Genomic DNA, 139,468 nt, shown 5'->3' with positions numbered 1-139,468 from the left:
AATGCACAGATGTGGCTTGGGGAAATATGAGCCAAATCATAACAAGTGCGGATGTACGCCATCACCCAAGATGAGATCCTCTGAGAGGAAAACAAGCAAGCCTTCCCTTTGGTCTGCTACCGTGACAGAGCTGGGGCACCTTACGAAATGGTTCTGTCAGCGCAATATAAATGCGAGCACTCTACAGATGTCCAGGGAGTGCAATTGTTGCGCCCATTGCGTTGATCTGTGGGTAACATGAAAGGCCGAAACCACCTTAGGGAGGAAAGCCGGGTGTGGTCATAACTGCACCTTGTCTTTGTGAAACCTAGTGTACGGTGGAACCACCGTAAGAGCTCTGAGCTCGGAGACTCGTCTGGCCGATGTAACAGCTACGAGGAAAGTTGTCGTCCAAGACAGGTATAGCAGAGGGCCGGTCGCGAACGGCTCGAATGGGGGAGACATAAGTCTGGTTAAAACTAGGTTGAGGTCCCAGGTTGGGGCTGGGCGGCGCACCCGAGGGTGCAAGCGCTCCAAGCCCTTGAGGGACCTCGAATCCATAGAGTGTGAGAACACGGAACGTCCACCTTAGCCTGGCTGGAAGGTAGAGATGGCTGCCAAGTGTACCCTCAGCGATGATACCGCCATGTCCTGCCGCTGAAGGCCAGAGGCAGGCCAAATAGAGGGGATCGAGACCTCAGTAGGAGCAAGATCGAGCGTATTGCACCTGTAGAAGAAACGCGTCCACTCGGCCAGGTACGTTGACCAGGTGGAAGGCTTCCTGCCACCCTGGCTCAGTTACGCAGCAGCCACACCGTGAGGCGAAGAGGCTGCAGGTCCGGGTGACGAAGCCTGTCGTGGCCCTGAGTGATGAGGTCTGGGTGTGGTGGCAGGGTAATTGGGTTGGTTATTGACAGGCCGAGCAACGTGGTATATCAGTGCTGCCTGGACCACGCTGGAGTGATCATGATGATGCGCGCTCTGCCCCTGCGGAGTTTGAGTAGGACCTAATGAACCAGTGGGAACAGTGGGAAGGCATAAAGGAGTTGGCCTTTCCACGGCATCAGGAATGCGTCCAAGATCGATCCCGAGGAGAGACCTTGGAAGGAGCAGAACATCTGGCATTTTCTGCTCTCGCGGTGAGTGAACAGGCCTATGTGAGGAAAAATTTCCACTTCTGGAAAGCAGAATGCCTCACATGGGACAGAGTGACCACTCGTAAGACAGGAAAGACCTGCTGAGTCAAAGCGCCAAGGCGTTCCGAACGCCTGGGAGAAAGGACGTCACCAGCTCCATCGAGTGGGCCATGCAAAAGTCCCAGAAATGGATGGCCTCCTGACAAAAGGGGGGGAGGACCATGTCCCTCCCTGGTTATTTATGAAGCACGTGGCCATTGCGTTGGCTGTAAACACCGAGATACCATGGCCTCGCAGCTGCCGCTGGAACCCCTGGCACGCCAGGCGGACTACTCTCATTTTTGGGGCATTGATGTGGAATGCCAGCTCCCGAGAAGACCAAAGGCCTTAAGCTTGGAGGTGACCATGAGCACTCGAGCAGAGAGATGACGCGTCCATCGTCAGGGGCAGTGAGGGCTGGGGTGGATGGAACCGCATCCCTGCCCACACCAGGGAGGGAGTTAGCCACCACTCTAGGGAGCCTAAGGTGCTCGAGGGAACGGTGACTACCATGACCATTGGTTCCCTGTCTGGGCGGTATGCCGAGGTGAGCCGGACTTGGAGAGGACGGAGGCGGAGCTTGGCGTGTTTGGTTACAAACTTGCGGGCAGCCATGGACCCAGGAGATGAGACAAGTGCGAGCCGAGGTCGTTGGGAAAGTCTGCAGACCTTGGATGATTGTTGCCATCGCCTAAAACCGCGGCTGTGGTAAGCAGGCTCCGGCTAGATCGGAGACCAGGATAGCCCCTAGGAAGTCCAACCTCTGCGTGGGAACCAGAGTGGATTGCTCTATAGTAATCATCAGGCCTAGACCTGTGAATAAGACCGTGACGATGACCACATGCTGAGTGGTTTGTGTCTTGGAGTCTCCTTGGATAAGCGAATCGTCCAGATATGGAAAACGCATATCCGACATTAGCGAAGGTAGGCGGCGACTATGGCCATACACTTGGACAATACCCGTGGGGCTGTAGAAAGGCCAAACAGCAGGACCGTAAACCAGAAGTACTGATGGTTGGCTAGAAAGCGGAGGTATCTCCTGTGCGGAGGGAAGATGGCGATGTGAAAGTACGCGTCCTTCATATCGAGGGCGGCATAGCAGTCCCCAGGAGGCAAGGATGGGATAATGGTTCCCAGGGATACCATGCGGAACTCCAACCTTATCCTAAACTGGTTGAGACCGTGCAGGACTAGGAAGGTCTGAGACCTCCGTTCGAGTGGGGGACTAGGGCATAACGGGAGTAAAACCCTTTGCCCCTTTCGTCCGTCGGCGTCTGCACCTCTTGTATGAGGAAATGCTCGTGAGAGGGGTCCCTGAAGGGGGACAGGGTTGGAACAAATTAGAGGTGGTATCCATGCTTCACCGTGCGCAGGACCCAGCGATCTGAACTTAACTGGGGCCACGCCAGGAGAAAGCGGAATTGGGATCCCGGCCTGTGACTGGTGCACCTTGGAAGGTTCGTCTTTGGTCCCAGTGGTAATTGCGAGGGACCTTGACCTTGGCTCTTTAGGGGTCGTGACGTTTGTCTGCGACCACTTTGGCCTCGCCTTTTGCCAAAGTCCTGTCTCTGGCTAGGCACAGAGTATGGCGGCTGGGGACAGAAAGGCTTGCATTTGGTCGCTGGCATATGCATGCTGAGAGAGCGCATTAGGACCCTGTTGTCCATCAGGCTTCGCAGCCTGGGGCTGTCTTTGCCGCGAAGAGGCCTTTACCAACAAAGGGTAAGTCCTGAATGGTATACTGCAGCTCCGGCCGGAGGTTTGAAACCTGAAGCCATGAGATGCACCTCATGGCGACACCAAAGGCCAGAGTCCTGGCTGCTGAGTCTGCTGCGTCCAACGAGGCCTGGAGGGACGCTCTAGGTACCTTTTTCCCCCGTCCTCCAAGACGGCAGCGAACTCTTGGCGGGAGTTTTGAGGGAGAAACTCCATAAACTAAACTACCCTCACCCAGGTGCTATAATTATAGCAGCTAAGCAAGGCTTGTTGCTTTGCTACCCAGAGCTGCAGGGCCTCTGCAGAGCACACCTGGTGGCCAAGTAGGTTCATTTGCCAAGCCTCCTTCGGTTTCGGGGCTGGCGCTCGCTGGCCATGCCAATACCTCTCCTTAACAGACTGAAAGACTAGTGAGCAGAGAGGAGAGCGGACAGACGAGTATTGTACCCCTTAGAGGGCACCATACCGGGTCCTCTATCTCTGGGACCTCCTACACCTCAGGTTGTTGGGGGGCGTATCAGAATCGTGGTCCTGAGCATAAGATCTGCGCATGTGGGATGACACGGATGCGTGTCTGGATGGCCATGGAGGTACTAAAAAAAGGCATGGGCAGAGTCTCTGACTCTATCTGACCTTGCCCAACTCGGCACCGGGGACCGGCACCGGTACCTGGAATGAGATCCAGACCTGCAACCAGAACGGTGCCGGGAGGTCGACCGAGATCTTGAGGCTCAGGGAGAGGCTACGGGAATCACGGTACCTGTCTCGGTGCCGGGAGTCAGAACGGTGCCGATAGTAGCGGGTCGGCGAACGGGATACCGACCGGTGCGGCGAGCGCGACCAGTACCGATGAGGAAAACAGCACCGGGACTGCAAGTGGTGTCGGGCGTGCCGACAGGACCTGGAACGTCTGCGGGACCGTGATCATGAACGGTGCCGCTCTGCTGTGCTGACAGAGGACGGTCATATGAAGAGACTGTATTACCCGCACCGGCGGTGCCGGGGTCAGGCAGCATCGACTCTGTCATGGCAATGAGATCCCTCGCCGTTGGTAATGTCTCCGGCATGGAGGGAACAGCAGGCTCAACCACAGTGCATACTGGGGAGCTGTCAGGCACCGGATTCGACGGCCCTCGTGGGACCGGGATCGATGGCACCGAGGTTGTCAGAGCCTCGGTAGGTGTCGGTGCCGGGTGATCCGACTTAGATGAGCTCTCTTGCTGCGGTGCAGTTGGCACGGAAGCAGCAGGAGCAGTAAGCTCAACCACGGCGCGTGCCGGGGAGCTGTCAGGCACCAGATTCGACGGCCCTTGTGGGACCGGGATCGACGGTGCCGACGTCGTCGGTGCCTCAGCAGGTGTCGGTGCCGGGCGATCCGACTTAGACGAGCTCTCTGGCTGCGGTGCCGTTGGCACGGAAGCAGCAGGAGCAGGGGGCTCAACCACGGCGCGTGCCGGGGAGCCATCAGGCACCGGATTCAATGGCCCTTTGGGACTGGAATCGACGGTGCAGATGTCATCGGTGCCTCTGCAGGTGTCGGTGCCGGGCGATCTGACTTAGACGAGCTCTCTGGCTGCAGTACAGTTGGCACGGAAGCAGCAGGAGCAGTAAGCTCAACCACGGCGCGTGCCGGGGAGCTGTCAGGCACCGGATTCGACGGCCCTTGTGGGACCGGGATCGACGGTGCCGACGTCGTCGGTGCCTCAGCAGGTGTCGGTGCCGGGCGATCCGACTTAGACGAGCCCTCTGGCTGCGGTGCCATTGGCACGGAAGCAGCAGGAGCAGGGGGCTCAACCACAGCGCGTGCCGGGGAGCTGTCAGGCACCGGATTCGACAGCCCTTGTGGGACCGGGATCGACGGTGCCAATGTCATCGGTGCCTCTGCAGGTGTCGGTGCCGGGCGATCCGACTTAGACGAGCTCTCTGGCTGCGATGCGGGTGGCATGGAAGCAGCAGGAGCAGGGGGCTCAACCACGGTGCGTGCCGGGGAGCCGTCAGGCACCAGCGGGAATTGTAGGCTTTCTCGACCTCGGAGGAAGGGAGCGGTGCCGAGTCGACTTTGGTGCCGGCGATGGCCGGTGCCGAAAGGCCTTGGTAGTACCGGCGGGGTCCGGTGCCGAGGAGGCGCTTCTGCCAGCCGCTTGATCATCGCTCGGTGCCAAAGGTGGAGGGGTAAGTGAAAGTCCCGCTCCTTCTTGTTCTCGGCTTAAAAGCCTTGCAAATGGGGCACTTAGCTGTCAAGTGTGATTCCCTGAGGCACTTCAAACAGGAGTCGTGTGGATCTCCCGTCGGCATCGGCTTCTGGCATGCCGAGCCCATTTTAAAACCCGGTGAGCCGTGCATGGGCTCCGGCACCGGGTGCAGGGAAGGGGCTACTTCCTGAACCCCGCTAACTATTACTAAACTAACTATGTTAGCAAAGAAAAAACGTATAACTATACAAATATATATATAAAAGGATTATAACATAACTATATACGAGAACTACGAGTAGCTAGGGAAGTGGAGGTCAGCTAAGCCGCGCTCCACTGTTCCAACGACCGACACGGGCGGTAAGAAGGAACTGAGAAGCGGGTAGGCCAGCAGGGGTATATATCGAGCACCATGACGGCGCCACTCTAGGGGGCGGCCTGCCGGCCCACTGAGTTGCTAGGGTAAAAGTTTTCCGACGAATGTGCACGCGCGGCACACACACCTAACTGGAATGGATATGAGCAATCACTCGAAGAAGAATGAACATGTTTCTACACATTTGACCAGAGAGTTGTCTCAAGTGCACTTCAGGAAGAAGAGGGAAGATGAACGTCACATAGGTAACCAACTGGCTCTTTAAGACACCATACAATAGCAAATGGTCTACCTATATTGACTGAGCACTTAATTCTGTTATTTATATGGGGTAATTCACATGCCAAGCCATATAATTCATAGGCGGGAATGTGAACACATCTGCGTTTTTATTTAATAGTCTTGTGGCACAGGCTTGCCTTTACTTTGCTGCTTTTGAAGATACATTTCATTTTGTGTCCAGCAGTTTTCCTAATACACATTATGTAGACAAATCAACAACCACACAAGCCAGTAAATAGGGATAGAAAGCTCGATACTATACTGTGTGACAAAGCCAGTCTTTTACATATGTTATATATTCACCTTTTCTCTGACATCTGCACTGCACTTGGGAAAACGCTCACATGCAAAGAGATGGGCTCCAGGGAACGTAGAAACATTATCTAGCATGGGAATACTCAATTAATTTTCAGCAAGCAGCTTGTATAATACATAACATACACTTAACATAATACACTTTGGTAGTTTGCCAGAGATTCGAAATGATTAGACTATATCAATTTACTCTTCAAACACTGATTAAAATCTCAAAACTTTCATAGCAAATGATGCATGAACCTGAGTTAGAAATGTGATGACTGAAATATTGCAATGTCACAGATTCAACACACAGCCTTTCCAAATCCACACACATTGCATTTCAGCTGGCCCCTTAAATGCTCTGCTCTCCCATCCTGCTGATCTGCTCCCCCCTTTGGAAAGATAATAGCTCAGCCTTAATTGAAGCAAACAGGTCATTAAAACGGTAATTTTTTGTAGACATTCACATGACAGACATTCACTCACTGCCAAAGACAGGCAGAGAATGAAGGGGTGGATACTCTAAGCACATTTAGCATTAGCATCTACATAAAACCAAATCTAAGGTAAACATCCAAGCAACTAGGGGTCCTCATCTGTCCCTTCATGTTCCAAGGCATCCTCATTGGGTGCAGAATAAACAACCACCCAACTCTTGCCAACTGCACCAAGCTCCATCCTAGATAGAGGCCTTGACCCACTCTCTTACTGAAAACAAAAAGACTCTCTTCTACTCATTATGTCTAACAGCCAGACAGTGTGTAGCAGTCACTCTGATTACTTCTGCAGCCTTTCTTCAGAAGAGCGCTCGTCACAGCTCCCAAGGTGTGCTTCGTTCCCACTGGAATCCAGAAATTCTAGGCCTTCATCCCTGTTATGCAAAGCAGCTGTCTGGTTAAGTAACTGCCTTATCAGAAATTTATTGAACTCATACTTGACTAGCAAGGTGTTACTGTAAATACAGTATTCTGTTCTCACCTCTCTTTAGAGAGCTGGACACTATGACCACACTTTTAAAAAATGGGTGCATACCTTTATTCACCTCATTATAAACTGATTTTCAGACCTGCTGAGCAACCTCAGATCTCTCTGCAATCAATGGGAGCAGGCACCAAGCACCTTGGAAATCAGGCTAATTGTATTAACTTGTCGAAAAATTATTTGCATGACAGTAGCATGTTATGGCGCCAACAGAGCCCAAGGCCCCATTGTTCAAGGTGCTATACAAACATACAGTAAGAGTCCATCCCTGCTCTGAAGAGCATATGGTCTAAATAGACAAGATCAAGAAAGGTGGGAGAAAGAAATTATTATTGTTTATAGGCGAGGATTTGAGGCAGATAGGTGTTTGGTGGCTTGCTCAAATGCACACAGGATGTCTGTGGAGGACAGCTATTGAACTCAGACTACCTGAATCTCAGGCAGGGCTGTAATTACAAGACCAACGTTCTTTGCCGCTATGAATTTAGAAGCCTAACTTTTGGCAGCCAGTTTTGAAAACATGGGCTTATTTTTGGACACAAATTTCCTCAATATCTTCCCCTCTAGGAATATAGATTTCTAAACACTTCAATCTCCCCAAGATTTGGCCTTCAGCATTAAATCCTGCAGCACAATGTTGACTTAGCACTTTCACAGGGGTTTTCTCCACCTTTACTGTCACTGCTTTTATGTTATCCTGTCTGAATGTTTGAACGCCTGACTTTGAGCTCTCCTGGCCCTTGCCACTGAATTATAAATACAGTCTAACACATCATTGTTCAGGTACAACTTCTGTATTCGTTTCAAGCTGCCTCCTTCGCTTCAGCTTAAGCTGTACATAGGCAAAAAAACAAAACAAAAAAACCAGCTGAATGAGCTCATTTTTTCCCCTCTCATCTCAGACATTCAGCCTGTTAGGCAGGGTTACTGGAATAAAGCAGGGAAGCTCTTTTTCCACAGCAAGCCATCTGGCTGACATAGACTCACATTGATGCTAATCTGTTGGTTTCGTTCTTTTTATTATTTTTTTTCCTGAGGAACACTTCATCTGCAGCTGTAAATTCAGACCTGCTCCCTCTGTGCACAGAGCATTCATTTTGCACACATATTTATTACCACATTATGTCCCATTGTAGGTGTCAGGAAATCATTATTATCCTTGGTGCGTCTACGTTGTTCTAATGTCAGGGATGTACTTTCAAATGGAAATTAAGCAATTATGTTTCACATGGGGAAACCTGACAGATGCATAGATTTTTACACCACTGGCAATGTCGCTGTCACAAAAGCAGTCATTGCTCCCGGCGGACTGCCAAAGAAATATAATGTATTTCAAGAATAGGGGAAAAACGCAGGAGTAATTAAGCGTGCGATGAGAGTTCATAGATCATGTAGCTGTTTAACTTCAAAATGTGATAATGACATGACAACGAGATCACTTAACTCATCCTTGTAAAGGAGGCTTAAAGGAACCTATTAAAATACAGAAAAATGCTTTCCACGACATCTTTGCCCACTCCAATTTAAATGAACACGATCAAGTATGTTTAATATTTTTTCTCCTCCTAGGAATTCGTTTAAACAGGCTACAGTGCAAAAACAGGCCTGTAGATAATGCTGCACATCAGACTTATTAAATAACGCCTTTTCCTTTTATCATACATCCTTCGGCATTGTACGTTTCTCAGGGTAGGCAGCATTAATGTTATTTGTCTATAAAGGGCCATGCACAGTTCTGGCGCAGTATATAAAATAATTAGTGGGCTTTCCACTCAGCTGTATGTGTTTTTTAATTGTAATGCGATGCACACAGTATACATTGGCTGAAATTCATTTCAAATCCTTATGCTGTACAGTCTTCCCATTTGGTTATTTTTTTTGTTTGTTACAGGGTTTTATTCAGCAATCTTTTGTGCAGCTCTCATGTGCCCTTGCTCAGTAGCCTCCTGCTGCTCCCAGGTTGTACCAGACCAACAGCAATACGATGCTGGCAGTCAACGAATACAGACATAAGGCGTTCTTCTCACTCCCCTATTGAAATCAATAGGAATTTTGGGCCCAAAGAATAGAATATATTAAAAAAGCTCTGCTTCTAAAATAAATATTTGGACCAACACAGACCAGTAAATGCATATGTATTAAAGCAGGCTTATGTGCACAATGATCAGGTTAAATGGAAAATTGTAAGCATTCTATAAAATAGATCTATTTAATAAGTTAGAGATACTCACATCCCAGAGCACTATCCATGGGCGATGTACTCTTTTAATAGGCATTTTATATGGGCAAATCCTGCAGTCCTCACTCAGGCAAAACCTCTCATTCTTTGTATTACAGTAGTGCAGAGAGACCCAAGCAGAGATTGGGGCCCCATTATGCTAGGAATTGTAGAAACACAACAAAGCCCTGCCCCAAAGCCTTTACAATTTTAATAGACAAGACAAACAAAGGGTGGGAAAAAGGAAAGATTACTATTGCTGTTTTACAGAGAGTAAGTAACTCACCCAAGTTTCTCTGGAAGGCTGTAACAAAGCCAGGAATTGAACACAGCCAGGTCCACTGGCCTACCCATCCTCACCCTCTCTGAGTTTTGCCTGTAGAAGGGCTGAGTAAGACCTGACTCTGAAACCTTATAGGGCTCAGGCCCAAGTGGTTTGGGTGCTCAGTACCTTAGCTCCTGTAGATAGAATTCTGCTATTATGAACTGTTTATTAGTAAAAGAAACACTTTCTGATGTTCTCATTCATTCTAAAGTGTTTCAGGCTCACAAAGAACTACCGGTAATTATTATATTCAGGGCTTTTTGCAATCCATAATTTTATGGCTGTATAATTTGTTTCTGGCTTCACTGTATCTGGGATGCCTACATCTCTGACCTTGTCTCCCTCAGGACTCCCTCCTCTCACCCTCCCAGTAATGCTAACATTGACACCTCATTTTATTCCTTTTCCGACTGTCACCTCCATGCCTTCTTCCTGGCTATCCCATATGCATAGAAGACCCATATTCACTAAGCCACCATGCGCTTCCTTCTTATATGTGCTCTTAGCATTTCACAGTAAACATGGGTTTATGGAGAACAGATCCTGTCAAACTAACTTGATTTTTTTAAATTAGATTACAAATATGGTTGATAAAAGTAATATATTGCTGAAATAGACTTCTCTGTTAAGACATCTGTCTTAGTACTGCCCAATATTTTGATTAAGACACTAGATGGATACAAAAGCAACATGGCACCCACTGAATGGATTAAAAACTGGCTGACAGGTATTAAAATGTAATTGCAAACAAGCAATCACCCTCAGGGGTGGTGGTATTTCTAGCAGGGTTCTTGGCCCTACACTATTTTACATTTTTATCAATGATCTGGAAGAAAATACATCATCATCACTGATAAAGTTTGCATATGACCCAAAGATTAGGGGGAGTGGTAACTAATGAAGAGGACAGGTCACTGATACAGAACAGTCTGGATTGTTTGGTAAACTGGATGCAAGCAAACAATATGGCCAACTGTAAAGTTATACATATAGTAACAAAGAAAGCAGACCATATGTGACACTGCAGTCACACCCCATACACTACTGTACTAATCTTTGCACAAAATATGTCTTGTGAGGTATCCTTTGAAAATGTATAACTCATTGATCATTAATATTAATGTGTGATGTATGTACATAATGGACATTAAGGTTATGAACGTATGCTGGAATTATAACTAAAGTGTGTGTAAACTGGGTATGTCAAGGGAATTGTGAAACAGGTCTATTCTTGTCATAAACAGATAAGTAAGGGTTAATAGAACAGGAGTACTTCATGTCTCTTTTGCCTGCAAAGGGTTAACAAGATCAGTGAGCCAGGCTGCCACCTGACCAGAGGACCAATCAGGGGACAGGATACTTTCAAATCTTGAGGGAGGGAAGTTTGTGTGTGTGCTGTTAGTTTTTGGTTGTTGTTCACTTTGGGTTCTGAGAGTGACCAGACGTGCAACCAGGTTTCTCTCCAATCTCTCCGATACAGGCTCTTATAAGTTCGGAATAGTGAGTACTAGGTAGATAAAGCGAGTTAGGCTTATGTTTATTTGTTTTTGTTTTCTTTATTTGCAAAGGTGTATTTGGTTGGAAGGAGTTCAATGTATATTTTGCTGAAAGGATTTTAATTTGTACTTGAATACTTAGGCTGGGAGGGTGTTCCCAGCGTCTATAGCTGAAAGACCCTGTACCTATTCCATTTTAAATTCACAAAGATAATTTTTACTGTTTTTCTCTCTTTAATTAAAGTTTCTTGTTTAAGAACCTGATTGTTTTTTTATTCTGGTGTGAGACCCCAGGGGACGGGGTCTGGATTCACCAGGGAATTGGTGGGGAGAAAGGAGGGAAGGGGGAGAGAGAGGCTAATTCCTCTCTGTGTTAGGATTACTGTCTCTCTCAGAGAGAATCTGGGAGGGGAAGAGAGAAGGAGGGGGGAAGGTGCATTTTCCTCTCTGTTTTAAGATTCAAGGAGTTTGAATCACAGTGATCTTCCAGGGTAACCCAGGGAGGGGAGCCTGGGAGAGGCAACAGTGAGGGAAAGGGTTTACTTTCCTTGTGTTAAGATCCAGAGGGACTGGGTCTTGGGGGTCCCCAGGCAAGGTTTTGGGGGGGACCAGAGTGTACCAGGCACTGGAATTCCTGGTTGGTGGCAGCGCTACAGGTTCTAAGCTGGTAATTGAGCTTAGAGGAATTCATGCTGGTACCCCATCTTTTGGACGCTAAGGTTCAGAGTGGGGAATTATACCATGACAATCCTAAACAAAGGAATGTGTGTTTACCTCTATTTACATATAAGCAGTAAACAGACATCAAGCTAACAAGGGAGTGGAGGCAAATGTCACACTAACAAGAAGGGGAGAAGACAGCCAGAGCCGTTCCTTGGGTATGGTGAATTGGGGCTACCGCCCCAGGCCCCGCGCTTTGTGGGGCCCCATGAGCAGGGACGTGAGGTGGGAGGCAAGTGTGCGAGCGGGGTGAGGAGGCGAATGGGGAGGTGAGTGGCAGGCGGAGGCGGAGAAGCGCCTCTACCAGAACCTCCCTCTCTCCTCCCCACAGTGCTTCCTGCCTGCCAGCAGGCCCTGCCAATCAGCGCCTCCCCCTCCTCACTGCTTACTGCCTGCTGCAGCTCAGATGTTTTGTGGCATCAGGAGGCATGGGGGGGTGGGGAAAGGGGCCAGGGTGCAGTGCACTCGGGGGAGGAGATGGAACTGGGTGGGGAAGAGGTGGGGCGGGGATGGAGCCTTGGTGGAAGAGGTGGAATGGGGGTGGGGCTGGGCAGCACCCCCTAGAAGATTAGAAACAGGGTGCCTATGTCCCAGGCCTTGCACCCCCTAGGGACGGCCCTGAAGACAGCACGGTGTCTACACCCAGGAGGAGATAGAAGCTTAGTCTGGGTTTTACTTTACAGAACCCATTTAAACGGTTTACTGGTCTCTAAAGACGGGGCTGAAGCTCAAGTGACAAGCAACTGAATCAGCTGATTTATAATACAGTAATATTGTATTCAAAGTGTATAGAATGAGGTCTTTCCTCAAAGCTAGTGACACACTGGTGATTACTATCGCTGTGAAATGTATGAACACCAGAGGAAGAATTATGAATACTCATTAAGGAAGGGCCAGTTCCTACCTGGACAGGAGGGGTGGGAGCAGCTATTTACTTGTCTCTTACGTGAATTAAGCATGGTGGAATCAAACCAATGGAAGCTCCATTTACATACAGGGGGATGGGAAGCCCACAGAAATGGAAGAACTGCATGAGGCCAGCTTCCTGGTGGACACAGCAAGCTGAGCACACCAGGAGGGCTTCCTGCCTCCTGAAGCAAAGTCACTGAAATTTGGGAGATACAAGCAAGGACTGACGCCATCTTTGGCATCTGTTACTAGACAGACAGAGGAGGCCAGAGCTGTTGCAATCTGAGAAAGATGGGCCCTTCACCCAAGCAGGGTTGAATATTGGTGAGAAACTTGCTTAGGCAAAGATCTTTAACCTACGACGAAAAGGGAAGCCAGGACCTTGTACTTCTGTAGAAGGTCCTGACTAAGGGAAAGTCAGCCAGGACTGGGGAGAAGAATGATTGGTAAGAGAAACCATCTTGAACAAAGCCTGCATCGTGGTAGATTGTTTTAGACTAAGTGTATTTTGTTTTGCTTTACTTTTAACTTTCTAGCTTCACTCCTCATACTTGAACTCATTTAATCCTACGTATATTTGGTTAATACATTTTTTCATTTTTACCATAAACCAACTCTGTGATGTGTTTAAAGGGAAGGGTGTATTTACCCCCAATTCAGCTGTGATGCAGTTTTGTCTCTTTACAGGAGCAACAAATCTTAGTATGTCTCTGAGTAGTCCGGGAGAGGGCTGGACACTTTAGGGCACACGGTTTGGAGGAGATTTGGGACTGGGTGTGTGTTGTGGTCACCCTGTTGGTTGTAACTAAGGCTAAAGCCAAAGTGTGACTGGTTTGTTGCACGCAGGCTGCTGGGGAGAGAGCTGCTGGGCTACGGCTGCAGCTTTACACAGATGCTGCGGGTGTGACCTGTGTGCTGGTAGGCTGGTTGTGAGAAGCCCAGCTTGGGAGCTACAACAGCAAAGCATTGTGAGACACCCAGGGTTATGGGGTAGGCAGTGGTACAACCCCTCACCAATTTGGATTGCACCCCTAAAACCTGACCGGACCGTGACACCATACTTACAGTATGGGGGAGTCTGCCCTGGGAAGCAGAAACTCTGAAAAGGACTGGGGGACGGGGGGGTGTCAGGGTGAATAATCAGCTGAACATGAGCTCCCACTGTGATACTGTGGCCAAAAGGGCTAATGTGATCCTTGGATGTATAATAAGGGGAATACTGAGTAGGAGTAGGGAGGTATTTTACCTCTGTATTTGGCACTGGTGCAACCACTACTTGAATATTGTGTCCAGTTCTGGGGTCCACTATTCAAGAAGGATGTTGATAAATTGGAGAGGATTCACAGCGAGCTATGGGAATGAATAAAAGACTGGAAAAACTTGCCTAACAGTGAAGGACTCAAGCAGCTCAATCTGTTTAGCTTAACAAAGTGGCGGGTAAGGAGTGACTTGATCACAGTCTATAACACCTACCTGAGGAAAATAAATTTTATAATAGACAGCTCTTCAATCTAGCAAAGATAGAACAAGATCCAACGTCAGGAAGTTGAAGTGAGAGACATTCAGACTACAAATTAAGATGTGAATTTTTGAGAGAGAGAAATTAACCATTGGAACAATTTACCAAAGGTGGTGGATTTCCCATTGCTGGAAATCTTTAGATCAAGATAGGATATTTTTCTAAAATATATGTTTGTGTTCAAACAGGAATTAATTCAGTCCTATTCAGGAGGACAGACTAGATAATCACAATGGTTCTTTCTGGCCTTATAGTTTATGAATCCATGAACCTACAAAATGTGAGTTATTCACATCCCACATAGAATTAGATATTTCTACAGCTCACTAGGGGATTTAGCTATTCAGCTCCCATTAACACCAGTGACAGTTATGTGGCCAATTCAGCCCTGAAAATCTCAACTATTACAAACACACATTTAGCAGAATGCGTGTACCAGCACATCTCAGATTGCCTATGTTTTAAGCCTCACTTTGTCACCCCTTTCCCTATTTTGTTCATTTACTTCCCTCATGCATTATGTCATGTCTAAAATTAGACTGCAAGTTCTCCGGGGACAGGGATCGTGCCTCCTATCTGTTCTTTAAAGGGCCAAGCATGACTTGGTAAACTGTAAAAACAAACAGTGCCACAGAATCAGTCAAAAAGCTATAGAAAATGGCCAAGAAAGGCCTTGGAAGTGTAGTGGCCCCAATTATAGTAAAGAATCACTGGCAAACTCATTTATTTTGATTGGCTTATTGGTTTAAACTAGAACCCAACCATCTGTTCCAATAACATATTAAGTTCAAGCACAGGATAGTACAACTATTGTAATGAGTTATAGCGTTTTTAAAAGCAGTACTAACCTACTACCTAATGCTTTTCACATATTCTAGACATGAGATTGAAGGAATTGCCTACTGTGGTTTGATTGTTTCCTGATACAGTAAAATATATGGAAAAATCGAGGGCTGGAAGCGTGTTGGCCTAGGAAGAATTCTATGGGGAGAACTGGATCTTGGATCACTTTTTATGCAACTGCCCCCAATCCTGCCTAGGACACCTCTCTTCTCATCCTCTTACTCCTTTTATTTCATCTCTCCTCTTGCTTTTCTTCTTCCCTTGCTGCATAAATGCTCCTGTTTCTGAATCACAACTTTTGGCAAGTTCTCCTGGTCACTGAACAGTGACACTGAAAGGGAAACTTAAAAGAGTGAGTCTTAAAAAACAATCACAACTTGCCTTTGAAAGGAAAACCACACTAGACAATCATCCTACAGTTTGCCTCTTGGTCTAAGCTGTGCTTTCCAACCACTTGGCTAGCAAAAGAGAGACAGATGGCAGCAGGCTACGTCAGCATTTCTTTATTGTAATGAAGCCATTTCAGACTTTTCTACTACACTCACTCCTTCTTCCCTGTTTTAATTTCCCTACAACTCTCAGTCATTGCCACCTAGTGACTTAGTATGAAATTGTAGCTTGGCATTTATTGATGCCTGCGTTGGAACAGCATAACACAGGTAGGCTAAGGGTATGTCTTCACTGGGCAGCAATCGATCCAGCGGGGATCAATTTATTGCATTTAGTCTAGACATGATAAATCGACGCCCAACCGCTCTCCCGTCGACTCCTGTACTCCAGCTCAGCAAGAGGCGCAGTCAGAGTCAACCGGGGAGCAGCAGCAATCGGCTCACCGAGGTGAAGACACCATGGTAAGTCAATCTAAGTACGTCGACTTCAGTTATGTTATTCACTTAGCTGAAGTTGCGTAACTTAGATCGATCCCCTTTCCCCCCCAGTGTAGTCTAGGGCTAAGGCTTTGTTACACTACAGGTTATGTTGATATAACTTATGTCGCTCAGGGGGTGAATAAATCACCCCCAAGTGACATAAGTTATACCGACCTCAGTGTTATGTTGGTGGAAGAGCTTCTGTTGCTCACAGCGACTGGAGTAGCTCTCTCCTGTTGGCTTAGAGCAGCTACATTACAGAGCTTACAGCGGTGCAGCTGTGCCATTGTAAACTCTCTAGTTCAGCCGTGCCCTCAGATTCTGCCCTGTGTTGTGCACGTGTTAGACGGATGGATGAGGGGGAAGCAGGCACAGAGAACTACTGCATCTCTGGAGTCTTGCTAGATTCCAGAGGTTGTGGTAGCATCCAGCAAACTCTGATCCCATGGACATGTTTGGCTAGCATGGCAGTACAGTCAGGCCCTTTGCCCCTTATGTATGCCATATACTGCAATACATTGTGACCCGGGAGATATCAGCAGTTATACTTGGTGTTTGCTAAAATCAAAATGATACAGTAGTAACTTCACTTATAAAGAACCGTGGCAACTTTTGGTTGTGGAAACAAATGGAGGTATTAATCCTTCAGTAATCATATTCTAGATACAAGCCCAACCCGCAAACTTTGACTCTGGCTCTAGACCTAAACTTCCCAATCTTTAAGGTTGTTCAGGTCTGGGATATTGGGTCAGCCTCATCTATTGTGTGCCAGATTCTATCCCTCCCCACTCCACTCATACTATTTATAGCAGCAGAAAGGGGAGCTTATATTTCCTCATTTTAAAAGGGGCGAGAGATGATGTCTCCCAGCATCTCCAGTAGGGTTTGCATGTCCTGTGCAGATGAAGTTTGGTAAAGCTCAAGCTGAATTAATTCATTTTTAGGAAGTATTTTTAATTTCATTTGTAACATTGTGAGTTAGTGCTATGCAGACCAATCACTCAGCAATGTACTGATTGTCTTATTGCTTAGTAATAAATCAAACTGCGGTAATTTTGGACTTATTGCAGAGACCTATACATTGTTTGTCTTTTTATAAATAAATCAGACAGAATATGCCTACGCCTTCAATGATGCAAGTTTCAGTCACCGAAACTAAGCAATCATTTTGATCAGTTGCTGCCAGTTGGTTTAATAATAAAAAGAAAAATATTTAAAAACTAAAACATTGGGTTTTTTGGGGGTCATTAAAATATTACTGAATCAGGTTGGAAATGTATTTACGGTCTCATACTGGGTCCTCACACACCAAAAATACCATCTCTTTTCAGCAAGATGGCTGCTTTCAGTAGTAAGCACCAAAATGCCAATTACAACTAATAACTTATAAGTTTATGGCGAGAAGAATGTGTGTGAGTTCTATTCTTGACCTTGACTCATCATACATGCCAAGGCAAGCTTGGGCCAAATTTTTGAAATCAGCCTCCGATTTTGGGTAACTCCATATTTGAATGGCCAGCTTGAGATATCTTGTTTGTGGTGGTATTAAGTGCTGAGCATCTACAACTCGAGCTGAAGTCACTGGGAGCTGCAGATGATCAACACCTTTGCAAAGCAGACCACAAGGTATGTAACACTGAGCACCTGAAAACTGAGTAACCCGAAATTAGAGGGCAATTTTGAAAATGTGGTTCTTCCCTTCTCTATTTTCCAAATGTCCTAGGGAACACTGAGTGAGTTCAGATAACTGAGGTTGTGGATAATCAAGGCAATTTTCCATGTAACAGACACTGGGAGACATGACCTCGCATTAGATAACAGAGAGTTTCAGAAAATTGAGCTTTGGATAAATGAGGTTGTGTTATAATGCTTTGAAGATGTAGAACAGTGAAAACAATTTTTTTTTTTGTTCCTGCTGGACTAAGCACAATTTGGATATTGTTTTCCTTTAATGTTAGTGATAACACTGATTTCCTGCTCCATCCTTCATGGGAATAAATGCACATATCCTAAAGAAAAACACACACAGCTGAAAGATGCATAAGTGAAGAGATCTGAACCTTGTTTACTTTCTTGTTTGGTTCTTGTTAACACTAATTCATAGATTTTGCCACCAATGAACAATGACACCTTTGCTTAGCACCTTGTTCTCTGGTGTCTGAAAATGAAAATGGAGTAAATTAAGTCTCCTGACATTTCCGATAACTTCTTGTCAGCATTTAGCACATATTCATGGAGACACCAAAATAATGTTTTGGCAAACATACAGTTCATCCCTATGTCTGATTAACAGTTCTTTGTTAAAGTCAGAGAAAAGAAACTGGCTACCACTACAATACAATTCTGTATGTACACATACATACATTTTACTATGTATATGGTGTGATAAATTACATGGATATCATATGACCTTTTCCATCCATCCACCTCAGAGGCACTTATTCTAGCATTCCAACCCCCTGAACAAATTCATAAATAGACAGATGCACACAATACACAGGCATTAGTACAGAAAAGTACTTAAGCATGGGTCTAAGTGTATTACTGAATTTGCCATCATGAACCTTTAGATTTGTACCCACTTACACCATGATTCTTTTTTTTTCCTGTTTATGTTAGTAAACTTGGTTTTTGACTCCACTCAGTTCAAGAATTGACCACTTGATTACCTAGCACAGACTAATATATTAGGTTACTGTATTTTATTTTCCATGTGAAACTACTGCAATGCCCAACAAAGGCTGTTCCATAAGTTTCCATGGGTAAGGATATTTCTTTGTCCTACTTAAATTAAAAATACAATCCAGCACACAAACTGAACCATACCCTTTAATGAAGTATCCTGTATTATTTATACATCTCATATTTTGAACATACGTTAGTAAAAACAGAAAATGCAGTTTAGACTCTCAACAAATTGCTCAATCCTCCACACAAGAATATCTTGAAATCTACATTAAAATACACATTAACCAGCCATGACAAGCAACAGTGATCAGTGCTAACTAGTCCAGTGCAAAGCCAATAAAAGAGACAATATCAGGACAGGATTCTAAAAAGAGCGTTCATAAAATAACTTATTTCACAGAAGAGTCAAACATTTAAGGGCTTAGTCCTGCAATCCTTTCCTTTCCAATCCTTCTTTCCTATTCAAAACTAGAGCTGGTCAGAAACTGAAACAAAAATTGAATTGTCTCCCCCCTGCCCCCCTTTCGTTGTTGAAATATAGTTTCCCAGAAATATCCAATCAACTCTACTCAGAACTCTCATTGACTTCCCTGGGCATGACACATGATTGCAGAATTGGGCCAAAATATTTTCCCCCTCAACATTTCATTTATTTGCAGTGTTGTTGTAGTTGTGTTGGTCCCAGGATATTAGAGAGACAAGGTGGGTGAGGTAATAACTTTTATTGGGCCAACTTCTGTAAGAGACAAGCTTACAAAGAGCTCTTCTTCAGGCCTGAGAAAGGTACTTAGCATGTCACAGCTGGACACAAGGTTCCAAGCTCAAAAGCTTGTCTCTCATACCAGCACAAGTTGGTCCAATAAAAGATATTACCTCACCCACTTCATCACTCTCATACACATATTTAGGCTTTATGTAAACATATAGGTCACCTGCTTAAGTGCTTTGGTCAATTGGGCCCATAGTTAAGATTCATAGAAATACATGGCCAGTCATTTTAAAACTGTTGTTAATTACTAGTTTACAACATCTATATTGCAAAATTTCATGTTAACAGCAGTTTGGTAAAGGCAATCATTTTTGCAAATACATACCATATCCCTGATAGAAACGGTTACAGGGCATGTTACTAAATAGTGGGTTTTGGACCACATAGGGAAGTTATGTCCTCTCATATAATCCCACTGCTGTTCTTGCACATACAATCTACATTCTAAATATTCTCAGCAGGATAGTTTGGTTGAAACTCAGTCCCCTAAAATTTATCATGCATGCACAGCAATTAAGATTCTCTCATTATTCGTTGGCTTTCCACTTCCCCCAAATAATCCAACAAAAGGAGTAATCTGTAAAAAGGTAAAATCATCTGTTTAGTTCTAGTATTAGAGGGGGAGCCGTGTTAGTTTGGATCTGTAAAAGCAACCAAGAGTCCTATGCTTACTCTTTAAGGTGCCACAGGACTCTTTGTTGCTGTTTAGTTCTAGTATCACAAAATGCACATTTTCAGTATCTTATCCATTACAAAAATATTAGCTCTCAGGCTTCTTTTGATCATATTTTTATCCTCCTGCCTTTATAACGAAAACACTGATTCAAGCCTAAACATTGTAGAATGATGCAAATCAAACTACTATAATTTCAGGAGGTGTGGGTGGACCTTACTCACATAATAGATTTTTAATTTATTCCCAAATTCAGAATTTAGCAGCAAGGGGTTTTTTTTTTTTGCCCAATTTTTAATGCTTTCCTATCTGTAATGAAAATTCTGCTTCCCAGCAGAGTTTGGAACCTACAACATAGGAGACGCTCAACAATGTACACAGATATGTAACTAAATCTTCTTAAAATTGAAATAGTCACCACTTAATCAGAAGTTTTATAAAAGAGTGAAAATTATTTAAAATCCTACGGAAACACAGCATTTTTTAGGAGCTGATTCTCAAACCTGTGGCCTTGATCCAGCGAAGTACTGAAGCATGTGCTTAATTGTATGCATGAATTCTATGGATATCACAAATCTAAACCTGTCAGTGGGACGGCTCATGTATTTCAAGTTAAGCACGTGAGTATGTGCCTTTGCTGGATCAAGGTCAGAGTGCTCAGCACCTTGCAGGCTTGAGCACTTGGGCCTTCACCAAGCAAAGTATTTAACCACATGAGCAGACCCACTGGACTACTCACATGCTTACATTTACACATGTGCTTAAAGTATCTTCCTGAAAAGGCCATACAGAGCAATATTGTATTAGCTATAAAATTTGAAGCCACATATGATTAACACACAGCTTGTTCAACAATGTTATTTGTTGACATTAACTGTTTCTTAAAGCTTAGGGATGCCTTGTTCTATGAATTCACTTTAGAAAGCACATAAGAAAAGTTTTTAAAAGCTGCTTTGAGAATGTGAAAAGTGATATAATCAAGCCTCATTGTGTTCTTCATTTCTTCTTCTGACGGCTTTTTACTGACATCTAGAGAGAAAAGAAAACAAACAAACAAACATCAATCTATTCAAATAAGAATCAATGCATTTTATTCTCGCTCTTAAAGAAGCTGGAGAAAGCCACAATCAAACTTCTGTATACAAACATCACTGAAGTTCCTTAAATTTCAGGTCCAAGCTTTGCTGTTTAAGCCCTCTTTTCCATGGAAAATAAAATAATCAAATAGTCACTACCCAAATAGAGCTAGTTTTATTATTTTAGACTGCAGATTATGTGAAAGTCCATCTCTGAAAAATCCCTGAGAGCTATCATTTCCATCCACAGGATATTTTCCACACTCAGTGGGGTCACTACATTTGTGACATGCAATCTTAAAAAATGCAAAGGAAAAAAAAATTGGTCTATCTCAAAGAACAGCTATAAAAACAGGGGGAAACATCAGATACTTACATGCAAGTTTAGCAAAGACATGTTAATCAGGGGGGGAAGGGGGGAGTAAAACCACGTTTCTGTAGCAGTGCTGGGATACTGTTTAGTACTAAACTAACCAAGTAAAAAATGTCACAGCAATACTTCATAATGACCACTCTGCTACTGCTGGCCTTTCATTGTTACTATATTTAAATCCTCATCGTGGTCGGAACCATTATTTTATGTATCTGGCACACTACACTTTTTATAATTTCTTAAGCTTTGTGTTAAGGAAGTTTCAAAGTTGCAAAATGTATTTTAATCTTTCCTAAAGGGAAAGGATATATTTAAAAAAAAATCTTATTTTTTTTAACCTGAAAGGTCTACTGCTTTTGGAAACAGCTTGTCATGCATGAATTTCTGCTGGACCAAAGACATTCACTAATAAAATTACTATTGTTATAAGTTACTGCATGGCTGACAGCTGTAGTTAAGATGTGACATCCTAATGCAGAATGCATCTGTGCTCACAGGAAGAACTCCAGACTTGCCCTGGCGAGCAGGGATGAATGTAGAATTCATGTACAGAAAATTGGTGCACTAGATAAGAAGTCAAGATAGATATTTTCTGTCTGTAACAGACTTGTTCTGTCGGTGACCTATCCCCCACCCATTCAGAAGAGTTAATTTGACCTGCCTTTTTAAGAGCAAAGTTCACAACTCATTTAACTTATGTAAAGGTTTGCTTTGAAAACTGTATTTCATTGGCACTCTGACTTTTAAAACTTCAGAGTGTAAAACCCAGAATCAGTGTTTGCTTTAGAAATCCATTCTCCATGCTTCTGCCCTTTCTTACATCTCTACCCTCAGCTTCTCCTATAACACCTTCCAAACTCTGTGTTCCATTCAAGCTTTCATCCTGACCATTCTCTTCATTCACTCCCAGCTCTGTGCCCTCTTCCTCACTGCCTTTTCAATGCTTGAAGCAGACTTCTAGTTAACATAAACCAAGCTTCGTCACTGTCTTCCAAAATACTTCTAAACCACCACAGATTGCTTGACGCATTCCAGTTATAATAGCCATACAAGTTTGCTTTTTCCCCACTTGGAACTCAAGGGTGGGATTTTCCTAAAGCGCTCATCATTGGCCTAACTATTCCCACTGAAGTTAATTGGAATTCTACCATTGACTTCAATGGGAGCAGTTAGGGTAATGCTGAGTGGTTTTGAAAACATCCTTAGACTCTAGGTCACAACTGTTTATGTTTAAAACTCTTACCAATTCACAAGAATGTTTCCTACAAGCTGATCTTTAGTATTCTATATGGTGCCACAATGCTGGAAATCCCTTACACTCCCAGGATAGAACATTAGTACAGCAACAACGTGACAAGGGAGGTCTAAAAAGAGTTGCTTATAACTGACAGGAAGAACATGGATGTGATGATATCTGGTCTTAATTTTTGTTTTAGTTGACAGATATTGACTTCAGAATGGTACAGGAACCTCTGCTGAAGGGTCTGGTGAATAAGGGCTGAAGACAGTTATAGGTCAGAGTGATCAGAATGTCATGGCTCTGCATGGTTTTCTTTCTTTCTAACCCACCATGTTCCTTTCGCCTTGTTTCCTACAACTTATTTGTAAAGCAGTGAACAAATATAAACTATGATCAGATTAACATGGATTATATTGCACGTGTGGGTGAATTATTTCTTTATTTCATTGTCACGTCAGTCCTTCCATGCCAACTTCCTTACACAGCAAAACAAAAGTTGGGGCACCCAAGAGTGGAATTTTAAAAAGCATCTAAATTATTTAGGAGCACAGTTTCAATTAAAAATCAATGGGATTTGTGCTCCGAGAGTAGAACTGGGGGAAGTTTATTTACTGAAAAATGCAGTTATGGGTCCACCAAAATGATCTGTGAATGTGTGTTAAGTTTGCTGAACACTTTTGACTGAACTGAAAAAATCAAAACCTTTTGGTAACGTTAAAACAAAATGTTTCATTTCCACTCGAAAAATTGTTTTGATTTTAGGCATTGTAGTAAAGAGATGGATCCACAAAATGGCTGGGGAGGAGAAGGTCCTTCTGCCTCACTTGGACACTTAGCCAAGTGGCTCACATGGGAGACTGGCTTCAGTTTCCCTCTGTGCCTGATGTGGTGACCTTGAGTCTCCCTCATTACAGGAGAGCCCCCTAGCCACTAGGTTACGGGATATTCTGGTCTGCAGCTTTCTCAGTCTCTCCTGTTGAAGCTATTCCCCTGTTTCTAAAATGAACGAATAATCAATAAACCAGAGAGAGAGAGGCTATTGGATGGTGGTTAGGGCACCCCTTTTTGCCTATTTGGATTTATTGAGATTTGGTCATTAGGCTTCTTTGAAAAGCTCAGTCTTTGCCTTTAAATAAACATTTGGCAACTTATTTTGGAAAGAAGCTATGATTCTTGGAAACAAACAGTGAAAGATACATAGATTTTTTAGCAGATTTGTCACACAACTTTTCAGTGACCCTATAATTTTTCAAGAAGGTGTAGAGGTGTATATGCAGGGAAGCACTATAAGGGCACGTCTACACAGGGATAAAAGTCCCACAGGCCAGCCGCGGCTGGCCCAGGTCAGCTGACTCAGGCTTGTGGGCTAAAAATTGCTGTGCAGATGTTCAGGCTCAGGCTGGAGTCCCAGCTCTGGGATCCTGTGAGGGTGGAAGGTCCCAGAGCTCAGGCTCCAGCCTGAGCCCAAACATCTACACAGCATTTTTTTAGCCCTGGAGCCCGAACCAGCTGACTCAGACCAGCCAAGGGTTTTTATCTGTGTAGACATACCCCAAGTGCCACAGCTTATCTAAAACTCAGCATACGTCTATGAATACAGAAAACACAACAAACATTTGTTTCCTACATCAATTTATTATGCTTTATTAGTTTTGTTATTTATTGCAATTACAACAAAAACAACGCAGGAATTCTAGTTGCAAAGATAACATGCCCTAAGCAGCTCTCACATCATGTGTTTTGACCAGGGCTAATAAGGAAAGCTTAAGAAGCTGCTCTAGTCTGATTTTATACAACACGCAAATCTCAGAAATGTAAACACACTCACTGGATCCAAAAATCCTGTTTCAAAATCCTCATTAGCTGACGGACTAAATAAACAAAAACAAAAAAACCCAGGGGAAAAGGGTTAGCTTTAGAACAATAGTAACTACAAAAATAATTATGTACCAAAATATATGTTTTAGTTTCAAATCTTTATTTTGTTGCTTTAGGTTTTGCGCTAAAGAAAGCAGATATGGTTTTCATTCCAGTCTTGTCAACTTTGGCCAGAGCTTTCTGAGCAGCAGACATCTTGCTAGTTGTCTGTTAACGAAATGAGGTAAAAAGGAAAAAAAAGAAAAATTACTGAGCAAATCTACAGGAGGGGATGCTAATCTACAAACTCATATATACTGAAATCAATTAAAGGTTTGCTTGGTTTCTTAGTCTACAGTATGCAGCAGGGAAAGATGATGTGGGATAAAATTGAAGGAAAAAAACTTACAATACAATTTTGAGATTTTTCAAAAGAAAATAGTTGTCATGAATTATTTAACCTCAGACAGAGAATCTGTTAAAAGAGCAAGGAAGCAAAATATCTCTCCCTCCTGCAGAATGAGGTATCCTAACTCAAATGCTTACTTTGGATAATCCTAGCGTGTACATTAACAGGAATAATGCATGTAATATAACAGATGCATACTGTACCCTGTGACTCAGTCTCATGATTATGTTGTCAGCAGGCTGAATTACAGCCTTGAATTACAGATAATGAATAATTCACACTGATTTACTATCGAAATCTTTTAGAACAGTGAAATAAAGGGAAAGAGAGGAAAGGACACTAACGATGAGAGAGGTAACCAAGATTTGAAAAGGATGTTGAGGCCACTGGGACTCAGCCTAGAGACTGTTACACCTAACACACATTTTATGTGCCACGTTTTATAGAGCTGACCTCTTTCCTTTCTTACAGTTTAAAACAGTATGCTTCACATCTTTACCATTTTCCCTAATAAGAAATCTTTGTATTGACCTTTCCTTCTGATAGTCCTCTTACTGTAGGACTTCACAATTTCACTCAATTGGGGTTCAGCTATGATGTTATGGACAGGATAATGATATGTAACCAACAGTTAGACTATCTGCATTACTTACAGTGCAAACAAAACCACTGCCAAAGTATTTTAAAAGTGCAGTACACTGAACAGAACCCACGAGCCAATTCAACCTTCCCAGATGCTCTTAACTACATATTTTGTTATTTCAGAAGTAAATCAAATTTAATATTAAAGCGTTCTTCAGACTTCTTTGCATCTTTGTGCCAAGATTCAAAACTGCATGTATATGGTATGGGAGTGGGAAAAAATTGAGCTTTTGAATTATTTATGACAAGAACTTAGGGGCACTCCTGTACCTTCTTTTAAGGCTGTGGAAGGCCCCCTTGGAATGACAAAATGGTAGACTCCATTGGACTTCCCTGAAAACTTGCATTGAAGCTGGCAAATTAGGCAGCTTGGTATTGATTTACTTTATTAACCCACACAAACAACTGCATTATACAACATCTGTGGGCAAATTAAGACCTGTTTGAAAATATCTGGGAATTTAAATCAATATTTCCCTTGTCCCTTTTTTTAAAAATAATACAATAGCAAACTAATTGCACTATTGTTTCCCATAATAAAAAAATCAATAAATAATAATCGTTTACATTGCTGTAGTAGCTTTCATCCAAGGGGCTCAGAAAGCTTTATAAACATTCACTAAGCCTTGTAACATTTGTTAAGTAAGTGGCTATCTAAGGCCTACCACTAAAACCCAGTCACCTTTCAGTTATTTAACATTACACTGCAACACTACACAAAAGTTTAGGATGGGAAATTAAGACTTATGTCAAATGGAAACTGCAGGTAGAGTTTAAAGAAGCAGAATGTAATTGCTTTCACTAATTTTTTTCCAGGACTCTGGAATCAACACTTCTATGGTCCTCTTATGAAATGTGCCAAGATAAATGGTGATAATATATGGTCATGACTTTCATTTTAAGCCTTTTTGATTGCTTCAAAATTTTCTGAACTGCCTTATTCACAAACAATTAAGTATCTCAAAAGAATATTGACTGTTTTAGAAGACATGGCAGGATCAATACATTAAGGAGGTAAAATACCAGGAAGAGTAAAGGACAGTGCTGCCATGAGAACAAATGGATATAAAATGACCAAGAGTAAATTTAGGCTGGAAATTAGAAGAAGGTTTCTAACCATCAGAGGAGTGAGGTTTAGGAACAGCCTTCCAACTGGAGTAGCAGAAACAAGGAACCTAACAGGTTTCAAGATGGAGCTTGATAAGTTTATGAACAGGATTATATGATGAGGCTGTCTGAGATAGCAGGGAACTGGACTCAATGACCCAGGAAGTCACTTTCAGTCTTTGGTTCTTATCAAGGTGAACCCACCTACAATATATTGATTTTTAGTCAGAAAATGTTGAATGTACTTTCTGAAAACATCCATTTTATATTTGCTTTTCTGACTAAGAGGCACATTGCAAAAAAGAGGGCTCCTGTATAACTATTTGACCAGTATTAAAACACGCTTTAACAAAATGTGAGCATGCACACACATAAAGCACATGTACCTTTTTGTTCTTGAGATCACTGCTGTTAAACTTAGTATAGTCTTCTTCTGCTTCCACAGGTGCATCTGAGAATTTCCTTTTCTGAAATGTTAGAGTGATGAAGTTGCTCTGTCAACCGCTACTGTGATGTACACACATTGAACATTAAAGCTGAAAAGGCCTGCACGCTTTCTGGTGTAAGCTAGACACTGAAATGGCACAGGCAACCGAACAAGTAATATGTAATATTCATAACAGTCTCCTCAAGAAACAGGAGGATAAACAGTCTCTCTTCACTTTTCAGAGAAGTTTGGTTAGTTTTGTAGGAAACACATTTTCTTCTCTTTTGCCCACAGACGACTGATTTATAGAATCACTTACATACACATTTGAACTTCCATCCTTTGCCTTTAGTTTTTAATTCAGAGACTATTTGACTCATCTTTATGGATTAGTGCTGGAAAGTATTATCTACTGGCCAAGGAACAGGGGACAAAACTCAAGTCCTCGTGGTCTCTTAGGACTGAAAAGCACCAAGCAATTCTACATTGGGAACAATGTCTAATCTGTTTGTTGCGTACAACCTCTCTTGGGATCATTACCTTCCACAATCTGGTAACGTTCATATGTTGACTTGTTTGACATACATTCACTTGTTTGACATACATTCACTTGTTTGACATACATTCACTTGTTTTTGCTCAATGCTCTCCAATTTTAGTTCAGTGACAATCTAAGAGCTTAACTGTTCAAGTTGCTAGCTATCCTTAACTACTATTGAAGTCAATAAAACTCAAGTGAGTTCAGCACTTGGCATGATCAGGCCTTAAGAGTGCATGTTTTTTTTCCCTAAGCGGTGTGTATTTGGCATTTCACAAATATAATGGGTGCTTTTTTTTTTTTTTTTTTTAATTTTCAGAGACAATTACCATTGCCTTAATAGCCTGTGAAATCTGAGCTGTGGCCTTTCTAGTTTCTGTGCCAGAGTGAGTGATACTGCAAGTAACTTGAATGGTAAACATTCCATTTTAAATCCCTATTTTTCACTCTATTTATTGGGACTTGTGATCTCTCTCACTCTGGCACAAAAACCAGGTCTGCATCTTAGATTTCTCAGGCCCTTAGGACCAGATCCAACAGCACCTTTTTTTCCAGTTCAATCGGAGTTGGAGCAGGCCCTTTGGGAGCTAGTTTTCTTAAATGCTGCACTATAGGAACATTTTTAAATGACAGCCTAACAATAAATGATGATGTCCCTCTTTTGGAATCTTCATGTTTTTAACTTTCAGTAAAACTTTTGCAGTTTAGCTCTAAGTGATCTCAAGTATTTTGCGTGGCTATGTATTATGATCTGTCAGCACCAGACTTCCTACCCTGAAAAGATATAGTGAATACAATGCAAGATTGGCAGTTATAATTAATGGGATGGTTGGCATATGTCATATGAAGAATTCAGACTTCCTCAAAAAATCTTGTAATGGAAGAGTAAGCTTTGTAATATCTCCCAGCTAGTGGACATTTGTAGCTAAACTCTAAAGCTCCTGTCTCTCTCTCCCTTTGGAAATTTATTTTAGATTATTATTTAACAAACAATTACTTTGTACTAGTAAGACATATACTTCAGATCTGTCTTGATTTGTAGTAACCATACATTTTGTCCTTACAAACACCCTTCTTTCACATAAAAGAAATTTTAAAATAAGCTAAAACAGGTTTAAAGCAAATCAGATTTCACCTAATTTATGCCTTGGTCCTCTGAAGCAGTGAGATAAAAATATATTGAAGTAGCATTTTAGGCCCTGAAGATTTACACATGTGCTCAACACACTGTGAGCAGTCATCTGAAAGCCAATGGGACTGCAGACATTATTTCACAGTCCAACTATTGAACAAAATCTAAAAATGGCTTTAGCTGTAATCACACTGATGATTATTTTTAGAAGTTACTAGATCTTCCTAAAAAGAGATTCTCAGCACTATCCAAACAGCATAATAAACATTCATACACATTGTATAATCCACACCACAAGAACGCTCAACAGAGTTAGTGCAACACCTAATGAATACCACTTGGCTCAAGACAGAATCAAAGGAATAAATTGTGGCCATAGTTACTTCCATGTGGTTGGATAGGTGTAACTTTTATTAAAAAGACATGAGGTCATATAGTCCCATCAATCAACCAACAAGAGAGGCTCAAATGTTTTGATTTTTCATTATACAACAGGAAAAAAATTATTGGCAAAAATTGTTCCTGGTTTTTGACTAGCTACAAAGATGACTGAAATTTTGATGAATAAAAAATAGAAAAATATTTGGCAACATTTTTGTGATCCACCTTCCCCTATATTTCTGATTAGTGCTATTACAATGCAGGTTTGCTCCTTACTGCTTATTTTTTAATGCTTTGTTCAGTCTAGTTTTAATTGCCTCAGACCTTTGAGAGAGACTAATTCACAACAAAACATATTCTTCAAGAAGTTTTATTGTTATTCTACCTTAAAATTTTCCCTATCTTACTATTTTCCTACCTTTAGCGGGGGGTCTGCTTCTGGACTTGTAAGTTCTGGAAGCCTTCAGAATAAAAGATTTTAAGTTACAGTTTTCATATAGAAACAAATTAATATATTGGAATAAAACTTTTGAATATGTTAACTTCAAATTACATTCCTCTCTCACAAAGAGGGCATCAGTGCTAATCCCATCAGTCACCCTCAAAATATTTTCCACTTCATTTCATATTACTTTTAAGACACACTAATGATGAGAGCCAAGTTTTCAAAAGAAGTGGCTAGCGGGGTGCCCATTAGGTTTAATCATCTTAGGTGACAACTGAAAGGGGCCTGAGTTTCAGAAAGTGTTGAGCAAACACCCTCTGAGAATCAGTCCCCTTTAATGGTGTCAAGTCGGACACCCAAAACTGAGGAAAATCCAAATCACTAGTTACTTCTGAAAAGCTTGGCTATGATCTGTGAAAAGATATTTTATGGACATATTACACTTCTGAAGGGTAAACTGCTAGTACATTCCTAGGCCCTGATCCTACAATATGTTGCATGCAGACTGCACATGCACAAAGCCCCAGCGAAACACCAGGGGATGCCACAGTCTTCTTGCAAACAATGAAATGCAAGATCAGGGCCCTAATCCAGGATTATCTTCTGAATTCACCTATGACACAATATAGATTAGATTTTAAATTAAGCCCCAGAAAAATTTCATTGGGATGGAGATAGCATCTTATTGAGTGAGAATGGAGAGGCAGTGTAGCTTAATAGCTAGAGCACTACAATGGAACCCAGGAGTTCTAGGTCCTATTCCTGGCACTGCAACTAGCTTACTGGGTGACTTGGGTAAGTAACTTCACCTCTCTCTGTCTCAGCATCTCCTCTATAAAATGGTGATAACAACGATGACCTTTGTAAAATACTTTGAGAGAATGGATTAAAAGTGCTATGAAGGGCTAGGTATTATTATTATTATAATTATTAGTATATTTCTACTAGCAAAATATGCTGTTTACATTCACAATGCCAACCGAGACTTAATAAAGAGAGCTCCACTCCTCCTAAGAATGGCCATACTGGGTCACAACAATAGTCCATCTAGCCCAGTATCCTGTTTTTCAACAGTGGCCAGCAACAGCTGCTTCAGAGAGAATGAACAGAACAGGGCAATTATTGAGTGATCCATCCTGTCAGTGTCAACCAGTCCTGGCTTCTGGTAGGTAGAGGTTTAGAGGCACCCAGAGCACGGGGAAGCATCCTTTACCATCCTGGCTAATACCTATTGATGGACCTATCCCCATGAACATACCTAATTCTTTTTTGAACCTGGTTATAGCTTTGGCATTCACAAAACCACATGGCAAACAATTCCAAAGGTTGATTGTGCATTGTGTGAAGAAGCACTTCCTTGTGTTTGTTTTAAACCTGCTGCCTATTAATTTAATTGGGTGACCCTGAGTTCTTGTGTAATGTGAAGGGGTAAATAACACTTATTCACTTTCTCCAAACCATTCATGATTTTATAGATCTCTATCATATCCCCCTTAGTCATCTCTCTTCTAAGCTGAACAGTCCCAGTCTTTTTTAAATCTCTCCTCATATGGAAGCTCTTCCATACCCCTAATCAATTTTATTGCCCTTCCCTGTACTTTTTTCCAATTCTAATATCTTTTTTGAGATGGAGTGACCAGAACTGCATGCAGTGTTCAAGGTATGGGCATACCAGGGATTTATATAGTGACATGATATTTTCTATCCTTTTCCTAATGGTTCCTACCACTGTTAGCTTTTTGACTGCTGCTGCACTTCAGCAGATGTTATCAGAGCACTATCCATGATGACGCCAAGATCTCTTTCTGAGTAGTGACAGCTAATTTAGACCTCATCATGTTGTATGCAAATTGGGATTATGTTTTTCAATATGCATTACTGTGCACTTATCAACATTGAATTTCATCTGCTATTTTGTTGCCCACACACCCAGTTTTCTGAGATCCTTTTGTAACTCTTTCCAGTCAGCTTTGAACTTAACTATCTTAAGTAATTTTGCATTGTCTGCAAACTTTGCCACATCACTGTTTACCCTCATTTCCTGATCATTTATGAATATGTTGAACTACACTGGTGCCAATATAGATCCTTGGGGGACCTGCTATTTACTTCTCACTATAGTGAAAATCGACCATTTATTCGTACCCTTTGTTTCCTATCTTTTAACCAGTTACTAATCCATTGAAGAACTTTACTCTTATCCCATGCCTGAAGAACTTTTGGTGAGAGACTTTGTTTCAAAGTCTTTCTAAAAGTCTAAGTACACAACATCCACTGGATCACCTTTGTTCACATTGTTGATACCTTCAAAGAATTCTAACAGACAAGATTTCTCTTTACAAAAGCTGTGTTGATTCCTTCCCAATATAGCATGTTCATCTATGTGTCTGATAATTCTGTTCTTTGCTATTCTTGGCACTGAAGTTAGGCTTACTGGCCCGTAATTGCCATGATTGCCTCTGGAGCTTTAAAAAAAAAAATTGGCATTACATTAGCTGTCCTCCAGCTATCTGGTACATAGGCTGATTTAAGTGATAGGTTACATACCATAGTTAATTGTTCAACGATTTCATATCTGAGTTCGTCCAGAGCTCTTGGGTGAATACCATTTGGTCCTGTGACTTATTACTGTTTACTTTATCAATTTGTTCCAGAACTTCCAATACTGACACCTCAATTTGGAACAGTTCCTCAAGTTTGTCAACTGAAAAGAATGGCCCAAGTGTGGAAATCCCCCTCACATCTATGTGATGAAGACTGATGCAAAGAATTCATTTAGGTTCTCGGCAATGGCTTTGTCTTCCTTACGTGCTCCTTTAGCACCTTGATAATTCATTGGCCCCTCAATTGTTTGGCAGGCTTCCTGTTTCTGATATACTTTAAAAAAATGTTTTGCTGTTAGTTTTTGTGTCTTCTGCTAATTGCTTTTCAAATTCTTTTTTGGCCTGCCTACTTATACTTTTACATTTGACTTGCCAGAGTTTATGTTCCTTTCTATTTTCTTCAGTAGGATTTGACTTCCTCCTCCAATTCCTACCCTCCTCGGATATCTAATAAGTGACAAAAATATCTCCATCATTCACTGTAACTTAATGGTCAAAGTTACAGTATTCAATAGAAAAGGTCATTTGCAGAGCAATGTGTGTCATATAAAGCTAACAAATAATTAAACCAATACTTACTGCAAGTACTTAGATAGCTCAACACTCAGATCTTCAGGAATATATTCTGATATTAAACCATGGGCATATCGTACATAATCATCTGAAAGTTTAAAAAAAAAAATAAAAGTGATTCGGGGAAGAGAGTGCATCCATGTTATACAGTCACAGGACTCCTTTCCAATCCATGCTCCTGTATGTCACTATAACCCATGATGATGAGCTAATGCTAAGAAACTACTAACAGACACGTGATCTTTCTCTTTGTTGGGTAGTTTATGTTATATGACACTTGTAGGTTTAATTAAAAAGCTAGGAGTTGCTATGCTTACTTTGTCAGCACAGATGTTATTAATCTCTGTGGCATGTACTTTACAAAATCTGTTTGCTTTCTGAGAACACTAAATATAATGTATTTTTTCTGCACAATTAATTTTTTAAAAATGCGGCAGAAGTAAAAAGCTGACTCAACAAAATGTGTAATCATTAATTTTAAAGCATCTGGATCCTACAATTACTTGGCAAGAGTTTCAGTACTAAAATATATTTCTGGCTTCAACTGAAAACAATTAGATGAGACAATGAGTCTATTTCAAAGCCTTGTACTTAATGTCAGTATTTTATGAAAAATGCCAAGGCATATCTAAACATCACTGGCAAGACAGGATAATTATCTGTGGAAATATGAACTACTAGAAGCTGTTTTCAGGACAGGAACTCTTGCTATAAAAGTTTTCTGGAAATCCAACCTTTGGCAATATGAAGTCCTAAAACATCTCTTTTTCTGTCCCCCTCCCCACAAACAAGACTTAGATCCTGCAAACTCTTCTGTCTGTGAATAACTTGACGTCAATGGGGCTATTAGAGAGTAACTTTACTCACATGCATAAATGTTGGCACAAGCAGACCCCAAGCCAATACCTTGCCTCTTAATTAGCCTTAAAACAGCCAAGCACTTCACGCTCCCCCACCTCTCACCCCCCAGAACTATATGGAAGCATATGGTAAACCAGCTCCCAGAGTAGCAAAGATGTATTTCTTCTGTGTCAGAGATGGTTTGTTACACACAGTTACACGAAGTTTTGTAATAGCATGAAGGAAATTGGCACCAAAACAGATAAAATTAATAAACTGGCCCCAGTGTGCACATTTTAGCTATACTGGCACCAATTTCCTGTGTACTTTACAACAAAAAAAAGCAGATTTGTTTCTCAAGTATTTCCTCCTTCCTTAACCCCCTTTGGCATCCAGAACCATAAAGGAGTGGTCCAGATCCAACACACTGATTCTGAACTTCACCCTTATATCCAATCTATACCTAAATAGAGATGTTCTTGTTATCCTGCTCTTCTTTTTATGTCACTGAATTGTTAGGTCAAGTCAGTTACTACAGCAATTCTTCTCTTCTGTCAGACCCAGATACGAGGCTGCATCACCCACGCCCTCCAGAAATCTTCACTGGCTTCCTTATTTATTTAAAAATCCAGTTCAGAGTTTTCCAAGGAGTTCCTGCTGCCACCCTAACCCATACCCTAACTCTTAACCTGCTGCCAGCTTTTCCATTTATTCAGGCCATTTGCTTCTCTTCTCAAATGTCAGAGAATTTTGTATCTCCCTTCCTTGTCTTTTCTCAGTGGGCTTCTCCCACACTGCTCTGACCGTATGAAATAGCCTCCCTAACAGCAAATCTCATCTCAAATCCCATCTCTTCTCCCTGGGTTATATGACTCCCAACCTTCCTCTCTAATAAAACATTCAGATCCTAAATAATAATCCTTCCTTGAGTCCCTGGTACTCATTCTCCCATTGGATGCCCTACAACACTTCTGGTTACCACACCAACAGATGGTACCTGGTGGTTATTACTGTAATCTACACAGCTGCATTTACAGGTAGATAGTGAAGATTTCTGCCATACTCTTGAATCAGCAACTGTATGCAAAAATAAACTGCACTCTCTTATCACTGAATGATGATAAAAAATAAGTGTTGAGTAAGTTCCCTTTGACTTTCTGCCGTTCCCTTTGCTACATACAGTAGTTAGAGACACTTTAGAACCTCCTCCAAAACTGACCTACCTTCAACCCACAATATTCCCTCCTTCAATGCAGTTCTTTTAAATCTAGACCCCTTTCAATGGCAAAACTATAATAAAGAATATACACACTTTCCTGTAAGATAGGAGGATACAAGAGAAAACATTGTAGATTGAGACTAATAATAAATTTACCAAAGATAATGGTTAAATATAGTAAAAGATGGACCTTATCTGACAGTCACAATTTCCTTTTATTTAATATTTTTGGAAGTAATAAAAAGTTACTGTAAAGGTAAAGGCACGCAAGTCTCTCATCACCACCTCCTTTTTGAAAATATATATTATAATACACCCCCTATAAAACTGTCTAGATGTCTCTTAAATCTCATTTATGCTTTTTCCTTTGATATCATTACTTGATAACTCGTTTTCCACATACTCAGTACTCAGAGTTCAAGAAGCCTGCCACGATTACCTGCTCCTTGTTTCCTTATTTTTAGATTGCATGCAGGCTTCTGAATCTCTTGGTAAAGTGAATCATCTCCTTTGTTTAATTTGCTCTAATAACTTTCTGAATTTGAATTTCTTCTCTTCAAATTTTGATCTTTTTCTTCTTCATAGTGCATATTCTGAAGGGCATATCTAGGATATTTCATAATCCAACCCCTCTATGACATTGTCCTCAGGAAAACAAGTGATCAAAATAATGGTGAAACTTTACAACTTAATGATTATGGTAATAACACTAACACTTTGGGTGGGGTTTTCAAAATCACCGAAATCATTTAGGAACACAAGTTGTAGTGACTTTCAGTAGGACCTGTGCGCACAAAGGCACTTTGAAAAATCCCCCTTTATATTGTGTGTATTCAATATATTATTAAATCATAATTTATATTATGTGCATATATATAATAACTATGCCTATACATACTGTATAGAGATAATTCATATCTATTATACTAAGATAACACAAGATGCACATTCTCTCTCTCTGCATAATCATTGCACAGGAATATGATCCCAACTGGAGTATTTGTTCTCTGAGCACATCAATGAATAGGGATGGTTTGCTGAATTGGCGCCTCAAATCGATCTCACTAGAAGCTATTCATAACCCTTCTCCATGCACATTTGGTACATTATACAGTTACCATATTTCAGGCACCAGTGAACTCAAAACAGTCATGGCATCACTACAGTAATTACACTAAAAACATTTTCGGCAAGAAATATTTTTAAATGTACAAACCATTTAAAATTATTGTTAGATTCTAGCTGAGCATCTAAGCTGCAGGTATCTTATTACATAAAGATCTATTTCATTACAACTGCGCTTAGTTTCCTTACCTTCTTTAACATCTGTGATTTGTTTGCCGCTGATAAATGTAGCTGATTGCACCCTTCCACCCACACATACATTGCTGCTTTTAAGTACTTTCACTGTCTGGTTGACCTATAAGGAGCCACAGATTGAAATGTCTAAATCAACGTTGTTATGTACATGTGTTAATACAGTGACAAAGCCCTTGTAATTTGGTTTAAATCACATAAAATGCTCAAGTTATGAACTGTGATGAAACTTAATATACATCTGTAATGACTAGCATATGATCTCAAAAAATTAAGGATCCAGGGTGTTCTGGCCTGCTGCCTTTGAGACATGGCAGCTAGATTTGCAGCTCCACTGAGACGGGCTGGAATTTACAGTTGGAGCAGCCATGGATTTTACAGATGATTCATGCACCTGCTCAGAAAAGCAAGGGTTTTTCCATTTCTATTGGAATGGGAATGGAGTCCTGAACGGGAACCAGGATTCTGTAGGCCAGGGCATTGTCAGATTCAATATGAGAGAGAGATTGTCAATAGAGGTCATGGAATCTGTGACTTTAACAGACCTCCATGACTTCTTTTGCTTCAGCTCATAGGGCTTGAGAAGCTGTCAGCTCCTGCCTAGGAGCAGCAGCGGGGCCGGAGTAGTGGTCAGGGGTCAGCCCCTGCCACAGGAGCAGCAGCTGGGCTGAGTCAGCCCCCGGGGCTGGAGAATCTATCAGCCCCAACCCAGGAGCAGGGGCGGGGCGGGAGCAGCGGCCAGCCCCCGGCAGGGTTCCGACTGCTAGTTCCCCCCTCCCTCCCACCAGGTATTTTTAGTAAAAGTCACTGACAGGTCACAGGCTTCCTTGAATTTTTATTGTCCATGACTTTTACTAAAAATACTCTGAGAAAATCTTAACCTTATCAATAGATCAAGAACAGTATAACAATATAACAGGCACCTGCAAAACCATAAATATTCAGCCATTGATGTGAAAATGAGTATCAGAGATGTGGAACTATATGGGCTCCTCCAGTGATATTTTCCCCTTATACCAGCCTTGGAAAAATTCCACTCAACTCACACCAGTACTTTCTTTAACTGGCAAGAACTCTATTGTTATCCTCCCTACCCTGCCATGATCATGGCAAAAAGTGGGAAGTAGATTATGTACTCGGGTTGGTAAATGTTAATGACAATTTTTCCAGGCTCCCTTACAACTTGTGATTGACATACATTTAATCATTTTCTCTGATGGATGCCATTGCAGTAGATCTATTCTGATTAAAATAATCTGCTTCTTTGTGTACAGCAGCGCAGACCTGACACAGTACAATTTCTTTTAGGCACAGAGTGTGGCCAGGCTTGTTTCACGAGTGATGCATAGTTGCACGACCCCAGCAGTATTAGGGGAGACAATATAGAGAGGTCACGAGAAACAGAGCTGTTGCATCAAATCACAGCAGAGTTGAAGGTGTGCTTCCCTCCATGTTTGGCCAGCTCTGCTGGCTGCTATGGGCTAGGGAGGGAGAAATGGTCATAGCCTTGCTGCCTTCTCATGCTTTAAGGCAAAGAGCAGTCCCTGAGCTCGTGGACAGCATAGAAATAGCAATTGTAGCCTACCCTGGACCTTTCTGCACCCATGCAGGGACCAGCCACAGACTGATTCCGTCTAAGAGGGAATCTGCTAGAAATCTGCTATTTCCTTAACACTTTATATTTGTCACATTCTAAAGTATGACAAAGCAAAAGAGAAATATAATACCTTTTTCTTTAACCACTTCAATGTCTTCTCTTGGCTGTATTTATAAAATTTCTTATTGCCAATTTCTGGGATAAAACAAAACAGGGGAATAAAGTCATAATTGGTTTTCATTTTCAATACATTAAAAACTCAAAAGACGCACATAAGACATGGAAGTCATTTCACAGTTTGCACGTCATCAGGGTAATAATACTGAAAAATATTGGAAATGTGGAAAAACAACACAGCAAGCTGATGTTCACAAATCCATGCAACTTGATAATTAACCCTAACCCAGCAAAGCACATGCGTTATTTAAGTATATGAATAGTTTCAGTCCCAGTGGTTTCAAAAGTGGCTTCAATGAGACTATTTACACGATTAAAGTTGAGCACATGCTTAAGTGCTTTGTTGAATCCGTTTTGACACATGCCAACAGACGGTTACATTTATAAGTAATATGGTCACAGCTGCTTTTTTCATCTCAGGTTCAGTTCCCAGTCAATTTGTTGTTAAGCCTCATGTCTTAAACCTGGACTTTGTAAACAGATGCATCTGGCAGCAAAGGTAGAAAAAAGAATGATTTATAAACAATATTTTATTGTCCTTCCAAGCATTCTCCCCCAAAGACTCATAGGATGGTGGATAGCAACATTTTCTTTTTCATTACCTCCTCCTGCTTCAAAATAATTTAACATAAATGTCAAAGCAAACAAGTTGTAGTTCTTCAAAAAAAGGAAACGCAAATTATTTGGGGACGGTTATCTTATCTATTATTTCTTAAGCACAATATAAATTAAATATGATATATGTATTAAAAATATTTTCCATATCTGCAACTATGAGAGCATAAACATTCATTGCTGATGAATGATTAGCTATCTGGGTGTGCTGGGGCAAACGGGCGAGGAAATTACAAAGGTTTCAGGAAAATTTCAGCGTAGAACTGCACACTAAATTAATAGTGCATAAAGTCAGGAAATTGAATGAAATGTTTAATAAGATGATATAGGTGACTTTAGAACACACAACAGTTCAATTGTGCTCTTTAACAGGTATTTCAACAAGGTTTAATAACCTATATAACATTACCATAAATACATCTGTTTTAAGTAATTTAAAAGGTCTGATACCACACATAAGAACATAAGAATGGCTGTACTGGGTCAGACCAAAGGTCCATCTAGCCCAGTATCCTGTCTACCGACAGTGGCCAATGCCAGGTGTCCCAGAGGGAGTGAACTAACAGGTAATGATCACGTGATCTCTCTCCAGCCATCCATCTCCACCCTCTGACAAACAGAGGCTAGGGACATCATTCCTTACCCATCCTGGTTAATAGCCATTAATGGACTTAACCTCCATTAATTTATCCAATTCTCTTTTAAATGCTGTTATAGTCCTAGCCTTCACAACCTCCTCAGGCAAGGAGTTCCACAAGTTGACTGTGCACTGTGTGAAGAAGAACTTCCTTTTACTTGTTTTAAACCTGCTGCCTATTACTTTCATTTGGTGACCCCTAGTTCTTGTATTATGGAAATAAGTAAATAACTTTTCCTTATCTACTTTCTCCACATCACTCATGACTTTATATACCTCTATCATATCCCCCTTAGTCTCTTTTCCAAGCTGAAGAGGCCTAGCCTCTTTAATCTCTCCTCATATGGGACCCTCTCCAAACCCCTAATCATTTTAGTTGCCCTTCTCTTAACCTTTTCTAGTGCCAGTATATCTTTTTTGAGATGAGGAGACCACATCTGTATGCAGTATTCAAGATGTAGGCGTACCATTGATTTATATAAGGGCAATAATATATTCTCCATCTTATTCTCTATCCCCTTTTTAATGATTCCTAACATCCTGTTTGCTTTTTTGACTGCCTCTGCACACTGTGTGGACGTCTTCAGAGAACTATCCACGATAACTCCAAGATCTTTTTCCTGATTCGTTGTAGCTAAATTAGCTCCCATCATATTATATGTTTAGTTGAGGTTATTTCTTCCAATGTGAATTACTTTAAATTTATCCACATTAAATTTCATTTGCCATTTTGTTGCCCAATCACTTAGTTTTGCGAGATCTTTTTGAAGTTCATCACAGTCTGCTTTGCCCTTAACTATCTTGAACAGTTTAGTATCATCTGCAAACTTTGCCACCTCAATGTGTACCCCTTTCTCCAGATCATTTATGAATAAGTTGAATACTCCAGCACTAGGTTCATGGAGTTTCTTTCCCTTCCTGCAAACAACCAAAAATGCTTTATTTATGGTTCCTTCCGCATTTCCTTCTTTGAGGTTTATACTGGCTCTTTTAAATTGAATACAAATATCTAATTGTTATGTACTTTTTGTGTGTGCATAGCTGGGGGTGGTGAGGGGCTGGGGGAATGTTACATACAAGATATAGTTTAATTTCACCTCGACCATAGTAGAAGAGTAAAAAGGAAATATTTTTACATAGCAAAAAAGAAAAGAAAACTCCAAATACTATGCTTCATTTTATACCTGATCTGTTGCAGATAAAGTAGTTAGCTGTGATATTGTTGGCTACAGCCTTCTGGGACTCAAAAGAAGGTTTTTAAATGGGTCTTAAAAGAAAAGAAGTTTGATAGAAGCAGAAAAGGGATACATGAACCTGTTGCTCAAAGAAACTAACATGACTTGGGTCCAAGAATATAATGCAGAATTTTTGGATTTCCCTTATCTGAGAAAGTTCGAGGAGAGGACATCCTCTTGCCATCCTCCCCCAATCCATGTTGAAAAATAGTTCAGGACCAGTTTTCCAGGCAGAATCCCCAAACAGCATGAATCAGAGTGACTCAGGGAAGGAAATGCAGAATTGTGAAGCCATTTTCATTAAAACGTATGAAAAATACTTACATTGAACCCTTCAGAGATCACTTTGTTTGAAAGTACTTTATGCACTTGACAGTTTGTAGTATTAAATACTAGGAACTGACAATATTTGAGACCTCTGAAGAATTGAAATGAGTTGTGAAAGTCACAAACTGCTGACAAAAGGATTCAATACTGGAACATGGATTTTACATGTAACGCACATTTGATATTGGTGAGAGTTAGCGACTGTGTTTGATAATATGAGAATATATTGGAAAGGCTTTTGTTCCCTAATGTGTCTGGTGCCTATAAAACTGGTCTGAGACATCTGGAAAGATTGGGTTTGAGAAATACAAATGGAATATAAGTGGTTCTACAATTAAATAATATGTTCAGCAATTGGGTAATCGCTATGTATACTTGGAAGTTTCCCTGATGTATTGTTGAACAAACTGCCTAAAGCAGATTTTAACATCTATTTTCTCAGTGTTTTCCATAACTCAGAAACTCATATGGCCCCTTTTTTCCTACCTTCTGGGAATACAAGCTTGGCAATATTACTTAGCTATTCTAATCAGGTAAGTTTTCTTGGCTCTTCATATTAATCACATCAGACAAGATCACAGTGCAACTTTTGCCTTGCAAAACGAAACAAAGAGTAACACTCACAAACTGAAGTTCATAACCCTTCATTAATCCTTTTCTATCATAGTCTCTCCCTCACATATGAACTTATTTTGAAACAATCCTCCTCACCCAGATCTAGTGAACAGAAAGAAGTGATTTCCTCTACCAACGAATCAGGTGAATGCAAGTTCAGAGTGGTTTTTACACAGAAACAGAACTTTGACTGCTTCAGTGCCCTGGTCGCTGGGTGCCAGGCAGGGGGACTTCTTAATCTTAGCCCAGCAAGCGTAAACTATCAGTGCTCTGGGTTCAGAATTTACTACCCGGATTCCCAGTGCTAGTTATGCTTTTTGTTTTATTTGTTAAGCACTGCCAGCATGTTCAGTGCCTGTCCACAACACAAATACTTCTTGCCCCAAGGAGCTTACTCTCAAATAAGGCAGAGTACACAGAGCAATGAGAGGCCTTAGTAGAGAAACACTAGATTCTTTCAAAAAATGCATTAGTCATAATACCAACAGTTCTTGTGAACACTAGAGAAAGTAAGTCTTTAAGAGTGATTTGAATGACAAGCGAGGAGTGGGTTGGTGGAAAGGAAATATGAGATGTGATGAACAGTCCCGAGTGTGTCTGTTCCATATTAATGTTTGTGGTGCTGTAAAAGAGAAAAAATAGCTAAAGTTCTTGCTCCAAGATACAGTCCATAAAACAGACACAAATGGGACAAGCAGCACTTGGAGACCCAGAAATGGTTATGACTAAGAATGTTGTATAAAAACCACTGAATTAAAGTCCATCACATTTTTACATATTTCAAAACAAAATATAAAGATGCTGGCTTTCAGAGTTTGTTGCCAGTTGCTGAAATGGTTACACATTATATAAAATTATATGCATACATATTTTATGTATAAACAAAAGTAAATAATTTCCATTTGTTTAAAGGAATAAAAGCGCTTCCCAGAGGTTGCTTTGTTGTACTATAACTGCATATATTATTTATAGAACTCACACTGAGATAAAGTTAAGAAAGAAGAACTTTTTATGGTAACCACTACTACATTTTTGCTATGAAATAATACAATTTTATATGTATTTCCTAAGGGCTACATTGTGATTTGTACTAGGCATCCATGCAAGGGAATAACCCACTCCCCCTTATTACGCCTACACAGACTTCCTAGTCTGGGTGGCTCAGAAGTAAACCAGGTTATCCCCTCAGTGGAGTAGGTGGATAGAACCTTGGCTTCTCCTCCACTCGTTGACCAGCATGGGAGTGGGGCTGAGGAGACTGTAATTTACTTTTGGTACTAACCAGCAGTAAAATTACTACCATTCCAGAGCAAGGAGGAAGCAGGGAGACACAGTGACCAGGAGGTATATCTGTGTCACACAGTGCGTTCTAGGGTTACTCATGGGGTAGAGCGGATTTTGCGCCACCCCTTTGTCTAGGCTTTTGAGCCAAACTCACAATCTAGCTCTAAAATAAACAGTCATTCATATCTGTTAAAATTATGTGCAACGTGAGCCTTTCTGAAGAGTTAGTTTTGAAACCAAACAAAATAATCTGCAACTCAGAACAGTAAATCTGAGCGCTCACCTGGGACCCAATCCTGTGAGATGCTGTGCACCTCTGACTACCACTGAAAGGCCTCTGTAGACAAGACTTCCTGCTTTCATCCTTTGACGTGTGTATCATTTCTTTAGTTGTTTACCCTCTTTCGCAAGCTAAACACAGTTTTCCAGCCAGGCTCACAGCTGGGTTACTTTATTCGTTGTGCGTGTAACTGGGAATAGTCAGGGCACTTTCTCCTTTCTTAATGAAAGTTTACTTTGTGTCTCACAATTTCTTTCATCTATGTCGTCAGGCTGAGGCTAAGGAAGATAGAAATCTAACCTCTTTCCACCCTTGCTTTACAATTAAATCCTCTCATTTCTGGCTGCAGCCAGCATCCATTCAGTATTCCTGGTCTCAGCAAATAGGTACACCTCTACCCCAATATAATGCTGTCCTCGGGAGCCAAAAAAATCTTACTGTGTTATAGGTGAAACTGCATTATATCGAACTTGCTTTGATCTGCCGGAGTATGCAGCCCCTCCACCCCGGAGCACTGCTTTACCATGTTATAGCTGAGTTCATGTTATATTGGGTCACGTTATATCGAGGTAGAGGTGTAGTAACAGTGTTATAAGTATGTTCTCCTTTGGTCCTGCTTTCTCACTGCAATAAAGGTGACTATTTTCAGTGGAAGTGTGTCCAACTTTATGTTCAAATGAAGCTTTTTAGGCAGACATAGCTTAACACATGCAACACAACCTTTATCTATAGAGGACACAACATCATCTCATATTGTGAGAATATATCTGGTTCCCTAAAAGTTCAACATGCCTCTCCAGGTTACTGCTAAGTTACATGAAACAATAAGTGATACAAGTTTTAGTATTTTTCTTCTGTTTGTGGTGCTTATTGTTCCATTGTTACTTTTCAATTCTTTGGTGTTTATCCTTGTAACACTGCCTAAATCTTCCCTCCCAAAGCTGTTAGTGACAACTGCAGCCTGCAATGGAAAGCAGGAATTCGTTCAAACAAGCCTTCTTGTTCTCATATCGTAGCGTCTTGTAGGTGCTCTACACAGCATAGAAACAGAAAAACTGGTCGAATTTTTTTTAATGGAAAAAGACCAATGTGGAATATTCTGTTTTCTCTAACTTCTGTATCCGTCTTGAATGATTACCTCTCCATTCAGTCAGGAGGTCAGCACAGAAGGGGGCCCTATCTGAAAGACAGGACCCTTCAGGATTTTTACAAGTCTTAAATTTTCAGACGATATTGCTATGAATTATGAAGGCTCTTTTCCATGTCTGCCAAGCTTGTGCTATGAAAAAAGCCATGCATTTAAATGTATCTAACAAATGTTTAGGGTCATATGTTGTCCTCAACTGACACAAAAACTCCCAATAATATCAATGGGAATTCTGTGTAAAGATCAAGGACAGTATGTGTATACCCTTGACAGATGGAGTTGATTCAGGTATTTTTAATACAGTTTATCACCTCATTCTACCAACACCCCTTTCAGAGCAAAGCTCGCAATAGCAGACAACTGCTGACATTTTTAAAATAAATTTTTCTTTTTACTTAATTTTAACACCACACCATAATCTTGTGCAAAACTATAGGAACTTGTGTTGTCTCTTCTCCTTTTCTGAAACGCCTCTCACAGCCATTCATCCTCCCTTTTCTCCGTCCCAGGTTGGGCCTGCTTACTCTCCATATACTGTGCTTGTAATTCACAGGGACACTGGTGCCACTGCTCCTTAGTGGACCATTCAACTGGCAAAAGAGTCACTCCAAGACCCATGTGATGCTCACCACAGAAAAAGAGATATTGCTCACAGGATAAGGGAACTATATCAACTTTAATATGATATACCATTTTTGATGCCACCAAATGGTGGAACTGTATGCTACTAATTTAGAGCTGCAGTATATAATTTCAGTCAAGTGCAACACCTTTTAAAATACTGAAATAAAGACCACTTTTAAAAGGAAGCCCCATCATTCCTTAAACAACCACTGAAGTACAGCTCTACTCTGAGCCAATGACTTTGAAGGGGTTGCATGTTTATTGTCTCAATGTTTTTCAGATCAAACATTTATAAGTGAAAAGCTGGTTGTTCTACTTGCCAACCCTGCAAACTCAACCTGGGATGTAAACACAAGATAGGTTCTTTCTATCACACATATCACCCAAAGTAACAGAGCTTCTACATGCTCAATTAGGCCTTCAGCAATACCTGTGCAACTGCAATATACAAGTGTAACTGAGTAAACAACTCTGTTGCTGATGCAAAAGAAGGAATAAAATCCAGCTCGTTCACTCGTAATTTGGCAAAAACAGTCCAACTAACCGGAATAAAACAATACTTTTTTTTATTGCTAAGATCAACAGATATAATTCACAAAATGATGAACATGGTAGTGCTATCATTACAGGGTCACTTTTCAGCGTAAACTTGCACTTTTAAAGATCTTCAAGTCTTCCAGTAGAGTACAGTTTTGATGAACCTTTAGTAAGACCCCTGCTCTACTGAGAAAGCACTCTTTTGCTGATCCCTGATTTCACTGTAGTTGTGGTGGTTATAGTTGCATTCATAGAAATGCACAGCCACATACATACACAGTAAAAAAAAAAACAAATTAAAAACTAGAGCTGTACCTGAGATATAAGTTATAAACAAAAGAGAAAGGTTTAATTTGCCAAACATGGCAGTTACTTTATGGAGGGAAAATTTTTTGCAAATTTAGGAGAATGATCAACCACATGAATGGATTCCAATAATAAAATGCAGCAGGACATGTGGCAGATTACATTGGCACACCAAGGATGCTTGGTGAAACAAGACATAAAAGCCAGTGCCTAGTGCTGTTGGCTTAGCATCAGAGTGGCTTCTAGTCCCACTGTGCAGAGGTTAACTGAAACAAATAAATAAGCCCTTCAGAACCAAACATTAGCTGAAGAATTAGTCTGTTAGCTAAATTAACATCCCAAATATTGTACCTTTTTCTTCTATCACGTGATGTAGTGAGTCCATAACTCTTGCACACTGTAGCAACATTGTACAGCTAGAAAATTCGGAATCAACCACAACTTGATCCAGTGGTTGGAACTTTCCTTTCTGAAAAAAAAAATCAAAGGGATTATAGAAACATTACTGTCAGCAACAGCAAAAATATAATAAGCCATTAAACGTTTTATGACTAAAGCTTTAAACCCAGGATTACAAAGGCTGGATTGCTAGTAGTACCATGACATATTCTGTTTACAGAGCAACAAACTATGAAGAAAGATTTCAAAACCATAAATACTTACAAAGTACTGAACTTTTCATTTAGTGTGCTTAAAAAAGTCCAGTTTTAAAACATCACGGAGACAAACAAATGCAAAGTACCGAGGGTTTACTTTGGAAGATGACAGCATGTTACAGTAGTTAATGTGTACCAATGGCTTTTCTAGACACAACCTGCTGGATTAAATTCAGTATCATAACTTTCATTCAAATTTTGCTTTTTTCCTTACCATAAAGAGGAATCTCAGAGGAGCAATGCATCTTAAAGAACATAGCACTAACCTTTCATCTCTGGAAAGTGAGTTCCACTTTGACCTAAAGTCTTACATAAAGGGGTTTTGGCACAGCTTAAATAGCACTGTACAGGACAGAACCATCAAACAAATCTCGCCTTTGCCAGACATTACAATGCATAATTATTCAGCACAGTTTGGCACAACTGGCACCTTTCCCTTTGGAAATCTCCCTGAGCACATCAGTACAAAGGCTCAGTTAGCTCTCCAGCCTTAGAGTGAATGGTCTTTAGGGGCCAAAGGTGAAGTCATTATGCTGGTCTGGGTGACAAAAAAACACTTGCATAAACCACATTCATTATTAAAGAATAATCTCATTAGAGCAATCAGAGAATTCATAAAATAACCAACTGAAATTTACAAGGTATAAAACAAAACAAAGGATTTCTATTTGTTTCTAGTGCAGAAAAAAGTAGAGATAATAATCAAAATAAGAAAACGATTACAAGAGTAAAACAATACATTTATATTAAAATTAATCTGTGGATAAGGTTTTCAAAAGGCTACTAAATCTGAATGAAGTGTGGTACATGGAAAGCCATTGAAGGTATTCTTCTATAAGTGTTTATAAGAATGTGGACTACTATAAAGACTGTGATGGACTACAATACTATAAAGCATACATATTTATGGTTACACTATCATAAAACGATGAAACATTTCCAACACAATATAGGTTAAATTACTGGTCAGAAATATCAAGCAAGTGTTGACTGCTGAAAGAACATGCATAAAAGATTTTGTATCCTCAATCCACAACTTAAAAGCATAAAGAAAATAATTCCCTCCCATCCATATACTTTTTCTTCATTAAAACAGTAACAGGGAATCTTAGAGGGAGAAACAAGAATTGGGTACTGAAGGAAAGATAAGCCTTTCAGATAAGTAACCTGAATTTACTGCCTCCATTTGGCATGAATGAAGAGTGGCATTTAAATTCTTCCAGTTAGATAAACTAGTGCCCTTTGGCTCATGGACAAGAGATTACATTAACTAATTAAGTGCATTTTTCTATTCTTCCTGATATATTGTACTTTTAAATTGCACATGAGAATTTGCAGAGCCATGTGATCAATTCATTTATTATCTGCCTTGGATTACTTAAGCATACCTTTGCCCATAATCTGTCATTCCAGATTATCTACATTCTAACCCCTGTAACTACTTCAAACAGCCACCTTTTCCGTTTAAGATCAACCTGCCATAGAAATGTTTCCTCCTCCTCCCCCCCACAAACATGTGGGTTCCTCACAAAAGTTGCATCTACCTCTGGCTCAGGACAGGCACTATTCAGTCCTACACAAACAGCAGTTTATCAGTTCAAACTCCCGTATCTCCCAGCCCTACAGGCCTAGACTCAGGTGCTTTATGATGACAGGAAAGAGGAGATTCTCTGTTTCCAGATGGGAACTAGCTTTCACTTCTGGCCCTGCAGGGTTGCACCATAAATTATTTTAAAATGGTAGCACTTTAAAGTTATTTTAGGTCATGTCTGGAGGTGTTTCACATATATTAATTTTAATATTGCTCCCTTTTTGAGCCCTTGCAGTGTGGTGTGACATTGAGAGACTGATCAATTGGTGTATGAACCATAACTCCTCAACAGAAGGTACTGAAATGATAAACAAGGTCACCCCCTGTAGACAGTTATCAAAGCCATGTTAAGTAGACTAGAAACTCTGATATGTTTGCTTATACTGTTTGAAAACCAAGAATAGGCTATAATTATATTTGTCTGTGTTTACCTATATCTTGTTAGAAGTTTAACAATGTGATCTAATTCACTTGTAGATGTTAAAACTCTGTTCCTGTCTTTAATGATTCATTACTGTATTCTATTGAATCAGAGATCAAAAAGGGATACTATCATTTAGATGGGACTTTTAGTGTAATAATATTATTGGTTCATTTTTCTTTGAAACTTGTAAATTCCACATAAGTAAACTACCTGTGAACTGTTTGAACGGTTAATTGCCTTATGCTAATGAATACAACTAGTTACCAGGAAAGAGAGATTAGCTTCAAAGCAACAATATATATTAGCTATTCGTCATCCAAGAAAGGCCCTGCTGTGACCATGGCTAGTTCAGCTATAAGAGAAGACTTGGGCCTGAAGGGGGCTGCTGGAAGCGGTGCAAGCTGAGGGACTTACTGGTCGCTGCTTCCAGCAGCCCCCATTGGCCTGGAGCAGTAAACAAACCGGCCCTGCCCACCAGGGGCTTTCCCTACACAAGCAGCGACCCCAGTTTGAGAAACATTGCTCTAGAAGAACTTTTGCAGATCAGCAGCCTCACCATCTCTGCTGTGAAACAGATATAAGAACTTATATCTGTATGTATATCGATCTTTTAATCATAACAATTCTCTTCTCTCTTTTTATTCATAAATCTTAGATTTAGTTAATAAGAATTGGCTCGCAGTGTGGGTGAGATATGAAATATTCATTGACCTGGTGGGCAATGCACCTGCTCTCTTGGGATTGGTAGCACTTTATATATGGTGAATAAGGTTTTTAGTAACCATCACTATATTAGACTTGGCTGTCTGGGTGGGAGCCAAAGGCTGGATTGGTTAAAGGGGACTGTACTTTGGTTTCTTGATATCCAGTAAGGTATTACAGAAGTTGTTTGGTTACCGGTTTGGTGAAATCTAGTTATAGAATAAAAAGACAGTTACCTTTTCTGTAACTGCTGTTCTTCAAGATGTGTTGCTCATGTCCATTCCACAATAGGTGTGCGTGCTTGCCACGTGCACCGGTGCTGTAAGTTTTTCCCCTACCAGTACCCGTAGGGGAGTGCCCCCAGCAGCCCCTGGAGTGGTGCCACATGGCGCGGTATAATGGGCGCTGTGCTCCCCCCCCCCACTTCCTTCTCGCCAGACAACTCCGACAGAAGGGAAGGAGGGTGGGATGTGGAATGGACATAAGCAACACATCTCGAAGAACACCAGTTACAGAAAAAGTAACTGTCTTTTCTTCGAGTGATTGCTCATGTGAATTCCACAATAGATGATTCCAAGCTATATCTGTTGGAGGTGGGTAGGAGTTCACCGACACTCGGGATGGAGCACTGTTCTGCCGAACCCGGCGTCCTCCCCAGTCTGGGAGACGATCACATAATACGAAGTGAACGTGTGGACCGATGACCATGTGGCAGCGCTACAAATGTCCTGGATAGGGATGTTAGCCAGAAAGGTGGCCAATGAGGCTTGCGCCCTCACAATCAGCGGCGGGGAACTCCTGCCAGATCGTAACAAGTAGGGATACACAAAGCGATCCAGTTGGAGAGCCGCTGAGTGGAGATTAGCCGACCTTTCATGTGTTCAGCCATGGCGATGAACAGTTGCAAAGACTTCCTGAACGGTTTTGTTTGTTCCAGGTAAAAGACCAGAGCCTGGTCTCACATCTTGCATGTAGAGGTGGCACTCCTCACTAGATGTGTGGGGCTTGGAACAGAGTACTGGAAGGAAAATGTCCTGGCTCATATGATAGGCGGAGATCACCTTAGGGAGGAACGAAGTGTGTGGCTGGAGCTGCACCTTATCTTTATGAAATACGTATACAAGGGTCGGAGGTCAGGGCCTGGAGCTCCGAGACCCTCCTAGCGGACATGATTGCCACAAGAAAGGCTTCTTTCCATGAGAGATGGGACCAGGAACATGTAGCAAGAGGCTCAAATGGAGGCCCTGTCAGCCTGGCCAGAACCAAGCTCAGGTCCCACTGAGAGACCGGGGGTCTAACATAAGGAAAAAGGCTATCCAAGCCCTTAAGGAATCGACTGGTCATGGCATGAGAAAATACTGTGTGGCCCTGCACTGGCAAGTGGAAGGCCGATATCACTGCCAGATTCACTTTGACAGATGAGGGTGCTAGGCCTTGGGCTCTCAGATGAAGGATGTAATCCAGTATAAGCTGGAGCAGAGCAGCCATTAGAGAAATGCTGTGATCCGTGGCCCACTGGGAGAACCTAGACCATTTTGCCAGGTAGGCCTGACGCGTGGAGGGCCTCCTGCTTTCCAGGAGGACTCGCTGGACGCTCTCCGAGCAGGTCCTCTTCCTGTGGCCTAGCCATTGAGCAACCACGCCGTGAGGTGGAGGGCTGCCAGGTTGGGTTGGAAGAGGTGACCTTGGTCCTGAGAGAGAAGGTCTGGGCGAGTTAGCAGCAGCCATGGGGGGCCACAAACAGGTTTGTAACAGTCCTGTACCAGTGCTGCCTGGGCCATGCTAAGGCGATCATAAGGACGCAAGCCCTGTCTGTCCTGACTTTTTCTAGGACCTTGCTGATCAGCAAAATTGGATGAAAAGCATATAGAAGCTGACCTGACCAGGACAGAAGGAAGACGTCGGAAATTGCGCCGTTGCCTAGGCCTTCCTGGAGCAGAACTGAGGGCACCAGCAGTTCTGCCGGGTCATGAAGAGATCCACCTGAGGAGTTCCCCACGTTTGTTGGAAGGAGAAGTCCTGGCTCTGGCGATCAGCCCGAGAGTTCCAGATACCCAGTAAGTAGTGGGCTTCCAGGCTGATATTGTGGGCTATACAGAAGTCCCATTCCTGGAAGAGGGCTGAGGAGCGAGCTCCACCTTGCCTACTGATGTAGAATATCGAGGCCGTGTTGTCCGTGAGAACTCTGACTACCCTGCCCATACGGCACGAGTGGAAGGCCACACAGGCCAGACCGAATACCCTGAGTTCTTTGATGTTTATGTGTCGGGCTAGATCCTGTGTGGACCACAGGCCTTGGGTCTGGAGGTTTTCCACGTGGGCTTCCCACCCCAAGTCCAATGCATCAGATACCAATTCTATAGTTGGGGGGCAGCTCCTGAACAGGATCCCTCGGAGCCTGTTCTCCAGGGTGGCCCACCAATGGAGGGAGGCTAGAACGGGTTTGGGCACAGCGAGGACCTTGTCCAGCCTGTCTTGGGACTGGGAGAATGTCGAGGTCAGCCGGAGCTGAAGGGGTTGCATCCTGAGTCTGACGTGATGTACCACATATGTACACGTTGACATGTGACCAAGGAGTTGGAGGCACGCCTGGCAGTTGTCATAGGAAATCTCATGATCACTTGGATGAGCTCCCTCAAGGTTTCGAACCTGTCCGGCGTGAGGGGAGCTCTGGCCGATGTTGCGTCGAGAATCGTGCCAATGAACACTATATGTTGTACTGGTACCAACGTGGATTTGGTGTTGTTTACCAGCAGCACCAGTGTGGTGCATGTGGACAGGAGGAGTGTTACGTGGTCCGGTACCTGCGATCTGGAGCTGCCTTTGACCAGCCAGTCATCGAAATAGGGGAAGATCTGGATCCCCCGACACCTGAGAAAGACATACACTTTGTGAAGACTCTGGGTGCCATCGACAGGTCAAACGGGAGTAGTGTTCCTGTCCTACCGTGTGGCCCTCAAATATGTAAATGTGGAAGTACACATCTTGGAGACTGAGGAAGGCATCATTGTCTCCGGGATCCAGGGAGGGAATGATGGACGCCAGGGAGACCATGTGGAACTTGAGTTTTATCATGTACTGGTTTAGGCCTCATAAGTCCAGGATGGGCCTGAGGCCTCTTTGGCTTTCGGGTTAAGGAAATAACGGGGAATAGTACCCTTTGTATCTGAACTCCAGAGACACCACCTCCACCGCTCCTAGATGAAGGAGCTGCCTCACCTCCTGCTTGAGTAGGCTCTCGTGAGAGGGGTCCCTGAAAAGGGATGGGGAGGATGGTAGGGTAGGTGGGGTAGAAAGAAACTGGAGGGTATAGCTCTGGGAGAAGATGTTGAGGACCCAGCGGTCTGAGCTCAGTTGTGACCACTCCGGGAGAAAAGAGCATAGATGGTTGGAGAAGGGTAGGTTGGGCAGATCCGTGGTGCAGACTGGTAAGTCGTCCTCGGCATCCCATCAAATCTGGAGCTTACGCACCTGCTTGTCCTTAGAGGGGCCAGGCTGGAGGCGCAAGCCAAGACTGCTACTCTGGGTGTTTCTTATAGTCCCCAGATTTTTTATAGGGAGGCTTGTATCTGGAGTCGGGGGCCTAGCTGGGAGCCTGCTGAGGCTTGAACTTGATCCTGGCCAGGGCCGAGACATATAGACCAAGAGTCTTTAAGGTCATGTGAGAGTCCTTGAGATCACGTAATTTCACATCTGTTTGCTGCGCTTGCCATTGAAGGGGAGGTCCTGCAGGGAGCTCTGTGCCTCACTGGACAACCTGGACAAGAGGAGCCACGACGCCCTCCTCATGCACACTGCAGAGGCCCTAGTTCTTGCAGCTGTGTCCGCTGCATCGGAGGCTGCATGAAGGGCTGCTCTGGAGGCAACTGTGCCCTTCTCTACCAGGGCCTTATACTCCTTCCTATCACGCTCCTGGAGGTAGTCCACGAACTTTGGCATTGAGCCCCATAAGTTAAAGTTGTATCTGCCCAGCAGGGCTTGGTGGTTTGCTACTCTCAGTTGGAATCTTGAGGAAGAATAAAGCTTTCTACCAAATAAGTCCAGCCTCCTTGAGTCTTTATTCTTAGGGGCGGGAACGGGTTGGCCCTGATGCTCCCTGTGGTTGACTGCCTCGACCATTAGGGAGTTGGAAGCAGGGTGGGTGTATAGATATTCATGCCCCTTGGCGGGCACGAGATACTTCTGCTCTACCCTCTTAGATATGGGGGGCAGGGAAGATGGGGTCTGCCACAGGGCATTAGGGATCTTCGCCACCCCTTTGTGGAGAAGAAGGGCCACCCTGGCCGGCGGTGTCACTGAAAGGACATCAAAGGAGGAGTCCAAAAGCTCCTCCACCTCTTCAGCCTGTAGACTGAGGCTTGACGCCACCCTTTTCAAGAGCTCTTGGTGGCCTTTTGTGTCCTCCTGGGGAACAGGAGGAGGAGGCACTGTGATTATCTCATCAGGGGAGGATGAGGATGGGAGCGAGGTGCTCTGCGTCCTCACCAATGCCGCAGAACCCAATGCTTGGTCCCTTTTGAGCGCGGGGCTGGGAAAGAGTGCTCCGCTGACCCCTTCCTGGGGGGCTGAGAGAGGGAGGCTGACAGTCTTTCCGAAACCCTGGCCACCAAGCAAGCCACCACCGGGGGCTGAATCGGGGTCCATTGGACCAGAGCACTGGCTAGGGAGCCTGGTGCCACTGCACTTGCCGTGGCACTGTTGGAATGGGCTGCCCCACTGGACTCACCCAGTCCGCCAACTGTCAGCTCTGAGGGGAGGCCGGGCTGGCATACGAATGGCCGCTATCCCGGGATGGGGACAAGTAATGACATCGTGAACTGTGCCAGGCTCGAGATCTCGAGTCTGATGTAGAGGAGTGGGAGTACCGTCTGTAACGGCTGCTCCACGAACTGCTCCATCAGGCAGATCCGCGATGGCTGGTTGCTGGAGAGCTACGCCTGAAGCTGAGGGAGTGGTGCCGTGCTGGGGACCTCAGTTGGGACGGAGAGCATGAGCGGCGTCAACATCGGTACTGTGAGCGGCTACAGCGGCTTCTCAGAGTCGGCGTCTGTCCCAGTCTCAGTGGGGCATGCTCTGATCTCGAGGCCTGCACTCCCTCGATGTGGAGTGGTGCCTGGATTCTCTGCTGCTCGGCACCCAACCAGACAATCTGGTGGGGGTCGATGGGGACCTGCGGGGACTGCGGGGGGGAGGAGGTGGTCACTGTGTGGAGAACGGCGTTGGGAACCTTCCCTCGACGATGAGCGGTACCGCCCAGGTGGTGACTGTGGCAGTCCAAGTGCCGGCTTCCCTCTGGACTGGGGAGCTGCTGGGGTTGGTGCAGCTGGTACCAGGAGAGATATTACATCTCAAGCCGCCTGAAGGGCCTCCAGTGTGGAGGGCACCCATATGTGGCCACTGGCGTCCGGAGAGGCTGGCCCAGAGTGGGCTGGGCTACTCTGCTCAACTTGAGTCGGAGGCCGCGAGCTCCAGGGGGATCGAGAGCTGCCCAATGTGGGTCTAGTCTCGCCAGCCTTGCCCCGGTGCCTTGACAGAGAAGATCTCTTCTTTGTCTTCTTAAGAGTGTCCTGTGGATGGGGAGCAGTGCTGGCTGGTGGAGGGCATTGCTGGGTCAGTGCGCACCAATGCTGCGGTGCTCAGTGCCGACTCGGACTGGTGTAGCGGTGTCAGGGCCGACTCCATCAATATGGCTCAGAGCCATATGTCCCGCTCCTTCTTGGTCTGAGGCTTAAGTGATCTGCAAATCTTGCAGCAGTTGCTGAGGTGAATTTCCCCAAGACAGCATAAACCGCTAGTGTGTGGATCACTTACAGGCATAGGCTGTTTACAAGTGTTGCACGACTTAAAGCCTGGGGCATGGGGCATGCCCTGACCCAGGCGCACTTTTCTACTCTATATAAAACTTTTTTTTTTTTTTAAAACACACACAAGTACTAACTGTCTACGAACTAAACAACAGTCCAAACAGGGAAAGCTACAGCTGAGAGCTGGAGCACAGCAGTTCCAAGGAACCTCCACTGGAGGCAAGAAAGAACTGAGGGTGGGGGAGTGCACAGCGCCCCTTATACCGTGCAATAGCGGCACCACTCCAGGGGTCACTGGGGCGCTCCCCTACCGGTACTGCTAGGGGAAAAACTTCCAGCACCGGTACCTGTGGCGAGCACACACACCTATTGTGGAATGCACATGAGCAATCACTCGAAGAAGAACCACCAGTTTTGGGGATTGTCTGCCCTATTCTTTGCAGTTTGCCCTGAATAAGCATTCTCAGTGTAGCCCCTCCAGGCATCACAGTCACAGGGACTCATAGCAATCTCTAGGAACAAAGAATGTAGGCCGTCCTTATAGGACGGGGGGATCTATCCAGGGAAGCAGTAATGCTGAAAAAGATTTGGGAGTCATGCTGGAAAATCAGCTGATTGTGAGCTCCCAGTACAACCCTGTGGCAAAAAGGGCTAATGCAATCCTTGGATCCATAAACAGGGGACTCTTGAGTGTAGAGAGGCTATTTTACCTATGTATTTGGCACTGGTGTGACTGCTGCTGGAATACTATATCCCATTCTGGTGCCATCAATTCAAGCAGGATGTTGATAAACTGAAGAAGGTTCAGAAAAGAGCCACAGGAATAATTAGAGGATTATAAAACATGCCGGAAGTTGAAGCTAGACAAATTTAGACTGGAAATAAGGTGTACATTTTTAACAGTGACAGTAGTTAACCATTGAAACAATTTACAAAAGGTCTGGTGGAGTCTCCATCACTGACAATTTTTAAATCAAGAATGGATATTTTCTAAAAGATCTGCTCTAGACATTTTTTCAGGGATGTTCTATGGCCCATGTTATACAAGAGGTGGACTAGTCAATCACAATGGTTCCTTCTGACCTTAGAATCTATGAATCCCACAAAGTCCTAAGTAACTTGGCTCCAATCCAGCAAAGTACTTAAGCATGTATTTAAGTGCTTTGTTCGACTGGCGCCAAATAACCCTCAAATGTTAGAGGGAAATTTTGTGCTGAGCAGTCACAAAACGGATTTTTCCAGTGCTTATAATTCAGCTTGTTTTGTTAATTTTTATATTTAGTTAGGCAAACTGGCTTAGAGATAAGTCCTCAGTAAGGACTAGACGTGGAAATTTCAACTTGTTAAGGTCAGCCATTTTTAAACTCATCAACATGCAAAGCAGCATCTTCACATTTTTCTAGAGTGGCAAAAGTACTTTTTGTTTCCCTCACCTTCCATAATTAAAAATGGATGAATGAATTCATCTCAAACTTTCCAAAATATTCACCTTTGGGATGAGACCAAGAATGGAACACTTCAGATGAAATTGAAAATTTTTCAGATAATTATGAGCAGAGACAGAAATATAAGGCTTATGATCAAAGTCAAAATGTAAACTTAACTATAACATCTTTTACTGACAACACCCTACATCTCTGATCACCAAACAACAATGGCAAAGATGACAACAACCTGTCTGGGACATGTATTTATGCTTCAGTGAAATATAATTAACATTCATTTAGTGTGGGAGTCCCACTTTAAAGAATTAAAATAACTTTTAGAGAAAATAAAGTAATAAATAGCTGTTTCCCCTAAAATTTCTAATGCCAGAATCAAGGACACTTACCTCTTTCTCTGCCTTTATGAGGTAGAAAAGCACCAGAAATAAAGGATCCATTGGTGTTGCAAACAATAGGCGTCCATCTATGGACAGAAAGATGAAAGAACATTTAATTCTCAGAAATATAAACACACACAGGCAGCTTGATTATTTCCTTTTAATTTTACTGATAGGGGTTGCAGTGTTTTCATGAAGTGGTTAAGTAAATTCTGTTATTTTGTTTTATAAATGCCTTAATATAGGAGGGCTCAATTCTCAGTTGTGCCTAAGCAACGTTCAAACACAGCAGGATGGCTGTCTTGATAGGAAGCTGACTGTAGCTCAATGATTCTGCTCTCCCCCTAGTCCTGGCAAAAGTTAAAGCTGCAGGGGTCTAGCTTCAATGAATGCTACAGGGGAAATCTCTTCCATCAGCAGAGAATCAGGCATAATGAGACCTCGCTCAGCTGTAGCCCCTTCCCCATTTACATCAGGCAGCAAGCTCTGCAGTAGGAAGCAAAAGATGAGTTGTAGCTGAATTCTGCATGCTTTACAAAGGCCAGAGATTCCCTCTGCATGGGGGAATTCTCTGTTGGTTTCTTATGCGACACAAAGTGAACTTGGTAGACCAGAGAATATGGTCCAGTGCGTATGCTTAATAATATATACCAGTTGCAGTATAGGGCCTTCATTTAACAGAGCCTTCAATATAAATAATAGGAAACAACAATGTAACTTGAAAGCAATTCATTAGATAAGATCTAATAATTGATAACCATTTGAAATTAGAAAAGCAAAAATGAGTGTAGCTATTTGGACTTGACAGCTAGAGAGAGGTTTTTGTTTTAATTCACTAATAGGAAATGAAATTTTAACATACAAAATGGGGAAAGTATTTCCTAAATCTTGCCAAAGACGTAACAACAGAACCAACAGGCCCAATGGTAAATTATAATTTGTGATGTCTTTAATTAATTTGCACATTTATTTCCAAATCTTCTCCATTTTAGAGTAAGATCGCTAAGTAAGTATGAAACCTCATTCCCCAAGTTCTGTCTTACAGTCATTCCTTGTCATTGGTACCTTTTAATCTGACGGCTGGAAGGTACTATCATAGCACTGAGAAAGCAATTTTTTTTAAAGCAGCTTTTTTGTATTTTGGGGACATAGAATACTAAATGTATTTCTATTTCTCTACACACTCATTTGTTCCCATAAAAACAACATTTCCAGTACCAATGAGTCTAATAATGCATTACTGTCACTTGGAAAATATGAGAAAAATCCAAACAATGAGATCATCATTAAATATTTAAAAATAAATTATAAAAAGGCAGAAAGAAAGACAGGCCTTTGGAAGGCAGCAGGGAACTCAGGATATGTCTACACTACAAGTGCTACAATAGTAGAGCTGCAGTGGTGTAGTAAATCCACCCCCTTGAGAGCCAGTAGCTAGTTTGACAGAATTCTTCCATCAACCTATCTGTGTCTAAACCGAGGCTTTGGTAGGCTTACTTTTTCATACTCTTGAGTAACACAGCTAAGTCAATCTATGTTTTAGGTGCAGATCAGGTCTAAGTTTTTGGAACAGCTGAAGAGGGAGCATGCTGTGAAGGTGACATGCTGGCTATCAAAGGGAGGTAATGTTACTCTTTTCAAACAGCAGCTTCTGTAAACTAGATCATTAAGAGCCACAACAAATATGTTACTGCTTGAGAGGCAGTTCAACCCACCTTCCAGGTAGTGTATTTGCATCAGCAGTGGGATATAAAGAAAAAAAAGGCCAACAAGAGAAGATAACAAGAATTACAGGGAACTGGAGTAAGCTCCTCTTTCAGGGGATGCAGGAAATCAAGAATAAAAGATTCCATGGCACAAGTATTGATATGTCAGACAAATGGGAGAAATGACAGGGAAACTCCACTCAGGAACCTGAAAAGCTCACTAACAAAACTAGGTTGAACACGGACCCATTTTAAAGGAAGTGAAAAACTAATGAATTTCAGACTTCTACATACCTAGAATACTCAAACAAAAACAAAAAGCTGGAGAATTATCATCAGAAGAACTACTTTTTCAGAGCTACAGGAGTTAATTTTATACATGTCCCTGCAGCACTCAAAGAAATTAGGAACACCTTTCCAGGCTTCTAAACAAAATGCAGGTAATGGTTCCTGAGGACAGGATGCAGGTGATGGTTTCTCAGGGTATGTCTACACTACAGGATTATTCTGATTTTACAGAAACCGATTTTGGAAACAGATTGTATAAAGTCGAGTGCATGCGGCCATACTAAGCACATTAATTCAGCGGTGTGCATCCATAGTACAGAGGCTAGCGTCGACTTCCGGAGCGTTGCACTGTGGGTAGCTATCCCATAGCTATCCCATAGTTTCCGCAGTCTCCCCTGCCCATTGGAAATCTGGGTTGAGATCCCAATGCCTGATGGGGCCAAAAATTTGTTGCGGGTGGTTATGGGTCCATATCATCAGTCAATCCTCCCTCCATGAAAGCAACGGCAGACAATCATTTCACACTCTTTTCCCTAGATTGCCCGGGCAGATGCCATAGCACGGCAACCATGGAGCCCATTCAGCCTTTTTCCACTGTCACCGTATATCTACTGGATGCTGCTGACAGACGCGGTACTGCAGTGCTACACAGCAGCATCTCCGTGCCTTTGCAAGTTAGCAAAGATGGTTATCATCCATACTGTACCGTCTGCTGCTTTGCAAGTTGACAAAGACGGTTACCAGTCATACTGTACCGTCTGCTGCTGTCATGCAGGCGCCCCCGACTGACCTCACCGAGGCCAGCCAGGAGCACCCACAGGACAATGACGACAGAGACCACTCATAGTGTACCATCTGCCGTCCACAAGGCAAAGCAAGGGGACGCTGCTGTGCAGCGCTGCAGCACCGTGTCTGCCAGCAGCAACCAGGAGACATACGGTGACATTGAAAAAAGGCAAGAAACTATTTTTTTCCCTTTGCTTTCACAAAGGGAGGGGAGGCTGACGACATATACCCTGAACCACCCGCGACAATGTTTTTGACCCTTCAGGCACTGGGAGCTCAGCCCAGAATTCAAATGGTTTTTGGAGAGTGCAGGAACTGTGGGATAGCTACAGTCATCAGTCGCCCCTCCCTCCGTGAGCGTCCATTTGATTCTTTGGCTTTCTGGTACACTTGTCTCAGCTCCTTAAGTTTCATGCAGCACTGTGCTGAGTCCCTGTTGTGGCCTCTGTCCATCATGGCCTTGGAGATTTTTTCAAATGTTTTGGCATTTTGTCTTTTGGAACAGAGTTCTAATAGAACAGATTCATCTCCCCATACAGAGACCAGATTCAGTATCTCCCGTACGGTCCAGGCTGGAACTCTTTTTTTGATTCTGGGACTGCACGGTCACCTGTGCTGATCAGCGCTCCACACTGGGCAAACAGGAAATAAAATTCAAAAGTTCGCAGGGCTTTTCCTGTCTACCTGGCCAGTGCATCCAAGTTCAGATTGCTGTCCAGAGCGGTCACAATCGTACACTGTGGGATAGGTCCCGGAGGCCAATAGCGTTGAATTGTGGCCATCCTAAACCTAATTCGAAATGGCAATGTCAATTTCAGTGCTACTCCCCTTGTCGGAGAGGAGTACAGAAATCAATTTTAAGAGCCCTTTATGTCGACAAAAATGGCTTTGTTGTGTGGACGGGTGCAGGGTTAATTCGATTTAATGCTGCTAAATTCGACATAAACTCGTAGTGTAGACCAGGCCTCAGGCGCCAAGAAAGAAGGTGGGAGGAGAAGGGGACATAGAAAATTCAACATAATCAGTAGCATGAAGCATGCACACTCCCTTGGCTCAACACCCATCCGCAGCAAGTCAAAGCTTACAGCATCATTACTTGCAATCTGGTTATTCCTATATGCACCTGTGCAAAGGAAATTTAGAATTAAACACACACCTAGGGATAATGCAATTAAAGAAGATATACAGTTTTTAGAAAATAGTGTGTTCCCCATCATTAGATGATACTTTGTCTACAAAAAAAATCAAATAAAATAGGATGCAGTAATTGACTGGGCAGGAAACTTTTCTCTAGTGACATCCTCACTGATAAAAACATTGTTAGATCCTTGGTGAGAAGGTACAGAAAGTTGTCTGCCTTCTATTTAAAAAGATAGACTAGGATGAGGAGAAGGCTGTGAATAAATAGGGGAACTTGCTCCAGGTTATGAAATTCCTAAATACCAGCCTCAGAAAAAGAACCATCAGCTTGAGATCCCAAAGCTTTTCTGGGAACCAGAACGGTAAGTGAAAGGAAGAGAGACCAAATGTTCAATGCCTGAAACTATATTTCATTGCTAAAATAAATGGGTCCATTTATGCTTTTTTCCCTCAAATTAAAATATACATACGTTCCCTGAGGACTTGTCAGGTTGATTGAAAAGGAAAGCTAAATATTTTGTGGCACTTGAGTTTACTACAATTTGATTTTTTTCAAGACACACGAACATCTGTCTAATTGAGGCTGCCAAAGGCAGTCTTCTAAGAGACCACAAAGCCACACCCCTGGCTAAATCCAGATGGCATGTGAGTGCCTCAGAAGGTGGAGATACTGTGTGACTGGACTCTACGATTAGGAGACACACCAGTAAATTTATGGGGGGAAAAATGTATGAATATTAGTTACACTTAGGGGTAAGGGAGAAGAAACACTATGTTACTCACCATGTTGAACAGTCTGACCTATAAACCAAGAACGATATTCTTCATGAAAAGCTTTTACTTCAAACAGCTGCTGTGCACTGCTATTGAATAAGTACAGGGCAGCTTCCCCTGTTAAAAGAAATCTGGTTTGTATTTGTAAGCTTTCATGAAAATCAAAAGACCATCCAGTATGTCTGAAGAATGTGCCTAATATATATATAAACATACATACATTCTACATACACTGTAACTACAAAGAAAGCTTAGACAAAGAAAACTATTATATACAGATGTTCGTTTACCAGCTCTATAATCCCCTCTCAATTTTGAATCAATAAATAAAAAGTGTGAATAGTTCATTTTACAGTGCAAAGCCTTTGATTCCAACCCAAATCAGATCACACAAGAAATTAGCTTTTGTCTGTATGGGAGGGAGTGGTGACAGCGAGAATTTCGCTGTTCTTTCTTTGCGTCTGTCTCTGAGTTATCTGACTCAGGGATAGGGAAAGAGAGTACCAGCTGTTTTAAATGCCATTTTATTGTTTGTCGTTTATTTTTGTGTGTTGGTACAGATGTAGGGAGAGTATGGGTTAAATGAATTAGGGAAATGGAGCTGAACTAGTGGGTTTCATTAGAAACTTGAAATCCTGGAGATTACAGAAATGCTTTGTTTTAGGCCCCTTCACAAAATCCCCCTGCTTCTCACTGGTTCACATGGACAAAGTGGAATGGATCATTTTTATGCCTCCCATGTTAGTTTTGATTACAAAATGTCAAATATATTATGAAAAAGGCTGACAATCTCCATTACTATAATGGTAAGTCACCAAGACTTTGCTTTGGAAGTCGTATGATTTTGCAGTCTTGGTTAGTTCTGGCTGAGCACTCAAGAGCACACCAACATTGCATGGGTGTTTACACAATATTTGGAGACAACAATTTATTTATTAAAACACAAATATTCTAAAAAGATGCTAAAAGGGTGTTTTCTTCTCTTCCTATTTCAGATGCTGCACTCATACATAAGGTTACATAACCAAAGGATTGCGCATTACAGATCTTTAAATAGGCTTCTGGTAACTCTACAGCAGGGGTAAGCAACCTATGGCACGTGTGCCGAAGGCGGCACACGAGCTTATTTTCAGTGGCACTCATACTGCCTGGGTCCTGGCCACCGTTCTGGGGGGCTCTGCATTTTAATTTAATTTTAAATGAAGCTTCTTAAACATTTTAAAAACCTTATTTACTTTACATACAACAATAGTTTAGTTATATATAATAGACTTCTAGAAAGAGACCTTCTAAAAACGTTAAAATGTATTACTGGCACGCGAAACCTTAATTTAGAGTGAATAAATGAAGACTCAGCACACCACTTCTGAAAGGTTGCCGACCTCTGTTCTATTAGTAAAGTTACCCAGCTTCGGTGTCAACAACTACACTTAAAGCTCTTTTTCTAAAAGCCTTACCCACACACTTTTTATTCTACAAGTTAAACAGATCACTTCCTTCCCTGGTAAAATATAAATTCTTATCCACATTTTTTTCAATTCTGGTGACAAATTGCAAAGCCAATTCAGTACAGCAGAAGGAAGTTGTGCATTGCTTTATATTTTGAAGCTAAATTCTGAATATTTTTAAGCAGAATTAATAAACTCTCTTTTCATTCTGCATCTCTTATCTTTCACTAATCTCTTCCTTTAGGCACAAAACAGAAACTAGATGATTATCTGCACCTGTAATTAAGTTTCTCTGATGTGTTTTAATGTTATAAACATGAGTGGTGACATTTTAAAAAACCCAGTGATCCTACCGAAAGCAAATGAATTTATGAAGGGAGCGAAGAAACAACCTTAACCAGATTTTTTCAAACAAACTACTTTAAATGTGAAGATTTTCTGTTTAAATAAACTAAACAGGGTTTAATACTGCATACTTTAATGAAAAGAAAGGCTCAGACAAAGGGAGCTTTAAGATACTTTAGCTATGCAACCAAAGAAGAAAATGATTATTTTGGAGATTGGAAGGAGCTTCATTAAATTTTCTACATTATTTGTTTTTCCAATATGTTTCTAATTAAAGGTAAATCATCATCTACTGACAAGAAAAGAGATACCTCACTTTGGACTGAGTAAAAAGAAAATTGTAGTTAAAAATGAAAAGGCTCAAAAGTTTGGCAAGTATAATAAAACCCTCTCCTAAGTGAATGTTTATTTTATAGCATAAGGTGACTAGCTGAAGAATCTAAATTTGGATTTATAAGAAATGCTTGTGGATCCCCAAAAAACTAATGCATTTAAAAGATATATTTGAAATATACCACTTTTTTATGCTGCCAATATTTCTGATGAACAATTCCACCAATTAAAATTATAAAATAAATCCTAAATGTTTGAACTGAATTAACTACACGGCATCGTCAGCAAAATCTCTGGCACATGAAATTAACACTATCATCGTTTCAGTCTGCAAAATATTAATCTGGTAGAGATAAGGAGAGAATTAACCATAATATTAACAATGTCCTTAACTGTTGCAAACTTGCCTGTACTTGGATTACGCAGTCTTGTAAATAAAGGTCCACGATCAGGTTTCACAGGAATATCAGTAACAGGCTCTGAAAATAATTTTAAAATTCATAAATTGAGAGATCTTTCCCACCCCATCATACTTCACCAACATACTTGTCTGTATTACCTGGATTTACCTTTCAGATACTAGTAATTTCCCCCCGAAAGCCACACAGTATGCCCATTACATCAGCACACAAGAATGGCTATACCGGACAAGAACAATGGCCACCTAGCCCAGTAGCCTTCTTATGACAATGGCAAGTGCCAGTGCTTCAGAAAAAATGGACAGAACAGGGCAATTTCCAATCATCCACCCCCCCGTCATCCATTCCTAGCTTTTGGAAATTGGAGGTTTAGGGACACCAAGAGCATGCGGTTGCATCTCTAATATATTAAATATATGCTAATATATCCTAATATATCTTTTTTGAGATGGGGTGACCAAAACTGCAGATAGTACTGAAGGTGTGGGTGTTCATGGATTTGTTCAGTGGTGTTATGATATTTTCAGTTTTGTTTTCTATCCCATTCCTAATGGTTCCTAACATAATGTTAGCTTTTCTGGGGGGTGGGTGGGGGACAGGACGGGGACTGCTGCTGCACACTCAGTGGATGTTTTCAGAGAACTAGCCACAGTGCCGTCACAATCTCTTTCTTATGCGGTAACAACTGATTTAGACATCATTGTTTTGTATGTATAGTTGGAATTATGTTTTCAAAAATGCATGGCTGTGCCCTCATTAACACTGAATTTCATTTGCCATTTTGTCACAGTCATACAGTTCTGTGAGATCCCTTTGCAACTCTTCACGGTCAGATTTGGACTTAACTATTTTAAGTAATTTTGTATCATCTGCAAATTTTGCCACCTCACCATTTACACCCTTTCCCAGATCATGTATAAGTATGTTGAACAGTACTGGTCTCAGCACAGATCCTTTGGGGACCCTCCTATTTACCTCTCTCCATTTATTCCTACCCTTTGGGTATACCTGCACTGCCATTAAAAACCCGCAACTGGCCTGTACCAGCTGACTCAGGCTCACGGGGCTTGGATTAAAGGGCTGTTTAATTGTGGTGTAGACGTTCAGGCCTGAGCCTGAACATCTACACCATAATTAAACAGCCCCTTAGCCTGAGTCCTGGGAGCTTGAGTCAGCTGGCACGGGCAAGCCATAAATATCTAACTGCACTGTAGAGATACCCCTTGATTCCCAGCTTTTAACCAGTTACTGATCTATGAGAGGACCTTCTCTTATCCCATGACTGCACACTCTGCTTAAGAGCCTTTGGCGAGGAACCTTGTCAAAAGCTTTCTGAAAGTCCAAGTACACTATTTCCATCACCCTTGTCCATGTTTGTTGACACTTTCAAAGAGTTCTATTAGATTGGTGAGGCAGCATTTGCCTTTATAAAACCCAACGCATTTTGTTCATCTATGTACTTGATAATTTTTTTCTGACCTACAGATTCAACCAATTTCCTGGTACTTAAGTTAGACTTACTGGCCTGTAATTGCCAGGATCACCTCTGGGAACTTTGTTAAAAATTGGTGTCCATTAGCTACCCTCCAGTTATCTGATACAGAGGCTGAAATACGTTATAGGTATCATATCACAGGGCGTAGTTCTGAAGAAACTCAGATATGAAATTGCAGAACTCTTAGGTGAATATCAACTCGTCTTGGGGGCGTATTACTGTTTAATTTATCTATTTGTTCCAAAACCTCCTCTATTGACTTCTCAAGCTGTGAAAGTTCCTCAGATTTGTCACCTAAAATAATGGCTTAGGTGCAAGGATGTCCCTCACATCCAATACAGTGAAGACCAATACAAAGAATTCATTTAGCTTCTCCATAACGGCCTTGTCTTCCTACAGTGCTCCTTTAGGACTTCGATCGTCGAGTGGCCCCACTGACTGTTTGGTAGGCTTCTTGCTTCCAATGTACTTAAAAAAATATTTGTTGTTAGTTTTTGTGTCTTTTTCTAGTTGCTCTTCAGATTCTTTCTTGGCCTGCCTAGTTTACGCTTGACCTACCAGAATTTATGCTCCTTTCTATTTTCTTCACTAGGACTCGACTTCCAATTTTTGAAGGATGCCTTTTTGCCTTTAACCAGTAGCGTAGCTAGTGGGATGCATCAGAAGCAGCTGTTTCTCCTCCCCACATTTTTAAAAAGCAGCACCTCACGGGCTCTGCTCTGAAAGGCCTATCCGGCTTCCGCCCTGCCCCCGCCGATCAGCTGTCTCTCCCAGCAGGAAGGAGATAGCTGATCACGAGGCGGAAGCGGCACCTGCCGGCCAGCACTGCCAGCAACACGGCCGAAGGAGCCGTGGGGCAGGCGGCTGCGGCAGACCGGCGCAGAAGCAGCTCGCTCGGACCGCGCCTGACCTTCTTCCCCTACCCCCCAAGAGGTAGGGCCAGCGCTGAGCTGGGCTGGTGCTGCACGCGGCGAGCCCCTCCCAGGCTCTCCCGGTCCCAGGGGCAGCTCCAGGCCCCTCTGCACAGAGAACCTCGGGGACTCCAGTCCACTCCCATTCCCGGTAACCCCTCCCCAAGCTCTATAACCCGTGTACCCCTCCCATGTACCCCATGCCCCTGCCTTTCCATCCCCTTCACCTCCCCTCGTACCTCTGTCCTCTGCCAGCCTCCCTGTACAGCCATGAGGGGGCGCAGCATGGCCACAGTGTGGCCGGAGGAGCCAGCCAAGGGGGGAGGGGGCACGGCGTGGCAGGAGGAGCCAAAGGGGGCGCCTTTTTTATGTTTGCTTGCTCCCACTGCTGTTAAAACCTGGCTACACCACTGCTTTTAACCATTTCTTTTACTCTGCTGTTAAACCACTGTGGCATTTTTGGGGTCTCTTACTGTCTTTTATATTATAGTCGCTATTACTGAGCAATTCAGTTATAATCACCTGTTGGACCAGATTCTGTGTATCACTTAGGACTAAAACAAGAATTGGCTCTCCCTCTGTGGATTCCAGGACAAGCTGTTCCAACAAGCAGTTACTTATGATCTCTAGAAATTTTATCTGTGTCCCTTCCTGAGGTGACATATATCCAGTCAATATGAAGATAGTTGAAATCCCTCATCATTAATTTATTTTCTGTCTTTGTAGCCTGTCTAATCTCCCTGAGGATTTCACAATCACTATCACCATCCTGGTCAGGGAGCTGGTAGTATATTCCTACTACTTACTATACTCTTACTGTTCAAGCATTGAATTTCTATCCATAGAGATTCTGTGGTACACTTTGATTCGTTTAAGCTGTTTACTTTATGTGACTCTAGGCTCTCTTTCACATACAATGCCAGGTCCCCACCAGCATGACTTACTCTGTCATTTCTTACATTGACTAGAAGTAATTTTCATTAGAAATCAGTTATGCTTGAATATCAGGTTGGCATACAGACGGGGAGAACATTGCAAGGGTGCTGTCTTGCAGAAATGGATACCAAATCAACTTGGTCTTGAACATTAAGAAACCCTATTTATGCGGAACACATTCTTTAGTATTCTCTCTTGTATAAGAAGTCAGGGTAAGAAAGCATTACTTTTGTGGAAAGGGCATCAGATATAAGAGAAAAAGACCACATTTTGCAAGCCTTGAGAAAGGCATAGCGATCTTTACTTACAAAGGTAACTGGATTGTCTTTTTTTGAGGTTTTCAGCCCCACACTCAGTGAAAAGGATAATGTTGTTGCTAAGTCAATGGGCTTTCTTAAAAAGAAATACCAAAGCATCTTTGTTGTTTCCAGGAAAACTAAGAATTAAAATGTGTCTTTTGTCTTAAGGTCTAAGACCCATAATTGGTTAAAAAAATTGGAGAATATAAGTAAAGGCCAAACCGAAGATGCAGCAAGAGGTCTCTTGTTAAATCCTAAAGGAAGATGGTGGATTATTTGCCACAATATACAAGAATAGTTTTTATAAACTCTGTCCCAAGGAGTTTCTTTTATACGAGCAAAAAAACAAGTTAGAGCGTGCAAGGTCCTTTGATTAGAAATCATGCCTTTCAATTAATTCAATGGGGGAAGGGATAGCTTCCAACCTTGATATTCTAGGATTCTATACTGTACCAAGATGGAGGCAGATAGACAAAACTGCTCACCCAGTAAAGGTAGGTGTATTAGCAATAGATAAACTAGACAATTGTTCATACGGCACAGCATTTAAGAATGACTATATTACAGATTCACACACATATAAAGTGCCTTTATAACCCCAACAAATGAGGTAATTAAGAGCTAAACACAATGTCTTTATGAGGCTGTTTAAATAAATGTCAAAACTGGTTTAATGCAGTATTATTGTAGCTGCGTTAGTCTCAGGATATTAGAGAGACAAGGTGGGTGAGGTCATATCACTTATTGCAGTGGCTCTCAACTTCTCCAGACTACTGTACCTCTTTCAGGAGTTTGATTTGTCTTGCATACTCCCAAGTTTCACCGCTCTTAAAAACTACTTGCTTACAAAATCAGACATAAATACAAGTGTCACAGCACACTGTTACTGAAAAATTGCTTACTTTTTCATTTTTACCATATAATTATAAATCAACTGGAATATAAATATCACACTTACATTTCAGTATATAGTTTATATAGAGTGGTATAAACAAGTCATTGTCTGTATGAAATTTTAGTTGGTACTGACTTTGCTAGTGTTTCTTATGTAGCCTGTGGTAAAACCAGGCAAATATCTAGATAAGCTGATGTACCTCCTGGAAGACCTCTGTGTACCCCCAGGGATACACATACTCTAGGTTGAGAACCACTGTCTTATTGGACCAACTTCCATTGGTGAGAGAGAAAAGCTTTTGAGCTTTTTTTTTAATTGGTTCAATAAAGGAATATTACCTCATCCACCTTGTCTCTCTAAAATTTGTTTTGGTATATATTATTTAAGGTATAGTCTACAGTAATCTATGCAGTATTCATCAAGTAACACCAGTTTTAAAAAAATACTTTAAGATGGCCATGTCATTTTCACTGAAGTCTACAAAATGAATTTCACAACTTACTCAATCCTGAAACTGATTTAAGAGAGGCTATAAAGGTTTTGAAAATGTGCAGCTCAGCAGGTACACTAAAGTGTAATCCCAGAACCCTTATTTTCTATCCTCATGCATTCCCTCACATGAAAGCCTCTCCCACTTTAACACAGGCCAAGTCTAAAATAATACCAGAACAAACAATTAATGCTTTTTAAAAGTGTCCAGACTTCTTTCACATTTAACAAAAACACTCAGGTCATCTGATGACTTTCACTTGCCCGACTCATTCCTAAAATCTTGGGGGAAACCTTATCATATTTCCTGGAGGTTAGACATACAACCAAATTCCATATATATAATGGTTATTGTTAAATGAATAAATTGGAAAGGAACATAAAACCCCACCAAGGTACATGAAGCAATTATGGATGACCCAAAAATCTATTTTTATAAGCAAATTTTAAAATGAATACTCTGTTTAACAGACTGGTATCAAAGGATATGGAATTCTCAGGCAAAAAGATGCCATTAAGGTTGGCATTATAAGCACATTGAGGACTTTTTTTCAAAAAGAAAGGCTCATTAAAAAATCTCAAAATACCAAGTTAAGATTTCATTTAAAAACAGATATTAAAACATATGGATTTATCTAGTTTAAAGTCATCTGCATAATTATATTTTCTTCCATTCCCTGCAGTACTGCAGGCCCACGCAGCGTTTGCACATTGTTTATAACCTGGGAACATTTTGATGAAGTCCTTTTGATAGATACTTTAATAAAGGCTTTAAATAGAGTGATAGAGATACTAATACTGCAGATATTTTAGATCTAATAATCTCACTTCATTTGTGTACCTCATGGAGTCAAGGAACTCTGAAGTACATGGCTTCAGTTCAGTACCAATGACTCTATGGTACATAAGTGTGATGCCCTATCACTCTGTTCCTGGGCTTATAAGTAATACAGACCTTTTAGAAGGGCTGAATAAGATTATATAGGATTTATGACACTTTATATGATCTAAGAGTTTTACAAAGTTTAATTAGTTCCAATCAACAAATGAATAAACTCAGCTACACAGAGGATAAGTGACTTGGTAGAGGTCAGAAAGTCAGTCAAGTATCAGAGAAAGGACTATAAACTTGATTTCTTGACTCTCAGTCCCATATTGCATCTTCACAAAAACCCTCAACTACTTCAGCAAACAGGCACTTTTGCACAGACACACATTCTGCAGGAGCATCCATTGCATTTTCTTTGAAAATTTTGCCTTCGCATTCGATTTCTCAACTATGTTCAAATACCAGAGTGTTGGAGAGCTTACATTTCTGGCTTTTTTCATAACAAATCTATAATACTATCTTCAAAAATTGAGTGAGGACTTCTCCAATGCTTACTGTCAATGCCCTAATGGTTATCAGTGTGGCAATCACTGATACACTGATTGGTGCTCTCCAGCAAAGGGCTAAATTCAGAAGTGATGTTTAAGATGGTACGAGGTAGGCTCCTCAAACTTACACCACCTTGTCCATCACCTGCGAATTGTAAGGTGCACAGACAAACACGAGTTATCTTGAGTGAAACTTCAGACAGAAACAACTATCAGATGGTTTGGTTAGTCTTTTGCCCCTATTCCCAAGTGGAATGACTGATTTTGCATATCAGGACCACTATAGCCCGCCTCTGGCTTCACCCTGTTCAGACATAATTGAACTCTTTTAGAGCAACTTACAAGGAAGAAGTCTAATTAGACTTGTCTACAGAGAAATAGCACTAATTCAGCAATTGGTGTAGCTATACCCACGTTGAACCTTAGGTGTACATAAGGGCATGCCAGAGTTTGCACCCAGTAAAGTAAACCCTCATTAGCCCAAGCAAGGTTAAATCCTGACTAGCGTAACTGAAGCAAACCCTAGCTTCCTCTTGTCTACACTTAAGGGTTAACATTGGTGCAGGTACATCAACTGCTGAATCAGCACTATTCCTGAATGCAGATAATACCTAAATTGGTATAACTTGCTCACTCAGGAGCCAGAATATAGGAAACAGAAGTAGGGGAGGGTCTCATATCTCTTTTTGGTTACTTTACTTGTAACACTCCTCTCTTCTGGCCCCACAGCTTACGAGTTACATCAAAGTAGTCTTCCAATACTTAGTGGGCCATATTCAGAGATGACATATTAGAAGGGGTGCAAATTACCTGTTGGTAAAAGTTCTTAAGTGTAAGGGAATCTAAGCTGGTGTAATGTACACATTGCAGGAAGAAGAGGTAAATTATGCCAACAAAGCCTCTCTCTAAACTCACCACTGAATTTGACCTGGACACTCAATCCACTAACTTTTTAAGGTGACTTTAATATTAAACATATATTCTGCTGTGTTTTTATGTAAAATATACAAAGTTCTATTTCATTTTTTTTAAACCTACTTGTTCAGGGAATGTTGTTGAAGAGACAGATAAATATAAAAGGCCAAATGTCTCTCTGAATTTCAAATTCTAAGCAATTCCTGGATTCTGTTTTATAATAGTCTATAACCGTGTTTTGCTCTATGTCAGATGAACAAACTGGTTAAACATCTTTTATTTTAGATTAAACAGAAATGAACAAAAACAAAAGTTTTAAAAGGCGGGGTTTTAACATGCTGCTCCTGGGGGAATTTTGTGTCACTGCACAATGCAGAATTTTGCAGAAATGAACGCTGTCTGCGCAGAATTTCCTTTCCCTCACATAAATGGGCAGTAGTGCTGTAGCTGCCACTACGAACCACTGGACTCGGCAGAGCTTGCACACAGAAGACACTTCTAGGGGGAGGGAGAGTGAGCTAGAGGGTCCCTGGAAGCTGCAGTTCCCAGCATTCCCTGAGGGAAAGAGAGGCAGCATGAAGGAAACTGTGCAAGCCTGGGACCAAGCATCAGGCTGTTTCTCCCTCTGGATCCCTGGGCTCTGTGGGGGAAGGGTGTCTGGGCGTGGGGGGGCCCCACAGCTGAACTCGGGGAGGGGAGATGGGTATCTGGGCCGGCGGGGAGATAGGGTGCAGGTATCTGGGCTGGGGGGGCTTTGCAGCTGGGCTTTGGGGAGGAGGTGGTTTGGGTGTATTGGCTGGGGAGGGGCAAAGGTGGGCTCAGGGGTGAGGAATTGTGCGTGTCTGGCCCCCCAGCTCGGATCTGGAGCGAGGGGAAGTAATGGGGGCAGAGAAACAGGAACTGGGTTGCCATAGGGGTTTCTTTAACTCTCTACTCCCGGGGGAATTTGTGTGTGTGTCTGTATAGTTACAGACATACTTGCTGATAGGTATTTTGAAATTACCAAAATAACTGGAACTGGAATGATTATGTAGTGTTATTTTGACAAATAAAATTTGCAGAATTTTGCAGAATTTTAAAATATTGTGCACAAAACTTTTAAAGTTTTGGAACAGAATCCCCCAGGAGTAATGATATATAAAAGAATAAATATAATTTGTCTATGTAAGTTGTTGATATATATTACATTTTACATTCTATGAGTCCTAGAGCTTATTTTAATATGACTACTTTTACAATATAATCCAGAGTTTTCAAGCTGGTCACTCCCTCTCTTATTCCTTGGGCTCATGTGAAAGCCTCACATATTCAGTTATGTTTGCTGATGCCCTATGGCAGGGGAGCCAACCTGTGGCTCCAGGGCCATATGCGGCTCTTCAGAAGTTAATATATGGCTCCTTGTATAGGCACTGACTCTGGGGCTGGAGCTACAGGCGCCAACTTTCCAGTGTGCTGGGGAGTGCTCACTGCTCAGCCATGGCTCTGCCACGGACCCTGCCCCAACTCCACCCCATCCCCTGAGCCTGCAGTGCCCTCGCTCCTCCCTCCCACAAGCCTCTTGCATGCCATGAAACAGATGATTGGAAGGTGCTGGGAGAAAGGGGAAGGTGCCGATTGGCAGGGCTGCTGGTGGATGGGAGATGCTGGGAGCGGGTGGGGGGAGCTGCAAGGGGGCTGCGGACATATTACTGTGGCTCTTTGGCCATGTACATTGGTAAATTCTGGCTTCTTCTCAGACTCAGGTTGGTCACCCCTGCCCTATGGGTTGGTAGCATTGTTTCTGGTAAACAACATTTGCTTAGAAAACATGCCAAATATCCTGCAGATGAAAAAGTAAAGCCACAACATAACTGTTCCTTTCATTATTAAACAATGAAAACAGGCTTTTTCTCTGCTCTGATTAGTTCAACTGAAGCCTTAGAAATTGCACCACTCGGTCTTCCAATTTAACTATTTGGCATTCCACTGATTTCTGTTGCAACAGTATCTTGCCCTTTCCAATGCTGCATCACAGTGATCAGCCGGGGGAAAACATGTCACCATTAATTGAAGTGCAAAAGTTTCAGATTAAGATTTACTATCAGTCTGAATAGTTGCATTTGATGAAGTGGGTTCTAGCCCACGAATGCTTATGCCCAAATAAATTTGTTAGTCTCTAAGATGCCACAAGGACTCCTCGTTGTTTTATCAGTCTGAATGGTGAGTCAGGAGATGGATAATGGAATAACAGCTTTTTATTTCTAGCTGGTTTCAATCCAGGCCATGTCTACACTACCCGCCGGATCGGTGGGTAGTAATCGATCTATCGGGGATCAATTTATTGTGTCTCATCTAGATGCGATAAATCGATCCCCGAATCGACGCCCATACTCCACCTCAGCAGGAGGAGTAAGTGGAGTCGACGGGGGAGCCGCAGCGGTTGGCTTGCCGCTGTGAGGAAGGCCAGGTAAGTCAAACTAAGATACTTCAACTTCAGCTACACAAATAGCATAGCTGAAATTGCGTATCTTAGATCAATCCCCCCCTGTGTAGACCAGCCCCCAGTCTACCATTAGCAACTAGAAATCATGCGAGGGCTGTTCAATGGTCTCTGTGACATTAATACAATACTAAATTCTGGGTACAATGGGACTAGTCACATGAGAAAAGTGTGTGTGGTTAAGTGTTTGCAGAGTCAGGCCCTAACTTTGTAGCACTCTATTTCACACAGTTTTCAGTATAGCAAGCTGCTGCCATGCTGCTTAGGGCTTGGCAGATATCAAGATACACATGATTTAGGTAGAGTTTCAGTTTTATTTCTGAATACTTGCTGACAAGTCCCCTAATTTCAGTTTCCCTTCTCTGTTTGGATCGATTCCAAGACATCTGTTTCTTTGCAGAATTAGCCCATCATCTCCATTAATGTTAAAAAAAGGCACAATCAAAGCAAGACGAACTATTCATGTCCAGGTGAAAATAATGCAACTGAATATATAGGGTGGTACATGATATCAACACCCATGTGAGCTATTCTAATGCTAAGATTACTCATGCGAGCAGCCACAGGTGTGCCTTAGTGTTTGTAGGATGGGATCCTTTGGATGTACCTACTTTCCAAGAAGAAAAAGTAACAAATAGCTCTTTTGTGCTTCTTGTTGTAACAGTAAAACAAATCTTTCCTCTCCATAAGTTTCCCTGCATAAGATCAGAAATTTGTTACTTACCTACCCCACAAAGGAGTTGCAAGAATTAGGGAGACAAGATAGAGATTCCACAATTAAGGACCAGATCCTGTAAATAATTATTCATCTGAGTAACCCTTACCCACATAAGTAGTCATGGAACTATTATCATGAGTAAGGACTACTCACATGAGCAAGAGTTATCATGATCAGGCCCTAACACTGTAACTAGCTTTTGTTATAAGCCCCATTTTGCCCACTTAACTTCCTCAAAAAACAGACTATGATGTTGGAAATTTGGAAAGCAAAGTCAAATTTTGCAAGTATCGCCATAAGAGAATTTTACAGAAATTAGACAAAACACTTCTGAAATATGGGACTTCAAAAAGTGACATTCAACTTTCTGTAATTTATCAAAAACACTTTATCAAAAAACATTAAATGTATTATATTCAGTGGTCTTCAATTAGACCTCAACTATTAGACCAATTAGACCTAGGACTATTTCTGATTATGTCAGCAGCAAAACCTTGGAGCTATTTGCTATGGACTTTTGAAACTCAATATGTGCTTGCAGGTACTATTGAATTTAATAAACTTTCCTGTACATTTGATGAACTTTATAAACTTTGCTGGAGCTGTGCTGGAAAAGTTGGCAGCTTTGCCAATGCAGCTGTTCCCACATCAGGAGCACTCTGCTGGTATATTATACCTATACTATACCAGTAAAGCCCCCCAGTGTACACATAGCCTCTGTAAGGAAACCTGTTTGAGTTCATGGAAGTTACAAGCTCTGGATCCAATCCTGAAAATGCTGATGTGAGAGATTAACATCTTGCACAGAACTGACTGCTCACATGCATAAAGTTAAGTGTGTTAAAATTAATAGGACAGAGGCATTTGTGGGCAAAGCCAACAGTTTGAATACTGTACTTAACTCTAAACTGAAGTTTGCATAGATGTCAAAGTAAGAAGTATCAGAGGGGGGAGCCGTGTTAGTCTGGATCTGTAAAAAGCAACAAAGAGTCCTGTGGCACCTTATAGACTAACCAACGTATTCGAATATAAGCTTTTGTGGGTGAATTCATGTCTGTTAGTCTAAAAGGTGCCATAGGACTCTTTGTTGCCTTTTAAAGTGGAAGTGAATCCCCATCCTATACTGGAATTCGGGAAATCTGGGTTCTATTCCTGGTTCTGCCACTAGCCTGGTAGGTGAACTCACTTCACCTCGCACTGTATCTCAGTCTTCCCATCCGTAAAATGAGGAGAATGATACTGACATCCCTTGTAAACTGCTTTGAGATCTGCAGATGAAATGCATGATGTAAGAGCTAGTAGTTATTATTAGGGCTGTTAAGAGATTAAAAAAATTAATCGTGATTAATTGCATTGTTAAACAACAATAGAATATACTTTATTTTAAACATTTTTAGATGTTTACCACATTTTCAAATACACGTCTACCCCAATATAATGCTGTCCTCGGGAGCCAAAAAATCTTGCCGCGTTATAGGTGAAACCGTGTTATATTGAACTTGCTTTGATCTGCTGGAGTGCGCAGCCCCGTCCCCAGAGCGCTGCCTTTCCACATTATATCCGAATTCGTGTTATATCGGGTCGTGTTATATCGGAGTAGAAGTGTATATTAATTTCTATTACAACACAGAATACAAAGCGTTCAGTGCTCACATTATATTTATTTTTATTACAAATATTTGTACCGTAAAAAGCAGAAGAAATAGTATTTTTCAATTCACTCCATACAAATATTGTAGTGCAATCTCTTTACCATGAAAGTTGAACTTACAATGTAGAATTATATAAAAAAAACCCTGCATTTAAAAATAAAACAATGTAAACTTTAGAGTCTACAAGTCCACTCAGACCTACTTCTTGGTCAGCCAATCACTCAGACAAACAAATTTGTTTACATTTGTAGACGGTAATGCTGCCTGCTTCTTGTTTACCATGTAACCTGAAAGTGAGAACAAGCGTTCGCATGGCACTGTTGTAGCCAGCACTGCAAGATATTTACGTGCCAGATGCGCTAAAAATTCATAGATCCCTTCATGCTTCAAGCACCATTCCAGAGGACATGGTTCCATGCTGATGATGGGTTCTGCTTGATAATGCTCCAAAGCAGCACGGACTGACATGTTTATTTTCTTCATCTGAGTCAGATGACATCAGCAGAAGATTGATTTTCTTTTTTGGTGGTTTGGGTTCTGTAGTTTCTGCATCAGAGTGTTGCTCTTTTAAGACTTATAAAAGCATCCTCTACACCTCTTCCCTCTTAGATTTTGGATGGCACTTCAGATTCTTAAACCTTGGGTTGAGTGCTGTAGCAATTTTTAGAAATCTCACATTGGTACCTTCTTTGCGTTTTGTCAAATGTGCTGTGAAAGTGGTCTTAAAACAAACACGTGCTGGGTCATCATCTGAGACTGCTATAACATGAAACATATGCAGAATGCAAGTAAAACAAGGCAGGCAGTATACAATTCTCCCTCTAAGGAGTACAGTCTCAAATTTAATTGATGCATTATTTTTTTAATAAGCATCATCGACATGTCCTCTGGAATGGTGGCCAAAGCAAGGAAGGGGCATACGAATGTTTAGCATATCTGGCATGTAAATACCTTGCAACGCTGGCTACAAAAGTGCCATGCAAATGCCTATTCTCACTTTCAGGTGACATTGTAAATAATAAGCAGACAGCAGTATCTCCCATCAATGTAAACAACCGTGTTTGTCTTGGCGATTGGCAGAATAAGAAGTAGGACTGAATGGACTTGTAGGTTCTAAAGTTTTACAGTTTTGTTTTTGAGTGCAGTTATGTAACCAAAAAAAATCTGCATTTGTAAGTTACACTTTCAGGATCAAGAGATTACACTTTAGTACTTGTATGACAGGAACTGATATATATAGTAGAAGAATATAATATTTCTTGTATCATTTTTACAGTGCATATTTTTGTAATAATAATAATATAAAGTGAGCACTGTGTATTCTGTGTTGTAACTGAAATCAATATTGAAGAGGCAGAAAAACATCCAAAAATATTTAGTAAATTTCAATTGGTGTCAGATCCAGGTGTGGAAGAGAAAAGATAAGAATGAAGCCAGGAAGGAATCAGTAAATCCAGAAGAAAATAGGGTTGAGAAATGCATCTTTTCTCAGTTTTCTACAGTTTGTGCACATTCTCTCTCACTCAGCCACCTTCATTTAAAAAATAACCAATTTTTTGTTCGGAGATTACTGAAGATAAGAATCAAATGATATTTTTAATCCAGACACTGCAAAAAATTAGCAGTAATGCAATGTTACATTTACAAACCATACTGAATGACAGTTGTGGAATGGAGGGAAATACAGGCCAGAGAGGATTTCAGTTTTTAAGGCCCTCATCTGAAACATTCTTCCATCAGACACAGGGAATTCTGTTTATTATCCTATAAGGATGAAGGGTTGACTAGATCCCATCAGGTTTAGAACTTTGTGTTTCAGAGGGGTCTAAGTGTTTCAAACCTGATGTTTATGTCTCTATGCCATTCCCTTTAGAAAACAGCAGAGAGAATAAACTGTTAAGTAGGTGAGGCTCCTTCACTAGAGATCGTCAAAAACAGGTGAGATCAAGCACCTGTGGGAGTATTCTAGAAATAACATTTTGCACTTGTACAGCATCTTCTCTCCAAGGATCTCACAGCAATTTACTAATTCTAATGAGTTAAACCCTGTGACATCCTAGTGATGTAGGAAAATATTGAGTCCAGACTAAAAAGCAGAATGGTGAACTCTGTAAACTTTGCTTAAGGTTACACACAGGAAGCTCTAGTAGATGATCCAGCAACTTAGCAGGATAGGGGTTGGCTGGATATACAAAGAGGTCTTGACTAGGGTGCAAGTCAGCCAAGGAAATCTAAGCATTTGATAAGGGAAGAGCTCTCTCCCCTTCTGCAACATCAGTAGCCTTTGAGATGCATCTAGCTCACCCCTGAGCGGGAAGGGGCAGCAGATATAAACCATCAAATCCTGCCTTAAATACACCTCCTGCAGCTGCCCCCTTGACTGTAATACAGCTGCAAAGAATTTAACCTACAATGAGTAGCCCCTCAGCTCCCGCTGGGTACTGCTCCCTGGGGCTGGATGGGGCACAACAACAAGGGGAGCCTGGCTGGACCAAGGGGATCAAATCACACTGCACTGAGGTCTTGCCCCTCCTGGCCGAGATGGGGTACAGGGCTCCAGTCTCCCCAGGGGCGCTGGTGGGGGGCTGGGACAGGGGCCGCTGAGGGAGGCGCAATCTCCCCCGGGGGCGCTGGTGGGAGACGGGGCGCAGGGCTCCAGCTGCTCCGTGAGGCCTGGGAGGGGGGTTACCTGGTGCAACCAGCACCCACTGGTCGGGTTGCGAGTCCGCCGGGCGCCGCCGCCCGCCACCCAGCATGGTCCGGGACCCCTGCGCTCTCGGCGCTGCCCGTCTCGGCCTCCGCATCCGAATAACGGCGGGGCCGGGGTGGACGCGCGGGGCGGGGGAGCCGCGTGCGCAGAGCCCTCCCGCCAGCGCTGCCCCAGGCCCGGCGGAGGCCCGAGAGCCCGGGGGGAGGCGGGGGCCGCGCGATCTGCGCGCGGGGGTCACGGGGGAGCCCAGTCGCTCGCGCGGCAGCCAGGCAACCCCTAGCTGAGGTTTGCCGCGCACCCCCCCCACCAGCGCCGCCAAATGGTACGCGCCCAGGAGGGGCGGGAGCGGAGCCGGACACACTGCGGCGCCTCGCGCTCGCGCTCGCGCTCGCCCCCTCCCTCTGCGCGGCGGGGCTGATTCCCCGCCCCTGAGCCCTTCCCCAGCTGTGAGGCGCTGCAGTGCGCCGCCGTGAGCTGAGGGGCGGACCCCTCCCCCGCACCTCCCTCCGCACACCCGCCTACCCCGGCCCCAAGGGACTAACAGGAGGAAACTCCCCATTGCGTTATAGTCGCACCCGGCAGAGCGCGGAGGTTCTCCGCACCGCTCATTCCGCCGTGCCCAGGCCTTGTGCCGGGCATTGCAGTCCTGGAGCGGGGCCGCATTGTGCTGCCCAGACTCAACACAGAGCCGATCCCGGCCCCAAAGAGCCGATCCACGCTACTGTTAATAGCATCTGTTAAGGGGGGCATGAAATAGCAGCGCACGTTGTTTGCCATCATACAACGTTATACAAAAACACACCCTACAACCAAACAGCAGCAGCACAGGACAGGCAAGGCCAGGACATTCCAAATGGCTACGTTCATGTTACAGAAAACAATTTCCTGATGGTTGGCTATATACATTGATACCCTTAAAATTATGTTAACCTACGTTCATTTTAATTTTCCTTGTTTTTTTGTTTTGTTTTTTTGACTGAAGGAGGAATAAGGACATAGGAAAAGCCAAGGACCATATTATGGCACCTGCTGTAAAGCAGAAATCACTGGAAAGTTCTGCTTATTAAGTGATGGCCTGATATGGTTCCACAGTTATTCTTTTTAGGACCTTACAAACTACCCACGCTACCGAACTTGAAAATTCACCAGCAGAATTTATAAACCCCACTGTTTGTGTTTGCCGTGATTATAAAATCCACTGGAGCTGGCTGTGTTTGTAATCTCTGCCAGAGCATCTATATTTCAAACGGAAGTGATTACTATGTTGAAACCTGTCTACAGAGAAAGTTTTTCATAGGGGAAAATATTCTCTATAAATACTGACAACAATAATAACTTGGGCCTTGATCCTGCAAAGACTTAAGCCATGTGCTCAAGAATATCTAAAGAAACCTTATATTCCAGTTTTACCAAAGCAGACCTGATTTTTTGTATGATGTTGTACGGACCCAGGACGTTCTTTTGGGGCACTTGAAATGTGCTGTTTTTTTAATTTCATCAATGAACATGCTCATTTTTAAAATGTGTCTCTATCAGAGGTAGAATTTGTTCTGTTTACCAGCAACAGTCTAATGGAAAGCATTCTGTGTGATGTATAGTGTTTGGAGAGAAAAGTGGAATGAGTGTAAACACTGTCAAGGCTGTTATTTTGCTCAAAGTGAATGTTAACACTTATTAAATATTCCATGATAAATTTATTCTCAACACTAAATTACTGCAAGAACTCCTCTGCTCCAAGGAATATGAGCAACTAGAGTCAGAAGCTGGCTGCAGGGGGCACCAGCACACATTTTTATGAATGTACTTTTGCCTTTTGCATGAGTGTTTCACCAAATTAAAAGATATAGTCACAAAAGCGTCTGTTTTTTATTTTGAAAATACAGTCACCTTAGCCTTATCTTCAGGATTTCAGGGAATTTCTCAGAAGCCCTACCATCCTGAGGAGTGCTTCAAAAATGCAAGGTCTTTTTGTGACCCAGACCCTGCAGATCTGCAGCAGCCAAGAAAATTACACTGAATAGAACAGAAAACAAGAGATGGATAATGCTATTCACTGCGGGTGTTGTCCAAAGTTCCATCCACAAGTTTATTGGTCGTGGACACTTAGTAGCAGCTCTTGAGGGCCTGGCACTTTAATAAAAGCTCTCCCTGATTCCTAACATTCCTGTGGTCATTCTTCACTTTTCTTACAAGCTTTCTCCTGTCCATTTTGAGTGGGAGGATGTTGGCATGTCTCAAATAACTCTTCTTGGGCAATTTTTCTCTACAGTAAGAGTTGTATCATGTGAGAACAGATAACAGAGATTCCATAAAAGGCCCACCTGATCACCCCAACCTGCTAGAAGAAGCTAAAGGAAAGTTAATCTTCATGACATTCTCATCACTGAGATTTCTCCCCATTCATGCTGTCATAGTGCAAAGAGCTACTGGTAGGCCAGTCCCAGCCACAATGCTAGTATTCTGCCACAAGCCAAATCCCTCCTCCTCAAATTATGTCCAAAAATGAGTGAATTGTGATACAGATGAGATATAAATGAAACAGTTTAAAACACCTAAATAGAACTATTTAAATTACTTTCCTTCAAAACTCTTCTCTTACTGAAGCTTTTCTTAGTCCTTCCGCAATGATACTCCAACATCTTTGAGTGGTGTATGCCAGAATCAATTTCAATCATAACCTTGGCTCTCCCCCTGGAGTAATGCACATCAAGTGTTGGAAAACTGGGTAATGAATTGTGTTAGTCAAATATATACTAAATAATGTTAGAGAAATGAATATTATTATATATAGTATTATAGGAAAATATAAAGAATGTTTTGCTTTTTGTGTGTGTTCCTGCTGATGCAGCATTTCAGAAGTTAGCTGAAAAAGCTTCAGGGTTGTGTTGTGTAAACCATGAAAAGGGTGCGTGTGTGTGTGTGTCTTAGTTGTAAAATCTTGATCTGTGGAAATAGGGTGAAACCGAGTGTCAAGAGGGAATTGTTAACTTCAGATGTGCCTTGAACATGCTAACAAGCACATACCCAAGGCCACCAAAAAACAAAACAAAACAAAAACCCTACACGGACCAGTAAGATAGAAACAACTGGAGGGAGCCAGTGGGGTTAACAACAAAGAATAGATGGCAGAAGTAGACAGATTAAAGTAGGTTTTTAGCAAAATAAGAAAAAATGGATTAGTTTGCATTAGTTATTGGGATTTATGCATAAGAATGTTTTAAGTGGGGTTTAGAATGGACATGTGTAGAGATTAGATAATTTATTAAACTGAGTCTGCCTGAAGTTGCAGAAGAGGGGGTAAAAATAGGCGATTGGTAATAGGAAAGTGGTGAAGAAGACTCAGGAAAGAACAGAGATTTGAAAAGAGTCATTTGAAAAGTTTCTTGCCTTATCTGTTTTTGCATGCACATGTAATTCGCAGGTAGTAATATCATTGTCTTAAAACATACAAAATAAAGGCTGGACCTAAATTGGAGTGGATCTCGTTTGCAGCATGTGTCACTGAAGTCTTTAAATCATGATTTGTCAACTTCAGTAACTCAGCCAGAGGTTAGGGGTCTATTACAGGAATGGCTGGGAGGGAGGGGGAGGTTCCGTGGCTTGCAATGTGTAGGAGGTCAAACTAGATTATCATGATGGTCCCTTCTGACCTTAAAATCTGAGTCTATGAGTCAGCCAACAACAAAATACTCTAGCCTGTGGGCTGGTCTAGGAGGGGGAGAATTGTAGAATTCCATCCCAGGAAAGCCAAAGGCCCGAGGCCTGAAACCTAATGGGTTGCATTCAGGGAAACCAGACGTGCCCCGTGACCTTGACATGCATCTTTAAGAAACTGTCATTCCACTCTTTATCCTAATGTTTGTATCTTTGTAACCCTTCTGCCCCTCTGAATTGGCAGCAACAAGGGCCGGGTTCAGTATCTAGGGGTTCCGTTTCAATAACACAATGCATAACAGGCTCGAGCCCCCAGCCAGTGACCTGGGACACTTACGTACCACACCCCCCTGGGCGCCTCTAGGAGGCAATACTTCCCCTCTCGCAAGCACAGAGTCTGAGTGTAGCAAAATCTTTTAATAAAGGAAGGAAACAATGCGGCATCCCACTGGAGAAACACCACAAACAGGATTATAACACAAAAACCATAAACAAAAAAAAACCCCACCCCCAGGTACGTTTGGCAATGTCCTTTTCCCCTTAGGGTCTTAAGTCCAATCACCCCAAAGTCCAACAACCCAAAAGTCTCTGGTCAGTGCCACCCCAGAATTCAAGAGTTTATCTGCAGAGTTTTATCCCCCCGAGCCTGGGTGGAAATGGGGGGGGAGTCCACACAGGGTGTTAAGGGGCACCTTACATGGGCCAGGGCCAACTGCTCCACCTCTCCATGGAGTTCTGCTGCAGCCTTCACCATGACCAGCTCCACCACACCAGCTGTGCCGCTCCTCCAGCTGTCCCTGCAAACCACTTCACTCCACTCACTGTTCCATGGGCTGCTCCAACACGCTGCAAACTGCTCCGCTCTGCCAGCTGCTTAACAATAGGTCTTCAGGCTCTCCCACTAGTTAACACAGCACTCCATGATCTCAGTTCAGCTCTTCGTAGGGGAGCCCTGGTGTTGGTGCAGCATTGGCCCAACATGAATTCAGCTCAGCAGTCTTGAGATGGACTCCTAATAGAATCAAAAATTAGCTCTATTCTTTAACATTGGAGAGAGAAGGATGTGCAATTGGTGTTCCAGGCCCTCAAAAGGGGGGCCAATACCATTAGGTACACACACCTCTCCCCAACCTCTCTCAATTCATGGGGTTTTGGAACCCATGTCCCATGTTTAGCAAGTACCACCCAACTGAGGTTGAGTCATTTCTGTCACAAAACAGTCCCACAGCTCCCCATTCACACAATCAGGGTGACAAACTTTTTTTCCTCCTGCCCCAATAACAAAGAAATTGGGGATCCCAGAGCTGTTAAAAAAAACATCCCAGGCTGCTGTGGGGTTATGCTAAGTGGGGGGGGGGGTGGATGCCAATGCAAATACTCGAAATCTCTTTCCACACTCTGAAATTCTTTCTACACTCTACACAATTCACCACCAGATGTCAGGGTAGCGCTCATCCTGACTCTGCTTACATCTTTATGACAAATTAAATTTTCTTTCAACCAAAGGAGCCAGATTCTGCTACCTTTACTTTTATTGAGTAGCATCTTATTCCACAGTTATTATATGTCTACACTACCCGCCGGATTGGCGGGTACTGATCAATCTGTCAGGAATCGATATATCGCGTCTCATCTAGATGCGATACATCAATCCCCGAACGCGCTCCCTGTCGACTTCGGAACTCCACCAGGGCAAGAGGCGGACGCGGAGTCGACAGGGGAGCAGCGGCCGTCAATCCTACGCCGCGAGGACATGAAGTAAGTCAATCTAAGTCGATCTAACATACGTCGACTTCAGCTATGCTATTCTCGTAACTGAAGTTGTGTTTCTTAGATAGATCCCCCACCCAGTGTAGACCAGGCCTTAGTCCCATTGGAATGCCACTTGGATGGCAGCATCTGGCCCATAGTAATCAGCATTCCTTTTTAAATGCTATGTGTTTAAGTCTTTTCTTCAGTTACTGACTTTCAAATGTTAACTCTTAATTCAGAATGATATTTGTGTTACTGTGTCTATAAATGCTGTTGGAACCAGCTATATTCTAATGTTCCTTCTACATCAGATTGGAAATCAGAAAGATCAGTTGAATTAAACATTGACATATGAAGTGTTGTGTCTTCACTAATGCAAATTAGCCTACTATTTATTGAGAGCTGCTAAGAGATTATATTATTAATATATATAAAAATAGATTCCAGCCAAGAACATTCTATAGAGGAATTCTAGATGACAATGGGCCCTTGTTGTTTGAAACACCTTTAACAATACATTGTGACCTTGAATGCAGATAACTAGAGAGTTGCCTTGTTAAGGTATATTTACCATATATATATTTGTTTAAACAAAGGGGCTGTGTGAGACACTCTAGACAGATCAAAAACTGTTGTCTTTGATATAACCCTTATCCAGAACATCATACCAGAGACACAGATTTGGCAATAAAGCATCCCCTGTACTGGGCTTGGGAAGAAACAAAACTGATTACAAAAAAGACTGTAAATTGATCAAAATATGAAAGGGTAATATTAAACTTAAAGACTGAAGTACTTGTTCCATATCTTTAGAAATGACTGGCTGAAGAGTAACATGCCTATAGTCTGAATCAGACATATTATCGTCTGTCTTCTGGATGGGAAAAATCAAGGCATGTTTCATTTATTTGGAATATGGTCATGGGTCAAAGAGATTTAAAATGTAAGCATGAGGCAGTGCAATAGTGCTTGCTGTAACAGTTAAGTATTTGGACTCTAATACCATCAGATCCTATGGCAAAATATATATTAAAACTTTATAGGATTTGCATTCAATTTCCGGGAAAAGGCAGTGGTAGAGTGAGGACAGGTATACAGATTGTTCTAGGCATTGTTGTATTGGGAATATACTTAAAAATATTAAATGGAGGCAACTATTGTACTTTAAAAAAAAGAAATTAGTAAACATTTTTATTTTAAACAGTGGCTCTGCTTTACATTTCATCACTGATAATGCAGAGAAGACACTATACAGAAATATAAGAAATTCTCATGTTAAAACATTTTGTGAAAAAATAAGAAACAATCAAATATTCTCTTTACCTGAAAACAATGTAGTTCAAGAAACATAAACCAGAAAATTCTATTTGGCTGTAGGAACAAAATCTGCTACATACACCATAAATCTGTTGAACAGATCAAAGCCTTTTTGAAAGGAGCTGCTGGAAAAAAAATGATGCATACCAGTTGAAGTCAGCACTTTTATTATTCTGTTTCTAAGTCATCTCAACATACCCAGACTGGTGAGTCCTGATTTCTCAGCCTCTCTCAGAATTATGTGTTTAATTTTGGCTAAATGCTTCGCTAGTGCTTTTTACGTAGCCTGTTGTAAAACTAGGCAAATATCTACATGAGTTGATATACCCCCTGGAAGACCTCTAAGTACCACCAGGGTTACATGTACCCCTGTTTGAGACCCACTGTTGTAATGGCATAGTAGTTCTAACTCAACTGGAATTAGGAAGTAAAGCCTCTTTCCAGCTCAGATATATTGATTTAAGAGGTTTTGATAGTTTGAATAAGCATCTGAACTTCTGAGCGCTTCTTTGAAGTGAACCTTTGGAAGCTTTGGTCTGAAGTAAATAGGATGAAACTCAATAAAGACGAATGCTAAGTACTCCACTTAGGAAGGAACAATCAGTTGCACACATACAAAATGGGAAATGACTGCCTAGGAAGGAGTACCGCAGAAAGGGATCTGGGGGTCACAGTGGACCACAAGCTAAATATGAGTCAACAGTGTAACACTGTTGCAATAAAAGCAAACATTATTCTGGGATGTATTAGCAGGAGTGTTGTAAGCAAGACACGAGAAGTAATTCTTCCGCTCTACTCTGCACTGATTAGGTCTCAACTACAGTATTGTGTCCAGTTCAGAGTGCCACACTTCAGGAAAGGTGTGGACAAATTGGAGAAAGTCCAGAGAAGAGCAACAAAAATTATTAAAGGTCTAGAAAATATGACCTATGAGGGAAGATTGAAAAAAATGGGTTTGTTTAGTCTGGAAAATAGAAGACTGAGAGGGGACATGATGAAAGTTTTCAAGTATATAAAAGGTTGTTACAAGGAGGAAGGAGAACAATTGTTCTTAACCTCTGAGGATAGGATAAGAAGCAATGGTCTTAAATTGCAGCAAGGGAGATTTAGGTTGGACATTAGGAAAAACTTCCTGTCAGGGTGGTTGAGCACTAGAATAAATTGCCTAAGGAGGCTGTAGAATCTCCATCACTGGAGATTTTTAAGATCAGGTTAGACAAACACCTGTCAGGGATGGTCTATATAATACTTAGTCCTGCCAAGAGTGCAGGGGACTGGACTAGATGACCTCTCAAGGTGCCTTCCAGTCCTATGATTCTATGATTACAAACATACAATCTACAAAAACTGGTGTCAAGTATCAGAGGGGTAGCCGTGTTAGTCTGGATCTGTAAAAGCAGCAAAGAATCCTGTGGCACCTTATAGGCTAACAGATGTTTTGGAGCATGAGATTTCGTGGGTGAATACCCGCTTCATCAGATGCATGTAGTGGAAATTTCCAGGGGCAGGTATATATATGCAAGCAAGCTAGAGATAATGAGGTTAGTTCAATCATGGAGGGTGAGGCCCTGTTCTAGCAGTTGAGGTGTGAAAACCAAGGGAGGAGAAACTGGTTTTGTAGTTGGCAAGCCATTCACAGTCTTTGTTTAATCCTGAGCTGATGGTGTCAAATTTGCAGATGAACTGAAGCTCAGCAGTTTCTCTTTGAAGTCTGGTTCTGAAGTTTTTTTGCTGCAGGATGGCCACCTTAAGGTCTGCTATAGTGTGGCCAGGGAGGTTGAAGTGTTCTCCTACAGGTTTTTGTATATTGCCATTCCTAATATCTGATTTGTGTCCATTTATCCTTTTCCGTAGAGACTGTCCAGTTTGGCCGATGTACATAGCAGAGGGGCATTGCTGGCATATGATGGCGTATATTACATTGGTGGATGTGCAGGTGAATGAACTGGTGATGGTGTGGCTGATCTGGTTAGGTCCTGTGATGGTGTCGCTGGTGTAGATATGTGGGCAGAGTTGGCATCGAGGTTAGTTGCATGGATTGGTTCCTGAGCTAGAGTTACTACGGTGCGGTGTGCAGTTACTAGTGAGAATATGTTTCAGGTTAGCAGGTTGTCTGTGGGCGAGGACTGGCCTGCCACCCAAGGCCTGTGAAAGTGTGGGATCATTGTCCAGGATAGGTTGTAGATCCCTGACGATGCGTTGGAGGGGTTTTAGCTGGGGACTGTATGTGATGGCCAGTGGAGACCTGTTGGTTTCTTTCTTGGGTTTGTCTTGCACTAGGAGGCTTCTGGGTACATGTCTGGGTCTGTTGATCTGTTTCCTTATTTCCTCGTGCAGGTATTGTAGTTTTGAGAACGCTTGGTGGAGATTTTGTAGGTGTTGGTCTCTGTCTGAGGAGTTAGAGCAGATGCGGTTGTACCTCAGTGCTTGGCTGTATTTCCACTACATGCATCTGATGAAGTGGGTATTCACCCACGAGAGCTCATGCTCCAAAACGTCTGTTAGTCTATAAGGTGTCACTGGATTCTTTGCTGCTTTTACAAAAACTGGATATTTATACAGTATATCATACTTAATCTGTCTGTGTATTCTTAATATACTCATTTCATATTCTCTATGTGCCAGTTTGGCCAGGATACTTATTCTGGTGAAAAATCCCATAGATTGAAATGTGGTATACAAACTCCACACTGGGCCCGAAGGGATTAAAAGGCAATACTGGGCCCAGGTAGCAAATCCCTCCAGGCCTGCTGAGCATATGACTCCTGGAAGAGTGGGTTAAAAGGAGCTCAGAAGCCCAGACTATCGGTCGTAGGAAGGCTGTAGGAGAGACAAATCCTCTGGAAAACCAGATAAAAGGTTGAGGCTGAGATGGGACCATAAAGAGAGTAAGGCCCACAGGCAATGCCTTCTCAAACCACCAACCACTTTAAGAACAAGCAGGTCCTGCAGAGCCCTGCTCATTTGGACTCTTTCTGTTAAGTGGTTGATTGTTTGGACTATAGGGGTCATGTTCCAACCTGAAGGGACTTATTGGTAGGAAGTAGCCCAGGGCAGCAGACAGAGGACAGGTCTACACTACCGCTTATGTCAATATAACTTGCGTCGCTCAGGGGTTTGAAAAAGTTATCCCCCTGAGTAACACAAGTTACACCAACCTAAGCACCCTAAGACAGCGCTACGTCAGCCGGAGAGCATCTTCCGCCGACATAGCTATCACCTCTCAAGGAGGTGCAGTAATTATGGGAGAGCTCTCATTTCTCCCATCAGCATAGAGGACCTTCACCAGATGCACTACAATACCACAGCTGAAACTGTGCAGCTTCGTTGGTGCAGCTGTGCTGATATAGTGCTTCCAGTGTAGACTAGCCCTTAGACTGCTTGCAGGGAACACCTTGCTGGTGTTGCTCACACAGGTCCTGGGCTGGGGCCTAGTGGAGAGAGAGGGCCTAAGTCCTACTACCACACCCTCTTACGGGTGAGACCCAGAGGGAAGTGGAGGCCAGAAGATTTGTGGCTGACTGATGATCAAGAACCAGTCACCTCTACCACCTTGACAGAGAGGCAAGGGGCCAGAGGTTAGGTGCACTAACTGCTAGGCCACCCAGGCCTCTGAGCATCCTATGACAACTTTACTTTATATCTTATTGTAGGACGGCATCTCTAGTGTTGTGGATCCTCTAACATCACACTAGAGCTTTGGAACAGTCCTAACTCATTGTTCTTTATTGAATTACCAACACCACTTCATTTAGAAACTTGGTGTTGTTGGGCTTCCCCCAGCTGTGATGAATTGGGAATATGCCTGTACAATTTATGAATGCTGCGTGAGATGATGAACCGTACATGCCTGTGTCCAGTTGCACACTCCAGCATGAATGTGCAGCCTTTTGCCTTCCCTATGGTCTGTTTGCTTCAATGTTGGGTTGAAAATTCCAAAGGCTGGTGGCAAAAGAACAACAATAGAAAGTAGCTGACTATTAAGTACCCACTTGTGGGAAATCTATTCACTCTAGCGGAGAGACTGGTCCCTGCCCAGAACAATTGGGTTAGTGGGTGGGAAGCAGGGCCGTCCTTAGGCATAGGCAACATAGGCAGCTGCGTAGGGCACCTGAAAATTTGGGGCACCACTGGGTCTTAGTGTCCACCCTCTGGTTTTCCTATTCCTGTTCTGACCCTTCCTGCAGGCTCCCACAGATGGCTGCTCTAGCCTGGTGAGTCTTCCTTGGGAGGGAATCTAGTAGTTAAAAGTGAAAAAACCTCCAGCCTGCCAGACCTATTAGCACAACATTGAAACTGTTAAAGAGACATTCAAGGGGTAATAAAGCCATTTAACAGGCATTTGCCAACCCCAAGGTATATACTGACAGGTTTCAGAGTGGTAGTCCTGTTAGTCTGTATCAGCAAAAACAAGGACGAGTCCTTGTGTCACCTCAAAGACTAACAAATTATTTGGGCATAAGCTTTTGTGGACTAGAACCCATTTCATCAGATGTCCACGAAAGCTTATGCCCAATAAATTTTTATACTGTCAGTTTCTGACTTTACTGACAAAAACAGTTGTGCATTAATGTAATATTTACACAGAACATGTCAGTCTACAGGACCTTAGTTTAAAATTTGCTTTAAAAATATTTCATTAATGAGCTGGTGAAGATTATAAAATCACATTTCTAAAAATGCTTGCATAGAGTTTTAGATGCACAATCATCTTTAGCCTTAAATGTGTGGATCTTCAGACATACAATTTTTTAAATAAATCCTTCAAAAGACCTCCCTTATCTAAAATACACATTTTAATTACTATAGTTAAAAAATAAAGTGCTTCCAAGTCTTCCTGTGTCCTTTCTGTCCATCCCTTCACCACCTCTCCCTCCACTCCGCACTGAAGAGAGCCCTTAAAGGGACAACGGTCCTTCCCTTCCAGATAGTTGGACAAAGAGTTTCCCTTTCTTTACTTCTGACTATCCAACGAACTAGTTTTAAAAGAACCCTCCAGCAAAATCAGTACCTTAGTAAGACAAAATCCTTGTTATACCTAAAATCTTTGGAAACATATTTTTTTAAAGTTGGTGAAATTTCTTAACCATGTCTCTTGTTATGGAGATCACACAAAGTAAATTACTGTTCCCTTTTTCTAAAAGCAATGAACATTGTTGTGAACACACTAAACCTCTCTGATTAATTTAAAAGAATGTCTTTGTTTCAGTGAGTTAAATATGTAGTAATCTGGAACGCTGGCTTAAGATTTGAGTACATTTAAAATATAAATTCAGTTTAGAAATACTGATTAAGAAAATGTAAAACAGAGAAGAGCTGCATCATGTATTCCATTATATGTAATGTTGTATTCAGCAGGACAGCTGACTCACCCTTACTATAAAGTTTTTGCAAATAAATCTCTGACAAACTTCAGGGCATATAAAAAAACCTGTGACTGACATTTTTTATTCCCAAATTTTAGTGCTTTTAATTAGGTACTTTCTTCATGTCCATTCTGCATGAGGGAGAGGGCATGGAAGTCTCTACGGGGAACTGTGACTCTCCGCCACCATGAGGCAGGCCGGGCATCTCATTATCCTTTGCTGTCAAGTCCCTCCTCCCCCTCTCCCACCAGGCTGTGAGCTTGGGCTGCCATCCGGCATAGGGGCACCAGTTTAATAATACTGCCTAGGGCCCCATAAATCCTAAGGACGGCCCTGGTGGGAAGTCATTTTGTGTCACAACAAGGATGTGGGCAGTCTGACTTGCGGTCAGAGCAGGAGTCAGGCTGGGTAAAATACCAGGAGGTTATCATCTGCGATAGTGCCAGAGGGCAGACTGAGAATCAGGTGTGAAGAGGCAGGCAGGGGCAGGTTACCAAGAAATCAGAGTCCAATTCAGGCTAGAGGGCAGAGCAGGAGTCAGGTGGTAGGCTGGGTCAGGATACCACAAGGTCAGAGTCAAGGAGCAGGAAGTACAAGGAAGGCAGTCCTCAGCAGGGCTACAAACTACTCCAACAACTGTTGTTAATTAGTTTTTATAGTTTAAATGGGGTCAAACAAAGTATGTGTGGGAGCGAGGGGAGGAGGAGGGCTAAGTGGCATATGGTAGGGTAAATGATGACCCCTGATTAGTGTAAACAAATAGCCAAGGACTCTTTTCTCTGGATAGGGCCTCTGGGAGATAAATACTTAGCAATTCAAAGATCCATATACACATTAACTAATTAATAGCAAAGGAGAGCTCATGTTCACTCATTCATGCTTCAATAATTGTAAACTCCGTTCATACAATGCTTCTTGATCAGCAGGACTTAGCTCTACTCCCGCAGAAATCCTGATTCTACCTCTACTGATATAATTTTAATATCACTGCCAGTTGAATAAAAAGCCCTCTGAGAGCACAACCCTCCCAGAATGCCACCCCTGGAATTGTGCCACCCCAAGCATCTGCTTGGTTTGCTGGTGCCTAGAGCTGGTCCTGCAGTTGATATATTAATACTTCCTTTTGCTATGAATTTGTCTGCCTTCCAGCTGATTGAAAGAGTTGCATAGCTCCAAATTCTGGTTGTAAATCGGTGTGTTTACATTTCACGGAAAAAAGGGGCTAAATTTATTTTGTACTCACAAGTTTGGTTTCCCAATTATGAAAATGAAATCCTGCCTACTTGATGTAAGTCTGACTTGCATACTGATGTGTGTACATGCACATAACTGGCATACACTGCATGATCCGATTCCTATTCTAAAGTGAGGGAAAAATAAATTTATGTTTCATGTCTGTAAGGCGTTTTAAAGTTAATCAGGCCCTTTGGGGCTAATATAATTTGCGCAAGAACCCTGTTGATGATTAGAATAGTTATTTAAGAGTTTTGATAACAGTCTGTTACATGGAATCCATGGAAAGATTCCAATAGCAGTATGTTAACATTCCCCTGTCAAATTCAGGTTACAGACCCTTCACAGATGTTGTAAATCGACATCAATACTAAAAGCGAATATTACATAAATGAAAATCATAAGTGTACTCAAACTGCCAACTCAGAAATGTTGTTAAAAAACATCTGTCACATAAAAGCAAACATTTAAAGCCATTATAATTATTTATAACAATTGTTTTTATTTTCGTTACATACTACATTTGTCCTCTCTTCTATTATTTACTTTGATTTTTTCTTATCTGTTAGTATTTACTTTTACAACACTATTTATGCTCATGTTTATATAAATAACATATATATAAATATAAATAATAATGTCTTATAATACAAAGAAATAAAAAAAATCAGAACTATAATTGGAGTTCTAATAAGTACTTATAGAATAAGCCTATAAAAGTTATCTGACCTTTCTACACTGAGTTCTCAAAAAGAGATTATTTGGTATCACAAAGGCAAGCATTAAAATGGGTGCCTGATCATTTAAATCTGCTAGGTGATTATTTCATATTGTTCGGCATTTCCATCTGAAAAATTAATTTCAAGTTTTGTTAATGTAATATCTTATTCTGGACGTCCCTATTGCAGTATTTTTAATGCAGCCTTTCTTATCCTGCAAGGTGCTCAACCCCCTAGTTCCACTGACATCAAAGGTGGCTGAGGCCAAACAGTACATTTCAGGAGGTGCTTATCGCTTTTACTACAGGGCTAGTACTCTAGACCCGATTAAGGAAATACTACTTATTCAGGAAAGTGGTTAAGCAGGAACTTAAAGTTAAGCACATGCTCAACTCCTGTTGAAGTTAGTGGGACTTCAGCACATATTTAAGAGATTTCTTGAATCAAGGCCTCTGGGAGCAGAGCGTAAATTACCAGAGTTGAAAAATGGCTGGAGCCCCTTGACTTATATTTTATTTAGCATCAGCAGAATGCTTGACACTGTACAAATGTATATTAATATACAGTCCCCATTCTGAGGAATTTGCAGATCAATTCAGACCCAGACAATAGTGTCTAGACATAAATAATACACTGGCTTCTGGTGTGACTCAAAGCCCAGCAGCTCTCATGGAGATGAGTAATATGCTTAATAGTAAGTGATTATGCAATCAAGCTCTTACACTGCAAGCTCTTCATGGCTTTTCTGTTTGCTCTGTAAAGACTATTTAGTAGTTTAGGACCTTATTCTGTAATGCAGAGGATGCTCAGAAAGTTTTAAAGATTTTTTTTAACAAATTATTCTATATACTGTGTCTTACAGCCCAGTGGGTGGGCTGTAAGACACAGTATATAGAATAATTTGTTAAAAAAAATCTTTAAAACTTTCTGAGCATCCTCTGCATTACAGAATAAGGTCCTAAACTACTAAATACACAGAACACAAGATTAAATGAACAATAATTAAGCTCAGATAAAAGCATGAACAGAGTCAAGGTTCCATGTAAAGGGGCTGCTGAAATGAAAGGCTTAAAACCTGATTTATAGGAGATTAGTACCATAGCCCACCTCAGGTGAAAAGGGACTAGATTTCATATCCCTGATGCCAAAGAAGAAAATATAAGAATATGCTTTCCGGACCTGTGAACTCTAACAACTCTATTTCCCTTAAAGCTCAGAGAACATGTCATAAGAATCCAAATGCTCAGAAATATTTATGCATTGAAGGCTTGAGCCAGCTCCTCCTGAAAATCAGCGGGAGTCTTTGTTGACATCACTTGGATCAAGCCCTCAGTGGGACTTCAATAGGATCTGGATCAGGCTGTATATTACTCACTCTTTAAGGGTATTACACTTCAGTTTCCTTGTAATCTGTAGAATGCTAACTTTGTTCTTAACTGTTAAGCTACAGCTTTTTCGGTCGTCCTGGCCCCTCATGTAGACTGTACTGTACTCTGTATTCTTGAATTCATTATGTTTTAAACTGTGTATATTAATATTTATTATCTGTTGAAGCCACTGTTTGCCTCATTCTTTGATCTCACATACGCAAGCATAAATATCCTGTAACATATTTCTTGGATGGCAAGAAGTAGAAACAATATTGCAAATTGACAGTATCTCAAAAAGCAGAGGAAATCACATTCATTAACGCCAAATTCTCTCTCCTGTTTATATGACAGTAAGGTGTCTGGGAGCACCTTACTAGAGAGGAGCAAAAAAATTTTGCGGAACTGTTTTTCAATAAAAAAATTCAGATTCAGATCAGCTGAAACATTTCATGTATTTCCGTCAATTTCCACAAATTGTTTTGGTTAAAAAAAACAACAACAAAACATCAGAGAAAAATCAGAACATTTCTATTTTTCAATTCAATATGACTTTTAAATAAAACTGAAGTAAATTTCTAAATGAAAACATTTTAAAAAGCTCAAACATAACAAAAATATTCATTTCAGGTCAAATAAAACATTGTTTGACCTAAATGAATTTCTTTTTACTCCCTCTACTTTCCCCGGGATAGGCAGCTAAGGTTGTCAACTTTCTGATTGCAGAAAACTGAACACCCTTGCCCTGCCCCCTTCCCCAAGGCTCGCCCCTTCCCCACCCCTTCTCTGAGGCCCCATCCCCGCTCACTCCATCCCCCCATCCTCATACACTTTCACTGGGCTGAGGCAGGCGTACGGGAGGGGTGAGGGCTCCAGCTGGGGGTGCAGGCTCCAGGGTGGTGCCAGAAATGAGGGATTCAGGGTGCAGGGAGCCTGCCTTAGTCTCACTGTGCTGCTGACTGGACTTTTAATGGCCTGGTCAGGAGTGCTGACCACAGCCACCAGGGTCCCTTTTTGACCAGGTATTCAGTTGAAAACGGGATGCCTGGCAACCCTACAGGCAGCAAACCAAAAAACTCAGTTATTCGCACAGCTCTGTTTCTTACCACTATGTAATACAGTTCCACACTAGGCTGAGAGATGCCAAGGACAATCAGTGCAGGGTGAAAGATGCAGAACTGTGTACACACTGAGGAGCAAGGTGTGCAGCTATTTGAGAACATGGGGAAATCATGCAGCTTTCCACAACTTCCAGACCCTTTTCTCCCCTCACTGCAGCACTCTGTGGCCTAGAACCACAGAACCATAGGTCTGCAGTAACCTCCACATGGTTGCCTGGGGAGTGGACCACACAATTTTAAAGAAACAAGTTACCACCTCAGAGTGAGAGATGGGAGTCAGTCGAGGAGCCTCCATCTTTGGTTTCCCTGGTGGAGGTTCTTCTGCTCAATGGAGCTCTGTGTTCTTTTCCATATGACAGCTCCATTGCAGAGATGGAATCTGCGAGTGCTGCCTTAGTGGCTCCCTCAGCCCCATAGATTATAAACTCCTTGGGCCAGGGACCATGTTTATAACTTGTTCTGAAAAGTGTGGAACACAGTTGGTGCCAAATAAATGATAAAATTGAGGTTTTAATGTCACAAAAGTTGGGATTCCCTTAGCAACCTTTAGGTCTGCCCTCATGTAGTTTGATAGACTGTTTTCAGTAAAGACGAGGGGAAATGTCCTCCACTGAATACCCAAAACATAAAGAAAAATCTGAAAGCTTTTGGCATATTTAAACTTGCAGCCTTATTCTTTTTAATTTTCCTTGGATAATCAATTAAATGTTTAACAAAAGTAACATGTAAAGTGTCATAATTTGGCATCAGAGTTAACACTACATTAAAAAGAAGGGGGCACTTCTCAATCCTTTTAAGGCCTGATCCTGTAAGTGCTTCACCCAGGGAATTCCATGGGAGATCTGTGCACATACAGCTTGCAAGATGGAGTCTCCAATGCAGTTATTTCAATGGATGTGGCTCCTAGCAACACAAGTGCAAGGCTAGATCTATATTGTGAAGGTTATCTTCAAAATAGCTGAAATGCTAGGGCCAGAGTCTCTGCTGGCTCAAGTCAGCACAGCTCTAAGCAGTTATACCAATTCCCATCAGCTGAGGAACTGGCCCCAAGTTTTTTAAATGAAAATTTAGTATCTTCCCATAGAAGATGGATATTCCTATCTCTCCAGAATCTAAATTCCTGGATTTTATACAATTTCCATGTCCAGGATTTCTATTGTCCCTGAATATAAGCACTTGCAGCAAGGGTTTTGAATGGCACTGCCATTCTTATCTGTTACGTTCCTTCTATGATGCTATTAGAAGTTTTATTATAAATAGGACTTCCAGCTTTTAGTATGAAAAATAAATGCCCAAAAGACAGATGCCAGTTTTCTGGCAGCGAATTACAGCACCAAAGAGAATGAGTGAGAGAATGAAATTCTATGTCTTGTGTTTTGTTCCCCAGCCTTGGGGGACATCTAGGAGCATTCCCTATTTGCAGAGATTTGCAAAGACAAGCGAAGTTTCATTTATCAGGATCCAAATCTTTAAAGTGTGACTAACACCTTTAGGAAAGCTATTGTGAACTGCTTCCAGAATATGACGTTATAGATGCAGTTTATTTCAGTATTATTAATGAAAATGACCTTTTAAAAACATAACATTTATATGCTATCATTATGCATCTGTTCCCGTATAGAACTAGATTAAAGTTCACATTGCATACACATTCTGTCCCATATTCCACGTTAGAATAGTTTAGGCTCTGTTCTGTGCTCATTTACATGCTGTCATTCGGGCTTTTCCTCATCAATGGATGGTAAGTGCAGTGCAGAATTTGGCCCCATCACTTCAATTTCTACGGTGCGTTCTCATGCAAACACATCTCAAGATGTTTTGCAAATGATGCATAATTCAGTACAGCCATGCGACTCACACTAAGTAAGGGAATAGAAAGAACCTTTCATTCTGATTTCAGATTGAAGTATCCTGATACTTAAGGGTGTGAAATTCTAAAGAGGAGATGCTAATAGCCATCCAGTGTAGCATATCTACATAGTCATGATCTCTGTGAAGATATAAGTAGATTTATAAATCAGAAAGATATGGTAGTTTTTAACAGAGTATGCGGGGTTTTATAGGCTGAGATGACCACCTTAAAGCTAGAGCTGGTTAAAAAATCATTAAGATGGAAAATTTCCAAATAGAAAATGTAGTTTCCACAAAATTGAAATTTTTGAAGGTAAAATTTTTATTTTTGCCAAAAAAATATGATTTTTCCACTGGGAACATTAAAATGAACTATTACATTTCAGATAATTTAATTTAGAATCAGTTCAACAGAACATTAAAAACTATATTTTCCTAACATGGTGGTATATTGCCCTATGGAAGCTATAGTTCTGTGATTTCATATGGCCCAAACAGTGGGTAGCATCACGGGAGTCACATGAATCAGTGCATTATGGGAGACGTAGTCCAGCCAGGGAGCCCGGTCGATAGGGTAAAATGGGTGTATCAGGCTTCTGAACTACAACTCACAATGCACCACCATAAGAAAATGCAATTTAATGTAGAAATTACTCAAAACAAGGCATTTTGGGTCATGTCAGCAAATCAAAACTGAACATTTGGATTTCAGGAGGTTGGAATGTTTAATTTTGATTGAAAATGTTGAAAGTTTTGTTTAGATATTTCCAAACAAATTTAGGAGTTTCCATTCTGTAGAAAATTTTGAAATTTAAATGTTTTATCCTATTTTGGGATGAAAAAAAAATTAAAATTTTCCCACAGGATGGAAATTCTGAATCTCACACAGCTCTGCCTAAAGTTAATGTGGAAGTTTACGTTGATTTAGATATATAAGTTTAGCTATTAGGAAAAACTTTTTCACTAGGCAGGTGATGAAGCACTGGAATGGGTTACCTAGGCAAGTGATGAAATTTCCTTCTGTCATAAACAGATAGCTAAGGGTTAATGTCTCTTTCACCTGAAGCACCTGACCAGAGGACCAATCAGGAAACTGGATTTTTTCAACTTTGGGTGGAGGGAATTGAGTGTCTGAGTCTTTTGTCTGCCTGCCTGCTTTCTCTGAGCTTTGGAGAAGTACTTTCTACTTTCTAGTCTTCTGTTTCTAAGTGTAAGGACAAAGAGATCAGATAGTAAGTTCTATGGTTTTCTTTTCTTTGGTATTTGCATGAATATAAGTGCTGGAGTGCTTTGATTTGTATTCTTTTTGAATAAGGCTGTTTATTCAATATTCTTTTAAGCAATTGACCCTGTGTTGTATCATCTAATACAGAGAGAACATTTGTATGTATTTTTCTTTCTTTTTATATAAAGCTTTCTTTTAAGACCTGTTGGAAGTTTTCTTTACTTCAGGGAAATTGAGTCTGTACTCACCAGGGAATTGGTGGGAGGAAGAAATCAAGGGGAGATCTGTGTGTTGGATTGCTAGCCTGATTTTGCATTCCCTCTGGGGGAATAGGAAAGTACTTTTTGTTTCCAGGATTGGGAACAGAGAGGGGGAGTCTCTCTGTGTAGTTTCACAGAGCTTGTGTCTGTGTATCTCTCCAGGAGCACCTGGAGGGGGGGAAGGGAAAAAGGATTATTTCCCTTTGTTGTGAGACTCAAGGGATTTGGGTCTTGGGGTCCCCAGGGAAGGTTTTTCAGAGGGACCAGAGTGCCCCAAAACACTCTAATTTTTTGGGTGGTGGCAGCAGGTACCAGGTCCAAGCTGGTAACTAAGCTTGGAGGTTTTCATGCTAACCCCCATATTTTGGATGCTAAGGTCCAAATCTGGGACTAAGGTTATGTCATGAGTGGCAGTGGTGGGAGGATATAGACAGAATCCAGAAGCCAGTAGGAATATTATATTTTTCTTTTCTCTGCTAAGGGCTTTTTAGCAGAGAGAAACAGTTGGTTTTAAAAGGGAACCAGAGAGAATTTTTTTTTCTGCTCTCTCTGGCAGTTTGTGGCTTGCATGTTAAGCGAGAAGCCATTAAGAGACTGTTGAGGGTCTTTTGTCATGCAATAGCCCTCCCATTAGGAGGCAAGTACCAGCACTTATATGCATGCAAATAAAGTGGTTTTTCTGGTTTCCCTTCATTGAACATTAGCTAGAGAGAGAAAGGGAAAAAAGCACTGTTGCTAGGCAGACTCCAGGAGGGAAGAGAGCCTGCAGTTCAGAAGATAAACACCGGAGGGCACCCCAACACAAGAAAACAGGAACCATGACTTCTAAGGCAAAAATTGAGGCCGAAGAACAAATCAAAGAAGCTGAACACAGGCGACAACTGGAAATAAAACAAAAAGAGATGGAGATGAAAGAAAAGGAAGAAAGCATCAAACTGGCAGCCTTCCAAAGAGAACAGGCAGCCCAAGAGGCAGCACACAAAAGAAAACTAGAAGAAGAAGAGGTAGCCTACCGAAGGAAACAAGCAGAAGAAGAGGCGGCCCACCGTCGAGACATGGAAAAACACCAAAAAGAAATGGAAAAACACCAAAAAGAAATGGAAAAACAACAAAAAGAAATGGAAAAACAACAAAAAGAGAATGAAGAGAAGGAAAAACAGAGAAAACATGAACTGGAGATGGCAAAAGCTGGGCTGCATGTGCGAGCCAACCCTAACAACCCGGCGCCAATTATTGCTCCACAGCACAGGAAATTTCCCACCTACAAGGCAGGTGATGACACCGAGGCCTTCTTGGAAAATTTTGAAAGAGCCTGTCTTGGGTACAACATCCCCGAAGACCAGTACATGGTAGAATTGAGGTCACAGCTCAGTGGACCTTTAGCAGAGGTGGCAGCTGAAATGCCTAAGCTGCAAATGAATGACTATAAACTTTTTCAAACCAAGGCCAGATACCGAATGGGGATAACCCCAGATCATGCCCGTCGGCGCTTCAGAACCCAAAAGTTGAAACCCGAGGTGTCCTTTCCCAAACACGCCTACTACATTGCAAAAAACTATGAGGCCTGGATAACAGGAAACAACATTCAAACCTTGGAAGAACTAAACCTCCTCATACAAATGGAGCAGTTCTTGGATGGTGTTCCTGAAGACATCACACCGTACATACAAGATGGAAATCCCAAAGATATCGCTGAGGCGGGGGAGATTGGAGCCAAATGGATGGAACTGGCAGAAAGCAAGAAAGCTACTGTCAAGGGGAACGATTACCCCAGGGGGCACACAGACCATAAACCCTACAACCGAGGACAGCCAAAGACCCCACATACCACCCAAGTAAAGCCACAGATACCCTACCCTTCAACCTCACCAGTCTCCAGTAACTCACCTCGGCCCAGTGACCCATCAGATGGAAGATGCTTTAAGTGTAATGAACTGGGACATATCAAGGCCAACTGTCCCAAGAACACCATGCGAGTGCAATTCATTACACCACCATCACACCAAAGATCCCCAGGCCCGGATGCCTCTCAAATACCCTTGGAGCGAAGGGAAAATTTGAGAGTGGGCGGAAAGAAGGTTACTGCGTGGAGAGACACGGGGGCACAAGTGTCAGCTATCCACCAATCCTTCGTTGACCCCAAATTCATCAACCCAAAGGCCAAAGTTACAATTTACCCCTTCATGTCACAAGCTGTAGACTTGCCTACAGCTCAACTGCCTGTCCAGTACAAAGGCTGGTCAGGAATGTGGACTTTTGCAGTCTATGACAATTATCCTATCCCCATGCTACTGGGGGAAGACTTGGCCAACCAGGTGAGGCGGGCCAGGAGAGTGGGAATGGTTACACGTAGCCAAACCAGGCAAGCTTCCAGACCCATTCCTGTTCCTGAGCCGTCCACAGAGGCCCCGTCTGTGTTACCAGAGACCCAGACAGAGGTAGTGGACCCGGATTCCATGCCAACCACTGAAACAGCCCCAGCATCTCCAGTCCCAGGCCCGGAACTGGAACAGCAACCAGCACCAGCCATTGCAACCCCATCTTCAAACTCAACGCCAGAGGGCGCCAGCGAGCCAAAACTGGCAGAAGCAACAGACAGCCATACCCAAAAGGCTCAGCCAGAGCCTGAAATACCCTCAGGTGCACCAGCGGAGAGCGGTTCACCAGCAACGGAAACAACCCCATCACCTACATCGCTTCCAGAGGGCCCAAGCCCAAGTCCACAGTCTGAGGAAGAACTGGTGACCCCAGCCTCAAGGGAACAGTTCCAGACTGAGCAGGAAGCAGATGACAGCCTTCAGAAAGCTTGGGCGGCAGCACGGAGCACCCCACCGCCTCTCAGCTCTTCTAATCGATCCCGGTTTGTTATAGACCAAGGACTTTTATACAAGGAAATTCTTTCTGGTGGACACCGGGAAGAATGGCAGCCGCAAAAACAGTTGGTGGTTCCAACTAAGTACCGGGGGAAGCTCTTAAGCTTAGCCCATGATCATCCCAGTGGCCATGCTGGGGTGAACAGAACCAAAGACCGGTTGGGGAAGTCCTTCCACTGGGAAGGGATGGGCAAGGACGTTGCCAAGTATGTCCGGTCTTGTGAGGTATGCCAAAGAGTGGGAAAGCCTCAAGACCAGGTCAAGGCCCCTCTCCAGCCACTCCCCATAATTGAGGTCCCATTTCAGCGAGTAGCTGTGGATATTCTGGGCCCTTTCCCAAAAAAGACGCCCAGAGGAAAGCAGTACGTACTGACTTTAGTGGACTTTGCTACCCGATGGCCGGAAGCAGTAGCTCTAGGTAACACCCGGGCTAACACTGTGTGCCTGGCCTTAACAGACATCTTTGCCAGGGTAGGTTGGCCCTCCGACATCCTTACAGATTCAGGGTCTAATTTCCTGGCAGGGACCATGGAAAAACTGTGGGAAACTCATGGGGTGAATCACTTGGTTGCCACCCCGTACCACCATCAAACCAATGGCCTGGTGGAAAGGTTCGATGGAACTTTGGGGGCCATGATACGAAAATTCATCAATGAATTCTCCAATAATTGGGACCTAGTGTTGCAGCAGTTGCTGTTTGCCTACAGGGCTGTACCACATCCCAGTTTAGGGTTTTCACCATTTGAACTTGTGTATGGTCACGAGGTTAAGGGGCCATTACAGTTGGTGAAGCAGCAATGGGAGGGGTTTACGCCTTCTCCAGGAACTAACATTCTGGACTTTGTAAGCAACCTACAAAGCACCCTCCGACACTCTTTAGCCCTTGCTAGAGAGAACCTAAAGGATGCTCAAGAAGAGCAAAAGACCTGGTATGACAGACATGCCAGAGAACGTTCCTTCAAGGTAGGAGACCAGGTTATGGTCTTGAAGGCGCAACAGGCCCATAAGATGGAAGCATCATGGGAAGGGCCATTCACGGTCCAAGAGCGCCTGGGAGCTGTAAACTACCTCATAGCATTTCCCAATTCCTCACTAAAGCCTAAAGTGTACCATGTTAATTCTCTCAAGCCTTTCTATTCCAGAGACTTACAGGTTTGTCAGTTTACAGTCCAGGGAGAGGATGCTGAGTGGCCTGACGGTGTCTACTACGACGGGAAAAAAGACGGTGGCGTGGAAGAGGTGAACCTCTCAACCACCCTGGAACGTCTGCAGCGGCAACAAATCAAGGAGCTGTGCACTAGCTTCGCCCCATTGTTCTCAGCCACCCCAGGATGGACTGAACGGGCATACCACTCCATTGATACAGGTAATGCTCACCCAATCAGAACCCCACCCTACCGGGTGTCTCCTCATGCCCAAGCTGCTATAGAACGGGAGATCCAGAACATGCTACAGATGGGTATAATCCGCTCATCTACCAGTGCCTGGGCATCTCCAGTGGTTCTGGTACCCAAACCAGATGGGGAAATACGCTTTTGCGTGGACTACCGTAAGCTAAATGCTGTAACTCGTCCGGACAACTATCCAATGCCACGTACCGATGAGCTATTGGAAAAGTTGGGACGTGCCCAGTTCATCTCTACAATAGACTTAACCAAGGGGTACTGGCAAGTACCGCTAGATGAACCTGCCAAGGAGAGGTCAGCATTCGTCACCCATGCGGGGGTGTATGAATTCAATGTCCTTCCTTTCGGCCTTCGAAATGCACCCGCCACCTTCCAGAGGCTGGTAGATGGTCTACTAGCTGAACTGGGAGAATTTGCAGTTGCCTACCTCGATGATGTGGCCATTTTTTCAGACTCCTGGCCCGAACACCTACTACACCTGGAAACGGTCTTTGAGCGCATCAGGCAGGCCGGACTAACTGTTAAGGCCAAAAAGTGTCAAATAGGCCAAAACAGAGTGACTTACCTGGGGCACCAGGTGGGTCGAGGAACCATAAACCCCCTACAGGCCAAGGTGGATGCTATCCAAAAGTGGCCTGTCCCAAAGTCAAAGAAGCAGGTCCAATCCTTCTTAGGCTTGGCCGGATACTACAGGCGATTTGTACCACACTACAGCCAAATCGCTGCCCCATTGACCGACCTGACCAAAAAGACCCAGCCAAATGCCGTTAAGTGGACTGATGAGTGTCAAAAGGCCTTTACCCAGCTTAAGGCGATGCTCATGTCTGACCCTGTGCTCAGGGCCCCAGACTTTGACAAGCCATTCCTAGTAATCACAGATGCATCTGAGCGTGGTATAGGAGCAGTGCTCATGCAGGAAGCAACAGATCACAACTTCCATCCTGTCATGTTTCTCAGTAAGAAACTGTCTGAGAGGGAAAGTCACTGGTCAGTCAGTGAAAAGGAATGCTATGCCATTGTGTACGCCCTGGAAAAGCTACGCCCATATGTTTGGGGACGGCAGTTCCAACTACAAACTGACCATGCTGCACTAAAGTGGCTTCATACTGCCAAGGGGAACAACAAGAAACTTCTTCGTTGGAGTTTAGCTCTCCAAGATTTTGATTTTGAAATTCAACACATCACAGGAGCTTCTAATAAAGTTGCTGATGCACTCTCCCGTGAGAGTTTCCCAGAATTCAGTAGTTAAAAAGTGTTCTTAAAATGTAGAAGTCTGTTAGTTATATACTTAGGAGTATATGTAAAGGTGTATGTGTTGTATTAATCTGTTTATTTTCAAGTTCTAGAAGGAAATCGCCGCCAGTGAGCTTCCCCCACTGTCTGCAATTTGGGGGGCGTGTCATAAACAGATAGCTAAGGGTTAATGTCTCTTTCACCTGAAGCACCTGACCAGAGGACCAATCAGGAAACCGGATTTTTTCAACTTTGGGTGGAGGGAATTGAGTGTCTGAGTCTTTTGTCTTTTGTCTGCCTGCCTGCTTTCTCTGAGCTTTGGAGAAGTACTTTCTACTTTCTAGTCTTCTGTTTCTAAGTGTAAGGACAAAGAGATCAGATAGTAAGTTCTATGGTTTTCTTTTCTTTGGTATTTGCATGAATATAAGTGCTGGAGTGCTTTGATTTGTATTCTTTTTGAATAAGGCTGTTTATTCAATATTCTTTTAAGCAATTGACCCTGTGTTGTATCATCTAATACAGAGAGAACATTTGTATGTATTTTTCTTTCTTTTTATATAAAGCTTTCTTTTAAGACCTGTTGGAAGTTTTCTTTACTTCAGGGAAATTGGGTCTGTACTCACCAGGGAATTGGTGGGAGGAAGAAATCAAGGGGAGATCTGTGTGTTGGATTGCTAGCCTGATTTTGCATTCCCTCTGGGGGAATAGGAAAGTACTTTTTGTTTCCAGGATTGGGAACAGAGAGGGGGAGTCTCTCTGTGTAGTTTCACAGAGCTTGTGTCTGTGTATCTCTCCAGGAGCACCTTGAGGGGGGAAGGGAAAAAGGATTATTTCCCTTTGTTGTGAGACTCAAGGGATTTGGGTCTTGGGGTCCCCAGGGAAGGTTTTTCAGAGGGACCAGAGTGCCCCAAAACACTCTAATTTTTTGGGTGGTGGCAGCAGGTACCAGGTCCAAGCTGGTAACTAAGCTTGGAGGTTTTCATGCTAACCCCCATATTTTGGACGCTAAGGTCCAAATCTGGGACTAAGGTTATGATACCTTCCTTAGAGGTTTTTAAGGTCAGACTTGACAAAACCCTGGCTGGGATGATTTAGTTGGGGATTGGTCCAGTTTTGAGCAGGGGGTTGGACTAGATGACCTCCTGAGGTCCCTCCCAACCCTGAGATTCTATGATTCTGTGAAGTTGAAGCCTTATAATGTTGATATTAAGCTATAAAAGTTGTATCCCTGCATTAGTTCTAAATGCCTTTTGTAACTGATCTGCCAGGTATCAGTGGTCAAGTAGGGGCAGCTCTCCTCCACTTGTCTGCTCTAGTCCATCAAAGCCTGCACTACCAGGCTAACCAGTCTGGTTTCACAATGTCAGCTCCTCCTCAGCTATTGCTCGGTCTGGTCTTCCAAAGTCTACTTCTCCAGCACCAGCATTCTAGTCCTACAAAGTCAGTTTTAACTCTACCGTGAGATAAGTCTACAACTCACATGCTTTATATATGGCTCAGAACCTCCATGTGGGAAATCCAGAGTAAAGCAGAACCCCAGACAGAACCCCAGTCTCGTGGACATGATCCCCAGGCCCTTTTGTTGTTTGGGGTCCTTACCTACTTAGGTTGCACTACCCGTCAGCTCAGGGAGACCAATTTCTTACAGGGCATATCTTATATAATTGATATGCCCCTTCACAAATACTGTTACAGAAAGAAGCTATTATCAGTCAGAAAATCAGAACAAACAATTGCCAAATAATGCAACACTACAAACTATATAGCTACAGGCAAGCAAAATTATAATTATAATTTATGTAAATGAATCCTACCAGCTGCCAAGCTTTCCCCTTTCTCCTACAGAGAGAAGCAGAGAGTTCGGTTCTTTTAAACTTTCTAGCTCCTCTAACTTTTACTGCAATCCATGGTCATTCATTGCCTCAGAGAAGTGAGGGAAATAGCTCCTTCAAGAAGGGACTGTTAATTCATTGTAATAGATCCAGAGAGCCCATCAGAACGGCAAAGGTGTGAATGAAAGCCTGATCATCCAGGCAAATGGACCATGTTAGGAGACTGTGTTAAAAAAAACAATATTCCCCTAATTATGTTCTAATATGTTTAGGACTTGGCTGTATGGAAAGGACCAGCCATTCTTATATGTTATGGAACCATGTTACCACCTAGTGTAGATTGATCCTTTTCAGGTACTTCGATAATGATAAATTATGTTTTGACAATCTTTTTCTTGAAAATTTTTTTTAGCATCCTTTAGTCATTGGCAGTGATAAATGAAGTTGTTACTATTAATGTTTTATTATGGTTAACTATTTCATTGAAAGTTTCTACACATCCAAAATTTAAGATGAGTTAGGTCAAATAGCAGAGAACCAGCAAAAGGACATTTAAATTTGGACTAGCTTTCTTATAAATTAGTGTCCCATTACTATATTAACATTAAAAGCCATATCGATGGAACAAGTGCCATGAAATTGTCTTTAAAATAAGAAAAAACATTTGAGAGGCAATTTTGTAAGGTATTCTGTCCTTCAAAAACTGCCACAGGTTTTTTTATTCAGGCACATAAACCCAATCTTTTCATATCAGTCTTAAATAGTTTGAACACTAGTCTTAAGTAGTTTGAGCACCAGTCTTCCTTACACCACCCACTTGAGAAGTACTGTGTAAGAGAAGCCAATACCATATCTGTGGAAGGTTTGTGTTCCATGTATTCTTGGTGGACTACAAATTTAGGCCTTATTCCTGCAAGCTGAAAACTTACACATGCATAAAACCTTGCTGGAAATGGTACTTCACACAGGTTCAGGGGTCTACAGGAGTAGTGCCATAGACTGCACAGGGATCTATTCTAAATCCCAGCTAGGCAGTTTCATTGAAAAACTTGCACAAAAGAACTCTACCCTAGGGACTTTATTCTGTCCTTCTGAAGAGCAAGAGTGAAAACTTCAGTAATTCCAGCAAATCTGAGGAAGGCCCCATCTCAGACACAAACTATCAAGTTTATCAATGGCTGTTAATCTTAGTTGCTGCCTAGTAATGTTCTTCTGTGGTTCAGCCTCAGGGCTGAGCCATGTTATAACTGGATTAAAAGATATATACTACCATTAGGCCAGGAGTCCCCAAGGCGGTGCCCATGGGCGCCATGGCGCCCGTGGGAGCATCTAAATGCTCCTATGTCCTGGCCGGCGGTGAAGCATCCGACAAAATGCCACCAAATTTCTGTAGCGTTTTGGCGGCGACGCCTCTTGATGATGTCACTTGTCAGCAGCAAGGGACATCATCGAGAGGCATCACCGCCGAAATGCCGCAGAAATTCAGCAGCGACGCCTCTCGATTACGCCACTTGTCGGCTGCAAGTGGCGTCATCGAGAGGCGTCGCCGCTGAAATGCCGCAGAAATTCCGCGGCATTTTGGCGAGTGCTCCACCACTGCCACGGTCCTTCGTTTGGCGCCTGCCAGACGAAAAGGTTGGGGACCACTGCACTAGGCAGAGAATTCAACGCTCTCTCAGGGTCAGATGAGATAGGGATTTGGATGAAAGTGAACTGGCTGCAATAACATCATCCTAAAATGAGAAACTGAAAAGCCTGAGCATTTCCTCTTGGCTGCTCCTATTCCCCCTCATGTCCCTACTGTGGATTCTTTCTACCATTTAAAAAATATATATTCCTTCCTTTGATTTAATTTGGACCATGGTGGGCCAAATAATTCAAGGACTGTCTTTTTGGAGCCTCGCTAGAAAAGGCCACTCTTCCTACACTTCATGTAGTCTTTTCAGCACCATACTCACAACTGCAGGGTCCATGGTTCATCAACAACCATGGCGCCAATAAAAATCCTGAGATTATGGAGGCAAGCCTGAGGTTAGGCAGGTTTCTCTGCAATGGAACCTAGAAAAAATGAAAACCAGGCTTGTCAATCTGGAGAAGAATTTAAAAGAAAGGGCAAGATCTATCTATCCCATTTGTCCGGCCAACTTTCACCAACATGGCACACAACTGCAAGGTCCAACCAAATTCATCAACTTCCCACCAGAAGTGGTTGCCAATGTTGCTTTTTGCTATCTACAGCTGCCCAGTAAATTATGGTTATTTTTTTCAAAATAAAGCCTCACAATAGTCATTTACATCTTTGTTAGCCCTACACATGACTACTGAGGTGCTTAGGGACACATCTGAAGTTCACCTGGGAGTTCCAGCCAAGGCAGAATGCAGCTACCCGTTTCCAGAGTGATGTGGGGGTTGACATGAACCCATAACCTTTGTGCTTAACTTTCTGCACTGGGTTGGTGTTGATCATTAAAGTCCTGAGTGGTCTTGGGACATAGTTTTCCAGAGAGACCATCTCTCACTGCATACCTCAGCGTGGCAGTTAAGAGAAAGAGCCTCTCTGTAGATATCAGAGTGTCAGTTTAAACACTTTGAGCCAGATCCTCGGTTTGCAGCCAACTTCACTTTGTGTTGCTTACGCAGTGCAAAGCAAACTTGCCTGAGACTGCTACAGTAGAATTACTTCTGAGTAGGGGAAATCTCCACTGGGGTAGCTGCCTCCAATACCAGCTGCCCCTGTCTCTGCTTGAGGAAGCAGAGGGGGCAGGCTGAGGGCATACTGAAAAGAAGGAGGGGGCACAGTGGAGGGGAAGCTTCCCTACACCTGATCTGCCACTTGCCAGAGGCAGAAGTTATCAATAGGCCCTCTGCTACTCTAACTTCCTCCAGGGCCAGGCAGTTGAAGATCAGGGAGCTGCCACTGCCTCTCTATGGCCACCACTCATCCCTACATCTGAGGGCATTCAATGCAGCATGAGGACCTCCATGGTTGGCCGGAGGGCTTTCTTAGCTGAGGAATTCACTGCAGAGACGATGCAGAACACATTGATTTAGTTTAGCACTTGATTAACTGTTGGTTTTTCAGTTCTTATTCTGTGTTTTAATCTCTTATTAAAGCACCACTCAGTAACAATGAGAGGCATGATAGAAATTAGTAAAATTATATACATGTGTGTGGACACATATAGCTATAATTTTCTACATCATGTTTCTGAGTGTTACAAACAAAAATATACACACTGTCCAGGATGGCAATTTTGTATTCTATTCCATTATTTCCTTCACAAATGTGTTCTGAAACCAGTGAAGAATAACGTTTTTAATGTATTTTAGTAAATTTTGTCTGGTTAAACTTGGATTACTTACCAAATATCCCATTGCTTGGGACATTTAGTAAGCCAGGACAAGATCTCACAAACTGAACCCTGGAGAAGAATGCAGGGCGATGAACTAAGTGTCTTAACAGGTCGTTTCCACCACTAACCTCTGTGATTCTGTAAATGAGCAATGTTATTCACATTAGATCTCACACAGAGAAACAAAACACACAGTTGATGTAATCCCTGCATTGGTTTACAGAACCACCAGGGAACTCACCAAGGAGTGTCACAAATCCCAGTGGAGGTCCCTGAGTGCTGGGTTTTGTGTGTGGATTTCTGATTTAGCTGAAAGATGTGTAAAATCTTTAGCCAGACAGCTCCCTATTGGCTACACATCTGTGGAGGCTCAAGAGCACTGTATATTTCAGCAAGGGTCTGGAATAAATTATGCTTGATAAATTGGCTCCTGATATGCTTGTTTCAGAGAGCAGAATATGAAGAACTCGTGTGCTGTGGGAGCATGTGGCCAAACTACACTGTTCTGGTGCCATCACAAATGTAGAAGATATGTGGATGCAGGAATATGCAATTATTGGAGGATGTTGACATATTGGCAGATCAGCACTGTAGCTTGGAGACTGCTGTCATTTTTCTTTGAGCTCTTTAGTGGTTTTGAGGACAGAGTTAGCCATGAAATATGTACCCAGTGACCCATTCCCCCAACTCACATGCATAAACAAGATACTAGTGTGGAACACTGGGAGATCATACTGAGGTCAGTGTGTCATGCATGCTGCATATTTAAATATTTGTCCAATTATCTGTTTGTACCTTTACCCTCATATTCTCATCCAAAAACCTGACTCACCCTCATTTACTAAAGGTACACTATTCCCTATTCATATTATACCATACTTCTGACCTCATTCTTTTTTAAAACACATAGGAAGTTAAATGTTATGTAGGTTACCTTTAATGTGAGATGAATGGCTCTCTTGGTCAAGTTTTGCTCTGTAGCTCTTTAATAGATATCCAGTCCCACATTTGGATGTACAAGTCAGCAGTTAGTCATAGAAAATGAGCACTTGTACGCCTAAGTGCTGATTTGAGCTCCAAATGCATAAGAGCTCAATGTCCTTGTAACAAGGTTCTCTTCTTACTACTAGGACACCTCCTTGTGTCTTCATCTGGGGAACAGCTCTGCCTGGTCTGATGCCCCCTTCAGTTTCTCATTCATGCTGAGACCCTTCTCACACTTCAGGAGTTACAGGGCTTCCTCTTTGTGGCTTGGTCCTCCAGTCAGGTTTCTATACATTTTTCCACTTCTGGAGTATTAAAGTTTTACTGGACTGGTTAGCCAGGTATCATTCCTGGCTCTCCTCCATCTCAAAACTATGCCCATTACTCCAGTTTCCAGCCCAGGAACCCTCAAATTGGCAGCCAACGTTTGCACCATTCCAAATCTTTCTGTTATTTCACTGAGCCTTTTCCTACTCCACCTCTATCAGGCTTCTGCTCTACCACCCTTCTAGGTAAACCCTTCCTTCTGGGCCAGGATCCCAGGGCTTCCACTCTCCTCATTTTCTTTTCTAAGCTTAGAGAGTGACTGCAAACTTCCACACTGGTGCCCTCTCTTCTTGGCCGTTTACCAGCCCCACCTATTCATGCCCAGCTGGGCTCCATCCTTAATCAGTGCCTGTTTCTCAAGCCTAACTCTTGCTCAGGCATGACCTATCTGGTTACTTAATCTCTTCTGAGCCACATCGACCCTTTATGGGCTAGTGTGGGGTGAACTCCCCATCATAGTCCTTTCCAGGCCTCCCTATTTGAAGACTGGATTCTGTACGAAGGGTAGAGAGTGAATCCAGAGTTATGAACCCTTATCACAGGGTTTCCCAAGTCTGGCTTTGAGCACTGCCTCTGCCTCAGTTTTCCTTCCTTTGCCAACTAAAATGACATCACACTGCAGGTGTTTTCTCAGTAACTCTTCCCTTTTGGGACTCTGGTTTATTAACAAATTGCAAAACAACCCAAAAATTTCCATCCCACCTTCTTAACTGGCTTGCAACCCCTGTTATACGGCCATGTGCCTGCCTATTCCTGATAACGCTTCATCCAGCAGGCTTGTTTCTCCACTCCATCTACATAGCTGGCTCTGGCTCTGGCTCTGGCTCCGGCTGGCTCTTGCAATCCCCAGGCCCTTAGTGTGGTAGCACAAAACAGTCTTTATAGCACAAGCTTATACACCCCTCCTGCTCCTTTGAGCCTCTCTCTGAACTCAGGTTGCCTCTAGTCTCTCCCAGCAGGCCTGGTTCTAAGGCACATACTCCCATCATTTGACCCCTCCCCCTGACTCATTCACCTAACCTGGCAAGATATGCTACACCTGCTACAGGTGACCCTGAGCCTCGATCCTCTGACAAAGCCAGTTTACTTTTATGACAAATCCACTCAAACTTTGAGTGTTTTAAAATTCAAAAAAGAACCTAAGATCAGGGGCCCTGGAACAGTTTTTATAGTGGGGGTGTGTGAAAGCCATTGAACAAGCTGTAAACCCTGTATATGATGGAAACCACTTCAAGCCAGGGGGTGCTGCTGCACCCCTAGCACTCCTAGTTCCAGCACCCCTGCCTAAAATAATAAAGTTTGTTTCTCTTATTCCCATTCTAATCTGATCTCTGTCACCACACATGGACACTTCACTTTGTGCTGTTTCCTAGTTTACACAAATTAGACACAGTGATCCAGATTCTCAAATCAATGAGGATCTGAGTCTAGGTGCCTAAATACTTTTGAGGATCTGGGCTAACATACTGAAGAAGGAAGGTGGGCTAAATTCCCTCTCTGGTGTAACTCCATTAACTTAATGGAGTTATACCAGGGATAAACTTGATCCAAAGTCTTCAAAAGAGCCAGCAGGTTTTACAAAAATTGCTGTACCTCATGGTGCAATTTACTCGGAGAATCTGAACTGCATCTTCAAATAAATGTGTTTTCTTCATTTTCAGTAAATTTTGCTGGGTTTCAGCTATACTAGGTGTCATGCTGTTTGGAGTGGTTCATGACTGTGAGTGCCTATCTCAGAACAGACTGTCAAAAATAGGGCAGACACCCCAAACTAATTATATGTTCTATAATTAGATTTCACCAACCTAGTAACAAATGTGAACTCCTGGTTCACTGTAACAGTCTCACCATGGAGTCACAGACAATCCCCTTAGACTCTCCTGTCTCTATTACCTCCCAGGCAAGCTGGACTTAGTGATAAACGGTCACTTACACCAGAATATCACAAAATATTCAGGTTGCTTCCAGTCCCAAGAGACCAGTCACCAGATCCTACACCAAAGACAACAGCCGTAGCCAATGCTATAATAAACCATCTAAAGGTTTATTAACTAGAAAAAAGAAATGAGAGTTATTTACAGGTTAAAGCAAGCAAGTTGCCGAATGAGTTACCATCTAGGATTACGAAAGATGGCAGCAATGTGGTAATCTGTCAATTCAAGATGTCTTTCAAGGCAGACCAGAGGGTAACCCCCGGGGGTCTTTGCCTCAGTTTAGAGTCTCTGGCCCTGTGAGAGTTCAAACAGCGGAGAGATGGAAAATTTTCCTGTGTCTTTGTTTTATTTCCTTCTATAGGATGAGCTTCCTCACATGTAGCATTTCCAAGGTGTGATTGGGCCAGTCACCAATCCTTGATATAGCGATGTTCCTTGATGGCCCATCTGATATTGATAGTCCTTCTGGATGGGTGGGGTGAAACACTCTTCCCATCTAAGGTCACAAGTTTAGAGCAAACATTTTCAAAGTTATAAAGCAAAATGTATATATTTCCATATAGCATGGAATACAGATATTGCAAATGAGATTAATGCACACAGCAACTTACAAACATTATATAGAGTCTTAACACCAAATACTTTCTCATAAGACTAATACCTATTTTGAGCAACACTAAAACATAAGTGAACTGGTCTGTTCTCCAACCATGAGTCTGTCAGTTCCTGGCTAATGCCTGCAGCCTTGGCAAGAGCTGGCACCTGGCCTGCCAGTGTTACATTAGATTTTATGATTTTTGAAAGGAAAGAAGGCTTCTTCATGAACTAGAAACATGCTGATGACAGCTGTTTATAATACTACTCAATAGTTTAAAAATACAGTAAGAGAAAGAGTTAATCCAGGACAATAAAACAGTACTTCGCCCTTCCAGGAAAAATACCAACCCTTAGCTAACTCCAACAACAACATATTTATGGAGGGAAGACAACACCCTAGGTATACTCTAAAGAATAAAGATATGTTGATCTACAAGAATTCTTAATTGCCTTTACTATCAGCAGTACAATGCAGATGTGGATGTTAGAAGAAGCCATTTAAAAAGTCAAAAACACTATGTTATAAATATATAGCTAAGTGTAGCATAAAATCCCTCCTTACCTCCTTACCTGTAAAGGGTTAAGAAGCTCAGATAACCTGACCATGAGGACCAATGGGGAAAGAAGATACTTTCAAATCGGGGCAGGGGAGGGGGAGGCTTTGTTTTGTGTTCTGTTTGTGTTCTTCCCCGAGACAAAGGGAGAGACCAAGCAAGTAATCCAGCTCCCACTGAAATGATACATCTAATATTACAGAAATAGTAACAGCAAGGAAATGTGTTAGAGTATCTTTTGTTTTAGCCTGTGAATTTTCCCTGTGTTAAGAGGAAGGTTTATCCCTGTTTTTGTAACTTTAAAGTTTTGCCTGGAGGGGAACTCCTCTCTGTTTTTAATCTTTTTGTTACCCTGTACAGTTATCTTCCATCCTGATTTTACAGAGGGGATTCTTTTATCTTTTTTAAAATAAATTCTTCTTTTAAGAACCTGATTGATTTTTCATTGTTAAGATCCAAGGGTTTGGGTCTGTGTTCACCTGTACCAATTGGTGAGGATATTATTCTCAAGCCTTCCCCAGGAAAGGGGGTGCAGGGCTTGGGGAAATATTTTGGGGGAATAGGACTCCAAGTGCTCCTTTTCCTGATTCTTTGCCTAAATCACTTGGTGGTGGCAGCATACTGTTCACGGACAAGGTGGAATTTGTGCCTTGGAAAAGTTTTTAACCTAAGCTGGTAAAAATAAGCTTAAGTGGTCTTTCATGCAGGTCCCCACATCTGTACCCCAGAGTTCAATGTGGGGAAGGAAACTTGACACACTACATCTTATTTTGTCATCTGTTTTTAGCAGTGATCCTCCGTTTGATTACTTTTCCTCAGTCATAAAAATACATTGGTCACCTGGATTCAACATCAACACATCACAGCCAAACTAATCTGTGTGCTAGTCCTGTGATGCTTTTAAATTAGCTGAGATGTTAAAACGCAACACCTGTCAGTCTCACTGGCACGTGCAGTGCATAGTGGGTGTTCTGATGTCTTTATAAATATGACCTCCCTGCTTCAAAATAGTTGTAAGAAAAATTTATTTATAACAAAATAATAACTTAAGGAAAAAAATTAGTTGCTATTAGATAAAAATGGTGGTTTGTTCTAAGTGCAGCATGCCACCTCTGAATGACGTGCATTAAAGTAAGAGGATTTTCATCGCCATATCCTTATTATAGGAACATAGCAATTTCCATACGGAATCAAACTATCTAGTCTGTCTGACAGTAACAAGTTCCAGATGCTTCAGAGGAAAGCATCAGAAGCCCGATAAAGGGCAATTATGGAATAACCTGCTCTAGGGTAAATGTCTTCCTAATCCCAAGCAGTTAGTGGTTGGTTTATGCCTTGATTCTTGAGGGTTTATATCCCTTATAAATTTATATCCTATCACTTGTAACTGTATATACCGCTCCTTAGTAGCATCAACATTTTAAAAAAATGATAATGTGATTTAAGAGAGAGCATTATAAATTTGCCAGATTCCATTTATAGTTCCATATACAAATTGGATCAATATATTCTGGAAACACATGCCTGACACCAACTCTTCCAAAGCAGCTTGTTCCCTCCAATTATGGTCTCCTACTGGTGTCATCCCAGAACTACTGTAATTGCAAAAATGTTTAACATCAACAGTGTCTTTGCACATAATATTTCAAAGTAGGTAGATGTGTTCAACATTTCATATAACTGTCTGGAGGAGGTTTAAGTATTGGCAAGCAGATAGCGGCTAGCAGCCAAATTAATTCCTGATGTAATACCATTAATTTCAGTGTAGCTACACCAGGGATGAATTTGGCGATGGGTTCCATTATTGTCCCTTTGTCAATGCAGAAGGAGTGCTTCAAATAACACATACTATTTGCAGCCTTCCTGGTTCTTTAAATTGTACTCAGATGTTTATCATGTTGTAATGGTTTTGTTCTTTATTGCTGGGGAATTAGAAAAGAGGATGTAACTCCATTGCTACTAAAGAGGATTTGGTTTTGGAGCCAAAAGCTATAAGTTCTATTCCTCCTGGCACGTGGCTGCTGTTCCAGTTAGCTGACATCTGTGATGGCTGAGCATTTATGCAGCCATATATCACTAGATACAGCCTACCAAGTTCACATGGATCGGTACGTCCAGTCTACCCACTGGTCTCCAACTATTCTAGTACTGTGTTTGGAAATACCCACACTTTGTCTACCTACTACCTTTAGGTGGAAGTTCAGATGACAAAGAAAATAAGACCTGAATTTAAAGAATCATATGTATAGATTCTGAAAAGAAAACAACAACAAAAGTAGAGCGGTGCCTTCAGAGCTGCTATGTATGTGTGAACACAATATGAGTTGGAGCAGAAGAAAAGTCTGTAGGTGCAGAAAATCTATGGAGTTAGGGTGTTCCTGTAGATTCCCCGCCTCCCTTTTAAAGTCACAATGTTTTAATTGATTTTTCTTATGAGAATACAAGTGCAATGTAAATCCCATGGATTTTGCTGAATTTTACAGAATCTCAACTTTAAAGAAAAAAGAAGTTTCTACTGCTTTATAGATTGGAAAGATTGTCTAAGCACTGTGATATGAAAAATACTGCGTTTTTTTCAAAATGCTGGCAGATGAAAAGAAAAGAATCTCTTCCTCTCATTCTGCTGAATGTGCTGGTAACTCAGCGGGGCAAATTCCTTGCTTGTATAACTCTAACTGAATTGTAATGGAATTATATAAGAGATTAACTTGGCCCCTTATGATCCCTTATGACTAATCATGGCTACTAACAAGCCAACACCATTAACCATTTCACTGCTGATTGGTTTTTTTTCAGACCAGAAACACTCAGGGCCCAATTCATCCATCTGTTCCAGCTGCAATGCATCCCTGCAGTGACACAAAGCAGGCATAAACCAAGGTTAACCATGCTAAACCAGCTTTTTGGCTGCTTTACCTGACGAGGAGTACAAAGCAGACAGTGAACCAGGAAATCTGGCCCATAATATTTTTTAAAGGGTACAATGACAGTGACGGAATCCCTCATCTGCACCCCCCACCACCACTAATTTTATCACTTGTAGGGAAAGAGCTAGAAATTGTTTCTTAGACCAAACAGAAAGGGCATTTGGAAACCCATATGTTATATGCAAATACAGTAAATGGTATCTATTTTTCAATAATGGAACAAGGAAACCCTTGCAGGAAATCTTGCTGAGCAGGGTGGGAGGGAGCAAACCTGTGCTATAACCTCAGTAGCATCATATAGAAGTGAGGTTCCCTACTTGACGTAGCCACCATTCCTTCCTCTTCACGATGGAAAAGGTATCAAGGAAAGGGGCATGAGAGAAGCCTGAAGTGGCACATTCCTCCCTGCCACTGTGATAGTCAGCAGAAAAAGTTATGGAGAGTTACTGTTATCTGAAACAGTGCTAACGCCCTCTGCAGAGCAGCTCCTTCTCTTCTGCAAAGTTACATGGTGCAACAGGAGAGGCCAGAGAATGGCTACAGGTCCTGCTGTGTGGCTGGAAAGGGAATCCCTCGGCCGGATCTAAAGCCTATTGAAGTCAATGGAAAAACTCACTAACTTTCATGGAGTTTGGATCAGGCTTCTTGAGTAGAGCTGGGTGACATTTTTTTGGATGAATAGTTTATTCCCTGAAAAATGCAGCGTCAGATCAACCATAATTATTTGTGAATTTGGCAAACAGTTCCAGTCAAAAAAAAAAGTCGGACAAAGTCTAAATATTTTGTTTTGACATTTTCTAAATGAAACATTTCAATTTCGGTTTGAAATGTTTTGTTCTGAAATTTAGTTAGCTTTATTTAAAATAAGTTTAAAAACACCCTAAAATTCAACAATCCCTCCTCCACCTCTCCCCCCAATCATTCTGGGTTAAACCAAGTGCTTTGTTCTACCGACAGTTTTTTTTTGGCCTTTCTCCTTACTCAAGTCACACCCTCTCTTGTCTCCTGGATGAGGGTGGGGGGATGACTGTTTAGAGCTTTTGCATTAATTTCTACCTTTCCACATATCGTTGCTAAGCATGTGGACAAGTGTCTACAGAAAGAGAAACTTTGGATTTATGGATACAGACCACAACCCTGTCAAATTGAGATAACAGATGTTTTGCCATGGTTTCAGTTTTGAGAAGGAGGGAACAGTTGTAGCTTGACTGGTGGGGGGGGCTGCCCCTTGCCCAGTGTGGGACAGGAGTAGTGACTGTGGGCAGAGTGGGGGAGAGGAGCTGTGCTGGTGGAGAGTCCTGCCAGAAAAGGGTCAGCCTGCCTTGACACTAGTGGTGGTGGGTGCTAGGACCCTGCGGTGGCACGGAGCTGGGCAGGGGGCAGCCGCCCAGTGCCCAGGGCACAGGCAGGGATGCTTGGGGGAGGCAGGCTGGGCCGGGGGAGAGACTCAGCCCTGAACTTTGGTGGAGCTGGGCCCCCATGCTCTGAATATTGCTGGAGCACAGGCACCACGGGCCCATACATCTCGCCTCCCCTGGTGAGAGGAGAGAAACTGAGACTGGCTGGCCAAGGACACTGGGGGATGGGTGGAGGAAGGAAGGTTGGGATTGGGAGGCTGGGACTGGCTGAACAAGGATATGGGCTGAAAGTCAAGGAGGAATGGGACTGGAGCAGTAGAGGAGCTGAGGGAGGTAGGGAGGGAGAGCTGCTGGACAAAGAAACTGGGACTAAGAACCAGCAGGAGGGAAGACAGAGCTGAGAAGGCACGAGGGTGCAGGGAGAGAACTGCGACTGGCTGGGCAAAGAGACTTTGGCAAGGATCTGGGGAGGGGGTAAACTGAGGCAAGGAGCCAAGAAGGAGTTAGGGGAGGAAGACTGAGATTGTATAAGGAAGGAGCCCAAGAAGAAGACTAAGGAGGGAACCGGTGGAGGAGACAGATTAGACTTGGCACCAAGAGATGGCCTCTTAGACTGGCTGGGCAGGAGGAAGGAAACTGAGACTGGCTGGGCAAAGAGACTGGGATGTGGAGCCAAGAGTGGGGAAGAGCAAGGGCTGGGACAGGGACATGTTGGAGGGGATGAGGTAGAAGAGAGCAAGAAGCTTGGGAGGAATGGGCAGAAGATTCTGTGCTAAGAACGCTCCTTCCAGAGCCTGGAATGGAGCCAAGGTGCCTTAGTCTCACCATTCCTCTGCTGTCAGCAAATCACAGTGAAACCCAATGGCAAACCATGTGTCTTATGGTTCTCACAGAAGATGACCAGTGACTATTGTTATCAGTTACTCTGGACCTGCTCTGGGGATGCATCATGCTGATGTAGTGCAGGAGGCTGTTGTCAGTAGGACCATCTGCTTCATTTCTAGCAGAAGTTGAAAAGTATGTGGTGAATGAGGCAGGGGACTGCAGGAAGAGAAAGGATGGTCTCATGGTTAAGGCAGTTGAGTGGTGGCCTGGAGAACTGGATTCTATCCTTGCCTCTCCCACAAAGTGTGATGCTGGGCAAGTCACTTAAACAAAACCTTTCACAAGTGGTCACTAATTGGGAGTTCCTCATCTGCTGTGCACTTGACTTGAAACCCTAGGGGCTGATCTGCAGAAGTGCTAAGCACTAAACACTGAAGATGAAGTCTTTGGGAGCTGTGCTTGAATACATAAAGTGCTATCTAATGCTAATTACTCTGAAAAATCAGGACCTAGATATCTCACGCTGAGCATCCAAAATTAGTGGATACCTTGTAATTTAATCTCTCAGGGCTCAGTTCCCTACCTGTAAAATAGATACTATCCCTTCCCCCACAGGGCTTGGTGAAGACACATTCATTAATATTTGTGAAGCATTCTGATGGTGATGAGTGCCATAGAAAAGTTCATGAGGAAATTAATAATCCTGTCTTCAGAGCAGGGTTTGAATAGCGCGCAATAAATAAGGCCTAAGGTCACACATTGAACAAAGAAGAGAAAACATAATATTAAGTAGTTGCTCACTAAATGAGCCCCATCCATTCGGAACACTGACTAAGGCACAGGGATCCCATATACATGTGATCTTGTAATTAAAGACTGTATCCTAATGCATATGTCCAAAGGGGCTGAACTAAGGTACCACAGCGTCCTTCATTCTGGTCTTTCCTAACTTCAAAGTGCTTGGTGTTGCAGCCTTAATAATGTTCTCCTAGGTGTGGGTGAGTGGTTTGTTTTTGTGGTGGCACTTAGAGGTTTCAAACAAGAGCAAAGCCTCATTATGCTAAGGTCTGTGTAAACACATAGGAAGAGCAGGGCTGGCTCCAGGCACCAGCCAAGCAAGCTCGTGCTTGGGGTGGCAGATTCTAAGGGGCGGCATTCCCTCAAATCCTTTTTTTTTGCTTCGCCGCTTCGGCCGCCCAGCAGGTTCTTTTCTTTTTTCTTTTTGGTTCCCCACTCCAGCCGCCTCGTAGGGAGCAGCTGCATGGAGGAGGTGGGGGGCCCTGCTGGGAGCGGGCTGCGCCCTCCATCTGCCCCAGCTGATGCCAGGTCTGTAGCAAGCCCGGCAGGGCAGCCCGTGTCCTTCCTTCCCCGCCGACCGGAGCGGCGCGGAGCCCTCCCAGCAGGCAGTGTGGCAGAAGCCCTGGCCACTCCCCTTCTCTCTCCCCCCCACTGCCCGAGGCACATCCGCAGTGCTGGGAGTGCCCCTAGACCCGCGCTTTGGCTTTGGCCGCCCTGCACAGGTTTTTTTGCTCTGCCGCTCTAGCTGCCCCGCAGGTTTGCCTTTTTTTTTTTTGCTTGGGGCGGCAAAAAATCCAGAGCCAGCCCTGAGGAAAAGACAGTCTCAGACTCAAAGGAATTACAAACTGTCCCCTGAGATGTGGCTCTCACGGGAAGAGCTACAGCTTGTAAACCCTTTGAGTCCGAGACTGTCTCTTCCTATGTGTTTATAGTTTGCTACTGGGAGCAGCTTCCCTCCTCTTCTCAGATGGGCTGGGTCCTGGTTCTCCTGTGTGCTTTCTAGTGACACCTGGTGTCTCCACCCAAGGTGATGCCTCATTTTGCCCTGGTCAGAAGGGCTGATGTTCCTTGGGGAAATGAATAATGTTACAGTGTTGGCAATGAGTCTAAAACCCACTACATAAGAAACAAAGTACATCCACACAAACCGCAGCAAAGAAATGACCCATCTAAAATGACACTGGGCTTTATTGGGAACTGGTAAATACTGTCTGGCAAAGGATAGGGTTAGGGTTAACTAATAAGTACTAACACATCAACCAGTTCCCTATCTCCCAGCACTAACAGCTCTTCCCAACCCCCAGCTCTTTCCTTGCTATCTTCCCAGGCCAACGGTACGCTGAGGATGAGTCTGGAGACAAGTGCTGCAATGCTGTGAATGGAGGCCAGCTTAAACTAAACAAAAAGAGTCCTCCAACAGTGTCTTCTCCCCAGGGTGGTGTAGGTCCTTTCCTGGCTTTCTGTTTGGTAGCCTGTGGAGGCCTTGGCTGGCTCATGGATCTCTGCAGCTCTGAATGCTGCTCTCTGCAGGGCTGGAACTGTCTGGCCCATGCACTAGCTCACACTGCAGTTCAAAGACTCTGTTTGCGCGGAGAGGGAGTTAATCTGAGACCACCTAGGCAGTTCTGCTTCTCTCTCAGCTCCAAAACAGCATTCTCACTTGGTACTGCTGCCAAATTGGATTAAGCCAAAACAAAAAATTGGCAAATATATAAAACTTAAGTTGGTAGAAAAATCTGATTCTTTTTTAAACAGTTTAATCTAAAAGTTTAAAACATTTAACAAAAGTTTAAGACGTTCTTGAGTATCTTTTGTACCTTGAAGGGGCTAAGAAGGAAGAAAGAGAGACAGATGTGGAGAGAAACCTGTCCACCCAGAGGAACAAGTGGACACTCCAGGCAGACATAAGGATAAGGGGTGAGAATAAGGGATGGAGGAACACACAGTCACTCTGCAAAGTCAAAGTAAGTCTCAATACACCACCCATCTCACCCCACAAGGAAACACAAGTGAGGAAGAGCCACATGCAGTGTCTCCCCTCTTTCTGGAGGAACAGGATGAGTGCTTCATAGCCAGTCCTAGTAACACACTCATGCTTTCACACTCAAGTAACAGGCTAGTTTGCACCAAACCATCCTCCACCAAACCTCCTCCAATTCAAATTCTGTGCAAGACTTTTTCAAAACCAGTGATCAGAAAGCAAGAAAAAGCATGTGTGTCTGCACACACCAGGGCTCTATACAAGGCTGTGTATGATCAATGCCTGAAGAGAACTGAGGTGGGCTGGGAGATGCAGGGAGCTGGGGGGCAGATGCCTGTGAAAGGTGGGGCTGCGTGTGCTATGTGTCTAGGAAGATGCCGGGGACACAAGGGTAATGGGTGCCTGCTAGAGGCAGAGTGTGTGTGCTGGGTGCCTGAAAGAGGTGGGGAGGAGGGGTAACCCCAGTTCACAGTCATCCCCTCCCCATTGCACATCCCTTTTGTGAGCAGGTACCAGATGCCTGACCACAGGGGCACAATCTGAATTTTCCTAAGGGAGGGAGGGAGGGGGAGAGAGAGAGAGAGAGATTCTCCCCTTCACATTTTTAGGACTTTTCCCTTCCTCTCCTTCCCCCCAGAGAAACCAGGGCCAACCATGACCTTTCCTCCCTCCCCCTTACCCCATACAGACCCTGAGTGGCAGAAACCTCCCTCCTCCCTTCCCTGAACAGACTGGACTGGTTGGGATTTTCCTTTCCATCCTCTCCTCCCTCTATGGTCAAGGAAGCACTGGCCTTCTACCCCGAGTCTCCCTAGGAATGAAGCAGCCCCTATGTGGGGCCAATCACAAATATGTAGAATTGTGGGAGGTGATAGATAAGGGGTAGCTGGACTGAAGTGTCCAACATTGGATCACTACTGAAAAGAAACAGAACGCTAGCTCCAAAACTTAGCCTGTCCCCTCTCACTGAGGGGCTGAGCAGCCCTGGCTCATCATTGGCCCAGCAAACTGCTTGTGCATATCACAGCAGCCTCCCTACAGCCTTAGAAGAAGTTTAGTCCTTCTGTCTCCATTCATACTGGGAAATGGTGTGGTGGCAGAGGGCTCAGGTTGCCATTATTGGTGTAGTTGTATTGTTATAGGGAGTATGATCCCCAAGAGGCTCAGGCCAGAGTTCCAGAAGCTGGCAAACTTCAAGTGAGGCTTACAAATCTAACTAGAGGAAGGGTGGAAGTGATGACCAAGAGGTGAAGTGACTTGTTCAAGGTCATGCATCATGGCTGACAGAGCTAGGAGCAAAACCCGAGTCTCCTGAATCCCAGCCCAGTGCAACATCCATTGGCCCACGCTGCCTTGCTGATCTTGTTAATCTTGTAAATTTGAACACTAATTCAATTACCTACAAATTTGTCTAATTTAACAAAAAGGGTAAACAAGGTTGTGGTCCACCCTACAGGAATTGCCAGAATATTACCAGTGGGTTTGTCTCTGATGTGCAGCGGGCTTCCCAGAGCAAGCTAGTCTTGCTAATCCCTGAAAGGACACGGATACAGCCTTCTGATCAAGAATGGACACAAGCAGTAATTCTTGGAAAACAAAAGGATGATTTATTTAAAGGAAATAAGTGGTTATAATGTAGTGAATGAAGCAAGGAAGGATACATAGAACATAGTAAAATGCAACAGAATTACATTAAAGAATTAAAGTGCTGCAGCAAAATAAAAGACACAGACTACACAGGATATTTTTAACACATAAGAAATACAGTGGTTTCAATGTAACAAGCACATAGGGGTCCCACATACACAAAGGCTTTTACACTTAATGTTCCAATTAATCTCGTGCTTAATACAATGTAATATGCGCGGCCTCTATATACACATATGAGAAATCATTACCACATGAACAGATTAAGAATAAAACAGTTACTTCCCATTCACATTGACATTTAACATCTAACAAACACTTAATACCTAACACTACCTATTTACATTAATATTTACATTCACATCCTGTGAGGGCTGATCAGGCTGGTCACGGAATGAGTAGGAGAGATCTCACTCATATCACTGGCATCCAGCCTTACTTATAAGTGAAACCCACACATTCCTTAACAATAGATAGAAAAATCAGACTTAATGCTCCTTAGATCCCCTCTGTTACATCTAAGGATCCTTCTACTCTGTCTTATGGCTAGTTGAGGTGGCCATTCGATCTCGGAGAAACTCCTGAGGTGAAAGCTGCCCTCTGCTGACAGATGCAGAAGCCTGTGCTGTCCTAAAAGCTATTGCCTTCTTCCTTGACTGGGTTGCTATAGTAGCCATTGCCAGGGTAATCTCAGGTTTCTGCTGCTGCTGCTGCTTCTCAGGTAGATGTTTTCCAGATAACATCTTTTCTTAGCAGATGAGTTACAGCTTCTGTTCTCTACCGACCCCCAAACCCACTACAAGTTCAGCCTGCTTGCTGTTGACCTTATATGCTGCTTGCGCTTGCAAGGTCAGCTCATTAACATAATTTATTAACCTGGCTCAACCAATCAGCATCCAGATATTAACATATTTTCTCTTCCTGTCTAGATCCGCCCATTTTATTAGCATATCACATGTGCTTGCCTGTAATTAGCATGCTGTCACTCTAGAAGTGCTCTTCCCCTGATGCCATCTTGGATTCTAGGACTTTGCTGAGTCATTCTCCAGTACTACATCATCCCTATAGCCACCATCTTGGTCAGCCATGTTGGATTTTCTAAATTTAAACTTAACATTAAGGCTCTAATTAAGTAGAAATTAATCTTAAAACTAATTACTATTCATGCAAACTAAAGGTCCTGATATTGTCACCATGCTTTTTATGTCCAATTAAAAGAAATGTAATTTCACGATATTTGAACCCTTTCCGAGGTTTTTCTGCAAGCTTCTTATCAGAGTGCTGCAAGGTTTTTCAAAACAGCTGAAAGCAAAAATCTCTCATTACAACACATCTTTTGATTAATCATAAAGCTATCAAAAGGTTGAGCAGAGTTCACTGAAATAAATTCAGCAGTTTCAGAGAAAGACAGTTTCAGTTCTAGCATAATTTCAGTCCATACACAAATTCTTTCTATACTGGCCATTTCATGTTATATATACGCTTGGATTTCTATTTTTGCCAAATCTGCCTCCTTGCCCTAAAAAAATAAAATAAAATAAAAGCAACTTCTCTCCTTCTCATCTCAAATCCATTTCCTGGATTATGATTTTGGACCAGACTGTGACATTAAAGCACAGCCTGGAGTATAGGGCAGTGAGGAGCAATAATTCCTCAGTGGAAGCATTGAGGCATTGAGCCAGCTGACCTCAGTAGGGCATTAGAATTCAGAACTGAATCCCCAGTCAAAGCAAACCTCTTTACATTTATAAAGAATATGAAAACAAGAGAACATGAGCTAAAGTTTAATTTGGGACCAAATGAAAAGTTTAGATATAAGATTTTCAAGGAAAAAATAACAGAATTCCAGTAGAAAGATTTGCTGAATGGATAAGGAAAAAAATGATTTGACAGAAAAAGCACAAGGATTGCGCTATGATAGCCTTTGAGGCCTTTCCCCTTGGATTTCTTGTTTTATCACATTTTTCTAAAACACAACACTCACAACTGTTTTTCCTCATCTATCAAAGCATTAAATTGCCAGTCCTTTGCCCTAACTTAAATCAAGGAAGTAGCAATGTTAGGTTTAATTAAAAACAGCAAATATTTGTACAGCTGTCCCTGGTTTCACAGCACAGAAATAGGTTTAGCATCAAATCTTACAGTTTTAAGTCCCCAGGGAACCATATAGAAAAACATATAAGATCCTTCTGGCTCACTTTCCAAAGCCAGAAATGCCTTTTTTGAAGTTATTTCAGGTGGGACTCTTTCACCCTTCCTATTTCCAACTACTTTTCTGCTTGAATAGGGATTTTTCCTCACTCCAAAAGGAACACTGTCAGGCTTACAGGTTTAGATTATCTGATGCACCTTGGAGTTCATAATAAAATAACAACAAAAGCAGAGAAATAACCATTTTAACTTTACCAACAACAATTTCAGCCTTAATATACAAAATAATAATAATAATAATAATTGATTGATGATCCTTCTCACCACAAGTTTCCCCTTTCCTAGAAGCAGGCACTTCGTTTCTCTTGGAAAACGAGTGTCAATCCAGAAGTCTTGTTTACTGTAGTGAGGGACCATTACACTCCCCTTGGAGGGCGGAGCCTACATCGCCCCGCCGCCCTCACTGGAAGTATAAAAGGCTGGCCCTGCAGTACAGTCAGAGGAAAGCCTGTGGAGGAGAAGGATGATCTGCTGGTTTGGCTGTGTCCTTGAGAGGAACCCTTACCGGGCAGTGCCCAATCCACAGATGCTGACAAGGACTGGTTTGGAGTGCCTGCTTCCATCTACCCCAAGGAGCTGGAGGAGACCTGGAGGCTAGTGGTACCGAACCCTGGGGTGGCAGGAAGTGGCCTGGGGCAGCCCCAGAGCAGCCGGCTGCAGAGCCAGGTGTGGCTTAGTCAGCGTATTGTGGCTGGATCCCTGCTAACGCAGGGACAGCCAATCCTGCCCCTGCCAGGGCCCTGGGCTGGGATGTGGTGGAGTAGGGTGAGTCAGTGTTCCCCTGACCCCCTACACTGTGCAAGGAGGCTCTAGCTCTGAAGAGGAGCTTCCCTTACAAGTCACCCTTAGAGACTGTTTTATTTGCTGGCAACCTGAGCTGACTCAAGCCCAGGCCCCAGCCCCCAGCTCACCTGTAGACTGGTTTTGCTTGCTGGCTGCCGGAGCTCTGCCCAGGCCACAACCAGCCCTGATAGACTCTGTATAAGGGCTGACTACTTGAGCTACCCAAACCCAGGCTAAAACCTGACAGTGACTATTAATTGCCCAGCCCTATTGTGGGCTCTTGGCTGTCTTGCAGACTCTGGTCCTGGCCAGACAGGACCAGCCTGAGTGGCCTCCCTCTGAGCAGGAGAGTGAGGGACCATTACAACTATGTTTATATGCCGTCTAGTTGACAGATGGGGGCAACATGAATGAAAGCAATTTTAAACTACTGTGAGCCCGTTAATAATAGAGTTGAGCCTGAGCTGCAGAGTTCAGACCGAGCTCTTAACATCGCTGAAGTTTGGAGGTGTTTGGATGTAAGGTTTTGCTTCTCACCCTACTCTCATTTTAAAATTACTCACTGAAACACATTGTAAAATCCTTCCTCTCCAAAGGGAGAGAGACTTTAAAAATTTCTGACACGAGTCCAAAATAAGTCTCCCTTCCCTCCCTCACCCCTCAAATGAGAGAGAGTTAATAGATCTCATCCCAGGAGAAACCATAAGGATTTATATCAACTAGTGGAAACACATTAAAATAAATGTGTTACAAATTTAGGCACCCACACAAAATACAGTGCGTATGGAGGTAGTTCTCCAGAAAGGATAAGAAACCAGCTGCCTGTCTGAAAATGTACACATGAGAAGCTCCATGGAGCTTGGGTCCAAGAAATAAAATGAAGGGCTGATCTTTTTAACAAGTGCTGAAATGAACCACACCTATTGACCCCAGGCTGAAGGGAAGGGGCAGGCGGCCACCCACTGGGGGAAGATATAAGAAAAGAAGGGATGGGAAAAGAGGGAGAGGAGAAAAGGCCAAACAAGGTTTAAAAACACTCCATCCCGTGGAGGGGAACAGAAGCAAGAGAGCTGATGGCCAGATCAGTACCTTTATTTGTCTCTCTCAACCACCAGCTGGTTGCTCTCCAAACTCTGCAGCTCTTGCACCACCAGCAGCAAGGTGAAGATGCCAGAGCCTGCCATCCCCACTACAAATTGGACCAGGCCTCTCCACCGCTCAGCATAGGTATGTATGGCCCTACTTTGCATGACATGGGACTGGGCCTGGATGCAGTCAGGTCTAGTCGGGCTCAGGAGCAGGAGGAAGGCAGAAGAGCAGCAAGCAAAACCTCTGAGGAGGAAGAAGAATGTGGATCCCAGGCTCTTTCCAACCCAGGTGAGCCCAGGCCAAAGGATTCAAGACAGCTGGGCCCAGCCAGGCCCCGAACACTTACACAGATTGCTGTGCACTGCATGCTGTCCCGAATAGTAGATTCAACATCCCAGCTTGTCAGTGTGGAACAGACTCTCCTGCTCCCTCTGTTTCAGGAACATCCTTTTCCTATTCACCTAAAAGTAAGTAGTGAGAGATCAAAGGACTCATGTCCTGGGCTTCCTTCTGCAAATGGGCAGTTAATTGCACTGTTCAGGACATCCTTGTATATGCTGGATTCCAGGGCCACGCAGGGTGGGGGATGGGAGACGTGGGGCAATTTGCCCCAGGACCTGCAGGGGCCCCCATGAGAATATAGTATTCTATAGTATTGCAACTTTTTGCTATGGAAAGGGCCCCCGAAATTGCTTTGCTCCAGACCCCCTGAATCCTCTGGGCAGCCCTGCTGAATTCTGTCAGACTAACTGGAGCAGTTTTATTTACGTTAATTTGCAATGAAGTAATTACTCCAAATCATTTTAGGATTGTACAGAGTTTACAAAAAGTTATAAAGTCAATGATAATCCTTTGAGCTAGCACTGCGGGGGTACAAATGCTATTTTGTTGTAGTTGGGGTTAGTGATTCTTTAAACCATAAGTTAGGATGCATGGAATTTTTTTTAGGCGATATTTACATTTTCCACATAAAGCCTCAAACTCCCATGTGCTGTTATGGTACCTGAAGAGCCCCAGTCAACAAATATGAAGAGACAAAGAGTGACTTGTAAGTGAAAAGTCAATTTTCATCGAGTAAGAGAACCAGCGTATATGATTCCAGAATGACACATTATATCTATAGCTGAGATTTAGTGAACATATGTAAGATGTGGTCCTCATTTTGCTGGTAAAAGGGTGGTGCATATTATCACAAGAGAACTTCTTGTGGCCCTTTGACATTCAAGAAAAAGCCATGCATAGGGGACTGGGTAATTCATGTGTGTGTGATAGTCCATCATCTGCTAGTCTCAGGGTTCAAATTTGGTACAGCTTGATTGTGGCCAAAAGTCATTACCTTAGGATGACTTATTTTGTAAAATGAATTGTAGTCTGTCCAATTTTTCAAACAGATGTACACATCACAAAAAGCACATTTCACCCCAGTTCATATTCTTGCTGATCTTTCTAACAGAGGCCGTAAATCGAACCAATATACTGATGTCTCTACCCTTTCACCTTAGCAGGCAGACCCTCCAGGTGCAGACTGGCATTGGCAGGGCAGCTGGAGCCATATCTGTTCAGTGAAAAACAAATGTCAACATTTTCAGAAGTTGCTTCTGATTTTAGGTGCCTGAGTATTTGAGTGCCCAGTCTGAGACATGTCAGGAACCTGATTTTTTCAGAGGTGCTGAGCACCCATGACGTCAACTGAAGTTGTAGCTGGTCAATACTTCTGAAAATCAAAACCAGAGTATCTCAAAAGTTGGGCACTCAACAACTGAGGCACCAAAAAAAAAATCACAGGCTATCTTTGAAAATTTTGGTCTAGATTATTTCAGTGTCCAGGTGTATTAATCTAAGACTTTTCACCAGAAATAAATTCACTTGTGGGGGGTAACGAGTGAAAGAGGAAAAAACCTTGTGTGAAATGGAAAAAGTCAAGAATTAAAAAAAAAAAATCAGGTGAAATGGGTAGACCTAGCATTCCTATGCTATTGAAAAATGAATGTACAATTTTTTATTGGAATGTTGTAATATTGACTTTCAATATGACACCGTCATTGCTAATATGTAAAAATAAATAATATTCTTCATTAGCACAAATACTAACCAGATAAAATACATCCACTTCAAAGAAGGCTTTATTTTCTTTCTATTTTTTCCCAGAAGAGCTTTAATATCTGTGTGGGTGAATGTATATTTTAGATGCCACTGGGAATAACACTAACTTTGGATTCTCATATTACTATTCTACTTGAAATCAGGTTAGATCTTTTCTTCAGGGTATGCCCATTATCAGGACCAACTGAACACTGGGATTTTCCTGGGTCAGTTTCTATGGCTAAGTTAAATAAATTCTGCGGTGTGTTTCCATAAAATCTGAGTAATTTAATTAGGTCTTTTAGCTGTGAATAATTGCTGTAGGTTTTAGTTTTAAAACAGTTGGATTCCCAGGATTCAGTTTACATGTTCATCCTGCCGGGAAATTTAGATGGAAAAAGCCTCTTACAACTGAACTTTTAGCTGCAGTTCTCAGATGAGATGGCCATAAACTCTCAAACAGAATAAAAATAGCAGCTGTCCATTCAGTCACACTTTCTACAGCCAAAACGCAATCATTCTCAGAGCACAGAAATGCTCTTAAGTGCTAAATGGCCAGCTTGGTCTCAGTCATACCACAAATACATTCATTACTTGCTACAGTTGATGCTCTGCGGGGTTGTTCCAGACAGTCCAGAAATGCATCTGATGATCTTATTTATGTTTTTATTGGTGGTGTCAGCTGGAAAAAAAGTCACAGGTTGCTCTAAAAGTGGCCCAAAAATATAGCTACATGTGGCTTGTGAAAAAAGATCCAAACAACTGGCATTCTAACACAGTAAAACGTGCATACTCCAGAGACTACCATAGACCTGAAAACAATGCTTTTTCTAGCTCCCAGGATGCATCAGACGATATTGGCCTGGGAAGCCTGAGAGAAGTGGCTCAGTGTTAATTTATGATGGAAGGTTAAGCTCCTGTGAGAATTCTGATGGACCTTCCTTTAAGTTTGACAGGTCACTTACTGGCATCATCATCCACAAACAATATACTAGTGACTTTGGATTTCAGACATCCATGCTAAAATAATATATGTTTCTCTACCATAATTATACATTTCCAGAGTGAACAGATCAGTTAGTACAGTATTAAAAGCGAGAGATTTTGTATTTTGGGCAGCACTTTGCATGTATTTGAAAAGAAAACATAAAATGAAAAGATTCCTGAAATGGGAGTGTGCAGCTTCCCAGTGCTATGGGCAGGTGCAGACTTCATGACCACTGCTCTTTGATAACATCCTGCCTCCTGAGCTGGAGTAACCGAGGAGTCACTGAAGTGTTACTAACTCAGAAATGTATAACAAGATTGGATTGGACTAAACTGGATCTTAGCCAGCTGGAAATGGAATATAAATTATACGAGGAAGTTAAAATAACTATCACAGTTTCAAAACAGTTTTGGTATTTAAAAAAAAATAGTGCTTGTGAAAGGTGGCATATGGACAGTTCTGGATAGTGAGAACTGCCTGACAATGCGAGTTCCCATGCCTCGCCACTGGTGTTCTGTCGGTAGGTGTGAGGGGGACTCCATGATCATAAAGGAATAAATCCATCTGGGTGAAACTTTATGCCTATTTGTTGCCTCACCATGTTAGATCTTCAACTGGTGTAAACTGGCATAGCTGCATTGAAATCAATGGAACTATGTTAATATACACCAGGAAAGAAGTGGGACTCTGTGCAGGCGTAAGTGGGTGCCCAGGGGGACCTCTTTGTAGAATCAAGGTCTGCATCCCTAGTCTCTCTGCTCAGACTGTCAGCAACAGTACCACTGTTTGTTGATTTTTGTTTTTCTGCTATATTGAGAACAATATATAGGGAATAGAACTGAAACCATATTCTCACTCAGCAGCCAACAGATGTGACATCAGAAACTATTGACCTAGACTAGATTCAAACTGGAGGACTAGAAGAGCTAGGCTCTGTATCCCAGCTAGTCCTCCTTAGCTATGATAATCTTTGAAAAATACTGTAATGCCAACACATTATTCACTCAGAAAATGGCCAGGGTGTAGTGCCAGCAACACAAGCACTGTACTCTTTTCTCACATGATTTTCATCATTTTTTCCAAAGCGCCATAGAACTGATAGTTGTTGCAATAAAGTATTTGTAATTACACCTTAATAAAATCCTATTTTCTGAAAGCTGATTTCTGACCCAAAGGGAAGGTTCTCTTTTCCCACAAAACAACTGGCTCTAGAGTAGATGATACTCTGATTCATAAAGAGTGGATTAGTGGTGATCGCAATCAAAAAATTGACTTTCATCAGAATTCTTATAAAACAGCAACAGAATCTTTACCTGCCACCACACATTAAACCAATTAAGTGCGCACACATGCACTTTTTTTGGGTAGCTAATGAGGTTATAACATAATTCCTGTATCTTCTAGCAATGATTTTTCATTCTTACAGTAATTAATATGAAGATTGACCATGGAGAGGTTGCTCCAAAGTGCAATCTATAAGCATCATTTTAAGTTGTTTGGGTATATTTAAAATGTTGACAAATGAACAATTTTTGGTTTTATTTCTAACAGCATGGAGACCATTTTTGGAATTGTCCCCAGAATCACTATGAATTCAGTGAGAAAATAGGTACTCATGGCTACATGACATTAACAATCTCTTCACCCTGACGATTGCTCTGTACTCTGCATTTGTGCCTGCTTTGTTAGAAAGAGGCTATATGGTGGCAAAACACAGGATGACTGGTTTTAATTTTTTCACACAGTGACTTTACAAGAAATTATTAATAGCTGTATAATTTTTTGTGAGAGATAACTCATCGGAAACAATACATAAAAGTCTTCCTAAATATAAATGTTCTGAAACACCATGGTTGGAGGGACTTTAAGACGACCACCCCTACAGATGTTCCTTCAGAAGAAGTTGAGGCTTATTGGCAGGGAAGCTTGCATTATACTTATTCTGAGGAGAGAGGACTCAAATATTTACTGTTGTCATTGTGGCACCTTTTACAAATGTGAAATAAACTCTTTTCAAAGGTGGGAGAGGAAAGAGAGGAAGAGAGGAAACCCCAAGAAAATGAATGTTTTTAATTTTCTGAGAAATAATATTTCACATGTCTATAATGCTTATATTTTCAAAATGCTTTACAAACATTAGCTAATTCTCTCAACATCCCTATGCAATAATGCTTACTTATGTCCATTTTATAGATGAGCAAATTAAGGCAAGGAGCTTAAAGCACTATCTTCCCTAAATATTTTACTGTGTTTTAAGCACAATGGCTCCCCAGCCATCTACTAATATTGACTGGACTTGCCCATTTAAATAGGGCCAAACCATCTTATAATTACATTAAAAAACTTTACTTCCATTGTGGTTCTTTTCAAGACAGGCATTATGATCTATTATAATTTGTATTATGGTAGCACCTATAGGCCCCATCTCAGATCAATACTGGTCCACACTAGAATTTGGCCAAAAATTTCCACCATTGCTTCAGTTCCACCAATGGTACCAGCAGTGATGGAAGCAGTATTATAGACAAGGCACTTGGTGGCTGCAGGCCTTTAGCCACCATGTTGTCTAACACTGCTTACAGCAGATATAAACAACATAGTGGTTAAAATGCTAATGAATGCCAGCAACATTGTCTGCACTATTGCTACTACCAGTGGAGCTGAACCGAGGATAGTCATTGTGGAAAATTCTTGGTAAAAATGCCTGATGTAGACACAGCCACTGAGTCAGCAAAAGAGCAGACTGGAACTTAGAATCTTCTATATTCCAACTTCATAACAAATCCACTAGACCAGGCACTTGTGAGCATGCTTAAGAAAAAAATGATTTTCCTGACTGCAAACCATAAAGATCTACTCGATTTATCTATTTAACAGTTAAAAGTAAAAAACGACAGAACTAAACAGGCCTCATTCTCTTTAATGGTGTCTTGTTAAGAATAGCATCATCATAAACTAAATTACACTAGTAATTAACACTCATTAATATATTTACAATAGTGATCAAAAATAAAAGCTGTTCAAGTAGAAATATCCTACTGATTCAGCTCAGTGTCAAGTGACAAATATCCAAAGCACTCAAAGACTGGTTGAATATTTTAAGTCCTAATTTTAAGAGATTTAGAGCTAGTGGGCCATGCAGTTCTTATTCTGGTGTAGCTCTGCCAGTGCCATGCGGGATATTAACTCATCTGTCTAAACATATGGTTCTTGACAAACAACAGCTGCAGGAAGGATATGCTCCTGCACTGAAATTGAAAACACTTCAAATGAAATCACTGCAAATATTTATTGTGTTAGTATTTTAATAGAAACTATGAACCACTTGAGCTATTGCTCTCTATTACTTCAGTTCACAGGTTTAGAACAGTGGAGCCCTAATACAGAAGGGCTTTTTTAGTAAGCACACTTTTCTATTTACTTCAGTTAGTATCCAGTTTTTTCTTTGAAAGGAGAAAGAATGAAAAATTTCATTTTCTGTCCTGTATCCCTTAGTTCCCATGTGCTGGAAACCTGGAAAAGCTGGAATTACTAGCTTGTTTACTTATTCAAAGGTACATATTAAGAGATAAAATAAATTGCACTAGGGACTTTAGATCTAGAAAATTTCTTAATTCTACTAAAGAGAGCTTTATAGATCAGGATTCGAAAGGTGACCTTCAAAGGAACAATCAAAATATTTTTTTTAAAAGGAAAAAAAAATTGCTACTTACCTAGGGTCATGCCTTAGTTCTCCCCAGTTTTCCAGTGTTGGAGACATTCCACTATGATGGAATCTCCGCACCTGCAGCAGACGTCCAACTAATGCCAGAGGACTTCTAGGGGGTCTAAAATCAAACTGGTTAGTTTTGCATTATTTTTGTGCCAATTGCTCACCCCTGCCTGCTTAGTGAGGTCATTCAGCACATATTTCAGTGTTCACTCCTTTTTGATGGTTTGTTTGCAGATCGCCTTTAATGTTACCATAATGTAGCAGGTACTGCCTAGATTAAACACATTTGTGCAGTTTTAACAGGGTTTTATTTGAAGTAATGGAGCTTTGGCCCATGAGGGGCATGAACCTGCATTCCTTTAAGAATGACAGCTGATAACAGAGTCTAAACTCAGTTCTTAGAAAGCTAAAAGCGCAAGCCTTTACCATTTCAGAGAAAAGACCAAGTATATTAATTAGAAGAAAGTATCAGAGGGGTAGCCGTGTTAGTCTGGATCTGTAAAAGCAGCAAAGAATCCTGTGGCACTTTATAGACTAACAGACGTTTTGGAGCATGAGCTTTCGTGGGTGAATACCCACTTCGTCAGATGCATGTCATCCTGCATCTGACGAAGTGGGTATTCACCCACGAAAGCTCATGCTCCAAAATGTCTGTTAGTCTATAAGGTGCCACAGGATTCTTTGCTGCTTTTAATTAGAAGAAGTAGCAGACTCATAAGCCTCTTAAGTGGAGCAGCTACTATAGGGGGACAAAGATCAACATTCTTCTAAAGTTCATCTGGAGCATTTATTATGTAACAAAATGAACATGAATGTTCCAGATGAACCTTATTATGTAACAAAATAAATACATTAACACACATGATGTTAAACACTACTTTTCACCAAGTGTAGACAAGAATGAAGTGTGTTTAAAAAGCATTAGTGTGCATCCCCCTAGGGTTAACCATGTCCACCTAACTTTTAAACCATGGTTGGCATGGTCTACACTAGATGCAAAGTCATTTAGTTAGAACTGGTTAATTAGCACGTTGTTCAACACAATGCATTTCCCTAGTGGACACAGGCCATGGTGTGGATTATACTTGCGGAGCAAGTTCTCAGGGAAGCCAGATGGCCTTTTGGGTGTGCAGGAATATCAAAATCAGGCCAGAGACAGTTATCACAAATTAAACTACTAAAATTATGGTTAATTGAAAGATAATTTTTAATATGAAACTGCTAAAGTTCAGTGGAGACTGGTGAAATTTAAAAGCAGGTAAGTGAAACTGACACAAGGTTGCATGTCTTGACACTTTGCAGCAATGTATAAAGATCAGAGATGAAAGTTTGTGGTGAAGGTTTCTGTCTAGAAAGATGTGCTGTGTGTGGCTAAATCATTACTTGTCATTCATTTCTTTTTGGTTTGGCTTTCAGGATAGCATTGAGTTTAGAAACATCTGCAGTCATATGGCTTTACAGTTGGAGGGGCAGCGATTTGACAGAGACTTACATGCAGCACACCAGTGTTTGAGGATCATCGTTGAGAAACTGATTGATTCACTCACAGTTTTCCCCTCAGATTTGTATGCCATAGCCCTAGTTTCACTGAGACAAATCTTACAAAACCTCCCAGAGATGTGAAACAGTCACACAGACAAGAGTGACTAATATGTGTAGGAGGTGATAGTACAACCCTACCTCTCAATTGTCTTCAAAATTATGTGTAGTTTGAAAGGTTGAATCTGAAGCCTCCGCTCACATGAGTGATCCCGTTGACTTCATGTGAATAAGGACTTCATAATTAAGAGTCCAATCCTGCAAAATGTTGAGCACCCTTTGTCTTCCTGGTCAAACTGGTATGAATGGGAATTGTGGGCACCTCCAGGAGTTGATCTGCACCTTGCAGAATTGTGCCCCACATGAACAAGGACTGTAGAGTTGGACTCTAAAATTGGGACACTTGGTAAAAAGAATGGTGGTGGAGAAGAGGACTGGACCTTTGGAATTCTGTTAACCTACATCACTGTCAGTGAAAACATGTTTTCAAATCATTCTTTGTGCTAATTTGATACTTCAGAGACAGAAAGCGGTGTACATAAGAACGTAACTTTATCACCAGGACAACACATCTGAGGGGTATGTTGTGCGAAGAGTATTTAAAGATAGCTTTAAAAAGAGACGCTCTCTAGAGTACTTTACTACACTGATCTGAAACAACTGATCTGAAGGGTTGCCAATTCAGAAAAGGAAAAAAGGGGAACATTTTTGGACCCAGTAGGATCACTGTTAAAAAAAATACTGGTAAATAAAAGCACTCAGTAGTCAAGCACATGAATGCTAATGGAAAGCAGACAGAAGGGGCACAAAGTGTGGCCAAAGCAAATGTATTCAAAGAGTTAAACATATATTTGTGGAAATTGCTTTGCAAAACTCACCCAGCTTTAGTGACTGTACAGCACACAGGAATACAACTCTGCTCATGAACTGCCAAACCAGGAGTTTCCATAGTCTGAGATTTTTCTGCAGCTGCATGTGACAGGGAGAAATTTAGCTCAATTTTTATCTTACTTGTGTATGGATGAAGGCATTCTGCACAGAGTACGAGATAGAAAATTGTCTCTTTCCATTGGCTAAGGTAATGAATTTCCACATGATTACTTTCCACATGTGACTCTGTATACTGACTGATTTGCCATATTTTATGTTCACATGAGACTCCTTTTAACACTACACTGGTGCCGGTCTCAGCTATAATTAAGGCTACATCAGCCCTTCCTTTATAAAAACACCTGTTTGGTGGTGTTTCTTAGCTTGAATAGAGACTTTTGTTTTGGGATGAAACTTTGTCTATGATGGGTCAGTCCAGTAGGCTCAGTATTAGTTTATAAATTGGAAGAAAACTCATGAAAATGTATTTCCAAAGAAGAAATTAAAAAAAAAAAAGCCTTGGAGTGTCTTGTTTGTGTGAGTCCCTTCCTCCTGTGACATTGCCCTCTATATGATTTTATGAAAATATGTAGTGACATGTGATCATGTCACCTGGTACTGGAATCCATCTTAAACCTGGTGTTTTTCCACTGAGAAGGAGGGGTGGGAACCCAGAGAGGGACAAAGGAGTCCCGCCTTGTGCAAAAGATATATAAGGGGGTGGAACAGAACAAAGGGGGCTGCAGTCATGAGAAATCCTCTAGCTACCACCTGAGCTGGAACAAGGACTGTACCAGGGGAAAGGATTGTGCCCAGACTAGGAAGGCGTCCAGTCTGTGAAAGAAGCTTATTGAAACTTCTCTGAGGGTGAGATTTTTATCTGTATTCAGTTTTCTTACTGTATTAGGCTTAGACTTGAATGCTTTGTTTTATTTTGTTTGGTAATTTACTTTGTTCTGTCTGTTATTACTTGGAAACACTTAAATCCTACTTTTTGTATTTAATAAAATCACTTTTTACTTATTTAACCCAGAGTAAGTATTAATACCTGGGGGAATGAACAGCTGTGCATATTTATCGGTGTTATAGAGGGCAAACAATTTGAGGTAAAACGGATTTATTTGGGGTTTGGACCCCATTGGAGGTTGGGTGTCTGAGTGCTGGAGACAGGAGCACTTCTTACGCTGTTTTCAGGTAAGCCTGCAGTTTGTGGGGGACGTGGTTCAGACTTGGATCTGTGTTTGCAGCAGGCAAGCGTGTCAGGCTCAAACAAGGCAAGGGACTGAAGTCCCAAGCTGGCAGGGAAAACAGGCTCAGAGGTAGTCCAGGCACATCAGGTGACAACCCCAAAGGCGGTTTCTGTGATCCAACCCATCACACGTCCCTTCAAGAAAAATAGAGGAGAAGGAGGGACACATTTGTGGCAGTGACGCCCCTCCTTTGCACCTTGTGGAATATAGGGACTTTCAAGTAGATGTAATGATCTTCCTAGTAGTGCTAAGTTTTAAGGTGACCTGCAAAGCAAACAATGTATTATAGTTCTGTGTATCTTGTGTTAATAGCATGGTGTATTAGGTATTACAGAAAGAGGACAGAGGATTCAGGACATTCTGTGAGATGAGGCTCATGGAGTTTCTTCTAATGCTTGCCTCAGAGGGGAGGGATTTAGGGGCATTAGAGTTGGCATGGGAGATGTCCCCGAAAGAGCCCAAGCTCTGCTCTTAGCCCTGCAGAACAAGGAGCCCTGCCCTGTGCTTTATGTGGTTTTCCCCACCTCTCCTTGCCAGCCCAGTTATCCCAGAAGCCACACTGGTGCTATCTATCTCCTCCATATTGGTATAGTATAAGCTATGGGGACAAGGCTACTTGGATGAGCTTTCTCTTGGATGGATATTCACGCAATTCCCTCCAGTAATGAGATTCATTTACTGCAGCAGTATGGTTGTTTCTAATCAGTTTAACTTTCTAGGTCTCATAAACTAGAGCAGTTCTACAGTGTTTGGTGACAAACACTAGAAGGAAGTGTTTAGAGCTGAACAGCGAGGTTTCTATTCTTTTCCATAAAAAGTAATTTAAAAGCAAAACTTACATTTTGGGTGTACAGTGCACATCAGGTGAAATCCTGGCCTCTTTGAAGTCAACAACAAGACCCCTATTAACATCATAAGGTCAGGATAATAACAAATTTGTCCTGACATAACCAGTGATGACCGTACACACAAATGAGGAACTAAACAAGAACCACCATGTTGATTTCAGTTCCATTTGCCCGCTTGCATGCATGTGCACACACAAAATATTGACCAAACGGAAAATAACAAAGTTATTTGGGACAAAAAAATTCTTTTCAAGCTCCTAAGATACAATCAAGCAATAGAGGTTAAGATATAGTGTATTTAAAGAGTACTTAATAATGTCCTTTTGCAGGCATCATTGCGTATGATGAAAATTTCCAGAACACTTCCTTCCCCAAACACTCCCATTTAAAATGAATATTTGGGGTCAAGGTCATTAAAAAGAAAACACTATTACATTCTTTGAAATTCTGTGGGGCACTAGAAATGTAAAGGTCTCTGGGATCCTTTAATTTAAATTTGACTAAAATATTTAAATAAACACTTAACTTCCCTGGGGTGGGGGATTAATTTTTCTTTCAAAATGCTTGCATAACTGAATCAGAGTACAAAGATATTCTTAAGCCCCAGACCTGCAAACACTTTCCTCACAGGAGTACTGAGATCAGTGGGCTTGCACGTGTGTGTAAAGTTATGCCTATGCCTGTTTGAAGATCAGGGAGTTATTTAATAATGCATTAATTAAGGTGAAGTGTAGTAAAAATGAATAGCAATTGACATCCTGTTTTGGGAACCATAGCCTGCCCTCAGTTGCAGTGGACTCAATGATCTATTAGGCCTTTTCCATGTCAAACATCCCATTGTATATTGACATTAAACTTTCTTTTAGTTCCAGATAATCTAATCTTCTCATATGTTAGA

At 42.4% G+C, this 139,468-nt stretch overlaps 2 protein-coding genes across 4 annotated transcripts; one reads left to right on the top strand and one right to left on the bottom strand.

The window, feature by feature from the left end:
* Positions 1 to 18,716: 18,716 nt before the first annotated feature.
* Positions 18,717 to 79,066, bottom strand: RNASEH2B (ribonuclease H2 subunit B). 3 transcript variants are annotated; one of them, XM_050950868.1, is made up of 11 exons: positions 78,684 to 79,063; positions 63,817 to 63,888; positions 61,293 to 61,400; positions 56,599 to 56,675; positions 45,942 to 46,059; positions 37,937 to 38,001; positions 36,207 to 36,312; positions 32,840 to 32,921; positions 29,631 to 29,673; positions 27,121 to 27,201; positions 24,335 to 24,804 (listed from the first exon to the last, which is right to left on the bottom strand). In XM_050950868.1, exons 1-11 carry the CDS (start codon positions 78,796 to 78,798, stop codon positions 24,697 to 24,699), a joined length of 975 nt encoding a protein of 324 aa, XP_050806825.1. In that variant the 5' UTR covers positions 78,799 to 79,063; the 3' UTR covers positions 24,335 to 24,696. The 3 variants fall into 3 exon arrangements, with proteins under 3 accessions (XP_050806843.1, XP_050806825.1, XP_050806834.1); XM_050950886.1 differs by lacking the exons at positions 24,335 to 24,804; positions 27,121 to 27,201 and adding an exon at positions 18,717 to 21,059 and having other exon boundaries at positions 78,684 to 79,066; XM_050950877.1 differs by lacking the exon at positions 29,631 to 29,673 and having other exon boundaries at positions 78,684 to 79,065.
* Positions 79,067 to 127,265: 48,199 nt separating this feature from the next.
* On the top strand, positions 127,266 to 135,686 carry DLEU7 (deleted in lymphocytic leukemia 7). The gene is made up of 2 exons (XM_050937831.1): positions 127,266 to 127,748; positions 135,480 to 135,686. Exons 1-2 carry the CDS (start codon positions 127,266 to 127,268, stop codon positions 135,684 to 135,686), a joined length of 690 nt encoding a protein of 229 aa, XP_050793788.1.
* The last annotated feature ends 3,782 nt before the right edge of the window (positions 135,687 to 139,468 follow it).

Source organism: Gopherus flavomarginatus, chromosome 1 (genome assembly GCF_025201925.1).
Source record: "Gopherus flavomarginatus isolate rGopFla2 chromosome 1, rGopFla2.mat.asm, whole genome shotgun sequence".
NCBI classification, from domain to species: domain Eukaryota; kingdom Metazoa; phylum Chordata; order Testudines; family Testudinidae; genus Gopherus; species Gopherus flavomarginatus.
The sequence above is the reverse complement of the archived record's forward strand: the minus strand, read 5'-3'. Positions and strand labels throughout refer to the sequence as shown.

Bases quoted from the DNA above. Each gene is read 5' to 3' on its own strand.
- RNASEH2B (XM_050950868.1), bottom strand. From the start codon at position 78,798: ATGCGGAGGCCGAGACGGGCAGCGCCGAGAGCGCAGGGGTCCCGGACC. The intron at 61,401-63,816 runs GCAAGTTTGCAA...TTCTTTTAACAG, and splicing joins ACTGCGTAATCCAAGTACAG to GGGAAGCTGCCCTGTACTTA. The intron at 38,002-45,941 runs GTACAATATTTG...GTTTTATCCCAG, and splicing joins TCACGTGATAGAAGAAAAAG to AAATTGGCAATAAGAAATTT.
- DLEU7 (XM_050937831.1), top strand. From the start codon at position 127,266: ATGGCCAGATCAGTACCTTTATTTGTCTCTCTCAACCACCAGCTGGTT. The intron at 127,749-135,479 runs GTAAGTAGTGAG...TTTGGCTTTCAG, and splicing joins CTTTTCCTATTCACCTAAAA to GATAGCATTGAGTTTAGAAA.